The sequence below is a fragment of the Corvus moneduloides genome, chromosome 3 (genome assembly GCF_009650955.1).
Source record: "Corvus moneduloides isolate bCorMon1 chromosome 3, bCorMon1.pri, whole genome shotgun sequence".
NCBI classification, from domain to species: domain Eukaryota; kingdom Metazoa; phylum Chordata; class Aves; order Passeriformes; family Corvidae; genus Corvus; species Corvus moneduloides.
This window is the reverse complement of record NC_045478.1, coordinates 67,011,542-67,131,118: the sequence shown is the minus strand read 5'-3', so window position 1 is coordinate 67,131,118 and position 119,577 is coordinate 67,011,542. Positions and strand designations below refer to the sequence as shown.

At 40.9% G+C, this 119,577-nt stretch overlaps 1 protein-coding gene across 8 annotated transcripts; it reads left to right on the top strand.

Moving 5' to 3' along the window:
- Positions 1-19,842: 19,842 nt before the first annotated feature.
- ARFGEF3 (ARFGEF family member 3) lies at positions 19,843-110,570 on the top strand. 8 transcript variants are annotated; one of them, XM_032102044.1, is made up of 37 exons: positions 19,845-20,327; positions 21,414-21,465; positions 35,991-36,072; positions 39,117-39,248; positions 53,521-53,589; positions 56,426-56,557; positions 58,324-58,446; positions 59,933-59,975; positions 60,983-61,061; positions 62,922-63,026; positions 66,176-66,500; positions 67,856-67,968; positions 68,700-69,610; positions 72,826-72,909; positions 74,066-74,232; positions 76,259-76,424; positions 77,832-77,939; positions 78,184-78,399; positions 78,652-78,762; positions 80,163-80,313; positions 80,755-81,069; positions 82,696-82,829; positions 84,337-84,482; positions 85,205-85,384; positions 85,769-85,913; positions 87,005-87,127; positions 89,219-89,322; positions 90,857-91,001; positions 93,560-93,688; positions 94,220-94,396; positions 94,942-95,056; positions 95,825-95,927; positions 96,476-96,607; positions 98,516-98,646; positions 99,902-99,910; positions 101,436-102,666; positions 103,409-110,570. In XM_032102044.1, exons 1-37 carry the CDS (start codon positions 20,243-20,245, stop codon positions 103,598-103,600), a joined length of 6,765 nt encoding a protein of 2,254 aa, XP_031957935.1. In that variant the 5' UTR covers positions 19,845-20,242; the 3' UTR covers positions 103,601-110,570. The 8 variants fall into 8 exon arrangements, with proteins under 8 accessions (XP_031957942.1, XP_031957935.1, XP_031957938.1 ...); XM_032102047.1 differs by lacking the exon at positions 58,324-58,446; XM_032102045.1 differs by lacking the exon at positions 99,902-99,910.
- The last annotated feature ends 9,007 nt before the right edge of the window (positions 110,571-119,577 follow it).

Genomic DNA, 119,577 nt, shown 5'->3' with positions numbered 1-119,577 from the left:
GCTCTGGCTTCCAAGCAGGCTGTGCTGGGCACTGGACAAAGCCCAGCAGTGGTACTCAGAATCCATCTGCCCTGATCTTTTCCCATTCCATGTCTGGAAATGCACTCCAAGATGCAAGATGACCAAAATGAATGCTTCCCCATCACATGGCATGAATGGACACACAAAGTTTTGGTCATAGGAGAAGCACTTCTCCTCAATAAGATCTCCACATATCCCATTGTGTCATCCCATCGCCCAGCACCAAAGCAAACTCATTGTATGAGCAGACACGTGCCCATGACAGGACTAGAAGTGCGTGTGTTTTGGGCACACAACTCACACATGTTTGATTGAGTCTTGGAGCAGCTTCTAGGCCTCAGCAAAGAGGACATCAGGAAGATAAATCTCTGAGATCTGAAAGGCTGAAAACAATAGTGGGTAAGGGGATTACACATGTTTCATGAAGGATGGGAGCATATGAGTTCCTATTGGACTGCATCAAATGGGATTTTGTCACAGCTATGTCACATATAATCAAACAGTGCCCAGTGTCAATTCCTCAAATGATATTCATGGGAGGTGTTCTGTGAGGAGGGATGGTCAACCTCATCTGAGTACTGATTGCTGGTAAATATTAAGGAATAGATTGTGATGCTAAAATCAGAACAATAAGACGATATCACCACAGGCAAGTTACAAAAACTTCAGGCAGGGTACCAGAAATCACGTGGAGTTTCACCAGCCCTCTCAAAATCCTTCTGATGTTCATTCCCACTGTTCAGATTTCATTCCAAATTCATAATAGAGTTGTAAATAAAATTTTCCAGAACTACTTGCAAGCCTATGTCATCAGTATACAGGTTTTGCATAGGGGAGAAGTAATGGCAGAACTGGGCACTATGATCCTCTTTTTGTCACTACAGAAGAACTTCATTTGTGCAGTGCCGAGCAGTGATTTTCCGGTAGTCTCACTGTCAGCACTCAGGTCACCTCAGAAGGTGATGCAGAAAGTAATTTCTTCAGCACAGAAATTGAGAGCTGTTGGAAGGGAAGTGAGGTTAAATTTCATCCATTTTTCAAGAAAAAGAGTAGAAATGCACCACACAGGAAAGTTCTGTCTTCATTATAAGGTCAAAAGTTAGAGTTCCCTCAGTTCAGACAGTATAGAGCTGGCTCTGATTTTTAGTAATTGCATTACTTGGTTTCCCAAGGCTGTCCTACATCTGGAGTGCCTCAGTGTCCAGGGCCTGCAGTGGCATGATGAGACGCTCTGAGGGCATTAGTGGCTTGTGTGGCCTATCCTGCTGCTCCCAGTGACCCCATGAAGACAGAAATGCCATCTTCTCCTTTCTTTTTAAATACCTGGCTTTTTAACAACTAGGAAATCCAGCTGAACTTGAAAGATAATACACCAAAGATTCCATTCTGTATGAGGGCCTATAACACAGCCAATGAAGTTACCTGCCTTCAGTCCCAATGATACTTGGATCTATAAGCGAAGAGATCTAGCAAACTAATGAACCAGTGCCTCCTGCAGCAAGACAGGCAGCTCCAGCAACATATGCAGCTTTTCTCACCTCTGGGCTCTATAACCCACATCTTCCCAGGGACCAGATGGTAGGAGTCAGCTCTGTGGGGCTGCAATGATCCACACATGAAAAACATGCAGTGCTTTGATTATGAGGAAAAGATGCCCTAATACATAACAAAACAAACAGCAGGTTTGCTTTACTAAACACCAAACCTGCCTGAATGTAGCTGGGCATTCTGGATCAAGCTGCTCTGCCAAACATACGCTATCTTCTGCCGTGAGCACAGCAATGTGTTCTGTAGTTATGAACATAAGGACACTTTCCCCAATTTTATCTTTGGCCATGTTAAAAGGAAGCATAAGCTTCTTTGACCACCACTACCCTTACCTTTATTTATTTATTATGCGAATAATAAATTAATTTCATAATCTTTGTGGATCTATAGAAGTATTTTTTCTCTGCAGTGTAACAAGGGATATGCCTCTCTAGCAGGCGGTGCTTTACATGGAGTAAATAATTTACTAGCTAGCAATCATTCACCCAGCTATCAGAGAAAACCAAGTAGCACTGAGTGAAGGTCAGGGATCAGCTCCAGCCCAGACAGGTATGGCTGGCCTCTCACAGGTTTTGAAATATGCCAGCGGGAATCTGCAGGCTGGTTGCTAAGAGTGCATTTGGGTTGAGGGGAGGGGAGTGGGACACACAGTGCCAAGGGCATCCCTCTGCTCTGCAGAGTCCCCTCAGGAATGGGGTACCCTTCCTTTATCCATTTTACCTGGCTATTTTTTTCTAGCCCGTTTACCTCTCAGATCAAAAACAATTCAGAAAAAAAATGTCCACAGACTGAATACCTGTTGTAAATCCAATTATTTTGTAATTCATGGGTGTTGTCCTTCAACAGCGTCTTATGCTTACTTTCCTCCATGTTGGAGTGCCCCAGTTCTACTTAATCTCTCTTCAGGCATCACAGCCACCTAATTAACATCACCTAAACAGGGTAGTCATTCAACCCATAAAAAAGGATAGGCATGGGATGTACTTCGTATAACCCACAACAACCCCTCCATCAGTGTTTCCAGATCAAACTTCAATTTCCTCATGTGTGCTCAAAAGCTGCCATTATGTGAATTTATAAGAAAGCAATTTTTCTGACCAGCTCTTGTCAGTATCCCTTAGTTGAACTCAGTTTACTTTGGAGACTCCTCTGGGGCTGGCATAGATGAAATAAGCTGACTCTCTGCAACTGATGTTCTGTGGAGCCTGCTTCAAAAGCCTTGTGGAAGTACCAGAGCAACAGTTTGGCCTGCAGAGGTGTGACTAACGCTTTCTCATTCCTGCAAGGGACAACTTGTGTGACTCCATCAGCCTGAGATGACCTAAAATCTCAGAAATAAAAGAGTAGTAAAGAGTCTTCCTTCTGTGCATGCAGTACTTATGGTTGCCATACAGCCGTAAAGGTGCATGTGTGCTTGCTAACTCCAGTTTCCTGCACTTAGGTTGTGCAAAGGTCTCTCTATTGTCCTGGAGTTGCACTGGGTGAAATTCTGCTTCTAGTGAAGGAAATGGCCAAATCCCAGGTGGAAGGGATTTTACCCCAAAGTTCTCTAAAGGCTCAGGCTCACTTAGACCATGCCCACAGAATAATGAGGGCCTCCTAACAACTAAGTTCTATGTACTTGTTGCTGCAACTTTTCCTCCTTTGCCTCATCCTCTCATTTGCATTTCCAAAATGTAAGAAAGGAAAGCATCAAATAAAGAACTGTGTCATCCTTGACCTCCTTATTGATTTTGATTTTGTTCATAAGCCCTTTTCCAAGGGCTTATGAAACTGACCATCTTCATGTGTGATGTTACAAAGTGATAGCAATTGCCTGGCTAACACTGGAACTATTCCTGCAGGAATGGGAGCTTGGCGCAGTGTGTGAACATTTTTTCCTAGGGTTGCTGTTACTTGAACCACCCCTTCAAGAAAACCCAAGGTACAGTGTGTACTTATGCTTGAGGGGCCAGGGGGTTTCACTGGCGTTTTACTTTGCTTTCTTTTAAGATAAACTTCTGTTTATTCAAGAACTGGAAAGATTTATTAATTCTTGCAGAGCAGCATGCTTGTGTTTATTCTGACTTTTGTATTCACATCTGATAAATCAAGAGAAGATGTGTCTTGGAAAAGATCATATTTGTGCAATATCAGATACAAAGCTGGAAAACTTTTTTCACTTAAACTCCCCTTGAGACCTGAGATTGCTCCTACGCTGACACTTTTATTTAAACACAGAGACGCGGGTGTCTGGGGGCGGCGGGGCCGGCGGCGCCTCTGCCGCCAGGGGGCAGGAGGCACCTCGGGAAAGCCGGGATAGGGAATTCGATCCAGGGGCAGGAGACACCTCGGGAAAACTGCGATAGAGGATGCGATCCTGGGGCAGGAGACACCTCGGGAAAACTGCGATAGAGGATGCGATCCTGGGCCAGGAGACACCTCGGGAAAGCTGGGATGGGGGATGCAATCCTGGGGCAAGAGACACCTCGGGGAAGCTGCAATAGGGGACGCAATCCTGGGGCAGGAGACACCTCGGGAAAGCTGCAATAGGGGGATAGGGTCTAGGGGGCAAGGCGGCCTCCCGCCAAAACCCCCTACCCACAGAGGGGCTTATTGTGTCCCGGGACCCTCTGCCCAGCACCCTGGAGCCTCCTGAGTAGCTTGGCCAGGCTCAATGGGGCCCTTTCAGCCATCCTTATTTCTGCTCCTCTAGCAACAAGACATGTGGCCAGGAAGGCAGAGGGCATCCTGCCCTGTGTCAGGAATAATGTGGCCAGTAGAACCAGGGCGGTGATTGTCCCCTTGTACTCAGCACTGCTGAGGCCACACCTCAAATCCTGTGTTCAGTTCTGGGCCCCTCACTACAAGAAGGACATTGAGGGGCTGGAATGAGTCCAGAGAAGGGCAATGCAGTTGGTGAAGGGTCTGGAGCTCAAGTCCTACGAGGAGCAGTTGAGGGAGCTGGGATTGTTTAGCCTGGAGAAAAGGAGGCTCAGGGGTGACCTTACTGCTCTTTAAAACTCCCTGTGAGGAGAGTGTAGCCAGGTGGGGATCGGCCTCTTCTCACAGGTATCAAGTGACAGGACAAGAGGAAAAGCCCTCAAGTTGCATCAGGGGAGGTTTAGATTGGATATTAGGAAAAAATTCTTCATGCAAAGGGTTGTCAAGCATTGGAACAACCCAGGGAAGTGATGCCCAGGTAAGTGGTTGAGTCACCAACCCTGGAGGTATTTAAAGGATATGTAGATATGGTGCTTGGGGAAATGGTTTATTGGTGGACTTGGCAGTGCTGGTTTGATGGTTGGACTTAATGTTCATACAGGTCTTTTCCAACCTAAATGATTCTACAGTTCTATGGCATTTAGGTGCTTATCTCCCCTGAAACTGCAGGCCAAGGACCTAAAATGGAATTTCTCTCACTCAGATGTTTTAGATAGAGGCTGAAGTGGAGAGAAGTGTCTGATTGTCTCACCACTGATGATGGAAGGTCACCCAGGCCATGGTGTTAGCTCCCACCCAGACACCTGCAACCCAGGTGAGAGCAAGGCAGAGCCCACAAGCTGTATGTCTTCCAGTGAGAGTGTGGCACTGCCTTCCATCCATGGGTTTGAGTTCATTTAAGGAGATGGATGCCCCTGTACTGCTGTCCATTCTTAGCACTGAGATTTTATACATATATATACATATACATATATATCTGTATATATACGTATTTAACTCCATATTTCTGAGAGCTTTTAATTCAAAAATCTCATGGAAAAACTGTCATGATAGATATACAATTTTTCTTTCCACCAGCATTTGCATTTTCTTGCATCAATCTGTATTTTCTGTCTCCGCTCTTCCTTCTTCTCTGTAAAAGCCACGTGCATCTCAGAGCTGCCCACACAGCATTGTAGAATCACCATTTTTGTTCTTTCCAGCCTCAGCACAGTTAGCTCTTGTAAAACAGTATCTTGGTTCCCAGGAGTGACATCAGGAGCTTTTGGGATGAACTTAATCACCACCTGCACATCCAGAAGACGACAGAGTACGTTTGATTGCACAGCTCCACATTAAAGTCTCTGTTTAGCTTTTATAAATGACTCACCCAATAGCTCAGTTCACTGAGGCCTGATTTCTGAGAGACAGTCTGGTCTTTAAGCACATACTCAAATGAGGGATCACAGCTCTGAATTAGCAGCACATGTGGACATGACGCTGGATTAACACAGCATGCATGAACGTCAATACTTTGAGTCATTATTTTCAGGGGCAAATCAGGGGTGCTGCTTCTGACGCAATTTCTCCCAAGCCGTGTTCCACCAGGAGCTGCTTCTGTGTTTCTCCCTGGCAATGACCCACTTTGTTCTATTATTAAGAAAAGCAATAGTTTAAATAGTTATAATTCTGAGTTTTCTCTTCCATTGTGCTGGACAGAAAGTAGGAATTTCCATCTATTTGTCCTGCTGCAGAAAACTCACCTTCTTCACATCAGTTTGATCACACTTGTGGGGTTTAGCTTCCCCTTGCAAAAACCATGCTGTACCTCTAATTTTAAAAGCATGTCTTTCTTGACCCCCTTGCTGTGATAGACAGAGTTGAGCGCAGGAAGATGAAAGAGGACTGTGCAGAATATGGTGTTGTAAATGCCTAAAAATATGGGAGAAGAAGTAATTTTAAAACTACACACAGAGTTAACACATACATGACCAAGAGTAAGAATTGAGAGCAGTAAGAAAGGGCTGGGAGATTGAAGAGGGAGAACAGGGAAATACTGCTTGGAGGGAGAAGTTTCCTTTTTGGGGAGGGTTGAAGGGAAGTGTTTTAGCTCAAGAAGTGTGACAGTATCTACCTGTTTCCCTCAAGTGTTGGTGAGCTTATTTTGTATATACTTTTGTGCTTTGTAGTAGCAAACACTGAGCTACAAGCATTGCACCCATGTAAAAAAGAGTGGAGATGAGGGATTTAGTTTAAATGCTGTCATTGATAAAAAGTAAGCACTGAAGATATGTGCTTACACAGAAAGAGAGGAATGGTAGGCAGGGGAAAAACACCCTTGTCTTTTTGCTTCTCTCTCTCTCGTTTACACATCATACAGTAGATAGCAATTACATTGAAATATAGTCTGTGGTATAGCATGATCAGTTGGAAAAGTGAGACCACAAGAGACTTTAATTGATCACTCAATAACAGATGGGGTAATAAAACCTGGGACAATAAGGAATATTTGCGAACAAATGAAAGATCAATTCCCCTTCTGTTGTAGAACCAAGAAAACAGGCAAGTGTTAAAGAACAATCTAAAAGGCAAAATAATGAGGAAAAGAACATATGGCAAAGATGGAAACTGCTAAATACACACAGAGGAAAATGTATGTTTTTAAACTGTCTTTACAGCATGCCTGTTTCTAGTCTTTGCATGCTTTTTTTGCTACCATTCGTGAAGAAATAATTCCTTGGATATCAGTAGTACAATGCATGAAGAAACTCAGTACAAAATATAGGTTCAGCAAAAGTTTAAAGCACAATAGGCAGAGGAAAAAGAAAAGGAGTCTTTATCACAGGTGATCTGAACAAAAATGCTACTAAGATTTTTTTTCCCACACATATAATTGTAAAGGAGATTATGCCATGTTTAGAAAGTGAATGCAATTATAAATGGCACAGAAATCAGCTCTGTCTAGGCACAGACACTGTACTTTTAAGTGCAGTATCTAAACAGCAACACCCAGTGTATCCTGTACTCCATTCTCTTGGGAATAGAAGAACCACATTAAACATGGGAAGCATTGATAAACTACTCAAATACTGGAATCTCTTTCAACTACTCAGAGTATGTTTGTACAGTCTGATGAAGGCCAAGAGGAGGCCAGCATGTGAAATGAAGTGCCAGTGCAGAAATTCAGCCTAAAAGGGCAGCTCCAAGGACAGCAAGCTTGCTTGCTCTCTGTGGGACATGCAGGGCCACACAGGGCTGGCACTTCAGCAGCCCCGAATGGTCTTCAGTTTCTGGGTGAGACAGATGTGAGGACAACAGGTACCCAGATCAGTGCTTGCTGCCATCCCCAGCTTGGCACATTCAGAGCACCCTGGATGTGGGCAGTCATCCACATCCAGCAGTGACCGCTCCAGGGACCCTCTGTGAGAAGTTCATTGCAGACTTAGCACTGAGCAGCCTGACTCCCACTGTGAGCAGGAAGGCTGCCTTTAAATGTGTGCTGGAACTGCAGGTTTCATGGAGAACACCAGGCCTTCTTGTTCCCTCACTCTGTGCCCAGCTCTTTGCTAGGAAGGTCCCACAGAGTTCACTAGGACTGTCCTGTATTTAAAAGAAATATCTGCTAGTTTCTGGGCTGACAAGGCTGTGGCTCATACATGGGCACTGCCCACTCACGCAGTGGGATACACAGCAGAGACGTATAAACCCTCCCTGGGCCCATAACTGGATCTAGCCTTGTGCAATTCTTTGCAAGATCAAAAGTACAACTGAGCACAAGTGAGGTCAAACCCCTGGATTTAGAACACCCATTTTTTTTAATGTTTCTGTGTTTGTTCTAAACAAGTATTTATTTTTCTTTATGCTGCATTTCCTTTTTCTCATGTCAGTATGGAAAAGAAGAAAATTAAATGGAGACATCCCTAACTATCCATCCCTACAGCTCTACTTGAATACATCACAGTGAATATTATCATTCATGGTAATATGAGACCGACAACATGGAGAGAACAGCAACACTGATGCCTATCACCTGGGCTACACTGCAGAACAGTGTGAGCTGCATTCTCAGCAGAGCTTTTTCTGGGTTATGACTCATGCAGAGCCCTGTTTTTCTGCTGCTCTCCCACATACTGAGACAAACAAGAGAGCTACAGTAAATAAATAAATAAATAAATAACTATTACTATCAGCCAGAATTCAATAAAAATGTAACATACTGCATATCTTGCATGCAGGTACACGGGGATCCTGAATCCAACATCACTTGTGCAATGACCTGTGCCTCGCCCCCTCCCACTCTGAAGCTTCAGCTGAAGCTCTCTTATTTCAGGCCTTCTTCTCATTTGCAGTCATTTACCTGCAGGAGTAGGCCAGCAAAGAAGAGAGGTTTTTGAGGATTCTACAGCCAAGGAAGAGTAGGTGGAGAGGTTGGAAGGAAGAGCTAAAAAAGCCAGAGGAGGTACGCAGTAGGGTAATGCAGAAGCAAGTCTGGGCAGTGGGTGAGAGCTTGCTGACAGCGGCTTTTCACACTATTGAAGACCTTTCCAATGATGTGGGTAGGGCTTGTGATTGTAAGGGTTTCAGTTTTCTGGTTTTTAAGGATGGGTATGTTTATGTGCCTCAGAACAGTTAAAGGCAACCAGATGGAAGTTACAAGAGTGAACCAGCATTTATCTGAGTTTGGTGGAGACCCCTCTTCTTCATACCCACCATAGCAAAGTTGAGCCTGAGCTACTTCAGAAGCTGAACTTTGGGGACCAGCAATCTTTTATTATCCAGTGGCCTTTGACAAAGTGAATTAACATAGGAGGCATCTGCATATCTGGATGGGAGGGGACATGTGCTCTATGAGCCTGCTTTTGTCTACATTGGACTTTGTCTTTTTGCTGGCTTAATGAAGGGGCAAAATCTTGACATAATTGGAAACTCTTGACTACCTGGAAGTAGGGACTGTCTTTATAATGTTCACCAAAATAAAGGACATCGGATAGCTGTGTACAACCAGCTTGAAACAGTAATAATAATACAAGCGCTCAAGTATGACACATTAGGATAAAATCAGGATGCACAGCCAAGTGAGTGACTTAATCTTGTATGAAGCTGCTTTTATTTGGAACCTTTTAAAAAGTGTAATAAATTCATTATTTTGGCTGAACTGGCTTAAGCACCTTAAACCATGGCAACAGCTTTCCAGTTTCTTGAGTATTAGGCTTTGGGGCTCATCTTTTTGAAATACTTAGCAGTTTCCTCCCATCCAGTCATTTTATGTTATTTTCTTTTTTTTTCAGGGGAAGGAGATTTTTTTGGTGTGCTAATACTGCAACAGTGAAGCTCTTTCCTCAGGCTGGTTTTATTTTGTGGATATCTGAAACATTTGGGATCAGATTACATACTGACAAGTAAGACAATGGCATTGCTGTAATGAGCTGGAGGCTAATTTATGGGCTTTGCAGATGTGAATGCATTACCATGCAAATCATGAGCATCTCCTGCCTATAAATAAAGTAATTTACCTTGCCAAGGATGGCTGTCCCAAAAATATAATGAGTATTATAAATTATAGGCACGTGTCAGATTTCTACTTCCTTCGTATTCTTGTTTGTGCTTCTCTAAGGAAGCATTTAAAGATAAAATGTATAATACAATGCATGGCACAAGCAGTTACAATCTTTGCTGCCCAGCACTATTATCACCTTTTGCCAACTGCCACTCCTCCAATTGTTAGAAAAACTGCTAGTCAGACTTGTCAGCAGCCTTGAATAATATGTTCCTACATGGTAGTCCTCTGAAAAGAAAGGATGAATGGTGAATGCCCTAAGCAGTGGCGAATGCACTGGACTGTGGCTCAGAAGTTTTCTGTTCACAGCTCTGCCTCAGACACAGCTCTTCCTCAGACCTAGTGCGTGGCCTTTGGCAAATTTTTTAAGCAGTCCATTTCATAATTTCCTTAGAAATAAGCAACAATAAAGTTTGTTTTACCTGTGTTTCCTGTTCAAATGTTGTTTTGGGGTAAAGCCTGTCTTGGCTGTCTATCTGTGCAAGGTTGTTTGTGTTGGCACACACAGGACACACCTGGCAGCAGAAACAACAGCAGAAATAACTTCTGAAGTTACAGCTTCAGAAGATATTTAGGAATTAGCTCAATACAATGGGTGCAAAAATCTAAGGGTTTTTTTTTTTTTTTTTCAAACTTGAAGAGAATTTAATGAGACTGCATGTAATCATGTGACTTGCATTATCAAGTCATGAACTCATGCAGGACGGATGTCTCTATGATTTTGCCAGCTTCCTGCCACTCCCTACTTCCCCAAAACACCTTTTAATGACAGAAGAGCAGAAACAGCAAAACCGAAGAATTCCTACAAGCTTCACCGAAAAACATTGCCTTGTGGAGGAGAGAATCCCAAAGTATTGCCTTCCTCCCCTAAGGAGAAGTTCTACAGTGAGCTTAGAGAGAAACTCAGAATTGTTAAATTTTGCTGCTAGTGGAGCTGCTTGTTTCTTCTTAAAATCGTATTTTTGAGGTTGATTCCAGTGGAAGAAAAATCAAAGTGGAATAGGCCTGCTGGAAACAAGGCTCACTGACAGCTTTGCTTATTTTATGGACATATTACACCAAGCTAAGCCTTTGCCATCTGCTCTGCCCCCAGTTGTATATGGAAAAAAAACCACACCAACCAAACAAAAAGAACAAATCACAAGAACACCAAGGAGATAAAAGTGATTAACTGCCTGTACATGCTCTACCAACTATGCAGCTTGCACTGAAGATGTTCTTTCTCATGATTCAGATACAAATCACAAGGAAAACAGTTCACACAAAACACAGTAAGTTTCCTGCTGAGCTGGAGTTTTCCTGAACCAGACCTGACTCCACAGGAGTGTTCAAATGTACTTATATGAAATTATGTGATCTTTATATAAAGAGTGTTCTTAATAACTTTTATATTGTTTGCATCCCAGGCAGTAAGGTACAATGGGGTGTGCTCACAGCATTGCAAATACTACAGTGGCTAACTGCAATTCACAGGAACAGCCTTTAAGAAGGCAGGCATGCAGGAGGGAAGGCAGGAAGGAAGGCAGGAAGGCAGGAAGGAAGGCAGGAAGGAAGGAAGGAAGGCAGGAAGGAAGGCAGGAAGGCAGGCAGGAAGGCAGGAAGGAAGGCAGGAAGGAAGGCAGGAAGGAAGGCAGGCAGGCAGGAAGGAAGGCAGGCAGGAAGGAAGGCAGGCAGGAAGGAAGGAAGGAAGGCAGGCAGGAAGGCAGGAAGGAAGGCAGGAAGGCAGGCAGGCAGGAAGGAAGGCAGGCAGGAAGGAAGGAAGGCAGGAAGGAAGGAAGGAAGGCAGGAAGGAAGGCAGGAAGGAAGGAAGGAAGGCAGGCAGGAAGGAAGGAAGGAAGGCAGGCAGGAAGGAAGGAAGGCAGGAAGGAAGGAAGGAAGGAAGGAAGGAAGGCAGGAAGGCAGGAAGGAAGGCAGGAAGGAAGGAAGGAAGGAAGGCAGGAAGGAAGGAAGGAAGGCAGGAAGGAAGGCAGGAAGGAAGGAAGGAAGGCAGGAAGGAAGGCAGGAAGGAAGGAAGGAAGGCAGGAAGGAAGGAAGGAAGGCAGGAAGGAAGGCAGGAAGGAAGGAAGGAAGGAAGGCAGGAAGGAAGGAAGGAAGGCAGGAAGGAAGGCAGGAAGGAAGGAAGGAAGGCAGGCAGGAAGGCAGGAAGGAAGGAAGGAAGGAAGGCAAGAAGGAAGGAAGGCAGGAAGGAAGGAAGGAAGGCAGGAAGGAAGGCAGGAAGGAAGGAAGGAAGGAAGGCAGGAAGGAAGGAAGGAAGGCAGGAAGGAAGGCAGGAAGGAAGGAAGGAAGGCAGGAAGGCAGGAAGGAAGGAAGGAAGGAAATGCTGCTGCCCTCCCCAGAGAGTCATGTGTATGCACATACATATACTGAAGCATCCAAGGACTAGAATATGTGAGGTATGTTAACTTGCGTTTTGGGCAGGGTTATGGTAGCTACAGGATTTGCTTCCAGTTCTGAAGGGACAGCCTTCTACAGTGCTGATAGGAAGCTGTGTCTATGGCCAATAACAGTAAATTAGCTTAAAACATCTTGCACAAGGCTGAATGGAAACAGATGGAACTTCAGAGTTTAATTTTAAAAAGTTATTTCTATTTCATATGTGTTGTACTTCAAAATCATGGCTAAAGCAACATGACTAAATCCTCTTATTCTGATATCTACATCGCTATTCATTAATGGGTCAATGATGCTCTGTTCTGCACCATAAAGATCAGCTTACCCTTGGCCTGGACAACAATTGAATTAATTTGTTCCCAAATGAAGAAATTATTCAAAGTAGACCCTTGGTGTTTAAGAAGATAATGTTTTCAACTTCCACGAAGATTGGAAAAGGCACAGTAAATAAAATGAACAATTTTCTCATTACTAGTGACATGCAACTACATGAAATCAATATTGTATCTGTAATACATATGTCATTTATAAAGTTGGCTGGCATTATAGGTGGCACTACCTCAAGGTTACCTGGCAACTGCCACAGTACAATCTCATTTTCACCCACTTTGTCAAATACTAACTGGGGCTGAAGTCTTCCATCTGGATGGGAGCAGGGGTAATTGCTTTGCATTTCAATCAGATTAGTTTCACTACTTCTAGACCAAAGAGAGAAGATAATGTTTTGCCAATTTTAATGCAATCTGAGAACCTTTATTTGAGAAGATGTCCCTGTTTGTTGTCATGAAGAATTAAAACAAAATGCAAGACTGGCTTATGTATCTGGGTTATGCTTTTTGCTGCACATTGAAAACTTGTCCAAATCTGTACAAATTTCAGCAAATCATCTTACACATGTCCAGTAAGGTGACTAGTTTTTATCAGTTCTTACGGATCAAATGTGAGAGAACACATTGCAAAAGTAAGGGGCTATGGTAGAAAAGCTGCTCTTGAGACACAAAATCACACAGTTCTGCTGGTTGCAATTGTTTCAATAAAACATGAGAGAAAAGAGTTGCACAGGACCAATCATATACTAATGAAATCAGTGAGACTTACAGTAAGACAGAAAGCAAGAGTACTGGTAGGCATATTTAAGATCAAACCATCAAAATCCATTTGTGCTGTATCCCTAAAAATAGTCTTTGTTCTTTAAAGGACCATCCTTTTAATAATCTCCCCAAAATTTCAATATTTTTTTTCTTTCTGCTTGCCCTAGTACACCAAAGATAGCACGAAGTCCAGTTTGACTGCTAGAAACCAGATGAACCTGTAGCCTTGGTTATTAGATCTGTTTTCTCCCAAGGTTTTTCATTTCTAGACTGAGTATATTTGATCTGGAAGCTACTGAAATTTAAATACAGAACTCTGCAATGCCATTCCTTGAAATCCCTTTTCAAAATACATGCTGGGAAACACTATATTTCTGCTAGATTTTTCATTTAATGCAAGAGAAGTTTTCAAAAATTATACACATGGTTAGCGGTGCTCTCCCTCAGGTCCACAAGGTTGGGTGCTTGTGTGACTATTGCTGTAACGAGCTTTTGTGAGGTTCAATATCACTTAGCATTGGATTTTCAGATCATGAATTAAAGGCAATTACTGTCTACTCCCAGCAAGTTGGAAGCTGAATGTTCTACTCCCTCTGATTATAGCTCCAGAGAGTACATGCCAATAACAATCTGAACATTGATTTCATGTTGATTAATACTAGTAGTGAAATGTAAAAGGACATTACTCAACGTACAAGTTCATCAGTCAGTTTATAGCAAACTGGCCTCTTGAAGAACATTCCAAGAAAGCTTCCAAGTGTGTGGCTATACCACAGGTCTACTTACTGGTCAACTTTACTGCTAATATGCAATTTAAGTGTGAAATTCAGAAAACCAGTCCTGTGCCCAGTCAGATGACAGAGGGAGATGTACAGGTAATTGATAGTCTTTTCCAACCTAATTGATTCCGTGATTCAGTGATACCTTTGAGATGAAAACTAATGTCTGCAGGGACAAGAGCAAATGGGGTGTAACAGATCTTTACACCCTTTGGAAGAACTTTTGGAGACCAGGACTTACCTCCCTTGAAATAAGTTCCGTCTTATTATTGCGAGGAAAAGGCATAATAAATAAGAACTAAACTATGATCTGAAGCTAACTATCTATCTTAATTCAGAACATTTTATCTTTTAAATCTTTTAAGTTGCTCTTAAAAAATAAGAAAAATAAGCACCATTGACTAACAGAGTCAAACTGTATCTCAGAGAGTTTGGGAGCAGCACGGAGAAGAAGAAGGAGACTTCTTTCTTGTGTTTATATTGAGTATTATACGAATGCATAAAAAGAAGGCTCTGAATTGAATTTTCCCACTATTGCATTGTAAACCTGAGAGCAATGGCCCAAAACCAGGGAATTCATCCCAGATTGATCTGTGGCAGAACAGAATCTACATATTAACACTATTAAACATCTATTTAACCTGTCCCCTTGTATTTCTCTTTACTTTGCGCCATACTTAACAAATTCAGAGATTTGTCAGGGAGTGGTCCTCCATTAAAATTTGTAATAGTGGCACGAAAATCTATTTATCTATTTCAAAAAGAGCATAGTACGTTGAAAATTTTTATAATGTTTAACTTTTCTAGGAGTATTTCTAGTACTTCAACACATGCATTTATATGCTTAACAATAAATGGGCAGTGCAAATCACAATCCATTTCCTGGCCAGTAGAGATGTATTTAGTTAGACCTTGCTGACCTTTCTTGACTTTGTAACACAAGCCTCTGGCAGCTGCAGATGCCATGATGTCCCTGTTTCCTCATAATGAGGAAAGGCCACAACAGATTGTAAAGCAGGTTATGGACACAAATATGTATAATGCATTTGTAACTTTCAGTGGCCTACATTTCATACAGCTACATGACAAGTTACCAGCTCAGTCGCTTTTCAGAGACAGCTTCAGAGTTTGGGCTTGTCCATTTTGCATATTCCAAATATATGATGGCCAGATGATACAATCCTTTTGTATTCAGCTTTTGAATGGACTGCACTTTTAAGCTTTCTTTCCATAGATTAAACTAGGGGAATCCTCTAGATTATGGGAGAAAAGTGGGACTCTGAAGTTTAGTTTTCTGGCTGACTTGGAACTCTTGTGATATTAAGGTTAACTCCACAGTTACTTGTAATTTTCTTGCCCCTCAAAGCCTTTTCAGTGGAGTCTGATGGAAGCAAGATTGTTCAAATCTTCACGCTGCTTTTTCCCATGTACTCACTCTTCTTCACAAGCTCTTGTATTTCAGGGTAGAGAAGAACTGGAATTAGTACAGTGAAGGGCAGTCTCCTATGAATGACTAAAAATCATTTAGGGAGAAAGATTAAATGGAATAGTTCACTGTAGACTGGAATAAAAACAGCTGAGGGAGAACATGCTCAATGCATAAAGAATCATGAATGGTGGGGAGAAATTAGGGGATGCTTATGCATTGCTTCTCACAGCACAAAAGGTAGGTAGCATCAAAAAACTAAGCAAAAAGAAGCTAAAACTGGTCAAAAAAGAATTTTCTTTTGTTTGCATACAGCTTGGCTGTGGAACTCACTGCCAGAGGGTAGTTGTGCAGGTCAAAAGCATAAAAAAGATTCAAAAGGAATTAGATACATTACCAGAAGAAAAATCTGCCAGGTATTACTGAATACATGAAGATAAAAACCACTGTCTCAGGAAGTGCCTAGTCTGCAATTTAACAGAAACTGGGAGATTTTAGCAGAGGAAAGGGCACTATACTCTTTCTGCCCTTTCTTTAAGAATGCCCATCTAACTTCTGTCAGAAATACACTACTGGGTAAAAACGATTTTGATCTGGCCCAGAATAGCTGTTCTGTCTTCCTGATGCCTTCTTCAACTGCCTTGGCAACTCTGCAGGGATGAAAAGATTATGGTAAATTGAAGACAGTTATGGGGATTTTTATTTTTTCTCTGTCTTTGCAGAAAATATATCTTCAACAAGGCCAGAAAGTCTTATCTCGTATTTCTACCCTTGCATGGATCCAAAGACTTTACATTTGCTACAACTGCTCTTCACAGAATAATTGTTGTGAGGCTGTACCGAAAAGACAGTGCTGAATATATGTTGGCTGTATTTACAGCTCCCACTCCAGAGGCTTTTTCTCCCTAACTCTGTAATCCTGCACTGAGCAGGTGCCTAATGTGCTTTGCCTTGCTCAGAAAGGTCATACTTTGAAGGGCACAGAAAGTAGCAGCAGCTCAGCAAGGACTTCATTGAGCCCTCAGCTCCAGCCTCTTGTAACTCCCTGTGTAATCAGGCAAATAATGACAGATGCCACCCCATCATCAGTGGTGTGCTTACAGTCTAGACAACCAAAACCAAAATCCTGACAAGGGTCTTGCTTGTCTGAGTCTCGATGCCCGCTGGGAGAGGGAAGAAAGAGTACCTCCATCTGCTATGAGGTGTCACAAAGGTGGTGATGAGCCCATGTTCCAGCTACAGCTCCCTCCACTTGAATTTTTTTTAGCAATTTATCCTTCGTAAGGGCAGTCACATGTACAGAGCTTCTTGAGCAAAACAGAGCCCAAGCTTCTTTTGCAAGGGCTGGTCAGTCCTGTCATAGGGGTGCTTCTGGGAAGAGTAATTTTGAAAAATCTGGCAAGGCATAATTTTTGAACCATGGAACCAGGTGGTTTTCCTGTCATTAAAGGGAATTTCTTAGTATTTTGTAATTAAATTTGAAGGAAGTTCTCAGGGACACAGCCCATCTTTTTGGTCCACCCTTTCCAGCATCTGCAGTATACAATGAGATCTTGACAAAGAATATTGTTAAAATGGCCAAGGCACAGGTGATAATACATGAGTGATAATGACTAATAGAAAAGATATGTGATTATCTTGCAGTCTAACGTGCCTTTAAACTTTGGGAAACAGTACATTTCTACTGTACTTTTTAATTCTTTTTTATGTTCCCAAAGACTAGAATTACAGGGCAGACAGGTGTGTGCTCAGAGCTGTGAATGTATCCCAGGATACAATCAGTATTCACATAATGCAAAAGATCAGTAGCGCTGGCATGGCCAGGTGAGTGTTACAAAAGCACACTGTGTATCTGCCACTGCATCTTAGTGATACATGACTACTGCATCCTGCAGATACCAGATATGCATAGGAGCCTTCTGACTTCCAGTTGGACCAGGCTTCAGCTCTGCAGGAGATCAACAGCACTGACTCCTACTGCTGTAGAAGGCTGCTTTCAAAAGCCAGGACAAAGCAAGGAGGACTTCTGAGCTGTAAGGATAACCATAGAAAGCTTAGTTTTTTCTTCATGGCAAGACAGGAGGCTTCATCACCATCGTCCCTCCTCTGTAGCTGGACTTCCAGACATTGTGACATTTTAGGACATTTGTCTTGAAACCGAGTCCAGAGCGCATGATTAAATATGACCTCCTCCCTAAGCAAAGCTTATTCACGGAGTAACTTCCAGCAGGACATGGTTACTGTGTATTTACGTGAGTACTATAGACAACAGACTCAAGGACTCATGGACTCCTGTCCATATGGAAGCGGAGGGCCTCACGTGAAAAGTTTCAGCAAGCTGACTCATCGTACTCTGACACATACGCTCGGGAAGAGTCATCATGGCTCACTTGTTCCTCCTTCTGCATAGTCTTACTGGCAGACCTTAAGATGCTCTAGAGAGCCTGAACATGACCTTCATTTCTCACAAGATGATGACATTACTACTGAGAGAAAGTGTTTAGCAGCACAGAATCCATGTTGCTTGAACATACTGGACAGTGAGTGAAACACGAATACAAATCTTGGTTCAGTGACATCGAGCATCTATGAAAAACACTATAGCTCTGGTGAACATGCCAGCTGCAAAGACCTTCCTATAGGGACTACAGAGAAATTAACCAGTATGTTCATGATGCATATAGCTAGAAATAATCTGAAATTAAAAATTAATTCAGTTTCATCAGTGGTTCCCTGAAAATAAGCAATTAATTATTTACTACTTATAGATACATATTTATCTTTTATGTTCCAGCGATCCAAATGAACTCTGGTACATAATTTCCTCATTAAAAATACCTAAATCACCATCATAGTCCTTTTTTCTGTTCCCCCCCCCCCCCCAGGAAAAACAAAAACAAAGCCTTGAAAAGCCAGAAACCGACCCTCATGCTCATTTCTACTAAGCACAACACAGAATAAAGAGGAAGCACATGGGTGGGAAACAATTCATCATCACTTCAACTTGAGCCTTGACGTACAGCATCATAGTGCCTTGACAATCTCAGTCACCAGCTATCATGAGATTTTTCGTTCTAAGGAAGGTGGCAGAGCATGGTCTGAGGCAAGAAACCTTGGGAAACTACTTTTAGTTTCTTAGAGGTTGGTTTATGGCCTGAAATTGGAAGCTAAATGGTATTTCTGTTAAAGGTTGGGGTATTTTGGTTAGGGTTTTTTGTTGGTTGGTTGGTTGGTTGGTTGGTTGTTGTCAGGCTTTTTGTTTGGTTGGTTGCTTTTTTAAAATTCTTAGTATTGTAGCAATAGGTTACACCTCTCCACCTCCAGCAATAACCTATCCACCTCTAGACCTTTCTGGCATCATTCTAAATCCTTTTCTTTTCTGACAGGACTTTTAAATTCTGGCCTTAAAAGGCAACTATGGATTATGCATTCATTATATGTCTGAACACAGGATGAGCTCTTGTAAGTATTTGGACAAGGGACAGCCTTTGAAAGCCCAATATCCTATGGGAAATACTATGGCTGATTCACCAGGTGCCAATATCCTGCCTGGTAATTCACCATTGGTACTCTTCCAATTAGCAGTAGGAGACATAACCGCTAATACTGCCAGCTGCTACCTGGAATGCCTTTCTTATCTGCTGTCTTTTTCTTTCCATTGTCTGCTTGTCTTCTTGTCTCTTTTAAGAGAGATTCTGCAAGAAGACGACGACGTTGTAACACTCAATTAACTGATGCGGTCACAAAAAGGGCGAGTAGCATATAAACTACAGATAAGGCAGGGAAACATCAAACTGAGGAAGGTAGGAGGTTTGATGGGTAGGAAGCATTCCGGGTGTGAAGGGGAAGGTCTGAGCTACTGGAATGGCTGTTCTTTCTTCTGGAGATTGGCTTGTTGGGGACATTAAGGTGTGCGTGCCTGTGAAGGCACAGACAAGTAGCTTAAGTCGTGACCTTCTGCACTTGCCAGCCAGGAAGAAAGGCGTAGATCTCACAGCCACTTACTTTACCCCACTCGTTTCAGGCTATACCCATAGCCGGCACACACGCCGGTGTGCTGGCCTGGCTCCCTGCGTCCGGCCCGGTGCGGGAGCGCCCGCGGCTCCGCAGGGGACTGCGGGACACCGGGGCTGCGCTGCGGCAGCGCCGCCGGGAGCGCGAACCTGCCCCGCAGCCCCGGGCTGTGCTCAGCAGCAGCAGCAGCAGCCGCGGCCGGAGCCGCGGGGCCGAGCGCACACCCAGCGCCCGCCTCCCGCTGCCCGGGGCGGGCGGGCCGGGGCTGCCGGCGCCCCCCGCCCGCCGGTCGCCATGGCGACCCGCCTGCCCGCCTCCCGCGGGGCTGCTGCCGCCGCACGGTCCGGCCCCGGCTCCGGCGGCACCGGCTCCGCTCCGTTCCGCGGCTCCGTCAGCCCCAGCGCCGCGAACAGAGTCCCTGCGGTCCCGCGGGCAGGGCCAGGCCCGGCCCCAGCCCCGCTGCGCCAGCGGGGCCTGCCCGGGGTGGGAGAGGAGGAGGAGGGACTCCGCAGCGGCAACAACTGACGTGTCTCCGCCATGGAGCTCGGCGTGATTCATCAGCGGCGGCGGGGCGGCAGCGGGGTGCCGTGCTCCGCTCCCGCGTAGGCACTGCCGCGGCGGGGGCAGCCCCGGCACCGCTCTGCCGCCCGTGCCGCCCTCCTCCTCCTCCCTCCTCCTCCTCGCCGCCTCTCCTCTTCCCCCGCGGCTAGGCGAGGATCCCGGGGGAGGCAAGATGGAAGAAATCCTGCGAAAGCTGCAGAAGGAGGCGTCGGGGAGCAAGCACAGGGCCATCAAGGAGAGCTGCACCTCGGCCATCGGTAAGGGGCGCGGGCAGCGGCGGCGGGCTGCCCGCGGGAGAGCGGAGCGGGGCAGCAGCGCCGAGGGAGAGGTTTTGTAACGGCGGGGGCAGGGAGACCGCAACAAACTTGTTCCGCGCCGGCCGCGGAGCCTCCAGCGGCTGAGAAGGGAGCGGAGCACCTGGGCCGTTCAAAATGCCCGGGAGCTCCGCGCTGCTGGAAGGGGCCGTGTCACCTGCTGCCGGTCCCGGAGAGCATCCGCGCCCCTCGCCTTCCTCACCTCCTGCATCTGCTTCGTGGCTCTTGCGAGGCAGATATATGGGTATCAGTAGCTGTCAGTTTCCATGTACGTTTTGGAGGTGCTATCTTTTCCTTAAAAGGCCCCCTCCCTCCCTTAAATCATCGTAAAAAAACATGCAGTGCAGTTTTTACGCTGTCTTACGTTCGGGAATCTATTTTAAAAGCTAGAAGTTTTGTTTTACTGGACTCCATGAGCTCTTTTATCCTTGCTTTATAATGATCAGTATAAAGAATTAATCTTTTAAGGCAATATGAGCTTAGGTACATTTCAGCATCCACCCATTTTCAGAGATTGTTTGTGGCTTAGAGTGTTTTTTGACACTAACAGCCTGGAACACCAATCATCAAGAACCTTTACTTAAATCAGCATAACTGGGATACTTTCAATTGCTTTTAATATTTTTTTTTCATCCATACATAGCTACAACATTCTGTGGTAGATCAGACCTGTTGCTGTCTTATTACTGGCCTTTCATCTTGATGTTGCATGGGTTGCTTCATTAATTGTGTGTTAGTCTTGCACATGCAAATATCCTCTATATTGTTCCAGTTTTAGTGGATGTGCTGCTGAAGTGCTGATAAGTGAAAGGGAAAAGATGGTACTATGTGCCTTCTCATTGGGCATGCAATGTCCTGACAGATTTATGCAAAGCTTTGGCAACTTAGAGCAGCAGTGGTTATTGTTCTGTCAGCTCTAGTAGGTGTAGACTTTAGGATCATTGGGTTGGAGACTGTAGCCAGATGTATTACTGTGGTTGAACTCAGAAGTTTCTTTCAAAAGCCCTGTTGTTTCCTTTAATTATACAGAAACCTTGGATTCTCCCGATGCTGCTATCAAGATACCGCCCTATCAGCTGAGGTAAGAACATTGAACTTGAGTTCTGTAGAGCTTTTGAGTATTTGTAAAACTGAAGCAAAAATTTTGAATTAAAAGTGAGGTAGACAGAGGAGTGGGCTGCATCTATGTGATTTCTACAGTTTGTAGATATACATATCTACATAATTTTCTGATGAGCCCTTGGCCTTTGGCCCTGAACAAAATGTAAGGAAATGTGTTAAAAGGGGCATGAGTAGGTATAGTGGTGACATTGGTTAGAAAGGAGGGCTCTCTTATGGTCTAAAGAGTTTCCCTTCTAAGTTCCACCTTTCACTATAAGCAATGATACTTCTTAGTTCTTCTCAGTGTGCTTGTGTTCTTTTAAATCTAAATCAGGTTTTGTTACTGGAAATAAATATTCTAGAAACTGAAAAGTTATATCATCATGTAGCTAGGACACTGACTAGGAACTAAAATAATACAGTTTCTATGCCTGCTTCTTCCTCTAGCCTGCTAGATTATCTTGATTGAGCCTTCTTCCTTCTTCCCACCTCCATTTGTACACATATAAAATGGGAGAGGTGGCATGACCCTCATTTGTCTAGCTATTTCAAATCTCATTTTGGAAATTGTCATTGTTACGGAGTAAATAAATAGGCAAAATTATTCACTGTCCTTTCTGACAGAACCATTAGGAATCATCAAAAGAAACTAACAAGTGCACTGCTTAAAACAGAAGCACGTTCTTTCACACAGCTTAATAGTTAAGATGTGAAATGCTTAGGCTTGCCTTATTAAAGAATGTATGGATGCTGAAAGATTGCATGCGTGCAAAAAGCACCTCAACAAATCCATGGAAGAAATTGATTGAAATCTATCAGATGCACAGGTACCCTTCTCATTCAGAAGTACTTTAATGAGAGACGATGGAGTTTATAAAGGAGTATGTAGGAATGTTGCTGTATATTTGGCCTGTCCTATGGTCCTCTTAGATATCCACTGTGAGCTGCTGACAGAGAGAACATTTTTTTTGCCACAATATTACTCCCTGGGAGTGTTTTTATCACCTCATTATTCCCTACTGCTCCTTTCAGATATGCTTTGCAAGGAAAGTTAGGGATTGAATAGCTGGTTATTCCAGAGCAGTCACCAAATAGGGAAAGAATAGGCATATTTCTTTTGCCACTCTAAAATCCAGTAAGCTGCAGTCCACAAGAGGCCTCAAGTCAACGGGGGATGGATGTAAGGCAGGTCTGACATGACCTGAGCCAGACACATGCATTTCCAACACAGGATGGAAACAGCTGGATGACTAATTCCCAATAGGTCCATTAGAATTATGTTTACTTGACACCGTGGCTGGAGAAAACTTGGCTCTTCACCTTCCCATTTATCAGCCTCTATCTTTAATATGGTGTGTGGTCTCTGCTTTTGAGTGCTATTGTCATTCCCTATGAATTAGTTAGCTAGCTGTTACCACATTTCTTCCTTTTTCATTTGCCTACTACCTCTTTACAGAGAGGCCTTTTTCTCTTCTTCCTCCAGTGTTCTTAATGATGTATTTGTTTAGTTGGGGTGTTTTTCCCACTGTAAATCCCAATCTTTTAAAATAAAGCTAATACCTTTGCAGGTGTAGCTATGATGAGGTAAACTCTTAATGATAGACTTGTCAGTAGCAATGCACTCATTATTACTGGATGTTTTGGAAAATGAAAGGTACAGAGGAGCATTTGGACAAAAACTTTTGTTGTGGGGTCCTTGGTAAGGCTCTGCCACACAACCTTAGGTAGTGTGGGAGATGTTGCTAAACTTAGCCTTCACTCTCTGATAACAAGCTACTGCCAGGCTCTGGATCAGCACACTGGGCCACATCTTGGGTTGGAGTTCACCTGCGTGACGTACAAATTAGATAAAAGTTCTTCACTTGGTATTTTTTAAAAAGCATGGTTCCTAACACTGGAAAAGAATAGCCTTGAAAGTAGAACAACAGCTGCGATCAGAAATACAGACAAGATACAGGATGGAGATGTCTTGGCCGTGCTTCTTTTCTGCTTGCATCTTACATCAGGTGCAGATTGTATCAGCTGTTGTAACACAGATCAGCCTCTGGCTGCTCATCCACTTGGAATCTGAATCTACACTTCATACTTAAGTTCTTTTCTTTCTAGAACTGAAGAATGAAGGCTGCTCACAAGAATGAGAATGTGTAAACTGTATATTCACTGTTTTTACTTATAAAATAAAAAGCCATTTTCTGCTTCTGACACCCCAGTTCTAGATGAGTAGAGGTTCTTCATAATATTTTCTTTTGTAAAATCATGGTCATAGTGTGAGAATGGGGAGGACAAGGTATCTCTGCTTTTCCTCGGTCTATGACCATTTGAATTCAAGGGGGTTCTTACATGTATTGTATCAGCTACATACTTATCTCCACTGTAGTATTGGGATAGATGACTTCTGTGTTCTGGCTTGCTCCTGACCTATCCATAGTTTTGCATTGTGTTGGACTTCTGTTACTGAACATGAGGCAGACCACATTACAGTTCCCTGATGTCTGTGCAATTAATTGGGGGCTTCAGCTGTAGCATTTGCATGGGAGCTGTTTCCAGCACTTGTCTGGTAGCAGTTTAGATAGCATATGTCTGCTATGTTTGGGAGCACCTGAGGTACTTTTGCCCCAAGGGAGTCCCAGTGACTGGACATCCAGGCTGGAATGTAATTCCTTAATTAGTTTGATAGAGATTTGTTGGGTATATCTTCAGGGAGCTAGATGAAACTATTTTGCTGTTCAACTTCCTTTGATGTTAATTTGACTTATTAATCCAAATCCCAGTTAATGACTTTGCATATTGATTCTAGTGAGGGGCATTATTTAAATGTCTCACTTCCTAAAGAAATACAAATCTCCAACAAATACGGAGTTTCCTGCAGAGTCTTGTCAGCTCTGCCTTGAGATAGAAATATGTGTGTGATTTTTCAGTACTTTTAACTTATGATCAGAGTATTGGGTGAGGGTGTGAGATAGTAACAGAGATGAAAGTGGATCAAGATGGAAATGGACTTAAGTCTGTTCAAGGCTTTGCTATAGATATTCCATGAATTCTTGAGAAGGGAGAGTCACATAACCCATTGGGAACTGGTTTCTTGTTACCTGCCTAGTATGATGATATTTGTCTCTGAACATGAGTTGTGAAGATTGGATATATACTAAGGGCTTAAGGAGGCTGGATGGCTGATTTATAAATAATGAATTGGGTAAGAGGAATTGATGTGCTGGTGTTTTAATTGGTGAATTGATCACATGGAGAATAGCTTAAGAGACCTTAATGTTGTCTGCCAGCAAACAGTTGTTTGCTACTCAGCTGGACTACATTCACTTCGGTATTTTCAAGATGGCGAATTCTCCCCTAAGGCCAACACTATACACTGAACAAGGCTCTCTTCTTGGCTTGTTGTGATTTTAGAGGCTGAAATATGAGCTATAAAAGGTAACTGAACAGACACAAGAAAATGAGCTTTGAGAAAGAATGTTTGATCAGAGCAGTTTAATACTCATGAGGATTATCCACATATCAGAGAATAAAATAAGAGGATAGACAGCAGTTGCCCGTCACATACTGCTTTGAAAAAACTTGGGATTGCCAGAGTTTCTTGGAATGCATTATGTAATTAAGTCATGCCTTATAGGCTGTGTAAAACTTCGTGACTTGCTATCAGACAGACTTGCTACTGCAGAGAGGAGGTTGGTTGGGACTTCCGAGGGAGCTTCTTTTGGAAGGAATGTGAATTGGGTTTGCATAGCCAGGTTTTGGTAGCAGAGGGGCTTCTGTGAGAAGCTGCCAGAAGCTTCCCCCATGTCCAGCAGAGCCAGTGCCAGCTGGCTCCAAGACAGACATGCCACTGGCCAAATCTGGGCCAGTCAGAATGGTGGCAACACCTCTGTGATAACAAATTTAAGAAGAAGAAAAAAAGTTGTTTGGCAGATGTAATTGCTTCCAGAGAAGAGTGGGGTGAGAGGAACAACTCAACAGACACCAAGATCAGTGAAGAAGGAGGAGGTGCTCCAGGTGCAGACCATGGGCTGTAGGGGAGTCTGAGCTGTGCCCCTGCAGCCCATGGAGGTCCATGGGGGTGCAGAAATGCATCTGCAGCCCATGGAGGAGACTCACAGTGGAGCAGGTGGATGCCTGAGAGGAGGCTGTGAGCCTGTGGGAGGCCTGTGATGGAGCAGGCTCCTGGCAGGTACCTGTGGACCCATGAAGAGAGGAGCCCATGCTGGAGCAGGTTTCTTGTTAGGACTTGGATCCTTGTGGAGGAGCCATGTTGAAGCAGGCTGTGACTCCTTTCCCTAAACAGTGGCAGGAGCAACATGTGATGAACTGACCATAACCCACATTCCCTGTCGCCCTGTGTTGCTGGGTGGGAGGAGGGAGGAGTGGGGGAAACTGTTTAGGTCTTATTTTACTTCTTGTTATCCTGCTCTGGTTTTGTTAATAATAAATTCAGTTAGTATCTCTAATTTGAGTCAGTTTTGCCTGTACCAGTATCTGGTGAGTGATCTCTCTCTGTCCATATCTCAAACCATGAACCCTTCATTATATTTTCTCTCCCCTGTCCAGTTGTGGAGGGGAGTGACAGAATGGATTTGGTGGGATCCTGGCATCCAGGCAGGGTCAACCCACTAAAATCACTCTTATATTTTGCATTGGCCTTTCAGAAATGATCAGTAATTCTGGAGATTACAGCTGGGAGGTCAGAAGTCAGTGGTGAGCCAGGGTCCTGTGTACTAACCAGCTCATGTCCAGTTCGTCTCTTCCTGTTTGTGTCCCAGTACTAATCATGTTGGTGCTAGCTTTTGAGGGCAGTTTGTGAACTTTTTCTATAGTCATGGACATTTGGGGATGAAAGTGATAGTTCTACTTTTTTTTTTTTTTTTTGATATCTCTAGATTTGCATCTGACATACTTCTTGAGAAGTATGCCGTTTATAATCTCTTAAATAAAACAACATGCTCACTCATTTTACCTTACATGTGCTCAACAAATAATAAAAGAAGTAATTGTGGTGTGATTATCACCAAACAGACAGTGCTATGGAGACTTTCAATCCACTTACCTTTGCAGGTAATTCATCCACTTGAGTCTTGGGATGCATTTTGCCTTCTCTATTGTGAAGAAACGTTTGTGATTTCATTGTTTCTGTCTTCTCCCATCTCTTAATTTTGTTCATATTTTCTGTTAGTTTCTTTCTGCTGGGGGAGAGTGGATAGGGAAGCTGATACATACATAGCAGATTCCCTGAACAGAAGTAAGGAGTGGGGAGGGAGGAATGGTTGTCTCTCGCATATCTCTCTCTCTCTATTTTACTCTCTCTTTTTTTAAAGCAATTTGTTTCCTGGTCTTGCTGCCACAACCACCTGACATTAGGTGCTTCTGTGCTTTCTTCCTGGATGTGACTGCTGGATGTGACTCATGCTGCTCCACCATTACATGGTCACTATCTGGCATTCAGCAGGTGGATTATGAGTTCCCTGGCAGGCATCTGGCCAAGAAGAGATTCTAGTGACAGTGTGGATTAATGACCTGCATCTCCCACGTTGGCAGTTTACAGCCTGGATCCAGGCTTTTAGGGGCACTTATGTAGTCCATTTGGTGTTTAGGATGGTGTATATGCACTGGTCTTGATTTAAAATGTTGCACTCCCGGTTCTAATGTTGAGAAGTAGGTGAGGGAAAGAAATCAGCGTTTAGAAAGGCAATGTGGCACTAATACAGTATTTGGATCAGTCTGCATGTTTAATCTGGGATATGTAAGTGGCCCTGTAGTGGCCTATTTCTTGTCTAATGGGCAGGTATTTTTATCTCAGCAAAACTTTGCGTCTGTTCTGGGACCCCAAAAGACGGTAGTGTTGGAGAGGAAAGGGATGTGTAGGGTCAGTTTCCATGCAGTGTGTCTGAATTCTTGGTATCAAGACAAGGTTCTGAAAGTGTTGGAAGGCCTCAGGAGTCCCTGAAAACCTATTAGCTGGGGTTATGACTCTTGAATGTATTGAGCAAGGTTTGCCATTGTTATGAGAAAAGGTGCACGGTTTCTGTTACTCGTGTGTTTGAGGTTTTTTTTGTTTGGCTTTAGTGGTGGTTTTTTTAAAGGGCAGTGCTTGCTCTTCCTGAAACTAACTTTCTGCCCTTCCAGCTGTTCTTTGTATTAGTGACCGGTAATATTCACCACTGCCTTGGGTCTTTGTTCCTTTTATAGACTTTTCTAAAAATTCATTCTACTTTTGTGACAAAAACCCACAGTGAATTAGTCTTGGCGGGGCTAAAGTTGATTTCCTTCATGGCAGCTGGTAGAGTGGGAGTGGGGAGCAGCTGGCTGGGGCTGAGGATGAGAGCAGCCATGGTTTTAACTGTTTGACTTCTAACAGCAAATGTAACTGAAATATTGCCCTAAAGGTCTAAGGATGTTAATGGGATAGCAGTGTGTGTGTTTGTTTTAAACATTTGATCATTTTCGGTGCTTGCAGAAGAGAAGGAGAACATCATGAGGCTTTTGATAATTGCCTTAGAGAATGAAATACGGTTGGGGGCGGTGGCACTGAAACTGAGAGGACTGTTTTCCTGCTAAATCGTGCTTTACTCTGCTCTGGTCTTTGTGTGATGCTGTGCAAGTCATGACATTTCTTTGTTTTGAAAATGAAGGGGTCAGTGGGAATAATGAAAGTCTTTTCTCACATTTCCTTTGTTTACTTTCCATGCAAAGTAACAAAGCTTCAGGAATTTCACTGCCTTTCATTTCCTTGAATGTTTGTTTGCTTAAGAAATTGAATATGCTTAAGTGCAGTGAGTATAAAATTACGTAATGCACTGCAAACATGGGGATATTTTTAGCAACCATTAGGTCTGTCAAGATTTAGCACTGAACTGCTGTGAAAGTTGAATGGCATTGCAGATTACAGCATTGACCTTTAAAATGTAACTAGTAATGACCAGAAATATACCTCATTCTCCCATTTCTTCATCTGCCTTCTGTAACTCACAGCTGCAGTGGAGAAAATAAGGCAATTCGCAGGATGTCCATGCGATAGTACCTCTGTGTCTCTTTTTCCATTCCCTTAGCCCTACTTTCTCCCAGCATTGTAAAACTTCTCCTGATGGAAGCTCAATTCTCATAAGACATTTTATTTGTTATTTTCAGTGTACTTAAATTTTGAAACAAAAGTGCTTTCACTAGACAAATCCTTAGCTTCCCTTCCAGGCTTACCAAATACAGGGAAGAGAGGCTTCGTGGAACAGTTTGATAAGCTTTCAAAGTTGTAGGCTGAGCAAGTCCAGCTTGTCACCTCATCTTCATACTCCAATTCAAATGATAATCAACAAAATCACCTAAAGTATATAGATTGCTTTATAATTAAGACCTGGTGAGGTTTACATGTGTCATCAAGTTCCTTAAGAGCAGAGTTTGTAAGTGGCTATGATTCCTTGTGCACAAAGGTCAAATATCTATGGGGGTGGATGTTCTAGGGAAAGCAATGATAACATATCAGAGAGAGGTTAACACTAGAGCTTTGGAGACTGGAAGCATCTGATAATTATTTTGGCCTTGTCCACCTTACTTTAATATTGTGTAGAATCTTTTGCTTTCTCTCTTCCTCTCAAGTAAAGGTACGTCTTGTGCTTATGCGGTATTTTTGTTCTCTTTTGTTTTCGTCTTGACAACAGTGTCAGGCTCTGATCTAGGAACTTTCTGTTTCTGTCGAAATCAAGATGTTATTAGCGAGTATACAAGGAGGCAAATGACCTCAGAAGTGCTCTCCAGCTGAGTGACTGTGTTGAGGTACTTAATTATGATTGTATGAATTTTGTGGTCTTGGCTGCATTGGGTTGGCTGAAAGATTAAATTGTTCACGTTTGCCTTTCCCATGAGTAAAGCTATGCTGCTTCTGCAGTGGCAAATTCATTTATCTTGGAAAGGATATAAATAAAAAAGATTAGAAATACCATTATGTCACTTCTTTAATACCAAGCAGTTTTAAATTGCAATCTCATTCAAGATTCCAGGTTGGAAAAAAAAAAAAATTATTAAAGTTCTAGCTAAGAAACTGTGTGAAATTACATTTAGGCATTATTCTTCATTTTCTCTTCCCTGTGTCATTAAGCATCCTCTGATAAGCAACTCATATTTCCCTGCAAAGGCAGGCTTATTTAACTGTTGGATGAAGACTTTGTGTCTTGGTTTGAAAAGCAAAAGGATTGAAGGGAAGAGGGAATATATGAAAAAAAGAGGAAGGAAAAATTAAATACTGCATTGGATGGAACTCTGAGAGACAGCTGATGTCAGCAGCTGAGGTGAGAAAATCGGACAGTGAAAGAAAAGGAGTGTTAACCTTAAGTCAGAGGAGAAGAAGCCTTTCCATTGTAACTGGATAAAAGCGAAGAGTTTTGTGCTCTGTAGGAAGGAAAAGAATAAGATTTTTTTAAAAAATAAGATGCAAGTGATAAGAAAGAAAAATGCAAATGCCTTCAGCCAGGAATTACAATTTCTTTAGTTATTAGCAAAGGTGGAAGCTCACCTGATATGTGCAAATATATGAGGCAAATCTCGTGACATGGGAAACATGCCCACAGGTGTCTCTATGCTTCTGACTAACTGGTGTAAAATCCTGGTCCTGTTGATGCAAGTCAGCATTTATATCTACATGGTATGGCAACTGTCCCCTAACTTATTTTTTTGCAGAACCTGTAAACTGCAACACTGTTTGTTCATTCTCGTGTAGCACTGTAGCGCCAAAGTTGCTTAATGGTGCATGACCGTCTTGTAGTGGCAGTGGCATAAAGATAACTTATTTTCTTTTTTCTTGAAAAGGAGGGTTCTAACTGGAATGCTTCAGATTTTGTCTTTTATCCTATTGCTCTACTATGTCTCTAATACTATTGACAAACTTGTACTTGCATAGAGGTACAAATTTTAGTGCTGGAGGGGTCTGTTGTAATCCTCTGGTTTGACTTCTTGCATTGTGGAGGTGGGAGAACTTGCCCTATATTTATATACTGTGGAGTCCAAACTTCTCTCTGAGCTTGACTGTAATTCTCTTTTTAAGTGGGATGATCATATTTCTGCAGGAATCATTTCTCTAGAATGCAAGCAAGGACTCAAAATCTTCCTTCTTCTTGAAGAGCTGTTACTTGGAAAAGAATGCATTTATTTCCTGTTCCTCGTCTGGATTTTAAATACTTCCATTATGAACCCTGAAATTGTTGGTGGAATCTTTTATCAATGTTCTCCAAACTAGCACAGGAAAAAAGATTTACGTTTCCACTTTTATACGTACATGTGTTCGTATATACAATACTAGAATTTGTTTTATGTAAATTAAATTATCCCTTTTTGTGTGAGGACAGTGTTTGCTTTTGTTTGGTGCACTTAAGGGTAGCAGCTGTGGGTACTTGCAGAATTCTAAGAATTCGTCTTTACTGTTTATTTTCTCATCATGGGCCAACTCTTCTGCTTGAGTAAGTGGTGTTAATAATATTACACTGTGCTGCTCTGTTCATTTTAAGCTGCCAAGGCGGAGAAGATCTTTTCAGCTGTTGGTTACTCTGACTAAAAAATGTCAGACTTTTGCTATGACTGTTATCCTGCCTAATAAACAGTGTATCAGAAAATGGCAACAGTGGTGAATGAAATTCTTATCTGTTCTTAGACTGGGTTGTGAATTTTTCTATGAAATGCAAACTGCATGCTGATAAGGCCTTGAGGTTCTGAATTTTGCTTTTCCTATGTAATTTTCAGCAGGAAGATTGTGGAGGGCTGTGAGCCCTTCGCACAAGAGCCTTCTGCACTCCCTTGGAGGAGAGAGGCCTGAGTGCAAAAAGACTCTCCCCAGAGATAAGCAACCTTCCTCTGGGTCATGGTGACAAAGTGAACCACCCCCAGCATGCCTTGTTTCTGTATGGTAATAGCCTGTACCCCGTTGGCTAGTTGGTTTCTGCCCACCCCCTGCCTTTCCCATAAAAATCCCCTGTTTCTGCCCCTGACTAGGGAGCCTTTGTCCCTGGCCTCCCCTTCACAGGGACTGCTGGACAATAAAGGCTACCTCTTTGGAATAGCCAAACGAGCCTCCTGTCTCTCTGTCCCCGAGTTTGCCGTGGGTGATTTCACAAAGAGCTGAATCACAAGAGCTGGAATCACTCGTAGCAGAGAAGTTGCTACACTTGTTGAAGTCACCTACTGCCCAGGGAGGCCTGCGACCACCCCTGAAGAGCTGTTACTTGCAGGACACTCTCTCTAGGAAGGTCGCGGCACACCAAGTTGTCCACCCCTGGCCCTGTGAAAGCAAGAGAAGATAATGCAGAGAGCTGTCTTATTTTTAATCTTTAATTTTCAGAAATGGGATAAAAATAATATGATTATCACCATTTGCATGAAGGGAAGAATGCTTTATTTATTATGCCCTTTTCACTAAGTCAGGGAGGGGAAGGTGTGCTGTGAGACTGTTCCAGGCATTAACAACAAGGAGTTAAGATTATTTCATTACAGTTTTGATCACGAGAGTGAATTAATGTGCCGTTATTCTTTTCTCACTAAAGGCTTTTTTGTCATTACAATGAGAATAGAAAGATTTTTATGATCTCTCTACTTACAATAGTAATTTGTCTTGCTCTGACCTTTCTGGCAGTCTGTTTTGACTGACCTCTTATAGCATCCCTTATTCCAGACCTGCAGGGAAAGAGGTTGGTTGACGAGCCACAGCAAGCTCAGACAACTGGAAAGGTTATTATAACATAGCATGCTGAATATAAAGGCTGTGTTTGTTCTCATGACTCATTCTGCAGTTGGCAAAGCTGACAGTCTCGGAGTGGGGTAGCTCAGAAGGGGCAGCCTGTGCTCTGGGAGGTGCTGGTCCTGGATTACACACTTGGTTTTGTTGCTGAGCTTTTTGCTTGCCCTGGCAGGCAGCTTCTCCTCATCCAAGTCAAAGGTGTTCCCTTCCTTTCACTCTCCCTCTGTGTTGTACTTGATGTGTTTCAGTCAGGGTTAAGTTGGTATTTGTGCCTCAAACTGTATGTAGTATGTATGTCTACACTGGCATGCAACAGTATGGATACTTAAGAGTTAGAGTGTGAAACTACTTTCTGTACATTCTGTAAATGGAGAATGTTCTTAAACATGTTTTGAAGTATATTGTTGTGCACCAGCTTATTCTGAGAACTTCACTTATGTAAAATGCCTTACATGTGTAGCCCTGCAAAACCTGGATGAATTGTCACTTAACAGTACAGAACTGCAGATGGTGCAGTAAGCAGTGAGATCCTGTGGTGGGGGACCGCTCAAAACAGGGTGGAATTATAAAAGGACTGCAAGGTATAAGAGGAAACTTCATTCTCTTACTTCATTGCATTCAAATCCATTGAGCTAATTCTGGTCTGCATTCCCTCTTGTGCAGCCTTATCAAGCCCAGTTCTTCAGACCTTGGGAGGGACTGACTGTGTTAATTTGCATCATTCTCTCCCATTCTGCTTGAGGATTATCTGCCGTGTCCTTCGTGTTCTCCTGCTATCAGATGATGCATTTAAATGGCAGGTTGAACTGAAGTGTGGAAGGTGCTCAAGCTAATCAAACATTATAAGATATCTCTGCAGGTGTTTTATAGCTGTAGCATGGAAATGCTAAAGGTTTAATTGACTGTGTAATGAGAACAGGAAATGACACAATGGCAATTAATTTTCTCCAAGAATACAGTGGGAGCACAGTCTGCAGCAACCTTAATTAGATTTTCAGTTAAACATTTTTAGCAAGGATGGGAAGTTCAGCTAATTGAATCTGTTCTAATTTCCATCCTCCTGTTTGTCATTTTTTGCTCTTCTTTTTGGGACATATCTCAAAGCTCTCATTGTTCTCTGCTCATTGCAGTATGTGATGACAGATGGCAGGCAACATGCTGATGTGCGGGGTAGCTACACATAAGCCATAGGAGCTCCCACCTGTCTTCATTATCATGAAATTGAACTGGATCCACTGCAGTGACTTATGACATTCTTCATTTTCCCCTCTCCTCCCAGTCTTCCTCCACTTTAATGTGAGAATAAGTTTGTTCTGTATTAATAATGCCCAAAATGTTTATATGCTGTTGCAAAAATCTGTAGAAAGTCTGAAAAAAATGTGGTGTTCTGCCCAGAAGAGATGCAGGTCTAAACAACCATCAGTTTTTAGCATCCTTCAGTTAGTACTATACACTGTAGTAATTTCTTTTCCTTCTTTTTCCCTGTCTGTTTCTGGCTGATGGAGTACCAGCTAATGCACAGGTACCTTGTTTTGGCACCTGTTGATCTGCTGATTTCATGTGTGAGTTCTCCCCCAGAGGGTGATGATGAAAACTTCTTTAACAGAGGGCATGTAACAAAATCACAATGTAAAAGTTAGCTCCTAAAGGTGCTTTCTGGATTAGAGATGTATTGCTGTGGCACCTCGCTTTCGCACTCTGCCTGCATGCTGTATATGTTCTTGGATCCAGGAAAAACTGGTGTTGGATATGTAGGTGATAGCCAGCTCTGTACTGGCTAGAAGATTGCTGTCTAAACCATGGAGCAGATGTTTTGGCAGCTTCTGTAGATCTGGATTGTATGCTACTCTTATGAGGAAATATTTTCTAGAAGCTCTGTAGTTTTGGATGCTACGCTCACAGGTTTCAAGAGTCCTTTGAGCTAAATTGATTCCAGAAACATTCAAGAAAGGAGCTTCTGAGAAATTTGGGCTTTGTGCCTGCCTGTTTCTCAGAATATCCTAAATGGAGCAAATGGTTAGCTTTCAGTTAGAAACCTATTTTAAGATATGCGTGTAGTCTGCTTCAAGTTCTTTAGAATTCATGTTTCTTTTAAAAAACTACTGTAGTGTTATGCCAAGTGGCCTTTTACAAGTTCCCATAACCTGTGAAGAAGGTAAAAATTAAAAGACCTGCAGATTCTTAAGAATATTTGCCAAGTACAGAAGCTTGCTATATTGCTTAACTGGGTGACGTGAACTTGCTTAACTGTGACTCTCAAGTCTTTAATTTATCATTAAATGAAGGGGTTGCATTTCAAAGAGCAAATAGAAGATCTTTGCCCCTTGGGGTAGCTTGTGATTTGTGGGTTTTGAGGGGAAAGGTGGAGAGAAAGGAATAATAACTGAACAAACCCAAAAGAGTTGATTTTCAGAGTGAAAAATCAGTGCCCTCTGCAAGCAGGATCCACTGGATGAGTTACAAGCTAGGTTCTCCAAAGGTAAATAGCCAGTGTTCAGTAATCTTCATTTATGTTTTTATAAAAAGAAAGTTCAGGTTGTAGACTGCCAGTTTAGTGAGAGGCTGGTAGGTTATAAGCAGACTGTGGATGACTTTGGGTAGCTTTGACAATGCCTCTGAAATGTCAGTAATCACTATTGCTCTAGTCTAGGGCTTCTCCTTAGCTAGCTGTGAAGGAAGGATTATTGATTTCCAGCTGGGTAAGAAGAGACTCATGTAGTTGTTTTCTTCTTAGCTTGCACACATTTGTCTCCATGGGGAGGAAATTAATGTGATTCCTAAAGGGCTCCTTGGGGTGGAATGCAGACAGTTGGAGTGCTGAGACTCTTAAGGGCTGGTACAAATGGTTTGCCATAAGCAAATATGTCTACACAAATGCAAAAAATAGGCTCTATGAACGTCTAAGTGCCTATTATGGTATGTAACCTAATGAAGTGCAAACCTTCAGGGAGCTGCAGTTGGACATGGGCTGAGTATCTCTGATCAGGAATGAGTTTCTTGCTGACTAGCAGGATTTAAAGGGCTTGCTATTATTAGGTGTTCATCAGATGCTGCAGCCCTTCTCTGATGTGGAGCAAGGAGTAAAGAGAGAAGTCGCAGCTTAGGGCACTGTTTGATTTTGTCACCTAATTAAATAAATTTGGTATCTGAGCACTGAATCAGAAGTATCTAAAATAATATCCTATTTAATAATTTATATTAATATTAAAATTGTGTTATTATGTAATCAGAGTACAGCTAAGTTATAATTGTAGCACATGCTAATTCAGGTGTAAACCAAAATCAGTGTTCATATGCTTTAGTCTACACTATTTTTAGTTGGAGGGAGCTAACATGCCATTGCACACTGTACTGTAGAGGAGGCCATAGACTGAAAATCAACTAATAGAAAGTGGATTATGAAACTACTTTTCTGGAAACTTGAATATTAAACAGAAAGTAAGTGAAGTGTAATGCTCAACATGCTGAGTTGAAAGACCACTAGTGAGTTGTGAATCAATCCCTTCTTTATGCTTTGCATGCTCATGCATACACACAGAGGGCTAACAGTTGTGAAGTATTTTGTGAAATTTCAATTAAAAGGCCATTCTTAGCAATGTGTGAAGAAATATGCCATCTTTCTTTAAAGGGTAAAAGTGCTTCGCAGAATTGTGAAATTACCTTTGACTACTGTATGCAAGCGTGATCTTTCTGAAACTGATACAGCCCTTCTGGAATGTTACTTGAATACCAATTTTAGTTGCATTGTTCCCTCTCACTTTTTTTTTTTTTTTTTTAATTTTCCCCAGGGAGAAGTGTCTCCTTCCTCTTCAACTGGCTCTGGAATCGAAGAGCATGAAGCTGGCCCAACAGGCTCTAGCAGGGATGCAGGTATGGCTTTGGAGTGTGTGTTGGCAGGCGGTGGGTGTCAAGAAAATCTAGGCTTTTCTTTTGAAAAACAGTACAGAAAAAGTGTCTGTCCTCGGGTGAACCTAACAATAATGTTCGTGTTTCTGTAACAGTGTTCAGAAGTTAGGATACAAGTAAAGGCTGGTGATTTTGTAGAAGCTGAAAATGTTTTGCAGATAGGTGGGAGGTCCTGGATTTCAACAGTGAAATGCAGATGTACTCTTCCTTGTGGGCCCTGTGCTACTCCCAGAAAGTTTGCCACTGCTAAGCATCTTAGAAACTAAGCTTAGACTTGCTGTTTTCTTTGATTAGAAGAGAGGACAGCAGTGCTTGGAAGATAGAGAGGTGAATAAAGGATCTGCGTGCTGTGTTCTTTATGTGTGGGCACTTTCCTGGGTTTTTTGTACACTGAAAACAGTAGAAACAACATCTGATTTGAAAGTCTATGAAATTACAAAAGAAAACAGCAGTGCAGCACAAGCAACAAAAAGACTCTCCTGGGTTTGACAGTATAAAAACTAAAGCAGTTTACTGTTCTTTTGATTGGACAAATGAGTATGAGTCAGTAAATACTTTCACTAGGGGGATGCTAGTTGTGGAAAAGGCTGGCAAACTGCTGGGGCATAAAATCCATTTTCCTAAAATAATTTTTTTCCTTGGAGGGCAAGAATGAAGTTGTTCTGGGAATATAAGGGTGTAAGTGGATCATTCAAATTCACTTAATCCAGCATAGGAGGTGTCAGACGCTTGGTTAGAGAGTGCCCCGTATTGGGGCACAGTGTGGTTGTAGAAGGGAAGGACTGCTAAGATAACAAAGGGATTGGAGCATCTGTCTTATGAGGAAGGGCTGAGAGCTGGGACTGTTCAGACTGGAAAAGAGGTGCTCCAGGGGTGGAGACAGCACAACTTCCCTGGACAACCTGTGCTTGATTACCCTTATAGTAAATTTTTTCCTAATGTTCAGAGGAAACCTGTGTTCCAGTTTGTGCCCATAGCTTCATGTCCTGTCAGTGGGCACCACTGAAAAGTTCCTGTCTGTTCTCTTTGCAAACACTTTTCAGATACTTATGTATGGTGATGAGATCCTCCCTGAGCCTTCTCTTCTCCAGTCTAAACAGTCACAGCTCTCAGCCTTTCCTCATAAGAGAGATGTACCAGTCCCTTTGTCATCTTAGTAGACCTTCCCTGAACTCTCTCCAACAGCTCCATATCTCCCATACTGAACTAAACATTCTTCTTTATATAGCAAACCCCATTATTTTCATTTCAGATTGAGTTAGATCTCATCAGGCTGTACAGTGCTAAAACAATTGATATTCTGGTATGTGGGAAATGCTTTAAAACATTGTGCGTTAAACCCTGGCTGGCAGTTCAGCTTTACCCACTCACTCCTTCCCTCTCAGAGGTGTGGGAGAGAGAGTCAAAAAGGGTAAAAGTGAGAAAAATTGTGGACTAAGACAAAGTTTAATAGCAAAAGCAAAGCTGCATATGCAAGTAAAAGAATATGTGGAATTCATTCACCACTTGCCATGGAGCAGCAAGTATTCAGCCATCTCCGGGAAAGCAGGGCTCCATCATGTGTAACAGTTACGTTGGAAGACAAATGCCTTAACTCTGAAAGTCTCTGTCCCCTCCACTTCCTCCTTCTTTGCCTGGCTGTTGTTTCTGAGCAGTGTCATATGGTTTGGGATATCCCTTTGGTCACGTTGGGGTCAGCTGTCCCAGCTGTGTCCCTGCCAAACTCTTCTGCACCCTCAGCCTACTTGCTGGGGAACCAGTCTGAGAAACAGGCAGCCTTGATGCTGTGTAAGCTCTGCTCAGCAATAGCAAAACATGGGTGTGTTATCAGTGCTGTTTTGGTCACATGTCCAAAACACGGCACTCTTTGGGCTCCTGTGAAGAAAATTAACACTATCCCAGCCAAAACCAGTACAAGCATAGAAAATAAGAAGTAGGAATGAACCAGCGAAATGTGCTACAGAGTTGAAGCTGAGGAGGAACATCAGTACAAAAGTGATGAAAAATGTACAGGGGGAAGTGGGCTGTGCAAAGTCTCTACTAGGACAGAGCAAGGTTGTGTTCCTGGGATCTAAGACAAGCAGTTTTGCTCTGTTGTGGGATCTTCTGAGAAGATAGGAGCTGGGAAAAGACTTGTGTGGGTACATCCATTGCAGGATGCCTGCCACTAATCAGAGACACCCATGAAGGTGGTTACAAACTAAATGGAAGAGACATTTCTGGTAGAACTCCAAGGAAATAGTGCCATTGACAATGTCAGGAGATAGTCTCTGAGGTACTGGGCAAAGTAAATCTGATCAGTCTAAAATATTCAGTCTGAAGTTCAGCCAGTCTGTATTGAATTCAGTTCAACCAACCCAATGGCAGGGCAAGGAATTTTGGTATCACCTCAGCTCAGGTTGGTTTCTATGTGTGTTTGTGTTAGTCACTTGTTACCTGTACTCTTTGTCCGAGGACTTGATTGTATCCATTAACAGTGAACTTCTGAATGACGCAAAACACATCTTGTCAGTGATCAGAAGTGTCACCTCCACAGCACTTGTGCTCTGTATGCTATTGGAGTAATTGGGTTGATAGGTGACTGTCTCCTGTTGGGCAGGGCATCTGATAGCACTAGTGTAATCCCAGGATACTAGCCTGAGTGGGGTTTTTTAATTTGTTGTTGTTGTTTTGAGGGTCTGGGGAGCTGCAAAGGTTCCAGTCTCTCCCAGCTTCTGAAATACTGAGAGGTTTTGCTGAGGACATTATTTGAAGTATCAGTTACTGATGTATGCTTTCTTCTGGACACTGGAGAAGTGGGATGGGGAAAGATGATACCAGAATGGCAGCTGACATGACACAGATCTCCCAGTTTTGCTATTTTTCTTATATTTTATATTACTGGATTCATTTGAAATTTTTACCCAGAAAGCCTAACTACCCTAGTACCCAGTGCTAATAGGTTTAGTTGCAGTACTTTGCGGAGGCAGTTTTGTCTCAACATGTACATTGCCATTTTCTCTCTGCAGAAGCTGCTGTCTGATGAGAGGTTTGTATCCGTGGAAACAGACTCCGATGAGAAACAGTTGCTTAATCAGATGCTGAATGCTGTCAAAGTGACTCCTTCGCTCAATGAAGACCTGCAAGTTGAAGTGATGAAGGTTAGTGTTTCACACACATCAGTGCTTGCAACAGGCTGCATGATTGAATGCTGGGGTTAGCAAATAAATTAGCTGTTCCCTTGAAAATCTTCATTTTAGAACAGTATTTGATTCCCTTTTCCTGCTGGCAGATGTCACTTGTTTCCATTTCTATTTTGTGTTATCTTGGATTAAATAGGAGGCAGTTTACATTAAGAGTCAGAATACTGGTGGTTCCAGTTTTGGCAAACTTAAGCAGGACAATGAATTTCCTCCGTGGGAGGGCACAGATAAATGACTTGTAGATTTGGAAGTTTATTATTGAGCTTTAGTGGTCATGAGGTGGGCTGTGCACACTTGTAATTTTGTATTGTGTGTGCATAGGTGCTTTGTAGTTTGTTAGCCATATTTTCTCTTTGTAAAATGCTAATGGTGGGGCATGACTTGTTTAGGCACCAAAATGGCCCTGGACCAGTGCATAAGGGAAATTATTGTTTTGTATACTCTGTCAGAACTTCCAGTTCTAGAAATACTCTAGCATTCTCCTGTGTGCATGCTGGGAAGCTTAGCTGCCAGGAGGTACTGTTTCGGAGGGGAGGTGATACCAAAATTCCTTGCCCTGTGATCGTGTTTGTTGTATGACTTAGAAGTCACCTTTTTATATCAGTTTTGGCAATACCTGTGTTATTTGTACAAAGCAAGATGGCGGTGGACAGTTTTCAGATGTTTGGGTAAACTTTGTGCTGCAGGGCTTGTTGTCCTATAGCTGATCATTGGTCAAAACCATTCTGGAACAAACCTTTTTGCACATTCATTATACCTGGTACTGATTGATATATTTGAATCTACTCCTTGACCATCCTTTTCTTCTAAGTGCATAGATTAGTTATTTTGTTTCTTTCATGTGACGTCTTTGGTCTAATGAATCCATGTTATCCACTCTGAAACTGCTCTGTGCCAGCTGTCCTCTTTGCCACTGGAGGTGACCACCTGGGTAGAATATGCAGTGTCAGAATGTGTAGAGGGGTGAACCTAGCAACAAAAAAAGGGAGTAGTATTTGTGTGTATTCGTTACACACAAATTTTGTATTTTTAGTATTTGTTACCTGTTTTATGGGAGCAGGCTTCTGCCCCAGGCTTAACTGATGACACTCTGATCTGCATTCCTAACCCTGCATGCCTCCTCCTTGCCTTTGTCTTTACAGTAGGAAAGGGGAAGAGTTAAGTAGTTGCAGTACTGAACCAACAGGTCCCTCTTGGAATGCAGTAATTTTTTGCAAGTTGCTTTTTTTACATTCTTGAGTGTTACAGATTCAGAATCTGCATGCACACTTTCTTTGACAGCCTTAATGTACATCTGCGAGGCGAAGCCCCCACACTAAGAATGTGAACACTGTATTTTGCTACAGTTCTGAGTAAATATCTTTTCAAGTTGTCTTGACATGTGAGAAGCAAAAAAAACCCTCAATAATTTCAAAACATCAAACCACAGAAAACCCAAGCCAAAACCTTGTATATATGTATGCTTTTTTTTAAAGTAGAGAAACATGTTCAGTTCCAGTTTAAGCGCAAAAGAGAAAGGAGAACATAGTCTTAATTTCACTGAGTGAAATTTTGATGTGCAAATCATTTTCTGAGTGAAATGTGTGTATGGTAAAAATCAGGCTATAACTTCCAACTTTACGTTCTGAGAACAAAGCAAAATTATATTTTGATTTAAACATTTCAAGAGACCAGAGGGCCAAAACATATTGTAATCAGGACAGTTAAAACTCAGACACATTAGATCTGAGCCTTGCCTGACAATCAAATCAAGTAGACATCTCTTCAGATTGTAACCTGAAGGTTACAGATGCCATTGCAACACTTGAAAATGTTGTTAGCTAACCCAGGCCTGATGAATGGCTAAATCCTCTGGGGGGAAGGAGGGAGGTTTCTAGCAGCTGGTCTCAGCAATGTGTTTGTATTCCTGGATCTGCTAAAATGTGTCCTCAAAGCAGCAAATTACTGTACATTAGACTGTGTTACTCCATCTGGAGGAGATAAAATATGTCTTTATCTAGTGCAGATAGATATTAAACACTCCTGAGTGTGAGCAGGTTTGTGTGAAACTGTGTCAGCTGTGGTGCCAGCCTGGTTCTTTGTGACTCGCTGCACAGTTGCACCAGTCTCACAGGTATTAAGAATGCAACCACCAAAGATTACACAAAAGCTTTTAGTCATGCAAAATCAGTGTGAAAGTGGACATGCAGGAATACAGAATTCACTGTAAGTTGCTGGCGTGTAAGCTCCTAAATCACTTAAATGTGTTTGTTTTTTCTTTTTTTAATCCTATCCAAAATATCTCCTGTTGTTCCCAGTAAGAGTATACCAGAAATTCACACTCCACCTACTATCCAAAAAAATATTTTGAGTATTTATGTTAATGGACTTTTGTGACCCACCTGTATTACAGATGGAAGCGTGAAGGGATTTGATTAGCTGAGGAGAGCATTCTGTAAAGCTTTTTACATTCAGATGACTGCATATTGGAATTGGCAGTGAAAAGAAGAACACAAGAAAGAGGTGTAAGGGCAGGTAGTTGCCTTGCTTTGCACACTTTTGGAGCCTGTAAAATATTATTGTAAAGGGCCATCCTTAGACAGGAATGGAATTAGTAGTTGTAATGGTTACTGTAAATAAATGGAGAGGAGAGCTAGCTGGATCTCTTCTGGAACTGAAAAAAACAAACAGTTGGGGCCACTGTTGTAAGAATGGAAGGGCAATGACTAATTTATGTCTAGGTACCAAATCCTCCTGATTTTTAAGTGTGTCATGGAATGCTCTGCAGATTGCCATATTGGAGGATCACAAAACCAGCACTCTGACAGCATTCAGACTTAAAGGCCAGGGCTGGGAGACTGTGCTGGAGTGCATCCTGGGCAGCCAGAGAAGATTTATACTGCCTAAATGCAACTGTCAAATGAACTCAAAGCCTTCCCTCTCACATTATCTCTCTCTTCTGTGCTAGGTGAGGTACCTCTTATCTTTGCATAAACTTAGCTTGACTCTCTGCTTCTTCTGAATACCAGTTGGCGATTGCATCTTTCTCTTCGGTGTTTCATGTAGAGTTATTACGTGGGGAAATTGCTCCCTTGAATTTCCAGAATAGAAGTGATACTCTGAAGTCTTTGTTTATTTTTCTCGTAGGACACCCTTATGATTGCTAAGCACTAGATAATTCTTATGCCAACAACACATTTGTGCCCAAAAAAGGCGGTGGTCTTTTCAGTGAGGAGAGGGGAAAGGCTGTGGTTTCTCTTTGACATGAATGGGCAGGAATAACAAACACAGATGTACTAACTGGATTTGATTTCCCACATATCAAAGCAAGCTGTCTGGGGTATATAAATTTTGCTTTCAGTCTTGCATGGTTTTTAACTGCTGAGCCAAATATTTCTTGCAATATCTCAATTACTACCCACTCTGTGTATTCTCTGTATCTCTGATGTGGTTTATGGCAGAGATTTATTAGTATTTTCATGCTTGCGACGAAAGTGAAGTTATTTAGGTGCTTTAATTTATAAAAAGATACTGAGAAACCAGATAATTCAGAAAATGTGACTAGAGGGAACAGTGTATCTGACACAAGGCCACTTTAGTATTCACATTTGCTGTTGTCATGCTTTGCTAAGACTGAAAAGCTTTCTAATATGTGTGTTACCAGTTTGTGTTTTTACTATGCTCAGCTGGCTGTATCAGTAGAAGGGAAGAACCACACAATCCTACAGTACCTTGCTGATGATTTTGTAATACATCAATAATTCAACTGCAGTTTCAAACGGAATAATTAAATATTTATACTTTTATATTTTCTTTAGAATATTCATATAGGAAGGAAGAGATATATTGATTGCTAATCAAATTCAATATTTTATCAGTGAGATACCAAAGTGACTCACTACTCTTATTTCTACAGTTGCAGATGTATAGAAAAAATCAGAGGGACAGTAATTTAGCACTTTCCTTGGAAGAACGTGGTCATGCAGTGGGGCTGGCTCAGAAGTGGGAAAAATTTTTCTGTGTGACGTGGTGACATGGGGACATGTTATAATTGAGGGCAATGGTGAAAAGCAATGGTGAAATGCAAGGGTATATCTCACATTGAGGAGTGGGGACATTTTGTTGATGTTAAACACTAGACAAACAAGCTACAGATAGTCCCCTATCTGTATGTATCTGTATCTACAGACAGGGGACATGTTCTGGGTTGACGATTAATACACACTTTTGAGTTCAGTTGTGGAGTCAGGGGATCCTGGTTTTTTTCTTCGCCTTGTCTTGATGCTTGTAAATTCTAGCTTCAGATGTTTTTAAAACAGCTGAAATACTTCTGCTTTGTGCAGTTAAACCTTTGCTTGGAGGAGCACATAAAGTACTGACAAAAGCACTGTCAAATATCATCAGATCAGCAGTGGAAAAGGAAACTAGGAAACTAATCTATAGCTGAACCTCTGGATTGCAGTCCCTTCAAACTTCAACAGTTCTGTGATTTTTACTTTCTCTTTTTGAGTTTTTGGTAACTTTTCATCACTAGCCCTGACCCTGAAGTGCTATCCCTCCAGGAAGGGCTTCTGAAAGAACTAGAATTAGGCTTTGAGTGTAGCTGTGCCACCGAAGCAGCTGAAACCAAACATTAAGGAAGCGGAAAGTGTGGAAGGAATCCTAAACAGCAGAGACACCTGTTTTCTTTTTTTTCCTTTTTTTTCTTTTTCTTTTTTTCTCACACATATTATAGTCACTTTCATTTATGAATTGACCACCTTCTTAATAATGCAATACTTCTATCTACCTGTGATAACATTATTCTCAGATAACAATAAAAAAATGTTTAATGAAGAATTGCAAATTACAAGAGTTCTCACACAGAAACAAATTCTCCAGATAAACCAGATACACAGAAACAAGTCCTCCAGATGAGCTAGATACACTGTAATATAATGTATACTGAAGTAAGAAAGTTGCTCTTAGGACAAAAGTATGATTGATCAGGTGAAATTTCCCTTTCTGCTGCATCCTTTTGTTTTCGTCAGTCACAGAGACAGCCTTGTCATATAATTCAGTGCATATCAGTTCAATCTGTGCCAACATGTCCCGAAAAATTTAGAGCTTGCAGGACAGAAATTTTCAAGCAAGAAAGAGAATAATGACCTCTCATGAAAGAAACTCAATTTTTGGATTTGATGTTTTTTCAAATACTTGTTCTTTATTTCACTGTTCTAATTAATGGTGTTATGATATGCTGTGATATGATATATACTGTGTTTCTGTCAGTGAAGATCCCAAGCTTTGTTTCTTATTACCTCTGAGAAGACTTCGCACAGTTGAGTTGCAGCTACTTTACTTGTGGTGGTTTTTGAATAGATTTGAGGATTGCTTTGAAACCAAAAAATAATCTTCCAAAGTGGCTTTAGTGGGAAGACTCTTCTAGTTCCCATTATTTACCTATTATCCATGGCAAACACTGGTTTCATTTAGGACAGATTAGTTTATTCTCAGTGACTCCAGCTTGCATTTGTTAGTGGATTAGGTGTATTTCTTGCTGATGGGCAAATTTTTTATTATTTTTTTTCTGTAGGCTTTCAGTGAGGAGCCAGCCAGAAGTCTTTTTAATCTGTGAACGAGGTTTAATGAACCCTTGCTAAATCTGCTGTGTCAAGGCAATCTTTTCTTTTTGTCTTTTCACTGATCCATTAATACAGCATTTGGGAACTCTCCAGTAATACTAGTAGACAGCTCTTTTTGTGATTTCACTTTTCATTCTGGATATATTCAGAACTGAAATCTGACTTAGAGTTCTGTGGTAAAAGTTTGTGTAAGGACAGACTGTCTTTAGGTTGGACAGACTGTCTTTAGCAACTTATCAACTGTTCTTTCCAAGATTGCTACCATAATGCTTTAAAGTTGCAAAGTGATTCTTTGAGTGCTAACAGTCATCTCTTAGTTTTTATTAATTTATATTCTGTATATATATTTATATTCTGTATGAATTGATAGGGTTCCAGTTATGGTGTCAAATTAGTCACTTGAGAAGGTCACTATTGAAAGTCCACAAGAAGTAGGAGAAAGTTCAGCAACAATTTTATTTTTTTTTTTGCCTCAGTTTCTATAACAATTATAGTTGACCTCTTTTAGGTTCTGTACAACCATGTTGTTACAGGTTCAGGAAGGTGGTCCTGATCTGGTGCAAATATTGAATGAAGCCGGACTGTGCTTGACCAACCAAACAAAACTTATGGTTAACTATTCCAGAAAACTTATCAGGAACTTTGTTGCTGCTGAGCAGGTCTTTGGCCCTCCAAGACAGAGAACAACTTACATGTTTCAGAAGTGGCTCCAAAGTGTTTGATCCAAAATGTTGACATAACACAACTGTACAATCCCAGTCTCAGTGAAAGACTGTATTGTAGACCATTTTCTTGAATATTAATAAATGAGATAATCACTCATAAACTCTCACAGATACATATCTTCTCATTGTTTTAAGATTAATATTTATGAAATCTATTTTTCCACATACAATGTGGTTATGCTTAATAGAATATAATTTTCAACTGTTCTGCTTTGTCTTGAACTGTAAAATCAAATGGAGGACTAAAACAACGTGGATTTAAAGGTATATGTAAACTGTGTTATTCCCTGCCTCTTTGAGGCACAGCATATATAATAGTTACATATAGAAATAAAGACAGTGATTTAAGTGCCCATTAAAAAGAAGAATTCATTGATGCAACAGTAAAAATATAACTGCTCAATGGTGATGGAGAGGAGAGACTTCATTATCAGGATGGGAAACAGCAACCCAATTGGTGATACTTGCTGTTTATGCATTTTAATTAATATAGAATTTGAGAACAAGTGACCATTTTTCCCTCTCAGCATATTTTATGCACTGCATTGTTGCAAACATTTTTCAATATCCCTTGCAATATAAATTGCAGTCCAGTCATCTTCTGAGCAGAGACAGACTATGCTTCGAATAAACTAAAAATAATAGCAATGATTCAACTTCAATTGCATGCTTCAATTCAGAACTGGTTAAAAATTTATATTAATAAAAAAAAAAATTTAAATGCTGAAAATTTGTAGAAGAAAAGTTTTGCCTGAATGTGCATTAGTTCTTGTAATAGTGGTTCCTGGTACGAGCTGTCATAAGCAGTAACTGATTTTTGTTCAGACCATAATTCAGAGGTGTGTTAGCATCTGCTCTGTTAAAGAGGGGGTTCTATAAAGACTTGCACAATATCAAGCAAATAATATTCTTTTCTAAGGTCGGTCCTGCTGAGAAATGCTAGATAGAGTTCTTAGTGCTTAGCCTTTTCATAAGATAACTTTTTGTAATGTAGGCCAACTACAAATCCAGACTCTCTTGGGTTTGCTTGTCTCATTTTACTTCTTTTTGGTTATTTTTAAAAGTCGCTTTATTCATGTGCTTAGTTATAAATAACCAGGTTAATTCCAATGGATTGAGTGACCTACCTTGTGTGCTTCAAGATAAGATCATCCTTTCCTGAGTTAATTAGAACTATGGTAAATGCCTAGTACTGTGATTAAAGAACTCCCCTGGTTCTTAGGTGCTTGGTCATTGTAGCCAAAACCAGTCTGGAGTTAAATAGCTGAGCTTTCTCCTTAAGGGATACAAAAGAATGGCAATGGTAATGACCTGAATGTGGCCAGATGGATGCTGGATGAGAGCTGCCTAAACCAGTCACTAGTGGATGCAGTATCTCAAAAATCAAACCTCTTTCCAGGATCCATGGCTTTTCCTCACTAACTTTCTGTGCTTGAATGCTATCCCTGAATAACCTCTGTGGGTTTGGTCAGACGTGTAATTTCAAAAATCTAAGCAGAGGGGTTGGTCAGCTTAAAAGATTTGCAGGATAGAAAAGTAGGCTTAGTTTCTTGCCTGAAGAAATTCTAATGCAAAAATTTTAGCTGTCTCAGAGCTGTGATGCTATGAAGGTGTTTTCAGATGGAGAACATGCTCATTCTGTCACACTGGAACTGTCACATTTGGTGTGGCATAATCAAAACCGTTGGCATCAGCCAAAAAGTAGCAAGTCCCTAGCTCTGGAAAGTGTAATTTCACACCTGTCCAGTGTGGAAGTACAAGTTCTTACAGACTTTTTTTATTCTTAGACACATACCAAGAACCTGGAGTTTGTTTAACCATTAAGAAAACGAATTGCAAAGACATTGTATCGTCACAACCCCAAATATAGAAACCCTTTAACTTTCATATATTGCCTTTTAGTCTTTTGCCTGCTGCCAGACGTGAGTGCTTACTGGTGGTGACAGTGCCAAGTTCTGCCAGCCAAACTGGCCACACAGCAGTGGCATGAAAGGGTCACTTGCCATAGCTTTTGCATGCAATAGTACCCGTACTGCAGGTGTGGCACAGCTGTGCACAGATGCACCCTTCTCTGGGTGCATCTCTGTAGACCTTCTCTGCTTACGAGCATTCCATGATCAGGGCCACTGCTACCATAGCTGTTAACACCATCTGGTCCTGGGGGCAGCTGAGGAGAGAACTTGTGTCCCAATAAGCTGTTCTGACACTGCCAGCCATCTCTGTGGGTCATCTGCCCTGGAGCTCCTCACATCTCTTGTAAGAGAGGAAAAAGATACAGAAACTATGTAACATAGTGGTTGGTGATGCAACCGCAAAACCAGCTTATCTGGCTTTTTAATATCACTTTTCTGGATGCAGGTCAGGATATGGTCTGGGATAGTGCAAAATCCTCTGGCAGGTCAGACAGCCTGTGGGATACCACTTCTTAGCTTGCCTTCAGGCTAACTTCTTGCCAATTAATCTAGAGATTTGAAACAGTAATTTTAAATCAGCTGTTGTAAAGTACATTGCCATGCAGAACACTTCCCTGTTATAGTTTTGCATTATCTGAGAGCAAGGGAGTTATCTTTCCTCTCCCCTGCCAAAAAAATTCTCTTGTTGTCAAGAATAAATGTCAAAATTTTCCACCCAGGGGAGATACCAGTTCTTTTTTTGCTTGACAGCTCTGGTTGTACTTACATCCATGTGTTGACATCCTGTTGAATCATTTTGGTAATTGATGCATGAAACTTCATTTTTATTTGAGAACTCTTTAAATTTTTGTTGGTATTTTTCAGTTTGGTATTTGTGCTTTTTCACTTTCATTTTACTCAGATTTGTGTATTATAATTTGTGCAGTAATGCAGTATACCTAAATAGGATGTAACCTTTGAAGGGGAAATTGTCATCCTAGTATTGCTATTCAGCCTTTTTCTTTATTTTTCCCTGCCTTTGATTGTTAAAATTCTAAAGACAAAAGCCCCTGTCAGAGTGTTGAGAAAAACTGTTAAGCATCTATTAAGCTTTGAATAATTTCTTTCCCTTCTACAACTGTACTGCATAAGCAGACATTTCACTTGGTTTCATACCACCATGAATAGTGTTCAGCAGCAGTTCTGTTTTAATCCAGTGAACTAAATGGGCATTGTCTTCTCAGAGCACTCAGCCTGTCATTACTGATGATGTGTAAGGTTCTCCTGTACCAGATCTAGTCCTTAAGTCTGAAGCCCTGGTGCATTCATAATGCTGAGCAGCATTTATGGGTTTACTAATTCATAGCAGACACACTCTCCTCTCTCTCCATAATTAAAATCTGCTGTTTGGTACAGTGACCCATGGTACAGCGTACATGACTTCATTAGTGCTTTTTGTTTCTCTTGCCCTTGTTTCCCTTCAAGGCCAAAGAGTGCGACATGAGCAGGTTACCAGTTATTCTGACAAATAGGAGGACACCTCCTGTCCAAACTATTTTGCAGAAATATTGGATGACTTTAAATGTCAAACTACTGAATGAGGTAGAGGGCTGTCCTTCCTTGTCTTCTGTCAGTGTTTTCCTCCAAGGGGCAGGATTTGAGAATCATCTGAGCGCACATTGCATCCAGGTTTACAAGCCTGCAAATAAAGGAAGTCAGGAAAGGCTTCTTTTACAAATCCCACAAAGGGATTAGAGGTGGCTGCAAAATTGTTTTGTTTGTAAATTGTAAAATTTTGAACCTTTTTTCTCTTTCTTGGGGGTACTGCTTGCTTTCTTACACGCTGTGTTTATTTGATGTGCCTCCACCATAAGTTTTTCAATGTGAGAGTTGCTTTCTACTACAGACATGTACTAAGCTCTTGCAGAACTTGGCCAGCAATGCTAGGCAGCCTTACAATCTAAAAACATTCCCTCTTTTTTCCTCTTCAAGAGGTCATAGAATGGTTTGGGTTGAAAGGGACCTTAAAGTTCATCTACTTCCAGTGCCCCTACCATGGACAGGGACACCTTCCTCAGACCAGGTTGTTCAAAGCCCCATCCAACCTGGCCTGGAATTCTCTCTCTTAAAGTATGGAATCACACAGAATCACAGAATGGGTAAGGTTGAAAGGGACCACAGTGGTCATCTGGTCCAATCTCCCTGCTCAAGCAGGGTTATCCTAGAGCACATGGCACAGGATGGATAGACGTCATGATGTCAGTTTAATTACATTGCACTTCAAATCCCATACATTTTGTTTTAATTGACCTACATTGTGGCATCAGAAGCAGATTTTTTTTGGTTTGTTTCTACTTACTGTGAAAACTACCCAGGTGTGTGCTCTTATACTACATTTGGGACTGTATCCTGGGACTCCAGGGAGTAGGAATTACACTTGTTGTTCCATGACAGAACTTCAACAGTAATTAAAATAAATACTTTCATTACAAATAAACCATTTATGGAAATGTGATCTCATCAGGCATTTGCAAGATAATGCTAGCCAATTAAAAAATCCTGTAACTTTTGTGACTTTGAAACTATCTCTACAGTTATATAAGTTCCTTCTTTAAAAAAAAAAAAAGTTGTTTAGAGTCCATGCCAATCAGTAAAAGCTGATTTTCAATTTTGTTTTTTACTGGAATTGCTTTCTAGTTATTAGGAACTGCTTTGTAGTTTTGTTTTTGCTTTCCCTAGCAGAGGTTGCAAAAAGAAAATGTCATTGCCCAAGAAAGCCTCTACCTTTCTTTTCTTTATTTTTTTAAATACAGATTGTTTGAGTTAGTGTCATGAGTAGTTAAGCAGCCTATGGGGATATCCTGTCTGGAGACTCAGTGTTTTCAGTGGATCTGAATGATTAAGTTTGGTTTTGTTTGGTTGGTTTTGATCCCATTTTTCATCCAGTAATTTAAAAGAGGAGCCTGCTGTCTTCCTGTTTGTTCCACATAAATGGGAAAACATGCAAGTTAAGTGTTTGGATCATTCCCAAGACTCTAAATGAGCCCTATAGCAGCGCTGATGGAAATCATAGCTGAGGGTAGTCTTGTGTATTGGTCAGAGATGGTGTTTCAGAACATACAAATGATTTGTGAGGGAAGGTGGAGCAGTGGAGTAAGGCAAGAATATACTGGCCGATAACTTGTGCTTCTGTCATTTGACTGCATCAGATCGTATGCCCTTTCTCTAGCTAGTGGGTTCCCAGATCTTTTTTTTTTACAAACAGTAGCAGTCAAAACTTAGCAGTCTTCTGCTGAAATTCTCTATTGCTTCATAGCAAGGTTTTGATCATCACTTCCTTACTGAACTTGATCTCTGATGTTTCTGTCATTCACGTTACATGCAGGTTTTTTGGCATTTGTGACAGAAAGGAGTATATATATGCACATGTATATATATGCACTAAGTTTTCACAGTTCAGCTCTATAAAAGAGGGAAATTTAAAAAAAAAAAAAAAGAGGGGAAGAAAGATATTTTGAAGAGCAAAGACTTAAAAGAATGCCTGAACTGGCGTGTCCTTCCATGCATTGTAGTGTATTGGCATCTGGGTTTTGATCTGTAGAAAGCATTAGATAGTAACACATCCTACAAAGCCAAGATGGGACAAGAGAGCAGAAAATCACATGAAGTAAATAAGGTTTTACAAGAAGGGAAAATCAGGACACACAAACTACTGAATAGGATTAGTCATGGATGTCCATCGCAGCTCTTAGCGTGGTAAGAAGAGATTTGTCAGTAGGAGGTAACAGTTGTCTGTCTCTGTGTTTAGGAACTGTGTTCTACACCTGTGTTTAACCCAGCAGTGTCTGGACAGTACAAATCAGTTTTTCCTTAAGTACTGAATATATATTTTTAGCTGGTTGCTGAGCTCTCACAGCTATTAGAAATGTCAATAAAATTTCAGGGTAATTAATAGTTGAGAAAGTGAGGCCCAACAGCTGACTGTGAGGCTGGCCAGTTTAGAATCCAGTTAGTGCTCAATAAAATTGTTTAACTTCAAAGTTTTAAATTTTGCACATATGGACTGAGCAGCAGATGGAAATATCAGCCCTTAAAGCTTACGTACTTATTAGCCAAATGAGATTATTGAGAGTTTTTATAATTGACTTTTTACTTTCCTGTTGTTCTGTAGAATTTGCTCTGTGGACAGGAAGAGAGGTACCACAGTTCACTTTCACTGGCACTTGTGCATGTACCAGTAAATGTTATGGATTGCAGAGAAATTTGTGGAGTTCCTATCAAGAAATACAAAGTACAGCATTCTTAATCATTTGCGGTTAGAATTAGATTGCTTTCTCTGGCAAGTTCAAGTGCTCTGTAGCTCGTATATCTCCTTGTAATACTGAGCTGGGCTGTGTAACACTTTTAAGATAAGAAAATCCATTTTGTCCATTTCGAAGAAAAGAGAAACCATGAAGAAGGAACTTGGCTCAGAAACGTTGCTTTGCTCTAAAGATAAATGCTAAATGTCTAAAAAAGAGTTTCTAGTGCAGGACTATTTAATTCATAAGAGTAGCGTGCCCTTTTTTGTTGTCACTTCCTCTAGTATTTATCCACATTGTTCAACCTCTATTTATGAAGGACTGAGAGTCAAGGCAAGATAATATGTACAGAAAACTGTAAAATTGCCATTACACAATGGTTTACTTGGAACACGTTTTGTAGTAATATCATCTTCTGTAAGAACAGATCAGGCTTCTGATTGGTATTTTATTTATTAAAAAAAAAGCAAACAAACAGAAAACCCTACAGCCTTGGAGTAAGGTGTGACATCCTGTAGTGAAATACAGTTTTTCTGCTGAGAAAAACATTGGTAAAGGTGCAGTGCATTTCAGTGTATAGAAACTTTTCAGTGTGAATCTCAAAATGCAAAACAGTTTATTTATGTCCTCCTTCAGGAAGATGTCACACTCACCTGTGGACAGACTCTTCTGTACTTTGCTTCTAGTTAACACCCAGTAATGTTGACTTATCTGATGGCCCGGATTTCCTTGTGAAGCAGAGAACGGTAGTTCTGAGTAGGGCTGAGAAGTTGTGGGGACCAATACATAAGTGTTAATGTGATTGATATTTGCAATTGTGATTGCTGGTACACTTATCCCAAGAAACTCATACTATTTCAGACCAAGCAAAACATAAATTCTGGTACTGGAGGATTTTATGCTTTGAAGGACAGAAAGCAGTAGCTGAGACTCTGTCTTCTGTGAGGCAGGAGAGATTGGAAAGGAAGACAGGAGGGAGGGAGGACATCTCCAGACATGAAAGGCATCGCACCACAGTTCCTCTCACCGCATTGCCCCACTCATCCATTTGCCCTGGTGGTTCACATCACATTGTCACTCCCCTTCTCTTCAAATGGACTTTTATCAACTCAATTGGGTTGAATTGGGCTTTTAGTTTCTTATTTCTCCTGCTGAATTCAGGACAGGACAAGCCTCCCTTCATGGACTGGGGTTTATGGATTGGTTTTTACTCATTATCAAGTGACTGTAATACACTTACTGGAAATATCCTATGCTCGGAAATCCTAGTGTCATGCAGTAATTAATGGCTTGTTTCACATAATACTTACCTATCTGTGCCACTTAAGTAATAACTTGCATTGTATGCATTTTTCCTTCCTCTTTTGTTATATTGATAGAAATGAATGCAAGGACTGATTATAAATCATGCAAAGCTTGTGGCTAAAATATGAATAGGGGTCCAAGGCCAGAGTTGATCACTGGATGGTCTTGCTTTTGGTGGTCATATGTAGGAGACAGCAATAAGTAATCCATTGGGTGGTGCCTCTAGGGCCAACAGATGTGGCTTCTCAGGAGGATCTCCTCTATCCCAGTAACACACGGTGCTAAGAAGCTTCTGATGCTGTTCTAAGAATTGGAAGGAGATGTGGCTAGAAGCACATGGGTGGGAAAAAGACTCAATAATGATTGAAACTTAATTTTTTTCATTTCCTCTCTTTTGATGCAAGGTCTTGCTCTGTATAACATATACCTCCACCTTTGAGCTGAATGGGAGTTCGGTGTTGAAGATTGCTGAGGTAAGTGCTTCTGTTATACCACAGCTTGTGTCACTTAACCTTTCCCCGCTACCTAGAGTGTGTCTTCCATATGTAACCTGAAACTGAGCTAGTCTGAAAAACATCTACTGTCTTTAGGACTGATATTACCTAATGTCTGTTGTTAAGAAATAGTTGCAAGTTGGGCGGGTTTGGGCTTGCATGGGAAGGCACTCTTGGAAGCTGACTGATAATTGTATATTACAGCATTACACATTTACTACTCCTCATATTTACTTTATTTTGCTTTTTTGCAGTAGAAAGGTTCTCTTGAGTTCTTTATAAAACAGCACTGTGCTGATTTCTTACTGGTTGCAAGTCTAACACTAATGAAGTGTCCTCAAGAGAAGCGTGTAAGCCATAGTGTGCCATGTTAGCACAAGTTCCTCAATGTTCCTTGTGTGTATCTCTTTCCTGACACATCCAAGTAAAACATTTATTATGCTTCTACATCCATTAGGCTATTAGTCACTCTATTCCCTCTAGTCCATTAGATTTTAGTATGAATTAAATTGTAAGGGAGCTTTGGTTGTAGAAAAACATACCTGCAGGCATATTAAGTGAGCCTTTTTTAGGTGGGTGATATTTTTAATACACTCTGTTGCCAGCCATGGGACTGTTTGTTCAGGTTAGAGAAGATGCACAGGAACACTTAATCCTCCTGTGCAACGCACACTGCTGTGTGCAGAATCTATTATAAAATTACATTGTTATTATGGTATGGGCAGAGCTAGTGTCTGTGAAGGAATGTAAATATTATTTACATGTCCTACACTCTCAAGTGTCTGTAGACATTTAGAGATGTGTGCCTTCTCATTTTTTTGGTATTTGGCATGGGGGTTTTTGTAAAAAAAAACAACATCCCATGTGAAAATAGCTTACTTTAGCTGGAAGTTACAGTATTTTCTGAGTTTAAGAATAAAACTGACCTTGTGTTATCTTATTGGAAGCTGAGAAAGGAGTTGTAGGGATAACAGGGAACCAAAGAAAACTACCTCCATTTTGTAAAAAATGAGTTTTAACAGGCAAGGATACAACATAAATAGTTCATGTATATAACATATACAGGATAAAAAAAATATAGTAATCATTCTAGATTAGCACAGCTTAGATTTTGGTTTCTCTTGTGCTAGGTGAGACCATAAGGTGTGGGCTATTTTTGGAGGTCTTCGTAAGCCCCATCTGTAGATGCTGCAGCAAGGATGAACTGAATTGCTACTTAAAGCAAGCCACAATTTTTGGATTTCTACTAAACCCTCTTTATGTCAGTGTTGCACACTGAAAAAAATACAGATAATTTCCCCTACTGCAGTTTTTCTCACATATTCTCACAGACTTCCTAACATGCGAGGCAAAAGCTGATGAATTCAGCTTAGTGCATCTCTTTGCTGTAGGTAAAGACCTCTAGATTAAACAAAGTACTTGCTGGCAAAAGCATTTGATGACTCTAAACCCTTCAGCTTTCAATCTTTAAGAGCATTACCTAAGACTGGGGGAAATGGTCAATCAGTCATGGTCTGTATGCTATAAACTGTAGAAATAATCAGAAATAATATTTTCTATTCTCTCTCTAAACAGCAGGGTTGTTATTCATCAAAAGCATTCTGAAAAATTGTAGTTGTCTTTCACAGATTGATGTGAAACTGCTGTTCTTGGTAGTTGCACTTCATTTTCATTCTCAGAAGACTAACCTGGTTTTAAAAAACTTTGCTAGTATACTGATACAAATTAGGACAATGAGAGTTCTTGTCTTTTATGGTGAGCAAGACTCTAATGCATGATGAGATGTGCCGGCAAGGCAAACAAAACTCATTTCCGTCAGTGAAAGCAGTGTCCATGAAGGAATGTAAATATTATTTACATGTCCTACACTCCCAAGTGTCTGTAGACATTTAGAGACGTGTTCCTTCTCATTTTTTGGTATTTTGGTACATACCCAGTATTACAAGCAGTAATATTGAGTGTGCTTGCTTCTGTTTGGAGTGTTTGGGGGTACAGTTATTTTCTCCACACTTCTTGAGAAAATACTAGGCCTTAGAGAATTCCTAGGTCTTCCTAAATAGCAAATCCTACCAGGCATGTACATGCTTCCCCAGGTTCCTCCTGCCCCGGCTTTAGGTAAGGCAAAGACTTTAACAGCTGGAATCACTATGCCTTTGTATCTGAATCTTCCAATGTATAAGCAGTAGGAAACAGAAAATAATTTCTCAGTTCAGCATTTGGTTAACCTTCTGACTTGCTTTAAGGGACAGGTGGCAGAGAGGAACTTTCTGTTCCAGTGCCCATGCTATTTAACATTTCTTTCCATGTTGGTCCCTTACTTTTCCTACCCTGCACTCTGTAGCAAGTAGAGCCACTCCACTTTCCAGGATTGGAAAGGTGCTGCCTTTGTTACTGGTAGAACTCTCTGAGGACTATCTCTGACAAACAAAGCTACAGTCTGGCTATTTTGCACTGCCTGAGCATTTGCAATTCATGTGTACAAAACAGTGGCACTCCAAATCTTTCTGAACCTTATCAGCTTCAAATTAAGGAAGCATCCAACATGAAGAGTACTATAACTTGTGGCCTAAGTATTTATTAATAGTATTGAAAATTAATTAATAATAGTATTGAAAATAGATTAACAGTATTAAAAATAGACTAAATCTTCCCCTGTGCACCTTCCCATGCTTGCCTAGACACTTGCAAGAAAATTTAGTTGATGCTGTTGCTTGTTTTTATGTGTGTGTTTGTTGCTCCAGTGTGTCTTTTGGAGGTTTATTTTGATTGACTCTGTTGTGTTTCATTAGCTAACCCTTCTGTGTTTTGCTCTTAGTTGTGTTTTGCATGCCATAGAGCTGGAAGTCCCCGAATGCATGAAATGATCAAAATGTCCATTGCACACCTCTTTGGAGCCCTGAGCTCTCGCATTTTTACTGCTGCTTCTTCATCAGTGGCTTTTCAAAAGGTACCTTGCCCAGCCATTTAGAACACAGGCCTTCTGTAAGATTGGAACTCAAGTGGACAGTACTGTTGCTTATTAGCTCGCATGCGGAGGGGAGAGAATAAGGAGGTACCAACCATGCTCTTTCCAGAAAGTCAGCCTACCTCTAAGAATGGTATTCCATTAATTAATTCAGGTACTCTAGAAAAAGGCTTACCGCTCAAAAAGAATGATCTCCACTGGAATGGTTTGGCCTCTGTGAAGGGCTGTATGTGGTTAGCAGGCTTTTAGGGTTATTTGTCCGCTGGAGTTCAAGTGATAGGTGAATGACAGGCAGAGTTGGTCCAGACCAGCTTACAAGAACATCTGCATCACTGACTGATTGATAGCTTGGTTTCATTTCAGTGGCAGTTAGAAAGAATCAAGAGTCTTGTTTGTGTGCCCATGGCCGTATTGATTAGACTGTGTAATCAGATCACTTTAATTTTTCCCTCTTAAAAACTCATCCTCATTAGGGAACTATAAAAATGACTTTACATCATATAATACCCTTCTCATTCAAAAATGTACACCAGGTGCATTTATGTATACTTCCGATGCATATAATTTATACTGTATATTTATATTTTTAATAATTTATATTTTTAATAATTTTTTCAAAGCTAGTTCAATTTATATTTACAGTTCTTGCTAGCTATATATCTAAACAGTGGCAGAATGAAACCACTAAAACTGAAAAATATAAAAGTATGTGAGCAATTGTTTAGTTTTTTTTTTTCTTTTTTGGTTGGTTGCTTGGTTTGGATTTTGGGAATTCTTCTTGTGGTCATAGTGAACGATAAAGCTTAGTGTAGGACAAAGGACCAAAACTGCTTCCTCTAAAAGACTGTATTGTACAGTTCTGTCACAAACCCACTCAGCTCCATCAAGACGTTTATCTACTTAGTAGTTACTGTGCAGTGTGCTTAAACTGTTTGCTCCAGTTACAGAGACCCAACACCTCCCATGAAGTATCTGATGAAGGATAGAACCTGCGCTTTTCAGTGTGCTGTCCACAGGATCCTAGCTGTGTAACACTTTGGCAGCCATTTGTGCTGGGGCAAAGGTCAAGCACCTCTCCGGGCACAGCACATTGACAGAAAACTGCCACCAGCTGGGCATGGAGTTGGGATGATCCATCAGTGTTCTTCTACTGCTACCTTGGCTCCCATGGGATCTCTGAGCAGAGGAGCCCTCTGCTGGATTGCCAGTTATTAAAAGGCAATTGTTTGTGTTATTTATGGTAAAGTGCTATTGTATTTTCTGTGTTAAGAAAGGCCTTCAAAGGCTTTCAGATGTGTTACAGTATGTAATAATTACCACAGAAAAAGTGGCAAATACCTGTACATCAGAAGCCACATGCTTGAAGAATTGGAAGGTATTTAACATTGCAGACATAGACTTGCAGAGGGGTAGTTACAGTAAGTATCAAGAAATGAACAATCAAAGCAGCATTTAATGAATTCTGTACAGAGCAAGGCAAGTACCAAAATCACTTGGGTTTGACAGGAGACTTTGCTGGTTTTGCCCCACCATTTCTGCAGCTGTGAGACTGATGAATTGCAGGCTGCTTCTAGATGCTGCTTACTTGGTTTCCATACTGCTGAAGACTTCTAATGCGCTAATAAAGCAATGAGAAATAGTATGGAAGGCTGACTCTCTGCATGCAAGAGACCTTGGTATCCTCCTAAAATGTGTTCCTGGCAAGTGACAGTTCATCTCTTTGTACTGCTGTCTTGTTTCCTCATCAGGTTTGCATTGAGACATATGTATCTAGCTGTCACCAGCGGAGCATTAACACCGCTGTGCGGGCAACCCTCAGCCAAATGTTGAGTGACTTGACTTTACAGTTACGACAAAAGCAGGAAAACATGGTGAGCCTTCTGGCATCAACAAATGGTTCCATGTCCATGGCTGCGTACCGTTTTGTTTCTCTGAATGCCTTATGGCTTTTATTTGACACTTCCTCAATTAATCCTGTTTAAAAGCTTTTTTGTGCTCTGATTATGCCTGCCTCAGAGCTCTCACATTGTCAGCTCTAGCTGGTTGGTTTGGTTTTTTTTTCCTTCCATTATCCAAAACAGACTTTGTTCTGATGTCAGGCTGCCTCAGCCTTTTCCATTCTTTTATTTTGTTTGCTTGTTTTTCTAACGTTTATTGAAATCCTTCTGCCAAAAGTTTTTGCATGACAAATATTTATGTAACAAGAGCAGATTCTCAATTAAGGAAAGTGTAATTGAAGTTTTTCTTCCACTTTTTTAATAGAAGATAATTTTAAGTTAATAAAATTCTTTTTTTCTTTGTTAGCAAAAAAAAAATTATTTATTTCATTATTAAAATCCATAAGAGCTGTTTGAATGACATCCAAGCACATTTTCAGCAAAACTGTAAATGTTCTGGGTAAATGTGGAATTACATTGGCTTCTTACATTTGTTTGTACTGCTTTGTATAATATCATATTGTCAAAAAAGTACTATTTGTAAAAGCCAGTTTCTATTTATTAGGAAATTTTAAGGACTGTAGTTGCACAGATTTCTTTTCCTTATATCTGCTTTGGGTTAAGATGATCACGTCTATTTTGGATTAGTAGACTAGATTGCTTTTATCCTGCTGAGCAATGGCAAAAAGAATTAATCAGTTTAAGTAAACTTGTCTTCTGTTTGTGCTAAGTAGGTTCATTTTACTAGCCAAAGCATTTACCCAAAAAAACCCTCAAACAAACAAAACCAGTTTGGGTCTGCAAATTCAATTTTGTTAGTTCTTTTCTTAGCTGAGGAGTAGGTAAAAGGGTATGAGAGCTGCATGTAGTTCCTGGCAGTTTGTTACTGATGCTTGAGAGAAGAACTTGGCTTGACCCTGTTGTGCACTGGTAGGAAGAATCCCATACCGCAGCTGAACCAAACGATATAAGAGATCATTTCCATTTCCTGACTGCCATTAATTCTGTTGATACTGTAACATTAGCATTGTCAGTGTTCTAAACTCTGTAATACTCCATTGATTTTGGTTTCTAAGTAGTTTGTGAAGTCTAAACTATGCTTTCCTCTCAGTTATTTTCAATGCAATTTACATGCCTAATTATTACTGAGTTGTTTTAGGTGTAGGAAATCCCTTAAGGACTTACAAAGCTTTCAACATCATTGAGATGCAATTTCCTTAAATCTAAATGACTGTTAAATCAGATCTTAAGGAATTTTTTAAAATGTTTTGCAAAAGCTTCACTTAAAAACCCTAGCAAACAAAAAACCCGAAATAGATAGAGGACATGAATTTAAGAAAGTTCTGCTGTTAAGTTATTGCTTCTATAGTATTCTTCTGCTCCTTGCACCAATTACACCACCTTTGTCTTTCCTCGACAGACAGCTGAAAACCCTGACACCTTGCAGAAATTCAAGAGTCAAGGTAATACTTTTTTAGTGACTCCTTCCAATCCAACTTTTTTATTCTTAACTTTCCTTTTATCAACACAGTGCTGTTTGATGTCATGGGAGTTGCACCCTTAGGGTTTCATAACTTCTCCATAGTTTGGTGTTCTCTCTGTTCCCTGTGGTAGGAGCTGAGACAGTCCTGTTAGCTCCTGATATTTTCAGTTGTGTCTTCATTTGGACCATGGTAACAGCATTGTACTCAACATAGTAATAAATTTTTGTTTCAAGGTGCTAACTTCTGTAATTAAGGAGTTCCAGTGGTCTGGAAAAAATTTTAGTAAGTGCCTTTACTTCCTGAAATGAAATAGATTCACAGAGTAAGATGTGGAATCTGAAAATGATTATTTTATTTCAGTCATATATTATATTATATGATTATATAATGACTACTTTTGAAAGCGCATCACTATTGAAGGTGTGTTTACACTTGCCAGGTGATTCTTTTACAAGAGAATGTTCTTCTATTCCCATTGTAGCTTTACTTTCAACATCTTCTAGTGAGAAAAGATAGTCCCTGCTTTTGACCTTCACAGAGGATTTCTGTAGGAGAACTTGTGTGAATGAAGACTAAAATCTTTGAAGAGCACAAGCATTCTTTTATAAGATCAGAACATGGTCAGACATTAGAAGTTGTGTAAGAGAGAGAAGCTGCAGGGAGAGATACAGAAATTGGCTGCCGTGTAGAAATACTGGGGCCTATCTTTTTTATTATTTAATTGTATACTTATTTTATTATCTGAATTTGATTTCAGCTAACCTTCTGTAAATGCATGTAAGCAATTAATGCTCTCTCCGGAGTTAATACTGCTGCTTTTGCATTTTGTGGCGATCACTTTCCAATCTAGGACTTTCCTACTGCATCTTCTCTATGAATTTTGGTAGCCCTGGCCCTTGTTTAGAAGCTCTGACCAGCTCTGATGCCATTAAGGTTGTAATCCAGCTGCTCATATGTAATGCTTCTGATCTTTGTCCTTTTTGGAGGTACTTCAGCTGAGTCTCTTTGTGATGATGTTGTATCTGTCCTCAGTGTGCTCTGTGAGAAGCTCCAGGCTGTCATAAAGTGAGTTATTTAAATTTATAGTTTCAATTTATTACCTGGAGATTGAGAGTTTCACTGATGCATGTGATTGTACTGTTGTAGTTCTGGAATTATGGATCAAAGCTGTGCTTCAATGAAGTGTTTACTACAGAAAGTATTGTTCATGATGCATTAATTTAATCCTCGCTTGAATTGAGGAGCTAATTTGCCTTCTTTGTGCACTGTTCAGCTTTAAAGAGCTTCCAGCAAATCTAATCTGTCGCTAACTTCCATACAGCAGCAAAATACTAATCCAAGGAGAAGTTTTCTTTTCTGGCTGGAATAGCCATCATAGAGAGAATAACAAGTACAAGAGCCATGGAAAGACCTAACAGAAACTATATTTAGAATTAATAAATCTGTCCTTCTTAGGCAAGCATTTATCCAATTGAAGTAATTTGTATTATCAAATAATTCTTCCAATTTAGGAATATCATACACTCTACCTACTTGAAAATGCACGATCTTAACTTTTAAAATGTGGTTGTTATGGACAGTGTGTTATATGCTCTACAATTTTCAGAAGCTACCAGAGGCGAAGATAGCACAGGCATCTGTGTGCAGTTCTACAGACTTTCTTCCCATGAGTGTCCCTAATAACAGCAAAATTACAGAGGAGTGCCTTTCTTAGCATTATTTAATCAGTGTCAGCATCTGGGAGAATAAAATCAAGAGTGCAGGGATGCCCTGTGCATGCCCATGCAAGTGTCAACTGCAAGATGATGATCATCTGCATGAAGACACATTGTAAGAAAAGCTGTTGGCAAAAAAGGCATCTGTACCTGGAGTGCCTGTGCCTTTCCAGATAGGCATGGACTGTTGTGAGGAAAAATTTATCACCTTTAAAATATATGAGAAGCCAGCAGTTTTCAACCTTCCATAGCACAGAGTTATAAATCTAGCTTTGAGCCTCAGGATTTAGTGTTTTCTGCATGGCTTGTGAAACAGATACTGCTCTACTTGGAAGAAAATTCATATATGTGAACAAAAGGAACTCAGGCTGTGATAGAAAACCAGGTATTTCTTACTCCTTAATTTCAGTTAAGATAAATCCATTCTTTACAGCTTCCTTGACCTACAATCATGTATCAGAAAATGCATTCCTCCAGCTCTCATCTCTGACCAGAAGAGAGTTATTAAATCCTAGTTTTCTCAGAAGTGCAAACCAGACTGTGGGTGCAGTTGCCATGGAATGCTCCTTTCATAAGGCAGACCTCAGCCTTGCTTGTCTTCTGGATCCTGCAGTTAATGTTAAGAGTAGGCACAGGCAAAGTGCATGTTACAAGTATATCAGTTCCAGGTGTCCACAGGTTCTTTAATATTATTTCTCATGAGGCTTTCTTTGAGTTTATGGTTCTGACAGAGTAACTGGCAAGGCCCTGAAAGCCATGTTATCGTGTTATCATGCCTGTAGGCATTGACTTTTGACCATTGTGGCCACCACCATGAAAAAAAAAATAAAATAACCAGAAGAGAGTAGCCTAAACATGCTTCAGATTGCCTGAAGAAACTACCCAATAGTCCAAAATCTTCAGTTGTCTCCTCTTCCTCTGTTTGAGGCTTCCTTCCCAAGGTTTTAGATTGAATTTGAGTAATTATTTGGGTTTTATTCTTCCTCTTTTTTCACTTTTTTTTTTGGTAGTAGTAGATCATTGGCATGTGGTCAGTACAAGGTAAATGGGATGATGCAGGTGATCACACCATTGTAAATTGATAGAGAGAAGCAAAATAAATCACTGCTGTAAATTACAGTATAATTTTCAAGTGAACTAAAGTGGTTGTTTTAGAAAATTAAATAGTCTTTGTTTTAATATGATGTGAATGGCATCTTTTCTTTGCCAGTGACAATCGTCAACTTCAGCTTCTTTACTTGGAGTGCATCCTCTCCATGCTAAACAGCTCCTCCCCCAGCATGCACCAGCACAAAGGATTCACTGATCTAATATGGTGAGTACATCTGAAGACTAACGCAAATACTCAGTTTGTAATGTAAAAGGACCTGCTCCCACCAGCCATGCAAACAAACCAGTAAAAAGTCTCCAGGTGTGAGCAGACCTTGCTGTTAACCTATTAATTTTCTCCGTTTTCGTTTCTTTTCTTCTTTGCCTTTGTTTTGCAAGTTCTTTTACTAAGAGTTTGGATTAAAAGGCAGAGATGCTACGTTGTTCTTCGGACTTAGATGTTTATTATCTTCTTATCTGTAGCACAGCTGCACGGGATGTGCCTCTTAGTTAACAAGGTGGAAAATGGCTCTAACTTCCAAGGTCTTTTAAGGTCCCAATCACACAATTATGAAATGCCAACTAATTTGTTTTTACTTATAATCCAATAACTAACTATTCATGATCCGCATTGCGGGTTTTTTGACCCAATACCAGAACACCCAGATTTGTGAAGAAGAAGGAGAAAAGAAGGAGAACAAATCCCCACCCAAAATCCTCCATATTGTTATACATATATATATTGTTATATCCCAGAAACCTAAATTCTCTAAACCCAGGGTTCCAACATTAACCTACTATCAGTTCTTTCTGTGCCTCATATAAAATTGGTTAGGACCGCCTGCTCAGCTACCACATTAAATCCCGGTGGTGAATTATCACTGTAATGAAGTCTAATGGATTTAGCCAGAGCAGAAAATCTCTTATGCTTTCTGCAATAGTTTGGATTTGTGTGTGGCATTAAACATAGAGATGCTCTGCTTTTCATAGGAGGGTACTGTTGAGATTCTTCATGTTCTGATACAATAATATAGGAAGGTAAGCAAAATTAATGTCAAATATGTGCTGGTGACCAAAAATCCTTATTATGACCTGCATCGTTGTATAAGTGTTGAGGCTAAATAGTCTTAATGGTGCTTCTATTTTATCAAGAAGTTCTCCTTTTTAATACACTTCACCAGAAAAGCTTGATACCTTTGGTTTTCATATCTACCTCTAAATTGTTTGATACCATCACCTCAAAGCACCTGAAGTAATCCTTCTTTCCTTGTGATTGAAATAGTGGGATTTTTATTGCCTGTGGATAATTGAGTTACAGTAATAAAGCAAGAATGTAAGTAATATGCAGTTCCTTGCAGTCTGTGCCCATCTTGTGACCTAGTCAGGTGATTGTATTAAGGAGAGATATATGTGACTGTTAATGTGTTTCTTGTGCTTTTACCCTGTGATTTTTGAAACTCAAGTGTGTGCCTTGGTCCCAATTCTAAGGATACAACATGTAGAGGCACCCATAACTCCCCCTGCTGTCCCAGGAACATCAGTGGCTGCAAGACTGGGAGGTCTTTAGACTGGTAACACTTGGCAGTGTTGCACAAGGACTCAGTGCTGAGGCCTCTTGGAGCTCTAACATAAGAGCAGAACTCCCTCTCTCATGGCAGAGTCATTTCAGAGGTTTCTGCCTTCGAATTTCACCCAACCCTTTTGTGACAGATTGTGGGGCTATCCTATAAGCAAGGTCACTGAAATGATCTCAGTTAAAAGAAAGCACTTGCTATTTTATTTTTAATTTACATCATTTTGATGATCCTGTTTATGCTGCAAATGTACAGGTGTTTGTGTCTGTAACTGTGTACCATGAGGGCAAGCCATCAGGGGTGGGACTTTTTAACCTGCACTGCTGCCAAAGAATGAATATGCATGCTTCAGCTACCTGCTTAAGTGGGGGGAAAAAAACCCCAAAACACTAGGAAGATGTGAAACAGTTTAAACTGCAAACATGATTTTGAACATTTTGTACACACTAATACATTACCTGTCTAGTGAAGTTGTGATCCAAACTGGTAGCTGTCATTGTTCTTTAAAGAGCTGTTGCCTACATGCACACAGGTTTCACTCTGACTGGCACTTTTTAGTCAGTTCTCAACAGAAGATAAAGAAGGGAGCAGATAGAGAAGATTTAGCTCTGTGTTCTGACAGCATTCTCCATAGTTTGATACAGAAACACTTTGATAAGACTAAGATGTGTGGGGAATATATTGCTGTTGCAACCTGTGATTATGCCTGCTTTGAGACAGGCATGTTTCTTAAGCAGTGAATTGATATGTTTTGAAATGTACTTGATTGGAGAAATAAATGGAATAAACAGATTCAAAGTCATTATCTGATGTCCTATTAAAAGCTGTTTTTCCTTCTGTGACTTGAGAAAGCTGAGCTGTTTCAACAATCTTGTTAAGAGAAGCAATGAAAATTCAGGACTGCAAAAAATCTTGAGAAAATAAAATGTACTTACCTATGAGGATGTATTTTATGAATTGTTACTTGTAATTGGGTGCTTGCTCTAGGCACTCGTTTGAACCCCTGAGACGTGGGTGAAAACCAGATTTGGGACTCATTCTCAGGCAGCCCTTGGCTTCTTAATTTAAGGTCTTGCAGACTGAAGTAAAATGTCAAGTGTGTGAGTGCAAAGCTGAAATAACGTCTAATGGAGCAAAGTGCTGAGCTGGCTTTTGTTCCACAGAAGAGTGATCTGCTCGTGTTGAATCACTTAACATGAGTGCTCATGCAGAAAGACAGTTGAAGGAAGGATGGGTATTTACTGTGTAGTGGCATATGAGTGGTATAATGCGCACTTTGAGTTATTGTAGACAGCTTTAATTATGTTCTCAAAAGACAGCCAAACAAGCTCACAACTAAGGGTGCTAAAATAAATGCATGTGCAGCTCAGTGATGGAACATTCAGCCTTCTAGTTAACATAGATTAGTTCTTGTTTAGTCAGGTTTTTTTAAAGCTCCCAAGTTGGACTGAAAAAGAGACACTTAGCAGCAGAAGCCTAGAATTTCTGCCTTGTGATAGGCTGCAGCCAGTGAAAGAGGCAGGCATACTATCCTGCAAAGGGACAGCAGTGTGCAGCAACATGAACTTGCAAAATCAGTACCATGTTTCTACAGCACACAGAGGTATTTCCATATGGACTAGCATGCTGATGCTTGGGAGATGAAAAAAGTCTGGCATAATTTGTTTTTCTATCTAACCACTGCTGTTTGACTGATCATTAAAACAAGAGTGTGTATCTCATTTAGCCATGGGCTATTTTCAATCTGTTCTTGTGAGAGTATTTTTTTCCAGTTACCATCTGCTGCTTTTCTCTTTCTCAGGAAGCAACTGTGTCCAGCCCTAATAGTAATCCTGGGAAATCCAATCCATGACAAAACTATCACCTCTGCCCACAGTAGCATCTGCCTTGAGGCTGATTCACCTTCCTCAGGGATCTCTGATCATGGCCGGGGTTCAGGTTGTTCTTCCACGGCACCTGCCCTTAGTGGGCCCGTTGCACGGACCATATATTATATTGCAGCAGAACTGGTTCGACTGGTGGGGTCAGTGGAATCCATGAAGCCTGTGCTACAGTCTCTGTATCACCGAATATTGCTTTACCCACCACCTCAACATCGAGTAGAAGCCATCAAAATTATGAAAGAGGTAGGGTAATCACATGTGCAAATCCAGACATGTAAAACAAAATGTTTGTTTAACAGTAAGTGTTCCTGATATGTACATACCAATCCATTTCAAACCTTCTCACATAGGGATGTTGAAATTGTCCTTTCTGAGCACAACTGGTATGTCAGTACCACTCTGACAAATAGCTTTATGCAGTTGTAATAGCTGTATTTGTCTCCATAATGCAAGCTACTCTGGCAGCTCCATCAGTGCTCATGCTGTGGTGCGCGTGGAGCAGATCCTGTCACTGAGTCATGACTGCTCTTTTGGGTGAGATAGAGCATTACGATCCAGTTCACAACTCCTTTGGCATCTTTCCCCAGACACATCCTCACAGTGTGGTTTCCAGGCATTAAGGTCCATATATGCTTTGATAACATGCCAGGTTTTTGAAATCCAGTTTCTTGGAGCTTTTTTTGAATAGACACAAGAAAGCTGCCAATGTCTTAAGAACCCATTTCAAGACCAGTCCATTCTGGCTTTTTGCCCAGTGCCTCTGAGAGCACTAAAACTGGAGCACTGGGAGTCTTACTTGAACATTATCTGAAACCTTGGACTCTTCCATTCCACATGGGCACCTTTCTTCTCATGTTGTGGAACACAAGGCAATTCATGTAATTTGTAGGATCAGTGGTATCTCCTAGAGAATTTTTCATCTAGCTTGTGCATACCTAGGCTGTTCTGTTTCTGAAAAATCTTTCTTAACACCACACAGCCACCCACTTCGTTGCTGTCTAAACTAGCAGTCATCCTATCATTGTCTTTCTCTAATTTTAAGCAGTAGCAAGGTGGTAATTGAAGTTTTAGGGAAAGCTTAGTGTAATGTTGTTTTGTGTAGGATGTACCTGTTGCCTCTTTGGGCTCATTAGTACATGCTTGTTTGTATTTCCTGGTGGGCATTAACAAGATGCCACCCAGCAGGCTGAGTCTGAAGGAATCACTTTGCGTATCTTTGCATGATTCCACCATTTTGTAACTAGGTGACTGAGGAGAAAGGCTTCCTTTGGTATAAACTATAATAAAAAATAACTTATGTAGGCATAAAAATTGTCTTGTGGATAGTATCAGATGAAAAAAATTCAGTCAAAAATGTAAAGCACTGGAGAACTTTCTAAATGTGATCCTTCCTGAATATTCTCCTTTACTTGCTTTTCTGCCTTTAAAAAGAGGAAAGGTAGCTTTAATAAGTAGAACATCAGTGTGCTGTTTTCCTTTGCTGTGAGAAATTACAGTAGTGCTACCTTGGGTTCCAGGGCTTGATAGAATTATGACTTATTTATTGTATTTAAATAGTGCTTAGATAATCTACTTACTTCCATTTCCTTTCCTTTCAGATACTTGGCAGTCCTCGGCAGCTTTGTGATTTGGCAGGGCCCTGCTCTTCTGAGTCAGAATCCAAGAAGAGGTCTATTTCTAAAAGAAAGTCCCATCTGGATCTTCTCAAGCTGTACGCTTTGTTTCCTCCTTTAGCCTCTTCTGTCTTAAACCTGTGCACACCGAACACTTAAGCAGTTCAGGAGCATACCCAATATGAGCCAGGGTATCTGCCTGGTTAAATAACCTCTGAAAATGGAAAAGGTTGCTTGGTTTGTCATCAGTCTGGGCCTGTTTGTAAAGATGTGGATAACTACCTTGTGGAGTTTGCCAAAATTCCCACATACGTTGGTTTACAGCTGAAAATTTTTGGGTATGGGTCCATAAACTTGCAGTGAAATAAATGTGTGTTTCTTTAGAGGTACATTTCTAAAATGAAGTCAGAGGAGGTCATAGAAAATTTAAACATTGTCAGATCAAGCAAGAAGGGTTCTCAGTTCCTATAAAGATCATATCTTGTAGATAAGATCATTTTCAGGATACAGATGGGTTTAAATTTAGTTCAGCTGGGTGCTGAGATTTTTTTTTTTCAGTTTAAGTGCTTGTCTATAAGAGAGAATATGCTGTGCATGCCGGTATAAATGCATGGTAACTGTTTCCCTTGTTGGCACTCCCTTTACAGAATGACCATGTTTGCATGGAAGACTTAATAATTTGTTGTAATACTAATTGTCTTTCTCAGGAATAATCTTAAAGGATAAGTTCACTTCTTTTTTTCCTGGTTATGGAGAAATGGTGTTGAATGATGGTGGTGTGCTCGCCATACATGTTGCATCACTTAAATAAACTCTGTATTGATTGTAGTGTCATGGATGGGATGACGGAAGCGTGCATCAAAGGTGGTATTGAGGCGTGTTATGCTTCAGTGTCCTGCGTCTTTGCCCTGCTTGGAGCATTAGATGAGCTGAGCCAAGGGAGGGGTCTTAGTGAAGAGCAGATCCAGCTGCTGCTCCAGCGCTTAGAAGAATTGAAGGATGGGACTGAGACAAGCAGGGACTCCATGGAGATCAATGATGCTGACTTCAGGTGGCAGAGACGCATCCTGTCCTCAGAAAACCCTGCCTGGGAGTCAGGAAATGAGAAGAGTCCTGATATTAGCATTAGTGTTACCACAGACACTGGTCAGACTACTTTGGAAGGGGATATGGGACAAACAACTCCAGAGGATAATCCAGAAAGTCAAAAAAACTCCTTGCCATCTCCAACTGGACATGAAAGCAAAGAGATTCATTACAGAGAACCAGAGTCAGAAACCATTGACCAGCCAGATGTTGTTCAAAGAAGCCACACCATCGTCTATCCAGATATAACTAACTTTTTATCAGTTGACTGCAAGACCCGTTCCTATGGATCCCGATACAGTGAAAGTAACTTCAGTGTAGATGACCAGGACTTTTCTAGGACTGAGTTTGATTCATGCGATCAGTATTCCATGGCAGCAGAAAAGGATTCGGGCAGGTCTGATGTCTCAGACATAGGCTCTGACAATTGCTCCCTGGCTGATGAGGAGCAGACACCACGGGATTGCCCAGGTCACAGGTCCTTACGCACTGCTGCTCTCTCTCTCAAATTGCTGAAGAGCCAAGAAGCAGACCAACACAGTGCACGGCTCTTTATCCAGTCACTTGAAGCGCTTCTTCCTCGGCTTATAGCTCTTCCCAGCATAGAAGAAGTGGATGGAGCACTACAGAGCTTCTCTTCAACATTCTGCTCAGGTTTGCAAGCAAATATTTACTGTCTAACCAGCATGCACACTCTGACAGCACTGTACACAGATTCCCTTGTGGGATTTCATCTTCAGAGAACATATCCAGAATAAGGAGGTTTGGGCTTTACACCATACATGCCTCCACAGCAACACACTTCATTTAGGGCAAAGCAAATTGAATATGCAGGCGCTGATTCAAAGGGAGGTAAATCCATTGACTCTTAACAGGCTCTGGATTATATCCTGAATCAATAAAGAAATGGAATTAGATACCTCTTTATAGGTTTGTGAAGATCTGTTGAGAAGCTTTGCACATTAAACAGAGGTTGGGTTTTCCCCTTAGCATGAGAGGGCTGTGGGAAGTACCATCACCCGTTTTGAATAAGTAGCTGAGTACATCACCGCACTGTTATTATTAGTAATGCCAGCCTCACAAAGAGGGTGATAATAATTCCACAGCAGCAAGCTCTAGAAAGGATAGGGAAAGAAGAGAGGTCTTCACTCTTGTTTTTCTTAATGCTGCTATCTGACAGGAAATGCAAAGCTCAAAGCTCAGACCAAGTGAAAAATTAAGATCTTGCCTTCTAAGAGATTAAATATCTTCAGTTCTTTTGTGGTTAGAACATTTGAGGTCTTGACCTGTCAAACAAAGAAAAAAAGTCATGCAAAGGCTAGTTTGTCCTGTTGATAGCATATTTAAAATGTGTGTAAATATATATTTTTAGAAAGATTTTGCTTTTCTGACAGTGGCCAAAATGAAAATGTTTGCTAAAATATATGTCTCTGTTTCTTTAACTTACTTTGCTGCAATTGCCTTTCTTATTGCTCATCTCCTAATCATTGCTGCATTCATTTGTGCTCTCTCACATACATTAAACTCATACAGAGTCAGAAGGGGTGCTTCCCATCATCATGCAGCATAATCTAGATATGAAGTTGGGTGAATAAGATTATATTCCTGATATCCTGTTTAAATGCTACCCAAATAAACCCTAACTCAGGAAGATGGTTTAATGGTATTCTTAAGAAACATTGGCCATTTTATATCACAGAAAGGAAATACCTTAAAAGAGGCATTTGATGTCAACCACTTTCCTAATTGAGGGGCTTAAGAGCATCCTTTCTGTCACAGGTGTTTATTTTTTTCCTGAGAAAGGGTAATCTTGAGGTTATGCTGAAAGACCAGTGCTAGACCTCTAGCTCAAACTTTTGTGCACCTGTTCCCTCATGCATGAATAAGTATGCCACTTCTTTTCCCTTTTGTCTGTAAAGTCTTTATAGACTCTTTAAAACTTTGGAAGATGTGGACCTAGGAGAATTCTAGATTTTAAGGCTAAACATAGCTTTTCTTGGCATTCAGTATGAGTAATACAGTGAGAAAAATGGAAGAATATAACTCAAATTCTGCATTAAAACCATTATTTGTGGTTTACATATCTTAAAAAGATACCTAGTCTTGGACTTACATTGTTGAGAGAGACCTTTCACTTTTCTAAGAAAGCCACCTCTGTGGCTGTATCTGTACTTAAAAAATGTACACCACGTTTCCAGATGGATTTGGTGAAGTACTCGTAGAAGACACCATTCAGTAAGGAATTGTGGAAAAGTGGAGTAGCAATTTACTGTATTAAAACAGCCTGGAAGAGGTATCCTGGAGTTTTCATGGAGATATGGCTGTTGCAGGGTTGTACTTTTATGCTTTCATAAGATCCGGGTGGTTCCTGTTTCAGCTGGACACCTGGAATGAGACTCAGTCCAGCTGGAACAGTCCCATAACTTGTACCTCAGGTCTTAAGCAAATGTCCATCAGTCCTCCCAAGGTGAGAACTTGTGTTCCTGTGTAGGTGAGAGAGCCATGAGTTTGAAGACCTGTACAGACTTACTAAAGTTGAAACAAATGTCAGGGGGTAGGAACTCCCCCTGGAGAGCTTTCGAGACACCAGTTTGATCTGCCTATATAAGCAATGTGTAGGTCCTTACTTTAGGTCCTACTTCATTAGCACCAGGTACTCAAGGTACAAATTGGGTGATGAAGTTAGAGGGATTGATCCCATTCATTGTATATACAACATTTATTCGTGTATAATTCTTGAAGAATATATTGGGAAATTTGAGTGTTGGTTAAGATTCAAGTTGAGAAAAGACACAGATGCAGTTCTGAGACCAGCCAGTACAGAAGCAGTATTTTTGTGTTTCTGGGAGACCTTGTTTAACTGCTTTGTTTCATTTTGCAATTTTTCTTACAATTTGGAAGAAAAATAGAGTTTAGTAGTCTTTCCTACAGGCTAGGTCCTTATATAGATAGCATTGCAAAATTAGGATGTTTTCATAGGATTGAAAGGCAATGAATGGAGGTAGGAATTTGAGGCACTGCTGAGATAAAAGTGAAGTGAAGTCGGCTAAGCAGACTTATAGTGAAATTAAAATTTGCAAGTAAGTTGGTTAACTCTAAAGTTAGGAGTAAGTTATCCCATCTTTTCAGTTTTGATTCCATACTTTTTAGAGGGAAGGTGTTTATCTTGGTAAGTATCATCTTATCCTCTGTGCTTGTGATCTCAGCATCTCCCAAATGCAGTTGTTTATTTTCCCATATTTTAGAGAAAATGAAGGAACATATTTTTTCCCCCCAATACTTTTTGGTGCTCAAGTACATGCCCATGATGGAGTATCCACTTTTCTGTGCAGCTCTACACCTTCCCTTTCAATTGTAATCTTGTGTAGGAGGTTACACTTTTTAAAAAACTTTTAAATGCAAAATAAAGTGGGCTTTTTTTTTTCTTTTTTTTTTTTTTTTTTTTTTTTTTACTTTTACATACATCTCTGCCTTGAGGTTTTTATTACTCTAGCAGGTTCTAGTCCCTGAGGTACATGTTTAAGAGAGATAAGACATAAAATCAGTGAGAGATGAGATAGCTACATCAATATCATGATCCTCCATCCAACAAAATGTTAAGATGCATCTTTGTTTTAAGTGATGAAGAAGTCACTAGAGCTACTCACAGGCTACTTTCAAGCACATAATTGCAGTTTTGGTACTAGGTAAAGGTTCTCTGTTAGCATTCACTGTGAGAAATCTACCCCAAGCAATGCCAGCCTGTGTGGGTATGGTTTATGGCCAACCCTATCACCCTTCTTCCAGAAAGGTTGCTCCCTTGAACAGATATTCATTTTTTAGACCCACCCTGGAACAGTTACTCTCTTTCTAAATCCGCCCTCAAACAGTTACTCACCTTATCCACGCCCCCAAAGTGACGACAGTGGAAAGTCCGAGAAGGCAGCAGCACAGAGCTTTCAAACCCTCACGAGGCAAGAAAAATATTTGCTTATTTTCTGTGTGTGGGCTTTTTTTTTTTATGTTAATGATTTGTTGTATTTTGTCTAAGAAGAGGTATGAGCTTTATGGTGGGAGGAATATTCACAGTAAACCACTGCAGCAGTTAACAAATGACACAGCTTTGCTTCATCATGTAACTAACCTTGGAAGCTGGTTTTTGTTCCATTTCAAACATTCCTCTAGGATAAAGCTGACTTCTTAATCTTCCTTAATTGACATTATATGAATGGATTTCACTGTTGATGTGAAAACCATGAAGTACTGTGAGTCATGTGGGTGGATCTGGTATTTCTGTTTTTTTCATGGCTCAAACTACAGATCATGGGGATTCAATTAGGTGTTGCTCATACTTGGTTTATATTTTTCTACCAGTAGGTCAGCTATTTGCCATCCATGGGAAGAAGGGATTGTGCCATTGAACATGGTTGTAGGCTGTTTTTTCATACGCAAAGTGTTTTCAGGACTACTGAGTACTTACAGGTGTCTTCTGGGTCTGACAGAAGTGTTACTGCTCAGCTATTTAGAAACTAGGCCTTGTATGAACTAAACAGGGCTTGGAGTTGTAACAAGTTCCAGCTAGCTTGGCCCCAGATATTTGTCCACATACCTCTAGGCCATGGAGAGAATGATGGTTATAGACTGATCTTGCAAGGTGTGGAGCACTCCAGTCCCCATCCAGCAACTGACTTAGGCAGAACAGCTTTACTGGGGGAGTTAAAGGGCTGTTAACCTCATTACACCATTTGGTGCACTGTATTCTCAGTTAACTACACAGACTTTGGGTCTGCTCCTTCCCACCTCACTTTTTCCCAGTTAGTATTGCAGATGTATCCTGCCCCCTATGTACCTGGTAGTCATCCCAACGAATGCTGGTGCTCCTTGGTTATTTCAAATTTAGCATGTTGCTTTGCTGGACTGTGACTGGAGTGTCCAGTTTGTCTTGCATTCTAGATGAACTACTTATTTTTCTGTTCCGTGTTCTAGTATGTTTAGTAGAGTAATTTCTACTGATGATTCATTAACTGTTCTAGCAATCTGTTGCTCCCAAAATGCTAGGGATAGTTTCTGATATTTTTTTCCAGGAAAAATCTGTGTAAAATATGAGAGCTCACATGGTGTTTTTGTTAGGTATGATGCACTCACCAGGATTTGAGGGAAACCTAAATTTCAACTTCCAGACTCTGATGAATGCAGACAGTCTCTACGTGGTATCACATTACACTCTGTTGCTGAACCTAAAATTGGCAAACTCTGATTACTACAGGAAGAAGCCTGCCCAAGCCCCTGTGTTGCTGGTGAGTTGGGGAATATGGGATAATTGTTTTTAAAAAATGAAAAATTATTTTGTTTCCTTTCACATAAACCAGCCCACACATAAAGCCTTCAGGCTGCTTGCTAAGTGGAGAAATAGTAATTGCAAATGAAGCGTTCTCCAAGCTGCTTATGAATCTTGCATGATAAGTGTCATGCATCTGAGTTACACTGTGGTTTGGTGGGAAGGAATGCTGCTTACTGATTGTCATTAAAGTCACAGTCATTTTGATGGTTAAACTATTTTCAGAATAGATTAACATCATGTGAGATAGCAAGTATTGTCTCTTGATAATGTGCACGAACGTACCTTCATCTTGCAATTGCTTTTGAGCCTAATGACAATTTTTTTGCTTAATACTCAATTTGAATTTCTGTAGATGAAGATGTGAAAAGTTAAAGTGAAAAATAAGTAGGTCTTAGTATCAATGTGAAATTATGATTTTTGTCGCACCTGGAATTCCTCAGCTTCTTGGGCTTTTTAAAAATCATTTTGAAGACTGTGAGTTATAAAGCATGGATCCATGTTTATCAACTTAGTTACCCACAATACATTGTTTCAGAATTTTCTGAAAAACCAAAAAAATTGTGATATATGGAACAAATAAAAAAGGTGTCAAAATGTATAATTATTGCTGAGCTTCCAGTGTAAGAGAATTTATAATCGAGATCATCTAAAAAGCAAGTGGAGTTTAACATCATCCATAGTTCTGGTGTGTTCTGCAGCAGATCAAGTGCAGCTATGTGACTCAGAACATTCTCTAGAGGAGTCAGTGTGCACAACAGGCCTGAGCATGACCAAAGTATTCTTAGAGATCATTCTGATAAATAATTGGAGACAAGTTCATCTGTGATGTCTGTTCAGTGCAAAAGGGCCCAGTTGTTGGGCAGGCCACATTAGGTGCCACAACTTATTTTAATTGGATTTGAGATCCTACTGCTATCTCATGGAAATAGTGAGAGATCAGCATGTCCCATTGTCACTGTGCAAGAACTGCCATTCTGATTTGTATCTTGCATTAACTGCAGTAGAAGAAGGGAGAGGTCCTTGTTCATGTAATTCTCCACTGCAGAAGCAGATACAGAAAGATCTGGACAGGCTTGGTTGATGGGCCATGGCCAATTGTATGAGGCTCAGTAAGGTAAATTGTCAGATCCTGCCCTGGGGTCACAACGACCCAGTGCGGCGCTGCAGGCTGGGGCAGAGTGGCTGGAAAGCTGCCTGGGGGAAAAGGACCTGGGAGTGCTGATCAGCCTACTGAGCATGAGCCTGTGTGTGCTCAGGTGGCCAAGAAGGCCAGTGGCATCCTGGCCTGTATCAGGAATAGTGTGGCCAGCAGGATCAGGGCAGTGAATGTCCCTCTGTACTAGTGAGGCTGCACCTCAAATCCTGTGTACAGTTTTGGACTCCCACTACAATGAAGACATTGAGGTGCTGGAGTGAGTCCAGAGATGGACAACAAAGCTGATGAAGGGTCTAGAGGCCAAGTGCTATGAGGAGTGGCTGAGGGAGCTGGGGGTGTTTAGCCTGCAGAAAAGGAGGCTCAGGGGGACCTGATCGCTGTCTACAACTGCCTGAAAGGAGGCTGTAGTGAGGTGAGGGTAGGCCTCTTCTCACAGGTAACAAGTGACAGGACCAGAGGAAATGATCCCAAGTTGTGCCAGAGGAGGTTTAGACTAGATATTAGGGAATTTCTTTTCATGGAAAGGGTTGTAAGGAAGTAGAACAGACTTCCCATGGAAGCATTCACAAAACATGTGGGTATGGCACTCAGGACATGATTTAATGGTGAACATGGGAGTGGTGCTGTGTTGACAGTTGGACTTGATGATCTTGAAGATATTTTCCAACCTTAACCTTAATTCTAAGATTGTAATTCTCAGTTAATTCTTTGCATAACTTAATTTCTACTTCTGCAATCCCTTACTCAGAAGTAGATCTGGGGACTGAGGCTGATGCTGTAGGGCTTACTCTGTTGTCTTACATTTGGCTTTTACGATTCTCTGCAGAAGGAGTTTATGAAGCAGGTCCAGTCCAGTGGAGTGTTGATGGTGTTTTCCCAGGCCTGGGTTGAAGAACTGTACCACCAGGTACTAGAAAGGAACATGCTCGGAGAAGCTGGATACTGGGGAAGCCCTGAGGAACACAGCCTTCCTCTTATCAGCATGCTGACAGGTCAGTACAGTATTATGGTGGCAAGACTAACTTCCAGATGTGTCTAAAACAAGCTACAATGACACGCTGCTTTATTGCATTACATACAGAGCAGCGTGTCATCATGCAATATGTGGTGTCTCATGGAATTACCAGTAGAGAAGGAGCCAGACCGAGCTGTGGCAGGTACTTAAGTGTTTGTTTTAGATCAACTGAGTGGTTTTGAAGCATGGGTTTAAAAAAAATCGAAACTGTCCCTGGGAGACAGGGAGAGTAGTTTTGTTCACTGGACCAAAACATCTCTTAACTCCGTCAGCTTCAGTTCTGGTAGACTTGATAGTTGTTAATGATAAGCAGTAAGGCTGCTGTTTTCTTGATGTCATAGCAAAGCCATTTCAGTGTGCCTGCGGTGCAGTAGAAATATAAATATCGGCATCTGATCCTGGATGCCTTCCATAGACTGGACTCCCCTTGGTTCAGACTTGAGCTGTGCCAGGGATATGCCAAATGGCACTAGGGAGAAGCTGAAAACTTGGAGCACAAATGCTTAAAAACAATCCTTAACTTCATTTGAGGGGAAAAAAACCAAATTGTATCAGCTGAAAGACAGCAGGATGGCCATGATACTGTATTGATATAAAAATGCACTGTCTGCTTTAATGTGTATGTAATTAAAATAGTGTATGCAGGGGGAACACTGGCTTCAGCTGAGCCATTAAGTAGTGATCAAAGGGCACTGCTCTGAAAGTTTTTTGCTGATGATATTGAGTTCAGTGTTACTTTTAGGTATTGAGCTGGGAAGATGAAAGAAACACTTGGAAAAAACAATACTCAGAAGTATGTGGAGAAGGGGCTGTTAGAAAGGAGAACAGCCTGGTGTTCGTAACGTGCAACTCTCTGCAAGAAACTGGTCTTTCGTTGTGAATGGAGAAAGGGTTGTATTTCTTTTGTTGAGATTGAACATACATAGGTCTACTAAAAATTACATTTAGGACATAGGATCCCAATGCATCTTGAGAACTCAGACTGAGGTCTGGGAACATGTAAATACAGGATTTAGGAAGATTTGAAGTTATACTAAGAAATGCAGAGATTTAAGTGTGTGGGAAGTTCTGAACTGTAAGAAATACATTGAAATCTTTGCTGGAAGTTCTGTTCACGGTGTAACTTGAAGAGGGGGAGGGCAGCTTTTGAGAGTGGGATATCTCTCCTTTTCAACAAAACATTGGTTATACTGGGCAAAGCCTAAGATGCCACAGCTCATGTTTATACCAAGGCTTTAGAAGGCTGGCAGAAAGAGTAACAAAAAAGCACACCTGAGAAGTCAGGAGTGCTAGTACTTAGTTGAACACAGAGCCAGTAAGAGATGCTTTCTTTGTACCATCTGTGTGTCAAATCGTAATCTGACGTATTTTAATGTTCTGGCAGACATTGATGGCTTGGGCAGCAGTGCAATTGGTGGCCAATTGATGGCATCTGCTTCAGCTCAATCTCCTCTTTCCCAGAACCGGAAGACAGATGATTCTGTTGTTGCAGGTACTAAGACTGTATAGTAAGTACAAGTGTGTCTACTGGCAGTGGGTTGTTATGTACCAAAAGCATGTTCAGATAAACTGTGTAGAATAACAGTTTAAAAAGAAAGTATGTCAGTACATTGTACATGTGAATTGGTACTTCAGCATGCAGAGGACAAATGGGACTTCGCTTTTTACCACTGATGGTAAAGCTGCTGTTGTGTCATTTTCTAGTAGTAATAGTAGTAATGGTTTTTCCACTCTAGGAATTGCTTTTGCCCGATACCTTTTAATTGGCTGTTGGAAGAACTTGATTGACACTTTGTCCACCCCTCTGACCGGCCGCATGGCAGGCAGCTCCAAGGGGCTGGCCTTCATCTTGGGAGCAGAAGGAGCCAAAGAGCAGAACCAGAAGGAGAAGGACTCCATCTGCGTGAGCCTGGATGGACTAAGGAGGGCAGCCCGGCTGAGCTGTGCTCTAGGTACTGCTGCATAGGGGATGGCATGGCAGACTCATAAATTAGGATGGTAACTTTCCTTGAAGGAATTTGGGACAAAGAAATGCAGCATCCTGCTCCAGTTTCGCGTAGGAATGTGGATTGTGGGAATATGCATAGAGTGCCCTAAGGCATAAACATATCCAGCCAACTTTCCTTGACCTTACCTCTTGTTGGGGTTGTATGGGATTGGGGAGGAGGAGTTGGTCATACAGTAACTGTGTCGTTGCCTTACAGGAGTTGCTGCTAATTGTGCATCTGCTCTTGCCCAAATGTCTGCGGCCTCCTGTGTCCAAGAAGAGAAAGAGGAAAAAGAAATCCAAGAACCCAGTGATGCTATAGCTCAAGGTAACTACATTATTAAATTACCTACCTTGTCTTACATTGCCTGCAAAGCTCAACTGGAAAGTACTTTGCTGCACATAGTGGCATTTCCCTCTTGTTCTGCTGCTGTGCACTACTCACTTGTCGGCACATGGGATGTGTGTCTTCGGTACATGTCCTGCTGTCCTAGGCTCTTAACATTATGTCCTACTAGTTATATTCTATATGGAACTGAAATCAGTGGAATAATGCATAAGCTTACGGCATTTTTCAATGTGTGCTCTTTAAACCTTGTGATACTAGTACAACCAGAGGGCATCAGAGAAACAGCTTATTTGGGGATTTTTGTGTGTTGAGTGGTAATAGCTGAGTTTGCATCCCTCTCCCTGTCTGGTTTATATATCCTTGATTATCTTTTCTGGAAATCTGACTTTTCTGTCATCATCAGGTATTTAAAACTTTCTGAATCATGTTAAATTAAAATGGAATAAAAAATGATGTCATTTTAACATATAAAAAGTTTTGCATCTCTATACCACCATTTCAAACTCAGTGTAAGCCAAAGTCAATTGTTGTCTCCAGTTTGGAGAGGTGACTGTTTGGAGAAGTACATAAAATTTCTCTGGTTATGTCTGATTTCTAATGGGAAGAAACCCGTAAAAAAACACAGTGTTGCACAAATGACCCTGCTTGGTACTTAAACTTGGTGTCTCGGTAGAGAAAACAAAACTGAAAAAGCCTGAGCTTAAGGAAGCTTTTGACTGCTCTTCTGGACATGACTGAAGGGAGTTGACAAGGCCATGCTGAAGCAAAGAGGAGGCAGCAGCAGTGGCCAGCGGCCAACAGATCTGTTCTGTGAAAGCTTGCAAAGCTTCAAAACTTGTTTCCATTCCAATGCAGCATAAAAACAAAGCTTTTCGGGGATTCTTGGAAAAAATAAATAGATCCAAATGGTTGTAGTTCAGATCAAGATTAGTTTTGCTTTGACAAGAGCTCTTTGGTGAAACTTTTTGTGTGGAAATACATGTGCAATCCAGAAATGCTTTTTTTTTTTTCCATAGCAAAGGAGATTTTGGTAAAAATAAATGAATATCCAGTCAGTCATCTCTGAAGAGAAATATCACTGGCAATCTGCAACTGTTCTGTAGGCAACAGGATGTGAATTTGGGGGTGGAGGGTGTCAATCTAGCATTGATTTTTTTCATGTATATAGGATCAGTCAAAAAGGATTTTAGTTTTAAAGCTGCCTTGGGTTTATTAGGAAGAAATTGGTTTCTCTGATTTTTTGGGGTTTTTTTGTCTAGAATTCATGTTCTTTCATAGATTTCAGACTGTAATCCTTTGCCCATCACCGTGTATACAAAACAGTGTTTGTTTAAAAGCTGGAGAACCTAATTTTATTTTATTCTTTTTTCATGCTGCAGTGAAACAGAAAGTGGAGCAGAAACTGGAGCAGATGGGGAAAGTGCAGGGAGTCTGCCTGCACACTGCTCATGTTTTGTGTATGGATGCAGTCCTCAATGTGGGTTTGGAGATGGGAAGCCATAATCAGGACTGTTGGCCTCATGTATTCAGGTACTCACCAGCTTTCCCAAAATAGCCAGAATTCATACCATGTTGCCTGAAAGTAACGGACTGAGAAAAAGGGCTTTGCAGACTCTGTGAATGTTCTGTATAGTGTCAGAGTGAATTAACTGCCAGTATCTCTAAAACAAAAGATGGTGCTGTTTTCTACCACTGCTCAGGGACAAAATCAGTGCTTAGAAGCTTCAAAGTTACCAGAAGACTGTAGCAGACCCAGGAGCCTAAATGGGCTTTTCAGGCACCTCCACCAAATTATTTGCTGTCTAGGCACGAGGGGCCAAAGGATGTAAGAAGAGATGTTATCTATGAGTAACCTGAGAGTTAGAAATTGTCTGTTTATGGCTTGAGGAAAATGTTGTGCGATTAGTGCAGTGAGGAGTGGTTGTTTCAAGGTGTTTGTTAATTTTTTTTGCTTCCCCTGTGTGTTCTCAGGGTGTGTGAGTACATCAGCACACTGGAGCACACCCACTTCAGTGATGGTGCTGCCCAGCCCTCCCTTACCATCACCCAGTCACAGCAAGCACCTGGAGGGCTGCACCCAGACTCTGAGCCTGGGGAGGCTCCTCAGGCACTGACCCCCGAGCAGGAGACCACGCTCAGCAGCCATCCGGTCATTCAGCCAGTTTCTATCCAGGATCTCATCAAGGACAGCAGTAAGGGCAGAGCTTTTGACTTCCGTGGAGGCAGTCTGCTGTGTGGGACCAGTGCTGCCAAGGCTGTTCTCACGCTCTCCACACAGGCTGACAGGTAAAAGCGCTGCTGTCAGGAACCAGAATCCTTGTTCCCAAAACAGTACCAAAATGGCCCTTTTTGTGCTGCAGTGGGTCTAATTGTTGTTTGTTGCAGCCACTTGCTTCAGTTGAATTTCACAGAAGAGCTGCATGTTTGTCACAACCAGCAGCTTCTAGAAGACCTGGCTTTTTTCATCTCTGCAGTACCTGCAAGTACTGAGCTGTCTGTGCACAATAGTAAATATGCCAAGCAAATCAAATGCATCCTGAGAGTGGTGGATTTATTCCTTGCATGTAAATTGACAGGTTGTATTCAGTAAAGCAGACAAAATAAATGTGTGTCTTGTCCTGACCAGAAGGGACTGATTGATAAGAGCAGTGTCAGTCAGAAAGCAGCTGCTTCTGTCAGGGCTGCATGGACAGTTTGTCAGGCTTCCCCAGTGCGTCCAGAGGAGGAAGGGAACCAAGTATGGTCACACAATGGCTATGTTAAATGTCCTTTTTCATGGTCTGCCAGCTGATATTATTTCTGCTATTTTTTCAAGCAGCCCAGGCTACAGCTGAAAATTTCTTGGTTTTGCATGCTTGCAATTACCTTTTTATTCAGCTAACACTTTTCATCTTGATCTCTGCCCATAGGAAGGTGTCATGTGTAAATTCAGAGCCAAAAGTAATGCATAAACTGCTTGTAGAAATTTGACTCTGGGCATTAAAATACCTTTTAGTTAGGAAGCTTATAATACAACTTGGTTCTGAGGATTAGAGAATAACAATACTTTTAATAAAGAATAATTTAAGAATAATTTAAATGATGCTGGTTTCATTTCTACTCTTTTACTTAAGTGCAAATGCTTATTAGGACTCAATCTCTTGTTTCTTAGGACTATAGAAAGTTTTGCCTGAAAAGCAACACAGACAACCATATTTTTGTCAATTTCTGGCTGCACCGTGTGAAATCTCACGTAATCTCTGTGGAGCCCTCTCCAGTGTAACCACACTTACTGTTGTATGTGTACAGATTTTAACTGTTAAATCCTAAGAGCCCGTTGCAGCTGAAAATAACTACTCTTACTTGTATTTCTCATTGTTTAACTAAAACATAGCCCCATACTAGCCACTGTTAAGAAAATTAACTCCACCCCAGCCAAAACCAGCGCAATATTCCAAAATAGCAATTCAGGTACAGTAACCTTAGGTTTAAGACATGAATTAATTTATTTTTCAAGTTAGGGTTGGTAACTTCAGATGGAGCAAACTGGTGTAGCTCTAAAGTCAGTGAAGCTATGATGATCTGTGTTGTGAGGAATGGGCATGTTTTGACTGGTTTTTTAATTACTGGTTCATGAATGGCTTATAGCATTAAGATAACTGGAAAAAGTGACTTTTTGTTTCAGCGCCATAGTTGAATCTTGAAAGGGTTCTGATTGATCCCATAGCAACCTACTTTCCACTCTCCAATTAATAAAGCTTCTGGATCAAAGTCTTGCTGCAGCGCTGTATAAATTAAAAAGCTCTCAATAACCTAATGTGTCACCAAAAGCAACATACAGAAGCCACAAACAGATAAGAGTTGTCCTCTTACATACACATTTAAGTCTGCATCTCATTAATTTTTCAGTTAGATTCTGTTCTTTACCTACAGGCTCTTTGAAGACGCTGCTGACAAGTTAAACTTGACGGCACTGGCAGGCTTCCTTTACCAGCTCAAGAAGGCTTCTCAGGCCCAGCTTTTCCATTCAGTCACAGATACAGTTGATTACTCACTAGCAATGCCAGGTAAATCACCTGAAGATCCTGTACAGAGTGTTTTATATACAATTGTACTGTTTGCAGGACTTACCTTGTATTCTTACAATTTTTTTCAATTGAAATTTCAAGGTATAAATAAAACACAGTATGTAGTCTAATAAGATCTTTCTTATTAGAATTGTAGGACTAATTCAAAACCTTTAGAAAAGATTGAGCACTTTTTTTGGACAGGGACCACATCCACACCTGCTTTGCAACACATCACAGGACATTCATTTGGTTCTTGGACTTTGGGGGTGTTAATTGCCCACCAATATATAATCACAGCTCTATTTTTGAACCCAGTTCAGTATGGAAACTTGGGTCAATCTAGACTTAAGACAGTGGATTTAGGTTAGACATTTGACAGTAGGATAATCTCAAAAGTGTTCAGAAAACGGGCAATAGAGAACAAAGCCCACAAACGAAGAATGTTAAAGCAGTGGGATTTGTCCTGCTTGATTTTCCCCAACAGAGTAGAGCATGTACCCCACAGTACAAAGCCTGTAAATTGTTGTTTCCATCACTATCTCAAATGAGGCAGAAGAACTGGACACAAAGGAAGATACTTCACTTAAATTTATACTATGCCTGTAGAAGCTACATTAGTCATACAGGTGTTGTTCTCTCCTGTGGCAGACACAGTTTTTATCTATGTTTCCAATTTAATTGGTTTCCTATCTCCCTGAAGTGCTACTTGTCATTTTCTCAATATGACACTTCAAGTTTTTGGGTTTTTTGCTCTTGCTTGTCTCCAGACCTCATCATTCATAACTCTAATTTTAATAAATATATTTCCTCTTATCATGTATGTAGTGTTCAATCAACAGTAGTTGTAAACTGAAATTAAAGTTAGGATAGTGGAATTAAGTGCTATTTTTTATTTTAAAAGTGGTATGTCCCCTGATTACATCTTTTGGTAGAGATAGAAGCACCACTGTGTTTGAAATGAGAGGATGAAATGTCTTTCAAAATGTTGTAAGAGCAATGGAAGATGAATCCCTTTCAGCAGGAAATAACAAGTACTAGTGACTGGGGAACAGAAAAGCATTTTCTCACATTCTGTTCTTTGTATCATTTGCTTAATAAGAAGTACAAAATTAAATACCCAAGCTAAATAATTTGCAGTTTATAATCTTTCCTGTAGATGTCACCAAAAGCTTTTGTAACTACCATTTTGGGTCTTAATAACTTTTTTACACTACTTTTCCAAGCTTTGTCTCTAATGTTGGCAAAAAAAGTGATCACTTAAAGTATGTTTGGTAAGTTTTTCTTTGAACTTGGGTCCATCTCCTGTTCTTTTACCTACACAGGCGTAGGGTGTGCTTTACATCAGTTTTGGGGGTTTTTTTTTTCTTTTTGTCACCCCACTGAAGCTCTTCACCAACTTAATATTGATAAATAATTTCTAATTCCAGTTCAGACATGTAGGAGTAGAGGAGAAGCTAAGCTAAGCTGATACTTAGCTTCCATTTATTCTTCTACTTTCTTGTAGGTGAAGTAAAATCTACACAGGACAGGAGAAGTGCACTTCATTTATTCCGACTTGGTGATGCCATGCTCAGAATCGTAAGGAGTAAATCCCGCCCACTGCTCCACCTCATGCGCTGCTGGAGCCTGGTGGCACCTCACCTTGTAGAGGTAGGAATGGGGGACAAAAATGGGAATGTGTGCACAAAACAGCAAAGCTAAAAAAGGTGGAGAAAGCTTGATAGCTCTTAAAATGTATAACAACCTTCAACATTGTCAAGTCTGCTCTGTCTTGTATAGACTGTGTCGTATATTGTGATACTGCCACCAAGGAGTGTGCTTGCAAGTGATTGAAATGGGCAGGCTTAGGGACAGGGTGTTGGGCTTTTGTTATGTGATGCAAATTGTTTCTGGTGAAAAACCTGAAACCACCCCAAGGGGCTCTAAGTGTCTCCTCCATCTATCTGTATTCCCAGTCAAGGTCTGCATCCTTGCAATTCTTCCCAGAAAAGGATGCAAGTTTTCTTTTCCCACATAAAGCCAGCTCAGCTGCTACCTTTTGAAGGGAAGAACGGTCACACAGTCAAAACAAAACATTTCCCACAAGTTCTGTTCTGTGGGTTTTAGTATTTTATTTATTTATTTTTAGCTCTATGCTTTTTTAATTGTCAGCAGACTTTCATATATCTGTGGACCTCCAGGCAGCTCAGAGTCTCAGTGATCTGTTTCCGTGGCAGTACTCTCCGTTTTCACCGCAGTGGGGTCCCTAGTCACATAGTGGGGAAGCTGTTTGGAGGGTTCAATAACATGTAGTGCTTACCTCTCTTGAAAGTGTCTGACTAAAAGCAAATTTTTTGTTTGGGCACACTCTAATACTTCTCCTTTCTCTGCAGGCTGCCTGTCACAAGGAGAGACACGTGTCTCAGAAGGCTGTCTCCTTCATCCACGACATCCTCACCGAAGTGCTGGTGGACTGGAATGAGCCTTCTCACTTTCACTTCAACGAGGCGCTTTTCCGCCCCTTTGAGCGCATCATGCAGCTGGAGCTGTGTGATGAGGATGTCCAAGACCAGGCAAGTCAGCTCTGATCAATGTGTCTGTATCTGGCCTTCATGCCTGTAAGAATGGCTTCCAGAGTGCACTTGGTCCATGTGAGAGTGTTTCCCAAATTCCCTTCGAATGCTGCTCCTTGATCATCTTCAAGGAATTGGGAGTGCTCTGCCTACCTAATCAGCATTGTGGCAAAGCACAGAGACAGTAGACCTTTAGGCTTTAAAGCAATTAAATAAAGATTTTCTATTATCTAAAAAATTTTAAATAATGAATTAGTCTAGACTGTCATAGTGAGATCTGGAAATATGTTTAAAGCCATCCTCATTCATTCTGAAGATCCATGTGTATATCAGTTCGGGTTTTTGGTTTTTTTTTTCTTTTAACCCCCCCTACACTGCCTGCAGGTGATCACCTCTATAGGAGAGTTGGTAGAAATGTGTTCTACACAGATCCAGTCGGGATGGAGACCCCTGTTCAGTGCCCTGGAAACGGTGCACAGCAGCAGCAAGTCAGAGGTTAAAGAGTACCTTGTAGGAGAATACTCTATGGGTAAGGACTGACTGTGCTGTTTCATATGTGCTTTTGATTCCCTGGGGGACACAGTAACTAACTTAATATATTTTAATACCCAAACTGAACAGTAGCACTACAACACTCCACAGCTGTACCGAAGTGTCTGAAGTATTAGTTGGGGTAGGAGGGAAAGCAGACATATTGTTCTGACCTTTTATCCTCTACATTCTAACAAATGAGTAGAATGAGAAAGAAATGCTTCAAATCTACTTGAATAATTCTGAGCAAGACAGTAGGGCAAGGGTACTGAGCTTGGCTGAGTATTTGTCGCTGTCCTGCTGGAGAAAGGACTGTATACAACCAGCATGTCTCTTGTGGACTGTCTTCCTTACTGTATGAAACCTATTGCTCTTATTCATCAGGGTAACTTAGTGTGATAATCTAGGCAAGTGCTTGTCCAGGCGTGTGATCACAAGGCTTTCAGATTCCTGGTGCTATTACAGACCACATTTCTGTAAGAATGTGCATCCCTCCCAGAGATGTTTGCTTGTATGGAAATGTGTTATTATTTTTTTCTGTTCTTTTGCCCCATTAGAAAGTATTTTTGAATGTGACAAGTCATGTGTAAGGGATGTGGTTTTCCTCCTAAATTTTGTGATTGAGATCTGTTATGGCTGATGGCTGATTGTGGGTGTACGCAGCTTTTGAAGACTGATAATCTACTTAGGAAAAGCAAGGCTATTTTGTTACTGTATAGTGTGAATAGTTTTCTGCATGATTAATGTCATCTTGGCAGTTATCAAAAACTAAAGCAGAAACTAAACAGAAACCTCCACCAAACAGAAGTATTAGCTACTGAATTCAAGAGCTCAAACCTGCTCTGACCATTTGAGCAGACATAAATTGGTATTTGTCATAGACTGGGCAAAGGAGGGAATCTCTATCACTCCCTATGAAAGGCTACATGAGTTGCCTCAGCAGCAAGAGCAGGTTTTACTTTTAAGATAATTTCTGTCTCTGCCCAGAAAAGAAAAGATTCTACAGATTCAGTTAAATTGGTGAAAAACTGTTGGAAAATGATTTTTAAAGGGGGGTGAGGAAGAGTTCTCATCTTGTTATTTCCACAGGGAAACGCCAGGCTCCAGTGTTTGATGTCTTTGAAGCATTTCTAAACACAGACAACATCCAGGTCTTTGCCAATGCTGCCACCAGTTATATTATGTGCCTTATGAAGTTTGTCAAAGGATTGGGTAAATATTTTCCATTCCTATTAAGTCATGATATATCAAGCTTGATCCTGCAGAAGAGGATAATTCAGTTATGTAAGACATAGCATGGTAGCAAAGAGAGGGGCAGTGAAGAACTTGAGTCCAGAATGCTTCAAAAGAATAAAACAGAATCAAGACCGAGGGATTATTTCCATAACATTTTTAATACTATCAGTTCAAGATTTTATAGCAGCAAAAATGCATCTCCCTATTAACTGTCTGCTTCTTAATTTGATCTTTGTTTACATCAGGACTCGCTTATATTCGTGTAAACAATAAAACAAAAAACCTCCAAACCTAGCATTTTGCAGAAATGGCCTGGCATTGTGCAGAGACAGCATGGATTGTTTGCAACAGAGCAGGGCATGTTTTACACTGCCGGCAGCAGAGACCAGGCATAGCGTGTCAGGCTGACCCTGCAGAGTAATTGTCATGCTTCACCAGCCTGCAGAACAAAGGCAAACGCTGCTGGGTCATTCTGCTCCCATGCTGGTGATCCATGGCTTGCCTTGATCATTAGAATTTGATACTTTTTATTGAACTCTGACAATGTTGGGGTTTTTTTGTGTATGTAAATTATAGAACTTCTAAGTAGTGATAAAACGGGGCCTTTTCTTTCTATATGAATATTAATTCACAGAGGTTTCTAGCTCTGTAAGCAACTCCTTTTGATTTAAATGAAGCACCTAGCTGCAGCAGATCTACTCTTTAATGTTACTCTTTGTCTCACTGAGCTATTTCACCATTGATTTCAACAGGGGCAGAATTCAGTTTGTGATGTAATTGTAGTTATTACTACAAAAGAGAAATAAACTTGCATGTCCAGTACCAGTAGAGGGAACTCATGTTTCTTATGGAGAGCTTAAAAGCCTGTCTTATATTTCTTTATGTTTCTTACTTTCATGAGATAATTTTGACCCCGTTGTGGTCACATATCAAAAAGCAAGGTCTTTTTTTGTATTAAAGGTAACAGAACTATGGGATACATCAGCAAATACAAAGCCATACTATGTGCATTTTATGGTAAAACTAAAGGATTCAAACTTCACTGGCTGACTTGGTTGATCTCAGTAGTAGACAAAACTATAAAATACATTATGGAGGAAATACCTAAGAGCATAGAAAAAGCAAATAAATATAGTGAAAGGAGAACAAAGTAGGATCTCATAAAAGGATTTAATATTCATCTTGTGCTTTTTATGAGAGGAATAGCTTTTAAGGCAAGAAAATGTTAATGTCTATAGGCATTTAGTAAAGCTTCAGAGTTGTCACTGAATGGGAAGTATTTGGCTAAACTGGAAAAATGGTTGTGAGCCAAGTATTCTAAGGTGGGCAGAACATTGGCTGAGAGGGGAGCCAGGCAGACTGGCAGATGGGAAAATGGTGGAGAGGAGTTATCCAGAGAGGAGCTCTGTAGCAGGATGCCTTGGAATTGCTCTGCTTATTGAATTCAGTTAGTGAAACTGGTCTGGAAGGAGCAGTCTGCTGATTTAAGTTGGGAATACCACCCATAGTGAGGCACTAGAGCCTGAGGTTATGTGTCATAAGCTGGAACTGTGAGACCTTGACACCTGCATTAGACAGCAGAAGGAAGTGTAATAGTACAAAATAGAAAATTATATCTTTAAGCAGTAAATAAACTAATAGGAAAGAACTTGTGGTAGAAGAATTTTCTGGGTCACTGGGGTGGAAATGAATAGAAAAAAATTAGTATAGTAATTGAGCAAAGGATGAATATGAGCAAGTAATTCCTACACCCATGGAAGAAAATGGAGTCAATGTGACAGATAATATAATTGTATGATTATTAGAACTCTCAAAGGCTCTACTAAAGAGGTGTTAAATAGGCATATGCTTACTAAAACGTTTATTCATATAAAAATTCATGTACAAACTGTGACCAGTATTACTGTATTGTTTCAGTGGGGGTCACCTGGTTGTCATCTAAGAAGATCAAACAAAGGACGTTTCCTGGATTCTGTTTGGACATTAGGGCATAACTGAATGAGAAAAAGCTAATGCTCTTTGTTTCTTTTCTTCTGTCCTTCCCAATGCTGCCTTTCCTGTCCCCAGGGGAAGTAGATTGTAAGGAGATGGGTGACTGTGTGCCAGGATCGGGATCTGCATCTACAGACTTGTGCCTTCCTGCTCTTGATTACCTCAGGAGATGTTCTCAGGTATGATGAACAACCTTATACAGGCACAAACCTGGCCCAGGAAACAATTCTAACCTGCAGGCTTTGCGTCAGTCATTGGATGATTTGCATGAACCCAACAGAGTCTGTGGTGACCCTGATGGTAATACCCTACACTGCCAAATGGACAGTGGTGATCTGAGGGAATATCATGCCTTCTAGGCCAGTTAGCAGTGGGAAAACTGAGGAGATAAAAACACTCAGACCCAGGGAGCATATGAGAGAATGTGAATGCTCAAAACCTAGTAGTAACATTACTCAAAGCTAATCTCATTCTCATTTAAACAGTTACCATAAACGGTGTTGGGAATGAAACACAAAAAAAAAAACTAAAACAAGAAGTTGTGAATTCTCATATTTTAAGAAAAACAGGTCACACCCTCTGAAATGCAGAAGCAACTTATTTGTACCATGCAAGCATATGTGAAGTTCAGGACAAATCTCTAATAATTAGAATGCTGGCATGTTTCCTGTAATCTCCTTGCTCACAGCATATATTATTATCCAGGGTTATCTGGACAATTTTTGTCTGATTTTATAATGTTGTTTGTATTTTTGTAGCACCTGCGGGTCTTTTTGTTGGACTCAGGCCATGTTTTTTCTGGGTACAATACAAATGCACAACAAAAGATACTATCATTGCTGAAAGGACTTAATATCTAAATTCAGAGATAATGGGTGGATTCAGTGTGCAGACTGAGAAAGGAAGGGAAGAATAAGGCAACTCAGAATAATAAACAGCAGACATACCAAACTCAGCTTGCTATCTTGTTCATCTAAAAAAATTAGTAAATATCTATGTGTATATCTAATATATGTTCTGTCTATAAACTATTTGCACCACATTGCTATTCCTCATCCTTACAAACCCTGGTTCACAGTGAGGGGGAAATATTTTCTCCTCTTTAAAAGAAGCAGCCATTTATATCTTGTACTTTTTAACTTGCCAGTAAAAGAAGAACAGGAATGACTAAAAAAAAATCCTGTCTGTATATTGCAAGTACATTATTTACTTAGAAAGACCTGATAAAATGCTGGTAGCATCTCTGCAATAGCACAGTTCTGCGTTTTGTATCTGTTGTGTAATGGACAACCCAGGCAATGAAGCTCTGAAGTAAACCTTTACAAACCCTTTTACCAGTATTTATGTAGTCCTTCAGAGCTTCAAAATATTCTGTGTATAGCTAACAGAGCTTCATTAGGTCATAGATGCAATCAGTGAGTTGTAACATTTGCCCTTCACAAATAAGAAGAGAGTACACTCCCACCTCAGAAATGTGTTATTTGAATTGCTACTCTCCCTCTCTTTACCCACAACCCTTTACTTGTCAGTGAACTGAAGACTTCTGGCCTCTAATTGTGTTTGCATGCATTTTATTTTTTTTTTTTTTTTTTTTTTTATTTTTTAAATTTTATTTTATGTACCTGTATTGTATGTGATCGCTTTTACAAACTTTCCCATGGATATTTATCCTCTCTTTTTTTCTCTCTCTCTCCTCTTCTCCACCCTCCCAAGTTGTTAGCCAAAATCTATAAAATGCCCTTGAAACCCATCTTCCTCAGTGGCCGGCTGGTTAACTTGCCCCGGAGAGCACAGGAACAGTCAGCCAGCAGTGAGGATGGGATTGAGTGCATCCTTTCTGACTTTGATGATGACACTGGTAAGTGCATTGAAAGCAGTAAATGCAGAACTAATCAATTGCTTCTTCTATGTGTTGCTGCATATTTTGCCAACGGCTGAAAGCAAAAAGGAGGGAAAACTTCATAGTTTATTGTCTCCTTGTTGTCTACACACGCCCACGTGCACACACAGAAGTTGGAAGTTCAGGTCCTGTCACCTTCTTTATGTAAAAGGTACAGTTCATATATAAGAAAAATACAGCTCCTCTCTTAGGGCAAGATAACAATATTTTGATTACCAATTAATTTGATTATTCTGATACTCATAATACAACTGTTGTGCATTTCTGAGAGCTAACACAAAAATACTTTCTAGACCACAGCTCAAGTAAAGGAGTGAAAACCTTTTAAAGTTGGTATTGGCAGGCCTGCCTTTAACAGAAAAAAATACCAGTATTGAGTTACTGTCTGGAAAGATAAAGAATAATTGTTTGTTTCCAAACTTATGTTCTGTGGTCTGTTGAAATAAACAGTGAATTTCTGAAGTCCATAAAAAACACTATGACCTTCAGAAAAAACAAGCAGCATTTGCCTCCTGATTATTTGTGTGGTTTATATGGGTTGTGGATTAATCAGGTGTTGGATGAACTAGATGTGTGCAGAGCCAAGCAATAGAGGAATGCAGCCTTACGGCTTCTGGGCTCAGGAGACCTTCACAGCAGTACAGTCACTTTTGAATATGTGAACTACTGACCTGTTCCACCAGGCTGCCTCAGTGAGGAGTCAGCTGCAACCTGGCAGAAAGCAGGCTAACTCCAATGCCTTTCATTCATATGCCTCACCAGACTGGCCCTTGGTACCTACTTTTATCTAGACTCTTCCACCATATGGATTGTCCTGTTCCACTGCTACTCTGGATAAAGGAGAGAAAAGCTGTTCTCTGAAACCAGAAAGTCACAAGTCCTAGTTTTTCACAAAACAACCTTTTACTTTCTTCTTTCTGTGCTGGGTTTGGTTTGGTTTTTCCCTATCAGAGTATTTTAGGATATTCACCTGGGGTGCAGGAGACCCAAGTCATTGAAGCCTCTGCTTTGAATCAGACTTGGAACTTGACCTAGGGTCTTCCCACCTCAGTTGCCTGATGTTCTGAAGTGACTCTGCCTGTCAATGTCTTGCTGTAAATAGAAATATCACCCTGCAGCAAATAAACCTTCTTCTGGTTCTTGTCAGAGCTAAGCACTGATACTGTCACCTAATTTGTTATTTACATGGCAGTGGTGTTAGAACATTGCTAGGTGAACTGACTTCACAAAGACACGAGGCAGTCTTCACCTGGCACTCTGGTGCTCAAAGTCAGTACCAGGATGAGGCAAAGTGTTTTAGCCTGCTTTGCCATATCTGCAGTATATTTTCATGGTGTCTTTGATTTTATGCTGGACTCTTCAAGAGGCTGTTTTAGAGATACTCAGTTCTCCCAGATTAGAAAACGCCCGTATTTCATTCTGAGTCATTCGTGCTGTTTCCTTATCCAGAAGTATCATTAAAGTCTAACTGCCTGAAAACAATGTCACCATACATACTGCCCTTTGAAAGTGGTGTGACTAAATAAATGATCAACCTAGTTACAGAGTAATGATTTCACTGTTTTTTCCTTGTTTCTCGGGAAGATTCTTGCAGTCAGCAAGCTCAGTGAATCTTAAACTAAGTTCCCTCTTGTATTGCTTTCAGAACATAAGTAGCCAACAAACATCATTCAGATACAGACTACGTCAGCATAGCTAGCTCTGGCAGAGAACATGGACTTACTAGTGAACCAAAGTAAAATCCATTTTAAGCCTAATGAGCCCATAGCCTTCTAAGGCAACTTAAGAGTGTAATGTGCAAGATCCTTCTAGCTGTTCATGATATCATGGCAGACTAGCAAGTACTTAAGGGATCTGTGAAAAATTGAAGGTCAGCAATTCCTAACCATCTTCAAAATTGTATTGAAAACTAGTTGTATCCCATAATCTTTTAGGGCTTATCTGTTTGCCAATATAGATGAGAGCTCACCTGTATCCTATCTGCTGTTCTGGCAGTTATCCAGCTCTGTGACCTCTTTAGATGTTAAAGATGACATGTGAGGCAGCCTGATGATACCTCATGAGACATTTTTACTGGTCAGTTCTGAGTACCAAATAGAGCCAGTTAAATTATGTCTAGTCTCCTCAGGAGCCTTACTTAAAAGCATAACCTAAAGGAGCTATTCTGGGCAGCATTTGAGATGAGGTTTTACTCATATTTTTTGTGGGATGTTTTACACAAGGTTAAAGAGACTGGACTAGTAGGAATAGTGAAATATGACAAGAACAAAGTGTACATCATGGACAAGGAAGGACGGCACAAAACACAAACCTGATAAAAAGGGGGGGAAAATGAAACCATCATTTCAAAAACGGCTGTTGCCCACAACAATTACACAGCAACAGTAAACACACAAGAACCATGATCTTTAAGTTACTTAGTTAATTAATTTCCATCACTTTTTGAGGGCAAGTTTCACCTGTGGTCAATGCAGTATCTTACCCAAGGTTTTTAATATTTCTTTCTTTACTTGTAGGCCTTATCAATGTCTGGATTATTCTGCTGGAAGAATTAACAACTGCTATATCCAACTGTCCCCGTCAGCACCAGCCTCCTACTTTGGATCTGCTCTTTGAGTTGCTGAGGGACGTTGCCAAGACACCTGGTAATGAAAGGGCTTGATAAAATGTGAGCTAGTGGAGTCCTAACTAAACCTTTTAGACTCCAAAACTAGTTCTGTAAAGTATGTTACTTGTGTTAAAGCTACACAGAGACATTCTCTGCTAGAAAGAGAAATCTCAGAGTTGGTAAGTTGTTCCAGTTAGGGCATCATTCTGTTGACAAAAGGCATCTTATAAGAGTATATGAACATATGCTTAAATTTGTTACACAGTAAAGAGGTGTGGTACTCTATCAATGTCCTAGCCACAGAAAATGTTTGCTTTGTGTCTAGGAAATGGAAAGAGAAAATTACATGATCCTGCAGATATGTTGGGAAAGACTGCAGGTAAACTGTTGGATAAATGTACCTCATAACTACATCCAAAATACTTTACCACTCTCAGCCACAAAAAAGTTTCAGAACCTCTTTCCTTCAACATTACCCCAGGCTTCAGCTTGGAACAAGCTAGCAAGTTTACTGAGCATGTAGGCTTTGTAAGCAAATATATACAACCATTATTGTGTTTATTTTAAGGACCAGGATTTGGCATTTATGCAGTTGTACATCTTCTTCTTCCCACGATGTCTCTTTGGCTCCATCGCAGCCATGGTGACCATTCTTACTGGGACATGGCATCTTCTAATTTCAAGCATGCCATTGGCCTTTCCAGTGAACTTGTAGTGGAGCACATTCAGAATTTCATACACTCAGGTATGTCATTGTAGTGTCACATCTACTGTAATCAGTGACATGTTACTGAACAGCTACTTGGGGAGGTGGTTTCGTTGCTTTTTTGGTTGCTCAAGCATAAAATAAGAGGAGAGTTTAAAAATTCTAATTGGGATTTTTTTTTCTTTATAGGGTTTAGAATTATGGGGAAAAAATTGTAAGGCACTTATGGAAGTTACTTAGACCAGCCTCCTTCTCAGAGCAGGGCTATCTTCAAAATTAAAAGATCACAGTCTTTAGTATACTTCCCAAAAGAAGATGTAAAGACTTTGATCATAAGGAACTAGAATATCAGAAGCAGGATCTAAGATACTTTTTCCTGTGCCACTTCGAGCCAGACATTTTATATTGTTAACTTAAAAAGGATTGTTCTTATTTCAGCTTGATGTGGTGCATAAAAATAGCTGTATAAAAAGAATTTGGTTTTGCAAATTCTCTGAATAGCAGTAAGTGTAGCAAGACTGTTTATCTCTAATTATAATGAAAAGGCAATTATGTTAAAATCAGTCTGTGTCTTTTCCTTACAGATATTGGTTATGAAAATATGATCAATAACATGTTGAAAGATCTTTTCAAGTTGCTGGTAGCCTGTGTAGCAGAACCAACAGAAATTATATCCAGAGTTGGTTGCTCCTGTATCAGGTAATCCAATCTGTTCACTCTTAGCATGTTCAAAAAAGATGTCTATGTCTTTGTCTTTGAAGAACTTGTGGACTAAGTTGGTTAACATCTCCAAAGAATTCTACAATATGTCTTAGCTCTTGTTATTGGAATAATGAATTTTAGACTTATTAACCTTTTCTTGCTGTTTTCAGTGTGCTTCAGAACCTGTGATTTTAGGCATTGCTATGTGTATGATTCTCAAAAAAAACACTTGTATATTATTTATATATAGTTAGTCAATAATTGATCCTTAAGGAAAAGGGTCTTTCTTCTGGCATTCACAGGTCTTTAGAGGTAATTAGCACTTTTCACAGTCTTCAGGTTATTGCAGTCATAATCAAAATAAGCACTGCATTTATATAGTTACATAGTGTGTGGTTCTTGTGGCAAGATGACTCCTTAAAGAGGAAGAACAAAGGAGAAAAAGTCGAAACTATTGTGTAATTACAAAAATAGGTCAGGGCAACAACTGAGGAGATTGGATAACATTAGCTAGCTACTGAGTAAGCCTTTTGTTCTGTTTTCACAGAATCATAGAATGGTTTGGGTTGGAAGGGACCTTAAAGACGTAGTTTCAACTCCCCTGTCATGGGCAGAGATACCTTCCACTAGACCAAGTTGCTCAAATCGCCATCCAGCTTGGCCTTGAACACTTCCAAAGATTGGGATTTTCACCCTTCTCCCTTTATAAGTAAGAATTGTCTAGTTCCTTCTTGAACATGGTAACATTTTCCTGTGTCCTTGCAGGTATGTGTTGGTGACAGCAGGGCCTGTTTTTACTGAAGAAATGTGGAGGCTTGCATGTTGTGCCTTGCAGGATGCATTCTCTGCCACTCTGGAGCCAGTAAAGGTAAAACTGCCATTTTGCTGTCAGTCAAAGTGTAATCACACAGTGGATACACTAACTTTTGGCAGGTCGTTAATTTATCAATTCACAATTAAACATGTTGGATCAACAATGGAGATTGAAGTCGGTTTTTCTGAACGTATGCAGACAACACTAGTAGCTTACAGTTCAGACTTATTTTAAATTGCCTTGCCAGTACGAAATTGGAAGAGTTCAATAGGCAAAAACTTCCCTTTTGATCCATTTCTTCCTCTGGATTGACAAAAGCTAGGTAGAAGACAACATTGCTTTGTTGTAGCTGCATGCTCTGTACAGATTAGTTTTCAACTCACTGATTTGTAAACAAAAGATCTTGTGAAGTCTTGGCAGACCCGCATCCGTAAGAAGCTGTACTGCCTTTACATTGGATCTATTAGTTGCTAGATGGCAGGTGACTAGCTGGTGGGAATGGCACAGGTCACTGAATCTTGTATTTCACACAAACAGGCTGGACATGGCTACAGTCACTTGTTTAACGCACAGTGAAAGTCTGATGTTGTTTCTCTCTATAGAACCTGTTGGGCTATTTCCACAGTGGTTCTGAAAGCTTTAGTGGAGATGCCTGTGAAGTGAAGGTGGCAGCCCCCTCCCTCTCGCCAAGTGCTGAAGCTGAGTACTGGAGAATCAGAGCCATGGCCCAACAGGTACTGACAGATGTTTCAGGGGAAGTCAGAAAACCTTTTAAACTTGGAGCTTTTCTTTATGAAGGTGTATTTTTTCCACCATCTTCCTCACAAGGCCTACAGGCAAAGACTTTCTCATCACCTGGCTAACATCAATTGTCTAACAGTAGTATTCAGAAAATTTAACAAAAAAAACACCCCAAAACCCACAACCCCCCACAAAAACCCAAACAAAAAACTAAAACAGCAACAAAAAAACCACAAACAAAAAACAAAAAAAAACCCAAAACAAACAAACAACAAAAAACCAACCAAACAAACAAACCCAACAAAACTCAAAACTGTCGCCCTGTAAATAGGAATTTGGAATGCAAGGTGAGCATACATCATGTTTCTGATAGAGAAAGGGAAATAGTCTTATCACTGTGAATCCTCATCTAGAATGTCACATAGATTTCTGAATACTCTGTTAAAGAACGATAAATTCAAAGGACAAAAAGTGCACTAGAATAGAGATGGTGATAAGAAAATAGGAAAACAAGATTTGATTAACCTGTCAAAGCATTTTTCTCTATAAATACCTAGGTATGGATTGCAGAGAAGAAAAAGGGTTACTTGGAACTAGAGGATAATGCTGACATTTAACAAATTATTCACTAACTCCTAATCAGAATCAGCAGATCAAACTTGGAGAAAACCTTCTTAGGGTCGTTTTGACTACAGCAAAGGTTATTCATTCTGTGAAAGTGGTTATATGAAATAACTTCTTTGAAACACAGCAGACTGAACTTAATGACCTGCAGGGTACCATAACAGTGTAAATACCATATGACAGTTTCATCATGGGAAAGCAGCTAGATTAAAACAGCCAGCAGATGTTTGGTGTCAATTTCTGACTTGATAAATCATACTGTGATGCTGCTTGAAAATCTTAGATGCACAGACCAAGATTGGTGATCACAAATAATGTGGTAGTGGTACACATTGTTTGAATAGAAAACATGTTTTAAATTAAGTTTTAAAGATACAGAACTCAAGAAAGCAGGGAATGTAACATTCTTTTCTTGTAGACACTATCAGTGACACTCCCTGAGGCCTCCTCAGTGAGGATTTGCCACAACTATGAAGCTACAAAACAAAGCTACAGCAACTGAGAGTTGTTTCCCTGTTTCCCACTGTCCTGATTTTGGTTGGGATGGAGTTAATTTTCTTCCTAGTAGCTGGTACAGTGCTGTGGTTTGAATTTAGTATGAGAATAATGTTGATAACACACTGATGTTCTAGTTGTGCTTACACTAAGTCAAGGACCATTCAGTTTTCCATGATCTGCCAGTGAGGAGGTGCACGAGAAGCTTGGTGGGGGGACCATGGCCAGGACAGCTGATGGAGACTGGACAGAGGAATATCCCATACCACAGAGCGTCATGCTTAATATATAAATGAGGGGAGATGTCTGGCAGGGGCTGCTCAGGACCAGGCTGGGCATTGATCATTGAGTGATGAGCAGCTGTATTGTGCAAGTTTTATTTTTCTCTCTTTTTTTTGTTGCCTCCCTTTTTGTGGTGGTTGGTATTATTATATTTTATTTAAATTATTAAACCATTCTTATATCAACCCATGGGGTTTACCTTTTTTCCCCTGATTCCCTTCCCCATCCTTGAGAGGGATGGGGTGTGGGGTGTGGTAAGTGAGTGCTGCTTTGGTATTTAGTTGCTGGCTGTGGTTAAACCACAACACACCCCCAAAGGATGGCATATGAGGTGTCTGTTGTATCTTCATGGCTGAAAATAATCCTTCCAACAACCAGCCTTTCTAGGTGCAACTGATCTTTCACACTGCAGGGAATCCTATTCCCAGCCCTCCCCCGCCCTGCCCCGGACCCACTGCAAGTGCTAAACTGGTTGTTTTATGTAACTTCTTGTTTTCTAGGTCTTCATGCTGGAGACTCAGTGCTCCCCAAAAACCCCTAGCAACAAGGAAGGGTTTGAACATGCCCAGTCATGTGTGCTCATCATTGACCTGCCACCAGATAAGAAACCAAATGGGCATAACCAGAGAAGGTAAAATATCTTCCAAGGAAGACACTGTGTCAATAAAAGCAAGATGAAAATATTGCTGGACAGGAAGAGCTGTGAACTGAGCCTGGCAAACCATACGTCTCCATAGGGCTCATAAAAAAAAAATGAATACACTGATCAAATTAGGTTTTGTGACACTGTTGTGTTTTTAATGACACCTAGGAAATGCAGTGTCTGTTTCACTAAGGGTCTTTTAAATTTGTTATTACTTGGTTAAGAAGGTAGAAGAAGTTAACGGGTAAACTTGGGCACTATAAACTGAGGAGACCACATCCAAAACTGCAAAGCTGTCAGCATTGAGCTAGGGAATGTTGGTTTTGCTTGGCACATTATTTGTGTGGAAGTCTTTCTGTTGTGTTACCACCTGAGAAACTCATCTATTTGCACGACAGTCTGATCCTGTGAAAGAATATTTCTTTTTGCTTGCACTTGGTTGTTTAAACAACTGCTGTACCATCATTTGGGCCAAGAATCAGAATTCTGCGTTCAGGGTTTGTGTTTGTATTGCAAGGTATGTAATGGCATGAAATTGTGTTTTATGAGATACCAAACATGCTTTTATACCATGCAAATTTAAACTATTGCTTGCAGCAAGGAGCCAAAACGTGATGGTCCTTCTTTGGATGGACAGGAAGAAAGATCATGCAAGATGTCTCTATTCTTACACTGCTGTACAGTTTTCCCCCAAGACCAGGCACTCTGTTGCCTCACCATCAGAGAACATGGCCATGCACAGAGACAAGGAAAGCTTGAGATCACAGGCTAAGCCCTTCCTTTATAGGGGAAAATATCTGCTTTGTCCAAAGGTTAGCAGGTCATTCTTCTTGTTACTATGAATGCAAAGCAAAAGTCTGGAATATTCTTCTCTCACAGCACATAAGACCATGCAGTCTAACAGGCTGCGTTTATAAAGGGTCTTGCTTGTCTTTAAACACATAAATAAAGCTTGCAATTAAATACAAACTCTGAATGCTCTCACACTGCGCTTTGTCCAAACAACTGCAAAAGGTGTATATGCCCACAGGCAAGTGTTCTCCCAGCAGTGCTCATTTTTTCACCAAAACACAGCTCACAAGTTGACTGTGCCACTGTTTTCATATTATTTGCTACGGCAGTGCAGTAATATGGCAATCATGCATGATAGTAACTGTGGCCTTTCCAAAGTTTTACTTTAACCTTAGCAGGGTTTCTCTTTTCCCTTTTGGTTTTGTTTCCTTAATGCTGCATCGTTTCACAGGAAGCTGGGGTAAGGGAGCTTTTCTTCTTCCTAAAAAGTAATCATATATTTCAGTTTGAAACTTTGGGCAGAATAAGAAAATACTATCCTTAACCAGCTTTGGCATTGTGTTTTCACCTGTAGTTCTCTACCAGTTTCTTTTGGGATGGAGCAGTACTTTATACTGTCCTTGTAAATTGCTTTTTTGGCTATTACAAGGAAAGCAGATCTCCTTCATTCCTGACCCTGCTTTTGGAACAGGATTAGTTGCTTGAAATCACTGCAAGCTCTCATTTAACTTTATACGTGCTCTTAAGAGGTTTTCTGAGTCAGAGCCTCTAATGATTTTTACAGCAGAAAACTACTTCCCCATAAAGAGCTCTACTGTATGTGCTAATCATCAACATTTTATCACTGTCAAATAATAAGACTACTAAATTTTACTGATGTATCAGCACCGACAGCTGTGTCATGGTAGGCAAACTGACACAGGGAATTTAACCAGTTTTGCCTGAACTTTCTTTTAAATGTTGCATTCTCAAAATTGGGTTTTGATAGGATTTCTCCAAAAAAAAAAAAAAAAAAAAATTTGGCTTTTTGTTTTGGCATTCTGAAAGTTTTGAAAGGTGTTTACTGAAAGTGGAATAATTTTTGCAACAAAAAAAATTAAAGGTCTACAACTGAATTTCTCGTGTGACATGAAGATTTGCTTTGACTTAGACCTAAAACTTCAGTATTGCAAGCAAACTGAAAAATCTCTTCCTTAATTGATAGCTCTGCTAATTAAAACTTGACCCATCACATCAAACCAAGTATTATTATGTGCATCAGCTCCATTTGAAACATTGTCCTGTAATCTTACATAAAGACTTTTTAAAAAGGCCTTAAGATAGGTTTCACAGTTTATAATTTGAAATCCATGAGATACCAAACAACAATCCTGTCTTTCTTCCAAGCCTTGCTTGCCTGTAAGCCTCTCAGTGTTATTTACTGATGAAAGACCTGAAAACTATGGTCACAGGAATTTGCCATTCCTGTGTCCCCTGAGCAAATCAAAAATTAGTGAGGGCTGAAACAACTCCCAGCATTTATCTAACAGGAGCACAGCTAAGAATCACCCAGTATCATATGTGAGGAGCAGGGTTAAGAACAGATATTTCCATGCTAGACTCTCAGTGTTCCAGTTGAAGTCTTAAGAGCAAACAGTGAAATGTGCCTTCAGCCAGACTTCAGCTTCTTTGCATGCTGCATTGCACTGCTGATGTTTCTGTACATATTTCTTTATTGGTTGGATACCTCTTCATGGTTTATTTTTAAGAAGTGCTCCTGGGCATTAGTGGAAATGGAAACTGAGTAGTAAACTAGTTTTGGCCTCAATTTGTCATGACAAAGTAAAGGTTGTCTGACATGGTGGAGGAGGAATAACTTGTGTGTTAAAAATTCCTCAGCTATAGCAAGCTGAAATATTTGATTGTGTTTTTATTCCTAGTACAAGCCCAATGCCCCATTTTAATATTCTATGATTTTTTTTCCTTCCCATGCTTGGTTTACCAAGTATTCCTTTCAGGACGATAGTGGTGAGCTTACTGTCCCACCAAGTACTGCTCCAGAATTTATATGACATCTTACTGGAAGAATTTGTGAAAGGCCCTTCTAACTTGGAGGAGAAAATGGCAATACTAGTACCAGAAAACAAGTTGGCTGGTTTTCTCAGGTACATCTCCATGCAAAACCTGGCTGTCATCTTTGACTTACTTCTGGACTCCTACAGAACAGCCAGAGAGTTTGACACCAGACCTGGGCTGAAGTGTTTGTTGAAAAAAGTGTCTGGCATTAGTGGAGCTGCCAACTTGTATCGCCAGTCAGCCATGAGCTTCAACATCTACTTCCATGCCCTGGTTTGTGCAATCCTGACAAACCAGGAGAACATCACTGCAGAGCAAGTGAAAAAGATCCTCTTTGAAGATGATGAGAGAAGCACAGACTCATCACAGCAGTGTTCATCAGAAGATGAAGACATTTTTGAAGAAACTGCTCAGGTCAGTCCCCCGCGAGGGAAGGAGAAGAGGCAGTGGAGGGCTCGAATCCCATCTCTGAGCGTCCAGCCTGTCAGCAATGCAGACTGGGGATGGCTGATCAAGCGGCTTCACAAGCTCTGCATGGAACTGTGCAACAACTACATCCAGATGCATCTGGACCTGGAGAATAATGTAGAGGAGCCTCCAGTGTTCAAAGGTGACTCTTTCTTCATTTTACCGTCTTTTCACTCAGAAACCTCCACCCCATCAACTGGAGGGCTATCTGGAAAGGACACACCATCAGAAGATGACCGAAGTCAAATCAGGGACCAACTGGGAGACAGCTTGACACCTCGAGGAGGGAGTGGAGAAATATTGCTGCTACCCCCACCCCTGAGTCCTAAACCAGAGAAAAAAGAGCAAACCAAGAAAAAAGAATGGTGGGAGAGTGCTGGCAACAAAATCTACACCATAGCCACCGACAAAACCATCTCCAAGTTTATGACAGAATACAAGAAGAGAAAGCAGCAACAGGCCATGACATCGTTCACCAAAGAGGTCAAAGTGGAAAAGAAAGGGGAACTCCTGGGTTCAAGAGGGCCAGACTCACCTGTACTCCAGCGGCCACAACATCTTCTAGATCAAGGTCAAATGAGGCATTCATTCAGTGCTGGTCCAGAGATCCTGAGACAAGAGAAGAGACCCCGCTCAGGGTCCACTGTCAGCTCCCTAAATATATCTATTAGGGATGCAGAGGCCCAGATACAGGTAGGACATTCTTGTAGAATGCTAATAATAATAGCAATAAATAAAAAGATACCTATACATTTTTTTATTTATGTTATTATAACCTTTTTGTTAAGTATTGTATTATATATAATGAGGTCCTCATAATGAGGACTGAATCTTTCAGGAGCTGGAATTAATAAAAACCTGATTCTGTCCTATTAAAAGAAAGTCAGTCTTGAGGGAAGTGTCATCAGGCATATACTAGTTCAACTTTCAAGAGTGCTGCTATGACTGGAGCCAAAGCTGCCCTTAATCCTGAGAACTGACAATCTACAGCAAACTCATTGCTTACTGCTATGGGCTGTAGCCCACTGAAGGCTTTTGAAAATGCCATGCTGCTTGTCACATTGCTTTAGTACTTAAGAATGGGGATTTTTGTTAATTCCAGAGAAAAATAATGGGTTCTTTTGCTAAACAGAAGCTTGCTGCATGCATGTCCAAGTGAACAAATCAGTGAAAGCATCAAAATTGGCAGACTTTATTCTCTGTGGGACAAAAAAAAGGAAGGGTGAGCATGAGACTTGCAATACAAAGTCAAACAATGACTTAGTACTGAATGTGAATTAGGAAGACACAGTGAACATTAAATGAATATGCTGGCATTACTCAGTCTTCGTGAGGCTGCAACCACCAGATACCTTATTTTCTGCCTCAGCCCCTGGGGCTCACCTGTTTAGAAAGGTCTTCTCAAGAGGTTTTTTTTAATCCAATTTCTTCGTAGGCATGGACCAACATGGTGCTGACAGTTCTCAACCAGATTCAGGCTTTGCCAGACCAAACTTTCACAGCCCTGCAGCCAGCAGTGTTTCCCTGTATCAGCCAGCTGACTTGCCACGTGACAGATATCCGTGTCCGCCAGGCAGTACGGGAATGGCTGGGAAGAGTGGGCCGAGTTTACGATATCATCATTTAAACCAAGCTGTGCTCTGTTGCAAAGGGCAGAAGACATTCAAGGTATACAACAAAGAAGTATTTGGGGTTCATTAATTGCCTATTTGTTGGTGATAAATTAAGAAACAATGAGCTTGTCAATATTGTCTATCCACCTGAGATTGTGTCCCTCACTCACACTAGCAAAGGAGGCAAAGCATGAGTCCTTCCAGAGGATCTGGCATGGCCCCAGAACCTAGAACCCTGTCTGTAAATTAGGCTCCTACCAGAAGAGGTGATACATTTCAGTAGCCTTCATTTTAATTCAAATTTGCAGCAGTGGGAGCCACCAGAAACTGCAGCAGAACTTCCACGCTTGCAATTAGCTGTGAGTGCAACTGTTGTGAGGATGTCAAACCAGGTCAGTAAGCCTATTTAACGTAGAAAATAAATAAATAAATACAAGTCAGTGAAAAGGTGGGGCTATAGGACAAGTAAGAAGGTGACACTTTTTAGGGTAACATCTTCCCTTCAAAAATTGGCATGAGAGGGGATAGCCAACTAAAGATTATTGTAGTAACTAAACCTGTAACTCACTCGAGAAAGTGGAAATTTATTTTGCTCCAAGAAGAGCCTTTGAAGTCACATTTGGAGTAGCTAAAGAATCCCAGGTCTAAAACAGGTGAAGCAAGCACAGGCTATTGATCCTTTCATTGCTCTTATGGAGTATTGCTCGAAGAGAAATGGCACTGTCAAACTGCCCTCTCTGCAGCACTACCCTGGCTGCCTCTTCACCTATGCCTACAGCTGAGCATTTTGCCACGTCTAATTCCCACTAAGGGTGAAAGGGAAGTTTGTTTTGCTGTTTCCTGTAAAGCTATGGGGAAGACATACCACAGCAAATACCAGCATGTGCCAGTATCCAGCATTCAACTAAGCAGAGATAAAATGCTCCAGTTTAAGCACCACTGCAGCTGTTATTCTACTGGAAATTTCTGTTTGCTTATGTAGAGCTGCTGTAGCCAGGAACACCCTTATCAAACCTTTGTTAAATGTAGCCTATCACTCCACTTTGAGCTGAAGCAAGATGGAAAATGGTATGAAAGGGAGGTATATTTCCTGTTTCTCTCCCATTTCTTGTCTGCTGCTGTAAATAGAAAAGGACAGATCCTCGTGGAGGTACATCCCTGCTCCGTGCAGCACTCCTATAGGGACTACTACAATTTGCTGTTATTAGTAAGAGGGAGGAGAAGGGGGAGGATTGACTATTGTGTTGTCAAGTGTATATGTGATGCTTTTCACACTAGAGAGAACAAAGGGTTACCTTGCTGCACAAGTTATGTCACAGCCCCTGGGATATTTCATTTCGTACTCCCATGCTATACTATTTGTTGATTTGTTGATAACTTGTTGAAAATGAGTTGATTTTAATTTTGGGTGACCCCTTAATGCTGTTCTCCCAAGGCTTTTAAAATGTGCACGCCAACTAAATATACAGCTTCAGTCCCTGCTCCAAAGCATCCTAAAAATGTCATCTTTTTATATAAGGCCTGGATTTTGCACAACTATCTGCTTTTAGCATCTTAAACCTGGAAAAAAGAGGGAGCCAAGAAGCTCCACTGAACAGCCATCTCCCAAGCTGCTTTGTTTACAAAGAGTCTGACACTATTCTCCTGCCTTTTCCCTCCATTACCTACTTTGCATTTGTCACCTGCTAGTCTTGTGCAGGGAGTATTTGTCCCGTAACTTTCTGTAGTGCCAGTCATGCTGTTTCCCTTTCTTTCAAAAGTTTCCTTTGCTAAAGTGCTTAAAGGACATAAAAATGCTGTAAAAACAATTATTTTCTACCACCTAAACTGACTTTATAAATAACTAATTTAAAAATGTTTTCAATTGTCAATTTTCCCCCAACAGTTTTAATACTTCCTCAGGGACAGGTTAGATTAGCCTTTGGTATCTGGGAGAGTAGTAGCACAGTTTGATTTCTGTTGCCATGTCTTTCTTACACATTTTTAGGTAGAGTAGAAGTGTGGTTACGTTTTTTGTTAAAGTTTTTATTTGGCATCTATACAGAACTGCTTTTAAAGCAGTACATTCGTTAGGCAGCAACAGAAATAAGAATAATACATCATATTCAAAGCAGCCAACTCTGATGGTTTTCATTATAAATGCATTGAATGGGTGCAGATCCTTGCTGTACTGATCTAGAACTAAAGCAAATCCCTAAATTATGTAGGGGAAATAAAATTGATATCAATACTAGTGAAATCACTCAGGACTACAGAAGAGGCCCTTGTATCTGGGAAACACCATGGTTGTGTTGTGGTTGCAGTACAAAATTCTTCTGTAAATCAGAAAAAAAAGCTTTAAGAGTGACAATACCATTACCACCACCTCCCTCAAGCTCATGAACACAGTATAACCTAGTGTTACTTGACTAGCCACCATCTTGACCTAAAATATAATTTCATTTCAACTATATACACTACAAATAACCACACTGGAACATGAGGACAAGTAAATTTGCTGTGTTGCTGTTGCCGTTTTGAACTTTGTCCTTCAAATTATGCACTAAAGTGCCCATTGTCACCCTCAGTGCCTCTGCTCATTAACACCCCTCCCTAAAAGGTCATAAGTAACTTCGTGTAATTCCAGAAATGTAATTTAGAAGGAGGGGAGAAGGAATCTTTGAAGCAGCAGGCTTTACATAGCAAAGTTCAGCATGTGCTGCTCTTCCTTTTCCTTGTGTGTAAAATGCTAGTCAGGTGAGGGGAGCAGCCCATGGCCACTTCAGTGACCATTACCATGAGATGTAAAAGCTAAAGCTTTCTGATGTACCCTCAAAACATAAACAAACAAACAAACAATATTAGTTGATTTGTCAGATTCTCAGCATGTTTTCTGCTGGTTTAGTTATAGACATCGGCAAACCCCAAAGAAGTAGAACAATAAATGTGTGAAGTCACCATTTCATAGGTCCTGTGTGGCCTGTTTCATGGCTCATGACTGCCAGCATGATACTTTCAGACCTCATAAAGCAGGCTTTATGAGGTCTGAAAGTCCAAAGGAGTCTGCAGAACAGTGCCAGGAAAAAGGAACTAGCATCAGCCTGTCCTAAGCTTCAGAAGGAGAATTCCCAACCCTGCACACCCCAATCACGTCCAGGTACATGTCCATGCTACAGTGGCTTTTCTGCTTTCTACCTGTGAGTGGGGAAGCACCTCAGTCAGTAGCAGTAGTAGTCCTTGTATCCACCTGTGTATTCACATATGTATCCCATTCAAATCCTTAATGATAGCTCTATAACCTCATGCATGGCAGCACATTGGCAGCTTTACTGTTGAATCAAACATTTGAACCTTAAGAAAACCAGTCTCTCTGCATTACAGCCTGAGCTTGCTCTTTCTCTTTGCCTTGGTTAATGACCACATTCTTCCCTTTTCTTACCCTTACTTTTTTTGTCACATAAATTTCTATACAAGTTTGGTTTGATTTTTTTTTTATTGAACTGGCCAGTTGTTTTTAAAAATGATTGCCCAGTAAATTTTACTCAACTGAAATGCTTTAAAAAAAAAATTGTGGTAGCTTGACGTCTTTCTCAGGTACCAGAGCTGCACCTCCGCTGCCTTTGCCTAACTCACACTGCCCTCCTCAGGGCCACCGCAGCAAGCAGAGACAAGGGCATCTCGTTTTAAAATCTTGTAGGCAGTTCCTAAGAGAGAAAGTTGCTGCTGTCCAGCATCAACTACCTTTTAGCACATGAAACAGCTCATCACTGTGCAAATATTTAAAGCTGAGAAAAGCAGAGCACTCATCACGAAAGTGATCCTTTTCCTGAAGAATAGGAGCAGGGTTTGACCCCAACCTGGTCTCAGGCCATTGCATGTGTTTGCACTTCCTTCTGCACGGTGAACATATGCAATCATATGAGATGATTGACATGTGTTTGTACAGATACCTGGAGCTCCAATCACTGCCATATTCTGAGCATTCAGCATATTTTCAGAGAGCTATCCACATTATTAATGTGCTTATCTGCTGTGTTATGTATTTGTATCACACCAGCAATGGTTAACACAGTTATTCTAGTACCTTTTCTGAGCTTTCAGCAGCCATTGAATTGCCACTACTGTCTCTTGGTTAAAATGCTTTCACGTCTTTAAGATGTTAAGATACAGATTTAATACTTTCCTAGGGATAAACTCTCATTTGAGAATAACTGACTTAATTTAGCATATAGAAAGAATTACTAGAAAAAGATTTGCATTGACCTGGGCAATATCTTCCTTGTACAACTCCCAGCACAGGCAACATAGCTTTTGCCTCCTCACAGATGAAAAATTTCTGTGCTCTGCACTGTGGCTTGCTCATGTCAAGGCCAAGCACAGTTTACACCTGTGACTTGTAAGGTGCTTTCCCTTTCAGTTTGAGCTTCAAGTTGGGTTTAAAACCTTAAACCTGACTGTAAAATTCACTGACAAATCCTCACTTGCCAAAGATAAAAACCCCCACCTCTAAGTACCATGTGCAGTCTTCACCTGTACTTCATATATACTTCATAGCAGCATCTCAGTGTTGTTGTCAACACTGCAGAGCCCGGCACAGCACTGGCATGAAACCATGTGGCAAACAAGGTAGAAAGTAGAGTCCAGCTCCATGTGCTGCCTGCACTTTGTACCTTTCTTCACAGCTTGGGCCCACATTCAAAGTGCTGAAGATGTTGAAATCAATGGAAGTAGCTAGGTATCTTTAATATTCAGGATTCAGTCCTTGAACCCTTCAATTCCTACATACGGGTTCACAAGTTCTCAGGAAAGGGGGAGTCCTGTACAGTTCTTTGTGTTACCCTCTCGTCTGCTGTCCTCCATACACCTCCTGCTTGAAAAATCCATGGGAACCAGCACATAGTCCCACACATCCCAGTACTGCAAAACTAGAACCCTCACTTTTGCACAGATCTAGCAAGCCAAAGTGTTTATTTTTTACCTATCTCATCTGTATAGAAGCCTGTTGAGAAATTGAGCATGTGGCTTGGCTATTGTCACCTTCAGCAATCCATTCTAGAAATGCCATTTCTCAGTGCTAAATTGCTCTTAAATTCACAAAAAAAGTGACGTTCTTCCTTTTTTTCCCCCCACTTTTGCACTAAGATACGTCTAAGATGTCTAAGCAGTCAATTTACTCATTACTCCAGTCATAGTAATTAATGGAAAGACCTGTGTACAGGGCTAATCGTATGACATGAAATACTTAGGTTTTTTCAGTTGCTGATCATTCCACATTTGTTAAAGAACTAAGATGATACCAATCTACCAAAAGAAGTTTCTCTTCGTTTAGTGTAAAGGACCAACTTACCATGGCACAGAAGCACAAATGTTGGATTTTATGCAATGTAGATAAAAGCATGTGGCAGCTAGTGATCCCTCTTCACTGAGCCTCCGTAATTTGAGTGGAGCTTCTATAGGGATATCACCAAAGGGTCTCTCAGCAGCCCTCACCAGCAACACGCCTGGGACTCCAGGAAGTTGTACAACTGCAAGGAAAAAGTCGTAGATCCTCTTTCCATTGTTTCCACTACTTCCCCTCAGAACATATACTTTATGTGTGACACTAATAGGATAGTAAACAAACAGTTTTGGCCAAACATGCAGTGCTGGCTATTTAAAAAGAAAAAATAAAAACGTACATGGCCTAACACACATCAGTCTTTTCACTTAGTGCTCAGAGGTCTCCAAGCTGAAAACTAAAAGTAGAGGGAAGAAATGCCCTAATTCTGCAGATATTAGTGGAGCTACACTGTATGATCCTGGATTAATGCAATAATGAGCTCGCCTGTGGAACCAAATTCCCTCAAATTCCAATTTTGGCAAAATCACAAGTTGAGGTTTGCATAGTCTACACTGCCACATTGAATCAGGGAGCTGAGTTTATGGAAAGCATTTTTGGTTAAGAAACATGGCAACAGGATCGATTTCAATCATTTTACCCAAACATCCTACTTTTCAAAAGGTAGTTTATGTACTTCCGTAAATTCCATCTGACTCCCATGGAGCATCAGGGCCCTGTTTCCTATCCATGCATTTGGTCCATCTGAGCTGTGGTGAAGTGCCACACTTCCACAAGCAGCAAGACAGCTGAGCTAGCAGACAGGCATAGGTACACAGGTTCAAGCAAGGGACAAATATCTCCTCCACAATCAGGCTGTGACTCCTGAGCCCCCCACTCTGCAGAGGAAGACCGGACTCTATGCCAAAGGGAGAACAGCCAGGAAGGGCAGAGCATGGTGGTGACAGAGCCCTGTAGTGCACACCGTTTGCTAGAGCAGATGGGAGCAAGAGATTGAAGGTGTGCGATGACAACAGCAAGAACCTTCTTTCAGTTCCCCCCACTTTCCCTTCTCTTTTCCCCTCCCCCCTTTTTGGCATTTTTTGTGAGACTGCATACATATTTCTATGGCCCTTCAACCAGAACTGAAAGCAAGCCAAAGGGAGTGGACACTCCGTTTCGCCAAAGATCTAAGTCTTTCCTGTTTGAAAATTAAAAAAAAATATCAAATTTTATTTCTGTGATGATGGCTGCCAGGGGAAGCAATTTACCACAAAACATGATTCCCAGGACTTAATCTCTCTAGCTGTATATTCAGGAGGAGCCAGTGATACTTCTTAAGAGAGTCTATAAATTACCTTGTCAAGCAAGTGCTTACATTGGGTTTACCTTCTGCTGAGTTCATACCTATCTGCAATTCCTTGGTTTCATCCATGTTTCTTCCCTCTACCTTTCTGCTCTTCTTTAGAAGAACACTTCCCCATGTCCACCGTGTCCTGTTGTGCCGCTAGCTTTGTATGGTCCTTGGGTGTCCAGTGGTTGGGCAGTCACTGTCAGCTGGCTTGCAAATTGTATTTTGTGTATATTTTATTCTGACTGAATTCTGAAATGGAAATATTTTAAAACAAAAAGTATAAACTATTTATGTTGCTTGTGTTGTAGAATAAAGACGCAAATGCAAAATAAATTATGCTTCGTTTTTGTCTAATGAAAGTTATTGTACAGTTCCTGATGAAGCAAAGGAACAGAGCAGAGAAAGGGCCTGAAATACTTGGTGTGTACTAGCAGGAACTGCAGTTTTCATGGATGACCTTGGGAATTTAGTCACTGTGAACTGCTAGGTGTTGTTGATGGGAACTGAGATCTAAACACTGACAAATGAGTCCTACAGCACTTCTAGCCAGAGTCTGGGTTTGTGGGGTGGAGAAGGGTGACGCTACTGAGATAGCTGGAGGTGCAAGTTGATGCCATGCAGAATTTTGAAGCATCTAGACAGGTGAAACATTTCTCCCTCCATTTAAATAAGGAGAATACTTTTGGCTCTGATTTCATTAGAGATGGGTTGCTCAGAGCTCTCATTCACAGCCAGACTTTTGTTGGGGTTTTAAGCTAGGCATTCCCTGACCACCTTCAGTTTAGATAGCGCTCATCAGATGTTCCCAGTAAACAGGTGCGTGGATGCTGCAGTGTTTCATTCTGCTGAAATGAGAGCTCAGCAAGGGCTCTCCCCATCACCTCTTTTGATTAAAGTCAAACCAAATATTGCTCCTGTTGAAGAAAAAACCTTTAATTTAATGAAAATAGTAAACACCTTCTTTACAGGTGTCACTCCTGCTTCTGTATGCAACCAGAATTTAGGTACTGAAGGAGAGAGCGTTTGCCAGTATCCCTGTCAAGAGAATTGGCATGGGGCTTCCTGAAAGCAGGAGTGTGTCAGTGACAAGACATAGCATCATACAGTAAACCTGAGGGTACACCTCTGTGGTCAAGGATGCTACCCACAGCCCAAAGGCAAGCTTTCCACATAATCTCAAGAGTGAAAATGCAGCCAGCTTGCCACCTGGCCTCACTGGGATCTCTGGGCATGGGCTCCCGTACACTGAAGCAGCATAAGGTCTGGCCTTCACTGGCTGTTACATAACAGCCTCATCAGCATGAAGGTTAAGAGCAGATTACAAAGCAACCAAATGAGGTTGTGATACTTTAATAATCTTACACACTTCTGGCAAAAGAGAGTGTGTTAAATCCCAACCGCCAGATCTAATTTCATTCCAGGAAACTACCTTCTGCTGCTCTACACGTCTCATTTAGATCCCATTAGAAAGAGTTTCCTTTCCTCCTAAACAGCATTCAGTAATGTGAAACAGCAACAGAGTAAATACAGAAACTACTGCTACACTATTCCACTCCTTACATGTACAAATTCCCAGTTGCCTTCCCACTAGCGCTGGGGTCAGGCTAGCATGGTTTCTGCTGCCTTTGGTGCAAGAGGTCCACATGTGGTAGACCTTCCTTTGTACTTATCTAGAAGATGCTTGGTCTTGTTCTTCTGTTGAGGAGCAGAGTGTTAAGAGCACTTGCCTAAGAAAACAATAAAGGGAATTTTTAAAGGGATGAAACAGGCACACCATTGAATCTCAAGCATCGTTTTCCCTTCAGTGGATTCACTAAACCCATTCATTTTTCTCACAATGTAGGTTTATCCCTGGCTACACTGTGTTAATCTGTGTTAAATTAAAAGTTAAAAGCTCCCCTGATACCAAGCCAGACTAATTGTTTCCTAATTGTTATTTTTTTGACAGGGTGCCAAGGGAGTGCCCAGTGTCACTACTACCATTTTACAGCTGGGATGAACAACTGAGCAAGTAAAAAATTTGTCCTTGACCTCAAAATGGCCCAAAGTATCTAAACACATGCTCTGGCCTCTTGTTTATCCCAGGGTTGTAGATCTGTGAGATAATCTGGTGAGAGAGGGAAAAAAAAATAACAACACTAAAAAAACAACAGCAAAGACAGTTCATAGGAGGGATAAAGAAAGGCAAAGTAGAGATACCAGCAGGTACTTCAGGTACAAGACAAAAGGGAAACACACTTTGGATGTAACAGTTAATGCACAGTAGGGTTGCAGAGGAGACCACTGTCACATCCATACCCCCAAGCACTCGGGTAATAAGGGGACAATATTTTCAGTAATCCTGCTGGAAGCATGCTCTCTCCAGGACAGCTACTGGTCATGTTTTCCAGATGAAGAAACCTTTTGGTTCCCTGAGCAAACCTATGGCAGAAGTTGAAATAAGAAATAGAACGAGGCCAGGATTCTGTCCACAGAGCTATACGAAATGCAGGGTGATTTCTGATTTTTGGAGCTTTTGGCAAAGAAGCTAGCATCAGGATAAACCTCTTAACATCTAATATCACTGTAAACAAACACAAATTGAACTCTATCCAAATGCACGACACAGTGTCCTAAAAGAGTGTAGTCAGAATCCAGAATTCAAAACTCAACAGAATCCAAAATAAATCAGTACAATTTAGATGTAAGCACAGGTCAGCTAGGTCCAAGGAAAAAAAAAAAAGAAAAAACCAAAACCCAACATATTAGTTACGCTGCATGTGCAATTTTCTGACTCCTGATAGAAATCCATAGCAGTAAATCTGGTTGATTTTTTGTTTTGTTTTTGTCTTGGGGTGACCTTATGATGTGTATCCCATATCGCTGCCTATGCCCAGAAATTAATTTTTGTGCCTTTCTATGCCTCTAAACTGAGCCTGAAAGGGGGAAGGAAAAAACTGAGCAAAACTTTCTCAAAGCAGTTTGCAGCTCGTTCAAGGTTACAAAAAGATAGCAGGTTTTTTTTTTTTTTCCCTAGCTGGGGCAGGGGAGGGAGGAAGCACCCGGCTTGTTTTTTTTTCCAGTCAGTTTTTGGCCAGTTTTTTTCTTCTTGTTCTCTGGAGAGAGACTGAGAGTTGGACTTTGGATTTCCTTCTCTGGAATTCCGGATTTTTCCCCTTTTCTACTGGACTGCCTGATTGCTGTAACATCAGAGCACATCGGGAGGACTTTCCACCGGGCACAGAGGGCCTGGCCCCGGCCCAAGCCCCAGCTCCGAGGAGACCAAAGGGAGGACTCGAACACTTTCCCAGGTTTTTTCCTCTACCGCGAAAGATTTTACCATCTAACATTGTTTTCCTTCCCATGTGTTTGTTAAATAAATAGTTTTATCTTCTTCACTTTCCTTCGAGGAAAATTTATTTTTTCCCGAACCTGGTGGGGGAGGGGTGGTTGTGCCTTCTCTCAGAGGATATATTTCTAAATTTGCCCAAACTGGAACAGTTTTTACAAGAGATTTGTACCTTTATCTATACCATAATTTCTGGGAAATCTGTATCCGTAGGGGAGAGACAATGCTTCTGATTTGCCAGCTCTGAGAAAATATGCCCAACCTGAAATATTTTTGTTCGCTGTGGTTAATGTGACCACTTCTGATCGCTAATCATGTTCATTCCCTACCACAGTCAAACAAAATTACTTAAAATAATGTGAAATACTTTCCTGCATAGCATTTATAAATTATTTACTATGTTTTTTAATGTTACATTATATTCCCAGAAGACTGCTTTGTACTTCAAATCAGGTTCTTTGTGCCAGAGATTACAGGGAAAAGAAGAGATCAAAATAAAACTGGATAAGATGCTATACTGAAATCTATCCCAGTAAGTAATTTTGTCTAGGAGGTCAAAAAAGACAAATCTTCAAGCTTGGGAAACAATAATGTCAATCATAATGAGAAAGTGAAAAATGGTTTTGAACAGGTATTGCAGTAACTCATGCGAGAAGAGGAAGGTGACAAGGCCCTTGGTTGGTTCACAATGCTTACTTGCAAAACCAGTCCATCATCCCTTGAGAAAACAGAGGAATCAGTTTCTGGGTAGAATTGCAATGGTGGCGCTACAAGCACAAGAGCCCTGATAAAAACGTTCTTTTAAAATGCCAGCTGCGGGGATGGTCACCAGAGCAGGTCTTACATCTCTCTTGCACATTACCTTTTCTTTTAAAAGGACACTAAATAATTGAATATCTCAATTCAGGCTCTTGTGGCCAGCACCAAGCCCAAGAGAATAAACATTATTAGTTTGAAAAGCCAGGCATGAAAGTTAAAAAAAAATAAAAAGGAAATACTTTAATCTAGGTTGCTAATTTTTTTCTCACACATTTTCAATTTTTTAGGCAGAGCTGTGCTGAGAGTAGGACAAGAAGGATGACCACTATTGAGGGTCTGTTGGGAGTGTGGGGTATATAGGCTACACTGTGTTGTTCTAGACAACATTACAGATCTGCAATGCGTGCTGAAGAAAAACAGGATGAGAAAGAGAGCCTGGGGCAGGGCACAAGTGCCAAACTACATCACTTTTTGAGTGTCTCTTCTAGAGCCTGAGCCATCAAACAAGCCAGTCTGGGTGGATAAGCATCCCTCTCAAGAAGGCTATACTCTGCACATAGCAGAAAGAAATGTTTGGAGTCAAATAAAGTTTATAAAACCCCTGAAACCCTGAAGAGCAACATCAGAATGTAAATGCCTTAACCCGTCAGGCCTCATGCCGTCCCTACGACCTGGGCACATTGTAACTGCTCGCCCCTACAGGCCCCACTGCCCCACAGCGGCCACCTGGTTCCTCCTGCCGTAACACACCAAGTCACTTGACACTGAGAGTATGAGGATATGCCTGGAAAAGGGGTGAGAGGATCCCCATCTTGTAGCAGAATCAAATGACTGCCTCAGATGTTCTTTTCACAACTGATTCCCTTTGTACACCACTGCCCCAAGCAAAATCTACTTTTTCCTTCAAAAGAAAATCCACATTTAATCAGCCTGGCCCCAGGCTTTCCGCCTCTGTACAATTCTGAGTGGCCCTGAAGCTTCACAAAGGAACAACATTTTGCACGGCAGCATCAATGCAGCCCATGCAGAATGAACTGGAACTCACCGTGGGACACAGATAGGGACATCTTTCCACTCCCTATCCAGAAGCGGGTCACTGCAGTGGATATTTTCTCAGTACTCTCTCAAATGACAATTATATTATATTATATTATATTTTATATATAATTATGTTATATATAATTACATATAATTCAGCCTCCTGAATTAAGGACATGATGGACTGCACACACAGAACTGTACAGATCATCCATTCAACCACACCAAGCCCCAGTGCAGAATTTTCTTTACATTTACATAGAAGGCACTATCACACACCTCTATACACCTTGACATCAGCACGTCATTCTTGGGCTGCAGCTTACATTTCCTAGCTGAAAACCTGGCCTGTTAGTTATAAAGCTGCCCACACTGAGCAGTGGTTCTCAGCAGCTCAACTGTCCAGGTATTTCTAATGTGCAATTGTTCCCCTCTAAGCATTCACACGTCCCTCAGACAACACATTTCTTTCATGATGGGTTTGCCATGCCACTCCCTGCTGCCAGGCTATGCCTCTTGTTTTAAGAAACCACACTTAAAGCCTTTGCCTTTGTATCCCTGGTTTTCTATGGAGAGTATTGCATGGTGCCTTGCCTTTTCTAATACCAAGACCCTTTCATTTCCAATCCTGTGGCATACTTTCCACTTGCATCTCTGTAAGCTCTAATCTCCCGAGCCCGAGGAAACTGTGGCTGTGTCTTTACCCCACTGTCCCAAGTGTTCTTATCCTTATGGCCTTGCACTTGTCAATTCTGAAATATTTTTACATTGGAAATGTCTGCCTTTCGTGTTTAACTCATCCCATTTCCCCCTCTGCCTCCTGACATTTTAGTTTCCAGTCTTTAGCTCCATTGTAAGAGCTCTTCAGCCTTCCCCTCAGAGTTTTTAGCAGGTAACTTTAGCACCTACAAGGGTAATGGCTTTTCACTTATGCAGCAGACATTGCCCACCAACACACGTGCACGAGGCACGGCAGCCAGTCGGCATAAGCAGCACAGGCACTGCATCAAGTGTGACACAATTGATGCAAACGGTGTCATAAAGCAAAAACAGCCAGTGGGGACTTTGAGCAGCTTCCACAGAGTCATGCTCAGCACTGTCACACAGCACCTGCTGCACCAACAGGACACCCCAAGGAGGAGGACACCTGCCTGGCAGTCCTGCACTTCCCGCCTGACTGATGGGGAGTTTTCCCTTTTCTCTGCCCCTTCAGGTATAACTGCAGTCCATACATGCCATCAGCTCTGCTTTATCATTTATTAACATTTATTATCATGCATTTAAGGCTGACCTGCCTTTGTGTAACAAGGCTCATACCCTAAAATCTAGGCTTGGCTGCAATTTTGCTGGCCAGCTGAACCATTAACAAGTGCACTTGAGAAAAGAAATAAAGATTTTGTCATGTCTGCAGATTTGGGGCCTTTTTTATATACAGGATTTTCTTAATGCATTTCATTTCTATAGCAAACTTTATTCTACAGGTTGCAGGAGGCTGTGCATCTTCTCCATAAGTTCGAAGTAGAAATCTTTAGAGTCAAATCAGGAGATTAACCTTCAGGATGTGCAGGCTGAATTGGAACTGTATACAAACTGTGTTTTATTTCACGCAAAAAGAGGTACAAAATTACTCAAAGCCTCTCAGTTGATGTTCTGTTAAATAACACAGTTCATATGGATTCAGAAGTCCACAGACACGAATAATTTTCACTCCTGTCCAGAAGGGCCAAAGGCCAAGGGTCTCGCTTGGCTTTTCCTTGACAACTGAGTACAACACTGAGTGTATCCTGATTTTGCAAATGTTTCAAGCATTTTAATAACGGCAAATGAAGAGTTGCAGATTCATTGTTAGTGATGGGCGATATCAGGGCCTCTCTGAGTCTGTAATCAGAGACAATAACCTGTAAGAGGGTGTGTCAATAACTACAGTTCTCTCTGGAGCCGCACCTGGCTTTAAAGGGATGACAAAGGACTTTTAAGTTAGTTTGCATTTTTTCCACTCTGATGAAAAACTGAGCTAGTTTTAGAAGCTAGAAGAGCAATTGCTTCTCCAACAGCACTCTCCTGACGCTGGTTTTAAGCAACAATGTCAGAAAGAATAATTCCTTTGGAATCTAAAGATAATAGATTTTTGGCAGCAGCAGATGATACTAATCAAATCAGGCTATAAAGATATGATCATGCTTTTGAATGAAATCTACTGTGTTAGCAACAAGTAGTGACACAGAGACTGCTGTACTTGCATACAGTCTCAAGAGATTTCATTCAGGGATTCACAATATGCTAGCAGAAAATTGCATCAGTTTGAACAAAGAATTGAACACAAGACTGCAGATAGCTTGAGAGTTCCATGTCTAAAGCCTGCCAACCAATACACAAGGTCAACAACCAGGGTAAGCAACATCAAATACAATGAACAATAAGGTAAATCTTAGAAGTTTACTTTTAAAAGCTCACCTGAAGGTTAACCACACATTCACATTTCTCCTTAGAAGTTTATTTCCCTGTGTTGGTGTCATGGTTTAGGAATGGCACTCCCCAATTTAGTGTTTCCCACTGAAACTCCAAACCACACACCACTTGGTCACCCTCCCCCTTTTCTCCTCCTCCCCTCTGCAGAGGATTGGAGAGGAGAATCAGAGCCACAAAAGGCGAATATCATGGGTTGAGATAAGAACTATTTACCAGAAACAGCAATGAGATAAGAAAATGAACAATATTAATAAGGAAAGTGTACAAAAGAGAGAGTGTAGAGCTCAACCCGCCTGCAGCCATGCCACCCAAAACGCTCCCTGTGGTCAGGACCAGCGTTACCCCACCACTCTGTCCACCATATTTTCTCACCTGGAAGGAGCCCCTTCACCTTGGAAGAGAGTCTCTTTCTCCCACCCCTGGCAATGACACATCCTGGCCATGGCCCCTCCCAGATACTGCAGAAACTTAGCCCTGTCCTGGCCAGAACCTGGACAACTGGCAAATACTACGGGACGAAAGCAGCAAAAGAAATAAAGTGTGGACAAGGGTTACAAAAAACCTGTGTGCCATTCTTTAAGATCAGGGTAACAAACACTGCTTCTGCTCTGCTTCCCAAAGCCTTGTAAAAGGACAGATACATCCATCATTTCAGATACTACAAATATTGTAATTTATAATGTTGCCCATAGTTGGTATTTGAATGCAGGCAAATTTTACAGCTATATTAGATAATCTATTGAGTAAAGATACCACAGACATAGAATATTTCTTATTATTGTTATTGTCAAGATGGAAATAGTTCAGCCTTATTTTTAATGGTCTAACTTAAATTACATTGCATTCCTGATATTAAAATGGGATTAACTTTATTTAAAAGAAACTGTAAAGAGGAGACATATATTGCTACCAAATTAATAATTTCTGTAGGAAGTCCCAGCACAGGTTTTCTCAGTTATATTTAAGGAGTTACTATTTTTTACTTACGGGGGACTTTATTTATTTTTATATACTGCAATAAGAAAGCTTTCACTAGATATGGGATGAGGTCTCCCCCTCCTTGCAACACTTGCCTCTTCTTCTTCACAGCCAGGCACAGACACTCCTTCACAGCTGCCTTCCTCCCTCTCTCTATACTCATCTTCTGGCTACCTGCTGCCATGGAGCTTTTGCCCCCTTTGGATATGCCAGGAGTGTCGGGCATTTCTCCCTAGTTAGTGCCTTTCCATTTCCTCACTCCCTTTGCCCAAAGCATTTCTAATCCATTTTGTTTCTTTTTAGAATATCTTCCTTATAAAGTAGCAAAATACTTAATCTCTCACTAAGGTTAAGGCAACACTTCTAAAAGCAAATGCAACTAAAAGCATAATGTGGTCAGCTGGTTCTTCAGAATTGCTGAAAAAAACCCAAATCACCAAAAATCCAACCCCAACACCAATCCCTCCACCACCCCCTCCCCCATAAGCAAAGAATTTCTATAGTTTGCCTAAATAGGAATGAAATGTCATACAGTGTGTACTGGCAGACACGCACTCTTAAATAGAATGGCAGATTTTTCTCTTAAATAAGAGAAAACAGAAATTCAGTGTAAGGGTGACCAAATGCAAATGAAGGTGATCAGACCTAGACTGATAGAAATTACAAAAAAAGTACATAATAAAACCCCACAGCTCTAGACAGTATCATCAGATGGATGCTGCTCAGCCACCAGCACTCTGCCATGACCACAGAGCTTTTCAAGCCTTAT

What these genes read in the sequence shown, in the direction of transcription:
- ARFGEF3 (XM_032102044.1), top strand. Translation starts at nt 20,243, where the DNA reads ATGGAAGAAATCCTGCGAAAGCTGCAGAAGGAGGCGTCGGGGAGCAAG. An exon ending in CCCAAGCCCCTGTGTTGCTG is followed by an intron (nt 74,233 to 76,258) that starts GTGAGTTGGGGA and finishes GATTCTCTGCAG; the next exon opens with AAGGAGTTTATGAAGCAGGT. An exon ending in TTACTCACTAGCAATGCCAG is followed by an intron (nt 82,830 to 84,336) that starts GTAAATCACCTG and finishes ACTTTCTTGTAG; the next exon opens with GTGAAGTAAAATCTACACAG.